General features: G+C 39.5%; 4 protein-coding genes and 1 long non-coding RNA gene across 5 annotated transcripts; 1 reads left to right on the top strand and 4 right to left on the bottom strand.

The window, feature by feature from the left end:
- Positions 1 to 26,432: 26,432 nt before the first annotated feature.
- Positions 26,433 to 61,187, bottom strand: jag2a (jagged canonical Notch ligand 2a). The gene is made up of 26 exons (XM_062995423.1): positions 60,969 to 61,187; positions 58,886 to 59,212; positions 51,111 to 51,171; positions 45,998 to 46,252; positions 44,797 to 44,857; positions 43,661 to 43,791; positions 42,476 to 42,595; positions 41,606 to 41,719; positions 40,463 to 40,576; positions 39,466 to 39,579; positions 38,261 to 38,307; positions 37,093 to 37,266; positions 36,859 to 37,009; positions 36,588 to 36,752; positions 35,443 to 35,556; positions 35,214 to 35,327; positions 34,954 to 35,067; positions 34,486 to 34,602; positions 34,349 to 34,376; positions 34,090 to 34,175; positions 31,443 to 31,556; positions 30,712 to 30,827; positions 29,950 to 30,186; positions 29,142 to 29,273; positions 27,395 to 27,548; positions 26,433 to 27,269 (listed from the first exon to the last, which is right to left on the bottom strand). The coding sequence occupies exons 1-26, from the start codon at positions 61,185 to 61,187 to the stop codon at positions 26,824 to 26,826; spliced, it is 3,825 nt and encodes a 1,274-aa protein (XP_062851493.1). The 3' UTR covers positions 26,433 to 26,823.
- Positions 61,188 to 69,133: 7,946 nt separating this feature from the next.
- On the bottom strand, positions 69,134 to 69,451 carry LOC134314336 (uncharacterized). Its single transcript, XR_010012370.1, has 2 exons — positions 69,332 to 69,451; positions 69,134 to 69,252 (listed from the first exon to the last, which is right to left on the bottom strand). It is a non-coding gene; the product is annotated as an uncharacterized LOC134314336 (long non-coding RNA).
- A 106-nt stretch (positions 69,452 to 69,557) lies between these two features.
- Positions 69,558 to 73,792, bottom strand: LOC134314728 (eukaryotic translation initiation factor 4 gamma 1-like). Its single transcript, XM_062995422.1, has 11 exons — positions 73,722 to 73,792; positions 72,648 to 72,794; positions 72,448 to 72,499; positions 72,075 to 72,269; positions 71,305 to 71,954; positions 70,992 to 71,108; positions 70,595 to 70,834; positions 70,327 to 70,431; positions 69,881 to 70,045; positions 69,652 to 69,782; positions 69,558 to 69,573 (listed from the first exon to the last, which is right to left on the bottom strand). Exons 2-11 carry the CDS (start codon positions 72,777 to 72,779, stop codon positions 69,558 to 69,560), a joined length of 1,803 nt encoding a protein of 600 aa, XP_062851492.1. The 5' UTR covers positions 72,780 to 72,794; positions 73,722 to 73,792.
- Positions 73,793 to 75,872: 2,080 nt separating this feature from the next.
- On the bottom strand, positions 75,873 to 132,954 carry brf1a (BRF1 RNA polymerase III transcription initiation factor subunit a). Its single transcript, XM_062995725.1, has 19 exons — positions 132,890 to 132,954; positions 128,981 to 129,208; positions 126,285 to 126,362; positions 125,659 to 125,832; positions 122,720 to 122,751; positions 121,126 to 121,198; positions 112,954 to 113,103; positions 111,324 to 111,417; positions 110,165 to 110,291; positions 109,608 to 109,647; positions 109,417 to 109,509; positions 105,591 to 105,872; positions 89,262 to 89,323; positions 88,222 to 88,303; positions 87,357 to 87,412; positions 86,965 to 87,230; positions 79,702 to 79,753; positions 79,395 to 79,548; positions 75,873 to 77,381 (listed from the first exon to the last, which is right to left on the bottom strand). Exons 2-19 carry the CDS (start codon positions 129,156 to 129,158, stop codon positions 77,344 to 77,346), a joined length of 2,031 nt encoding a protein of 676 aa, XP_062851795.1. The 5' UTR covers positions 129,159 to 129,208; positions 132,890 to 132,954; the 3' UTR covers positions 75,873 to 77,343.
- On the top strand, positions 114,799 to 120,128 carry btbd6a (BTB (POZ) domain containing 6a). Its single transcript, XM_062995727.1, has 4 exons — positions 114,799 to 115,320; positions 116,226 to 116,316; positions 117,208 to 117,326; positions 118,228 to 120,128. Exons 1-4 carry the CDS (start codon positions 114,896 to 114,898, stop codon positions 119,258 to 119,260), a joined length of 1,668 nt encoding a protein of 555 aa, XP_062851797.1. The 5' UTR covers positions 114,799 to 114,895; the 3' UTR covers positions 119,261 to 120,128.
- Positions 132,955 to 136,143: the final 3,189 nt, after the last annotated feature.

Raw genomic sequence — 136,143 nt, 5'->3', positions numbered from 1 at the left:
CTATTTGGTAAGTGGAGCTGATAAAATGGACAGTGAGTGTAGAAACAGAGAGGTGGTTTTAATGTTATGGCTGATCAGTGTACACAGTTATTCAAAGTCTCGAGTTTGAGTGTCCTGGTCGGATGGTGAACAGATCCTGCATCTGTGTCTGTGGAAAGAAAGGACAGATGTGAAATCACCTAATCGCTGCCAGAACAGCAACTTCTTTAGACCCATGGAACACATTGGAGGAGCCATGTGCTATCCTGCTGCTCTCATTGGCCAGTCTATGAGTCATGCAAGCAGCAAAGGTAGTCAGAGTACACAGGAAAATTAAGTATATCGAAAATAGAATGCAAAAAGTAGGACAAACAAACAATATACAGCCTTCAACACCCCCATATTAATAATCTAATTTGCTGTATGGTTATTTTTGGTTGTTGTTGTTTTTACCATTATGTATGTGTTCCAAAGACTGGTTGTTGTTGTTGTTGTTCCATATGTATGTGTTCCAAGCATCGGTTCTTTTTAATTTAATGGTCTGCCCACCAAAAACAGGACCTCACTGCCATGGCAATGTGGACGTTGTTTAGCCGGAAACGAGGACCTTGCTGTCATAGCAACATGCACCTGGACAGTGCATACAAAACTTAATCTGATCCCTGCAGGTGATTGAAAGGCCGATATTAATGAAGATGGAAAGCACAGGGATGCAGCTTACATAAAACGTGGAGCTGCAATAAAAGAACAAATATTCATATTTTTCAGTGGTTCACTTTTCTAGCCACTTTATCCTCATCAGGGCTGTGGTGGTACTTACACAACCCAAAAACAATGGGCACAAGCAAGGAACGTACTGCATCATGGTTGGGGCATCAATCCATTGAAGGGCAACACTATTCACTTACACACTCACCTTATAGCTAGGAGTAATTTAGAGTGACCAACCCTGCCTCTGTTTAAGGAGGTAGGACAAAAATCGGAGCACCCAATAGAAAGCCAAGTCAGAACAACTCTGACAACTCCTGACAAACAGTCGCTACAGTTGAGGTCTGACGTTTGTGGTCCCCAAGGCTCATGTGTGCCACCGTGACACCCAAATCTGAAACAGGAATATGACAGACATACAGACAGACAATTTTATTTTTATAACTGGGTCAGAGAGGCTTTGGTAAGGCTATGGTGGCACAACTTGAAAACATTAAGAACATAATGGGAATAAATATTCGATCCACCTTCTGCATGTTTTCAGACGGTGAAAGAAAAATCAAAATACACAGAGGTAACCCACACAGACATTGAAAAAGACAATGCAACCCCCTGCAGAACCATCAAGCTGCTCTTGGTCTTGGTACCACTCCAAACATCTCTTATATAACCATCTGATTTAAATGCTTGGCTCGTCTGGGAGAAACTAGTCAGTGCAACGTTTGATCACACAAAGGAAACTGGAATCTATACCAGTCTTGTTTTCTGTCTCCAAACATTTAACTAATTGGCCAACTATTGGCCTCTTTTGTAATTAATTAGCTTATCTCACATTGAAAATTGAACCTAAAATAATAATAAATTAATCTTTCACCATCTAATGATTAAAAAACCCATGTCAAAATTATTATTCTTGCTGTATTTAGTACAGAGTTTTCTTTTTAATGCTTGATAAAAGAATCCAAATCAAGAAATCTAAGAGCACACCTTAATCCAGAATCTATCCTGATCCTTCAGTCCTTAAGTTAGTTTCTTTAGTTTCATGTACAAGGTTTAGAATGGAGAGGAAATGCTCAATACAGTAGCCATTAAATCATTTTACTGGATCATTGTACTGGTAAAGGATCCAACCATGACCCAGTTTTAGCATCCTGGTTGGATAGATTTCCTTGAGGTTCTCTGAGGTGACATGTTGATCCCAAGTAAAACATTTTCCCTGTGCACATGCAGAAAAGAATATATTTTAGTTTTAGTCTTTACTTACTGTTACACAACGTTTACTAGAGTGGTTTTACTGAACAAAGCAAACATTCTTTATTAGAAACACATTATCTGAAATTTATGAACCAGTGTCACTGCTTCCAAATCCAAAAAACATCATTCCTTACAACTTTTTCCATCTGGCTTCTCCAAACCGCAGCAAACAGTTTAATTACCTATAAAACACTGTTCAGACACTAAAATTGGTTTGGATGGCTGTTTTTACAAAATGGATTAAAAGAAATCCAAGTATATTGTTACTGAAACTCTTACTTACAAGAAAAAATAAAACAATTAAACAGACACACAGAACACAAAATCAGGTTAAACTGAATCCCACAACACCAAAATTATTCAACAAAAAATGCCATTATTTTAGAATAATCTAGCAATAATAAAAAATACACCAGAAAAAAACACCAGAAAATGAATCAATAAATAAACAATAAAAAAACTAACAGAATTGTTATTAATAATAAATTATAATTAACATCAGCATAAAATAGTCTTTTAAAAGGTTTTACAACACACAGTTACCAGTAACAACAGAAATACTAAAATTGTTTTATTGTATCATTAGGTAAAATATACAGCTTAATTTTGAATATAAGAAAGAAAAAGTGCACATTAATAAAAGGAATAAGGGGAAAAAATAAAAATTTAATGATTTTCGACTTTATACATATTACCACACCCCTGGATTCAACAGCAGGGTTTTACAATAAGGATTTAATAGAAGAAGCTTATATAAATCTATCAGTCACACCTTAAATGTTATTGTGTATTTCCGAGTATTTCTGTGGTTTTGACTGGCCGCTACTGTGAATATCATAAAGTGGGAGAAGAAAGAGATAAATTGTATTTATAACTCTGAAACATTCTGTGCATGTGTGTGTGTGTGTGTTTGGGTAGGTGCATTTCCACTGCATAAACTATTTTTTTAATAGAATGCCTTTATTTGTCATATATACATATACATATACAGACGTACAGTAGAATGAAATTCTTTCTTCGCATATCCCAGCTTGTTTGAAAGCTGGGGTCAGAGCGCAGGGTCAGTCATCGTACGGCACCCCTGGAGCAGAGAGGGTTAAGGGCCTTGCTCAAGGGCCCAACAGTGGCTGCATGGCAGAGCTGGGATTCAAACTCTCATGCTTTCAGTTGATAGCCCAAAGCCCTACCCACTAGGCTACCACTGTCCCAAGGAGTCTATAGGAGTATGTCTGTCCGTGTGTGAGCGTGTGATACCCTGAGATGGATTGGTTCCCTGTCCAGGGTGTATTTCTGCCTTGCAGACGCACTGCAAACATGATCAGGGTGATCAGTGATTAGTTAAAATAAACTAATGAAAAGTAGGATTTCAAGCATTGCTTCAACCACATGGTGGAACTATGGTGGAAATAAACAATGAAAAACAGAAGCTCCAGTACAACTTGTAAAACTGGTGCCAGACAGTAGGGCACAACCTCACTTCAAAATGGCTACACAGTACACTGCAGTGTGGATATCAGTATTTACTTCCATTTGTAGCAGATAAGAAAGCATTTATTTAAACCAGTCTACTGGACTGTGGCATGAAAAAGATGAGACCTCATGGTTTAGACACCTGTTATTTTATATAATTTTATACATTTATAAAGCTTTGAGATAACTACTATCTGATAATTGTGTGGCCTGCAATTATTAAATGTATGTGTAAATGTGAATTAGGCCTCGGAAAGAAAGTGAGAGCAAGTGAGAGATTAAGAAAGCAGTTTTGACACTAATGGGTTTTTTTCTCTTTTTTTGACCGTAGTTCTTTCCCTCTGAGTTCAGGACCATGTTTCTCTATTTGAAGCGACAATAGGCAAAAAGAAAAAGGTTAATAAAAGTCAGTGATATTTTACAGACTTTCTACTCGCTACTTTATTACTCCCTCTCTCTACCTCTTTTTTTACTTTCTCCCCCCAACACACACACACACAATGTGTGTCCTTGGAAAAGCCTTCTGCAGGCCAGATGTTGTGATCATAAATCATACCAAACACAAAAGGCTAGGAGAGGACCTTGGTATCCGATATCTCCCAAATGAAGCATGAGTGCTGTTTTTAAATTGAAGATTTATTTCTGTTTAATTAAATGTTTGAATCTGCTCGAATGCACACACTGGTTTAAAACCTAGTACATGCAGTTTGTAGAGAAAAGTTTTCATGTAAATAAAGCTCGGCATGCAACCATATGATGACATGTAGGTGTAGGAGTGAAGTGCAGGGTGGAAGAGCTAACCCACAGTGTGTTTTCTAGCTCATGACGGTGCCCGTGTTGAAGGGGGCGCATTACGGTCGGTAGAACTGAGGTGGTGCAAGCAGTAGTGAATAGGGGAAATAGGTAATGACTAGATTGGTTATGAAAAGTGCCAAAAAATCTTTTTTGAGATCTGAGTATTTTTTTACTTATTTATGCATGGTCTCCCATTTTCTCCCAATTTAGTGTAGTCATTTTGTCTTCCGCTGCTCATCCGACCCGTGTGCAGCCCTTAGCGGAACCCTTTTTCACCTATATGCACTCTGCACAGGCGCCTCTCGTATCTGCCAATCAGGGTCTCTACACAGCATTAGAAGACCCCACCCACATAGTCCGGACATCCCGCCCTAGCAGAACCGTGTCTGCTGCTGCCCAGCCGACCGGTGGCAACACAGAGTTTTGAACCGAGAAGTTCAGAATTTCGGCGCTGGAGTGCTGGAGTAATATCCCGCTGCGCCACCTGGGTTCCCGAGATCTGGGTATTTTTAAGAATCATATCAATAAAATTATTTACAGTTACAGTGTTTTAATTAGGTTGTGGTGGGTCGAGAGCCTGTGGCAAAAACACTGGGCGCAAGATGGGAACACAACCTCAAATCTGAAACAATAGTGTTAATATCATATTATTCATATCTGACAATTCTGTCCACAAAATCCTCACATACATTTTTTGACTTTAGTTCAATAGACTTAAAATAAAGTTTAGAAATGAATTATTATGTAAACTCAGGTGATAAAACACGCTAGCAAACCAGAGCTGACATCTCGAACTCGTCAGTTCGAATCTCAGCTCTGCTACCAGCAGGCTGGGCACCTACATGAACAACAATTATCACAGAAAGGGTGCTGGAGGGGAGGCAACAATGATTATGTGATCCGGGTGTGTCTCTCCGTATGCAAAGCTGATCCACATATGATCCACAAAGATGCAGTCGGCTACTGCACACGTGTCGGAGGGGGCGTGTGTTAGTCACGGCTCTTTCCCGTCCGGAGTGAAGGTCAACATCAGTAAAGGAGAAGTGTAATGCAATCGGGTAAGTGCGTACAGCTAAATTGGGAGGAAAATTTGATTCATCCCCATCAAATTTTGCTGTTGTTGTTAAATTGTATTTTAAGATTTCTGTAAGAGACCGATTTCAGTACTATAAGAGGTCTAGGTAATAGAGAAATTTCTTCTCATCTTCTTGTTCAGTCGGTTACAGAACTCACTCATTTATTTTCTATATTTCTTATATGAGTGGAGTTGCCTCAGAATATTTTTATGGGATCTGAGAATCAGTTTCCCAACTAGATGTGAGTGTGTGTATGGTGCCAGGTAGCTCGGCCCTAAATTAAAACTTTATTGCTCAGCATTAGTCAATAAAATCCCTAGACAATGAGCTTAGCATTATTCACCCGCACCCATCAATATTCCAGTTCATTATGAAGGAATTCAAAGAAGTCAGGGTTTTGTGCAGGCCACTGGAGTTTTCTTACACCACACAGACAAAGTTACCTTACTCCACCAGGACGGCACGGTGGCTAAGTGGGTAGCACTGTCGCCTCACAGCAAGAAGGTCCTGGGTTCGATCCCCAGGTGGGGCGGTCCGGGTCCTTTCTGTGTGGAGTTTGCATGTTCTCCCGTGTCCGCATGGGTTTCCTCTGGGAGTTCCGGTTTCCTCCCACAGTCCAAAGACACACAAGTGAGGTAAATTGGAGACACTAAATTGTCCAAGACTGTGTTCAATATAACCTTGTGACACACCTTGTGTAATGAGTAACTACCGTTCCTGTCATGAATGTAACCAAAGTGTGAAACATGACGTTAAATCCTAATAAACAAACAAACCTTACTCCACCACGTAACATCACCAGCAGTCTTATGATTTTATACTTTCAGTAATTATAAGTTTTAGACTGGAAGATTTAAATCTAATGGTTGTGTCTGCTCTTCAGACAGGAATAAAAGATTTTACGTTGCACTTCCTCATAATAAAGAAATAACAGCGGACATCTATAAATATTCATTTAATGTAGTGTTGTAGTTAGTTTCAAGCTGTAATTCCTTTTTTATTCTTCAAGCATTTCTGCTTCTGCACAGTTTTGGGTTGGTTTGTGCAGTGTCCTGCATGCACAGTGAAGTATTGTCCTTGCGTCTACATGCCATCAACAATATGGATGCAAAGTTTGCCTCATAACCAATAACCAAAAGCTTAAAGTAAAAAACACGTCACTGAGTTTCATATCGATAAGTTATGCGTGCTTTATCGATTTAAACAACACTGAAACATAGTGAACGCTGCAGTGATGTAGAACCACAAGAGAAACATAATCAAACAACAATGTCTTTGGCAATTATTGGTTAACCAGTTAATCATTAATGTTCCTGGTCAACACAATCTAAAAAAACGTATAACAGTAAGATATAATATGTACAGTATATGTATAAGTGTATATATAGCTCATCATCTAAAACTTAATCCCAGCAAGACAGCTGTGACTTATTCCTGGAGATCAACCCTAAGACCTAGTCATCACTCTTAATGACTCCCAGATCAGACCTTCTGATAATGTACGAAACCTTGATGTTGTCCTGGATAACCAGCTGACCTCTCCTCATGTAGCCATCGTAACGAGATCGTGCCGTACAACATTAAGAAGATTTGTCAATTTCTCTCCATGGAAGCCACTCAGATTCTTGTCCAGTCACTTGTAATCACACAGTTGGACCACTGCAACTCCATCCTGGCAGGTGCTCCTATGTTCACTATTAAACACCTACAACTCATCTAACCAACCTAAACACTGCCACATCACTCCACTGCTGCATTCTCTTTACTGGCTTCCTGTACCTGCACGCATTCAGTTTAAAACACTGATGCTTGCCTACAAAGCCAAAAATGGACCAGCCCCAAGCTACCTTCGAGGTCTAATAAAACCCTGCTCTGTACCACGCAACCTCCGAGCCACTAGTCTCACTCGACTTGATCCTCCACCCAGAACTTGAGGAAGACTAGTGGTGGAACGAGCTTCCCTTGTCTGTCCGAACAGCTGAATCTCTCTCTGTCTTCAAACAACGATTAAAAACCTTCATCACCTCTTTATTAAGCACTTAAGCTGGCATGTACTTACTAACACTCTTATTTATTTCTTGCAAAAAAAAATTGGTTCTAACAGGGTTTTTAGCTGATTTGTATTCTTGGACTGTTGTCCACTTAAACTAGAGTAAGGTAATGTTTACTTTGGAAGCACTTTTGTAAGTCGCTCTGGATAAAAGCGTCTGCTAAATGCAGAAAATGTAAATGTATATAACACCAAACACATTTCCAGAGACAACACATTTTTTGCTTCTGAGAGTCCTATGATAAACTTTGGATCCACCGCGACCTTGATCAGAAGAAAAACCTTAATAAAATGACAATCAGGAAGAACAACGTATACAACCCTTCTTGCAGCCTTCAGCTTCTCTTTGTGCAACAAAAAGTTTTCGCTTTCTGAGTTCTGAGAATTCGTGCTTTTTATTTCCAGCTGAGTGGAGAATTTCAACCAAGTCACAAAACTCTGGTGCAAACAGTCTGAACGATCACTCTACCACTTACTAATATTATAGAGCTTTTGGAAAACTCAGTGCAGACAGGAAAATGTCTACAGAGCAAAGTCTGCCTCTTATACAAGATAAGTAAAATGTTCATGTGAGCACTGATGCAAAATGAATTTACTTGTAAAATCTACAGCAGGTTCTCGAACTATAGTGCTTCTCGATATAACCGAACCTGAGGTCGCCTGAGATGAAGGCGGTGTAGCAGGAGCTTTTTACAAACCATTAGTATGGATAATCAACACAATTTTATTATTTTATTGAATATCTGTAAGGAGTTTTGTATGTTCTTCCTGTGTCCATTAAGGTATCGTAAAGTACTCTGATTTCCTCCCACCTCATAAAAAACATGCAGAAGATGCTCTAAATTTTCCTTAGTGCAAGAGACTACTGCAAGAGACTGAGTAAAGCAGTATGTGTAAGATGCTCTTTAACAAATGTGTCCAGGATGTAAAATTTGTCATGGCTTTGCGCCCAGTGTTGCAACCACCACGACACTGACCAAAAATCTTCAAAAAGTTTTTGCACTTTTATATTTTTGTTGGAAACAGTGTGGGAGGAGTAGTAATTGGTCTTGTGTCTGAGCAACTGAGAGAGAGTTATAGTCCGGATTTAGCACCATCTGATTTCCACCTTTTTGGACGCTCAAAGAAGCTTTAAGGGGAAAAAGATTTTCATGTGATGATGATGTGAAAGCAGCGGTGCATCAGTGGCTACACGCTTAACCACAAACAATTTTTGCTAATGGCATTAAAAAGTTGGTAGGATGCTGGGGAAAATGCATCAGAAGGTGACTATGTAGAAAAGTGATGTCATTTGTTTTTGAAATTTTTAATAACTAGAGTTAAAAAAAGTGTGGAAACTTTTTGAAGAACCCTCATACATAAATGAATGAAATACATGTTGACTAACAGTACACCTCCTGCATGAATTTGGTTTGCATGATTTCTCACTGCCTCTCTCAGACAAAGCAGATGAAAAGTTTTTCCTTTATGAAGCCTGAACCTGATATGTCAAAATCTGCCATAGTTTTCTATACCAGCTCTGACTGCAGTCCATCCCACCTCAGCTATCAAGCACTGGATGAATAGGTTTAAATGAATAAGCCTAGTAATGGCAACAAACGTAAAAGTGAATTCTTCTCCACTGATGTTTGCATACTGATCTAAGCACTCAAACCAGTTGAGGTTATGGAAGGATTGTAAACATTTTGAGCCTTTAAAAATGGCTCTGGAGTGCTTCTGAGGTGCAGCGGCCTAATCCACTAGACCACCACTGCAGCTCTTGAGTTGGAATCTCAGCTGGGTAATTAGCCAGCAGGGCACTCAGACAGACATAACTGGTCGAATGGGCTGCTGCATTAGACGTGGTTTATTCACAGATGGCAGTGTATGCAATCCTGCTCTCTGCAAAGACACAGTGTCTAGCAGGTGAAAAGAAGAGGCTGCGCTTGAGGGGGCTTGTGATAATCTGCAGCTCTTCTCGGTCAGGGTGGGGGTCTGCATCGGCAGATGAAGTTACATTTGAAAAGAGTGCACAAAAGAATGGTTTAACCAAATCATGAATGTGCAAAAGGTGACAAAAGGAACAGTAACAGCTATTTAGATTTTTTTAATGCTTTTTTTTCCTGATTTTTAGCGCGTCCAATTTTTACCCAATTGCGTTATGCTTCCTCCCTACTGGTACTGGCCCCCGCTTCTGACTGAGGAGAGCGGACTGACACACGTCCCCTCCGATACGTGAGCAGTAGCCGACTGCATTTTTTCACCTGCACAAGCCGAGTTCATATGCGAATCAGCTCTGTGCACGGTCAGCCACACCCTGATCAGCATTATTTCTTTGCAGACACCATCAACCAGCCAGCAGAGGTTGTAATTGCATCAGTTATGAGGTCCCTATCCGGCTCCCTAACCCTGTATGAACAACAGCCAAACGTTGTTCATATAGCCGCCCAGCTGGATGGTGCGCTAGCGTATTTATCGCTGCTCCACCTGAGCGGCTTAGCTATTTTGACATTTTAAAAAGAAAATTACATGTACACAAATTTTATATCTACATTTGGTATACAATTTATGTAAAAAAATCTCATAATTGTAACATCTCTGCCTGAAACTGCATAAACAAATCTTTATAAAAAGTCATAGGCATGAAAAAGTATGTCAAAGCTAAATCTTATGCCTTTTTACATAAAAAAGCCTGTGATGCAAAAGAAAAAAAAATAAATTAATGTTTTTTTTTTATCCTGTGACTTTTCACTGTGTGACAGCTTAAGAGAGACAGAACTGTCTATGTGGACATTTTCTGTCTGTCTGCAAACGTTTTCCAAAAAGCTCTGTAATATAAGAAAGTGGTAAAAGGATCAGACCATTTGCACCGGCATTTAGTGGCTTGGCTGAAATTTTCTCTGTCTCAGAGTTGAAAGCATAAATTGTAGGAGCTCAGGCAGAACGACATTAAAAATCTCTGCTTCTGCAATTGATACTAAAAGTGAAAATCACAACAGCACAAAACAGAAAGTTTAATTTGAGTCTGAAAGTTAAATCATCAGACATCCTCAGCTAGGTGACCAGCTGGGGTCCATTAGGCTCCAGTTGCTGACCAAGCAAGACTTCACAGTATAAGTCTGCACTGTGAATTAACGTCCTCCTTTTTCCTCTTTAACCATTTGGTCCTTCCAGGGAGAACGTTAGTTCCAACAGAATTACCTGTGCTGATGTTCTAGACACTAAGACCAGGGTCTGGTCTTAGCGTTATCAATGCAATAGTGTACAGGAACTAGAGTTGTGTTCCCAGTTCAACAGACAACTGCCAGTCTTGTAGCTTCATCAAATCTTTGAGCATTAATGGGGACTATGTCGGCGCCCAGGTGGCGCAGCTGGATATTCTGCTAGCACACCAACGCCGAGATTCTGAACTCCTCAGTTCGAAACTCGCCGTTGCCACTGGTCGGCTGGGCGCCATCTGGCGGGCATAATTGGCAGTTACTAATTGGCCACCATATATGCAGGGGAGGGGGATGGACTATGTGTGCACATGTCGGAAGAGGCGTGTACAGTGATGTGCTCTCCTCGGATGCAATCAGGTATCCCTCAGCAGCGGAAGACAAATTGAGTGTGTCAAATCGGGGGGAAAATGGGGAGAAAATGCATTAAAAAAAGGGGGACTACGTCATGTTTGATCTGTTCTACTATGACAAGCATTTTTTTAAATAAAATAAAATAACTTTCCTGAACTACATGGCATTTCTTTACAAATTAAAATAAGAAAAAAACAAATTAGGGGTGTAAACAGTGTTATCACACTCAAATATGGCCCATGAATTCATTGTTATTAAGTTGACGAGCTGAGCTATTTATTATTTTTATTTCATTTTACATTTTTTATGTACTTTTATTTATTTACACTTTATTTCAGTCATGGTGGGTCAGGTGCCACCTGAAGAAAAGGAATACATTCTTGACAAAGGCCAATCCAGCACAGGACATGACACACTGAACACCTGTAGTCACTCATGTAAATTTAGGATAATATTCTGAGTAGTTATTCACCTTGAGCATGTTTAGGGAGGTGGGAGTAAACCAGAGAACTGAAAGTTAACACACATACACTGGGAACACGTGCAAAACATAAAATGAGTACTCTAAGCTTTGTATTCTGGCAAGATTTACTATCAGTGCAATACTCAAAACTCACTATTAAATAATCTGACAGAACATCATCTCCACCTGGGGGTGATTTACAACAGTGTGTTTATTATGTACAGTTCTGACCTCTGACTTAGTCTCTGCAAATCATGCTGTAGAGACGGCTGAGGTTGATTTTGCTCTGTCTTAATCTTTCCTCTTTTATTAAGCTTCAGGTGACTTGCATCCCAGCCTGATTTTCTCCTGTAAAATAATATGTCTTGATGCAATTCAATTTATTAATTCATTGTTCCTTCAGTAAATACCCTGTAATGTTCTGCCCACCATGTTTCACAGCTGGATTGAGGTTTTGCTATCGGTGTGCAATGTCCTCTTCCTCTAACCATCCTTTGTGCATGAAAGATTGTGTTTAGGCTAAAGTGGTGATGAAACAATTATGTGCTGAATTTCTTTTAAATAATGTACAATAAACCATCACCACTGATACATTCTGCATTAAAGAGCAATAAACGCTGACTAAAATATCAATAATAGAAAATGAAAGAATAAATAAATAAATAATATATGTAAATATGCAGTAAAATCAGACATTTGCATACAGTTGTAAGAGACCATGGTGATGTGAAGTGTTACCGCAGCTTGAAATCCCAAACTTGCAATTCAATTTGTGTTTGTTTGTTTGTTTGTTTATTAGGATTTTAACGTCATGTTTTACACTTTGGTTACATTCATGACAGGAACGGTAGTTACTCATTACACAAGATTCATCAGTTCACACAAGGTTATATCAAACACAGTCATGGACAATTTTGTATCTTCAATTCACCTCACTTGCATGTCTTTGGACTGTGGAAGGAAACTTGAGCACCCGGAGGAAACCCACGTGGACACGGAGAGAACATGCAAACTCCACACAGAAAGGACCCAGACTGGGGATCAAACCCAGGACCTTCTTGCTGTGAGGCAACAGTGCTACCCACTTAGCCACCGTGCCGCCCCAATTCAATCTGTGACTTGTCAACAAAACTATGTTTTCAACACTAAACCCACTCTGAAATCTAAAGTCCAAAGCTTCAGATTTCATCTTCATCCCACACATTGCCAGTGAAGCCTTCAATACATACAATCATAATATCAGTCTCATTACAGTAATTATTTTTTTCTTTTTCTTTTTTTGGTGCTCAGATTTAATATCTTATACGCAAATACAGTTTAATCTCTCGAGAAATCAGAAAAGAAAAACTCATTATTGTAAAGCTGCTTGTGCCTCTAAAGTACAGAGAAAAATATTAAAAAGAGGGTTTTTTTTTTTTTTTTTTACTTTTTTTTAACTCTAATTTAGAAGAACAATCAATATAAAAATATAAAGCACAGAGCTTCATTTTATTACATACAACTGTCAAAGAAACATGAAGGAGAAGGAGAGAAATCAGTATAAACCAGGAATAACCTGATACATAATAATGGAATAGAAATGGATTTATAAATGTTATTTTTTTCTGATTTTATTTTATTTTCATCGACGGCTTTGTCCTGGTTAGGGTCATGGCGAGGCCAGTTTTGCTGGAAAACACTGTATGTAAGGCATAATACCCTGGACAGGAAGCCAAACTATGGCAGGGCTTTGGCCAACTCTTTCTTTCAGACAGGTTGCAGACCATCTCTCCCTTAAGTCAATCATGCCTGTGTGGACAGTCAGCCAGGTGATAGCACCACTGACATTCTAACTTGAGTCTAAGTGGTGGTGGGCTAGAGCAGCGGTCCCCAACCACCGGGCATCATTTATTACCGGGCCGCACAGAAAGAATAAATGATTAGAGATCGTTACAAGAGCAATTACATTTCCAATACTCTTCGGGTGTTATTGTCCCCAATCACCACTAAGTGGAGGCAGCGTCTCGTTGCAGAGAAAAAAAGCTCAGGATTCACACTGATTTTCCATTCTATAGTTATTCTATTTTAAATCCTCCCGCCCCGCCGGTCTGTGAAATTATATCTTATATGAAACTGGTCCGTGGTGCAGAAAAGTAGTGGTGTGCGATACTGCAAAATTTGGTATCAATCGAATACCAAGTAAATACAGGGCCAGTGTCACCAATACTTTTTAATAATGATAGATGCATCATCAAATTGCTGAATCTAAATGAATTTTCATGACCTTCAAAGTTATTATTGTATTGTATTACATAAATTTTTTGTAAGTAGCTGCTCTTAGTAGGGTTGTAGATAAATTCAGTTGTTTAAAGCAGTCCGATTTCTTGTTTCTGTTGCTTTACTTTCTCACAACGGTACCATCATGGCATATCATGTTTGCTGGGGTGAATAAATATGTAAATTTTTAATAGTGACTGAATATACGTGTCCTTGTTAATTTAAAATAAAAACAGATGCTATTCTGTTTACATGTATAAGCACAAAGTCAAAAGAAAAGAGCACTTATTCACCAAAACACAAACACACGATTAAGAGCCTCACTACGCATGCGCCGATTCATTTGCGTAGGGTGCGCAAAGTGCGTAAAATGCGTCCGTACTTTACGTATGCCCCTATTTCTGTATCTGCAAAGCAAAGTATTTAAAAACTTATAATCTTCCAATGCCTGCCAACGTACTGATGTCTGTTAGAATTTTAACAGCATAACAGCGTGACGGTACCACAACGAAACACAGCAGAGCAGGAGGGGAGGAGTAAAGTGTGCATGTAAGATGTGAGAGGAGCGGAGTCTGTACAGACATGATCTTTACCTTCTGGCGAAATGGGAGAAACGTACTGAATGTTGCAAAGAAAAAGTAAAACTAAAGTATCGCTCCCATCACAGTTGTATCAATCCGATTCCAGTACCAACGCTTGTATCGATAATATCGATGTTTGGATCGATCTGCCCACCACTAACTCGAGTCTCAGTAGTGGTGGGTTAGAGTAACAGACCTCTGCGCCACCAAGGCACCTCAATAACGATTAATTAATGAAAAAGTAATAATATACAGCTACTATAAATGTCACTTAACTATACTTGCACGGATGTTAAACAATAGATGTTATATTAAATAGAAAATTAACACCCATCAACCCCTTTATTAGACACACCTACAAATTTGGGTGAGTCTGATAAAAAGACCATGAAAAATAGCAACTGGTCAGTCAGTATGCAAATTATTATTTATGCATATCATCATAATATTACTACAGTTCAGCTTAAACTTTTACTTCAATTGACTTTTTATGAATCAGTATTTCTTACCTGGAAAAAAACCCTTCCAATGGAGAGGCAAAAATCTGACTCATGAGCACTATTATATCTAGCAATATTAGGAAATAAAGTTCCATCAGATGTACAGCTTGATTATTCTACTGCAAAACGTAGTTATTGCTCCTGTTCACAATTCTAAATCACTTAACCCACTCTTTGCTTCTTTGGAAATAGGAAATCACAATGCCTTCTGGGTAAGTTCTGTTGTACTTACCATGCCTATCCCATAGAGGGCAGTGTTACATAGCAATAGACAAAATGCACCAATCTGACGGCTATTCCTGACTGTAGTCCCACTACGCACCAACCCCAGATTTCTCAACTCCAGTCGCATTGCTTCTTCATAGCTTTCTGTTTATCATGCTTCCAACACATCTAATCCAGTACCTGACAAACCCAGATCTCAGTGGTGGTGTGTTAGCCTAATAGCAGTGGCGGCTCCTGCCAAATCTCTCAGGGAGGGCAATTGTTGATGGCCAAGGTGACTTGTTCAATGGGTAAATTAAAGCTTAAATAATTAACATCTTAAGTTATCTGTCAGTTTGCCCTCACAAATAACATTGAACGTGGAGAGAGACCAGCTTTACCATTAATCACAAAATTAAGTAAAGCCTTCACACTAACAATTTAATTCAGTCTTCATCAGATAGCATTATATGTTAGGTGCAGCAGATCCAGAATAAAGATTGGCATCGGGGCTGATGTGCAATGAATAAAGAAGAACAATTAAACAATTGGGGAGATACAATCAGTGCAATCACAATTCACAATTAAAAAATTACTTACTTGTAATTTACTTGTAACTTATATGATTTCCCCCCTTACTTGTAGATACTTGATGTTTAAATTTGGTCTGGGTGGCCCTAATTCTTAAGTTGCTAATTTATCCTGATTACACGATAGAGTTGCTCCGAACTGAGGTAATGGTAGTCATGGTGACGAGATCTCGACACCAGGTTACGTGTGACGCAAGCATGTAAGTGCGAGCCCTCCCAAAACCCATACAGATTGTATTGCAGCGCCTGCAGTTCGAAAAAAAGAGCCTTAACATGATAGTCTATGAGAGCAATCCGGGGCGATTTCAGTCTAACTGAGGGCGGCCCAAAAGGGGCGGTACTGTATGGAACACTCAACGCTGATTGGACTACGATATTCACAGGCAAGACAGACCGGAACAGTCACAGCTGTTGTAGAAAAATTTCTTCACCCTAAGGAACGAGCCGCCCCTGCCTAATAGACTGCTGCCCCATCTGAGCATCTACACACTCCTATGTATTTCAATCAGCACACCTAGTCCAGCACCTTAACTGCTAAGCAGTGGTAGCTTAGCAGTTAAGGTGCTGGAATAGTAATCAGAAGGTTGCTGGTTCAAGCCCCACCACCACCAAGTTGCCACTGTTAGGCCCCTGAGCAAGGCCCTTAACCCTAAATTTCTTCCATTGTATTCAGTCACAAATGTAAGTCGCTTTCGATAAAAGCGTCTGATAAATGCTGTAAATGTACACCTAGGGTCAACTTTGGAGCAGACAATCCACCTATCTGCATGTTTTAAAGATTTGTAGATAGGCACACTCCACAAGGAGAGCAGTACCAGCACTACTACTCAGGTTTTAAATACGACTGCTACTACTACTACTGTAGCATGGTGGCTCAGTGTGTAGCACTGTTGCCTCACAGCAAGAAGGTCCTGGGTTTGATCCCCAGGTGGGGCGGTCTGGGTCCTCCTTTGCATCTTCTCCCCGTGTCTGCGTGGGTTTTCTCCGGGAGCTCCAATTTCCTCCCACAGTCCAAAGATGTGTAAGTGAGGTGACTTGGAAATACAAAATTGACCATGACTGTGTTTTGACATTAAACTTGTGAACTGATGAATCTTGTGTAACGAGTAACTACTGTTTCTGTCATGAATGTAACCAAAGTGTAAAACATGGTGTTAAAATCCTAATAAATAAATAAACTACTACTACTAAATGTGAGTGTGTGTTGCTTAAGACTGGCAATAGATTGACACCCTGTCCAGTGTATATACCTTATTTGCAGTCACTATTTCTGGTTGGCATCAGACCCATTGCAACCCTGATCAGGATAAAATGGTACAAGAAAATTAACGATGAAAGAACAATTTCTTTTATTTTTTAAATTCTTGCTGTAATTTCCTGTTGTTATAACCATGTTTCTTAGCATAATGTTCACAAACAAAGACTAAAACCCTAAAACCAAGACTACCTGCTTAAGCACATCTGAAAACACTAACAGTGTCTGTTATGGTTACAGACTAACATTAGTGACGATGATTTACTGCTGTATGAAAATATTGACAGCAGAAACAATCACTCATAAATACATGCAGGAAAAAGCAGCCAGAGATTTGTGAGCTTTCGTCATCATCAATCAATCTTTGATGACAAGAAAAAGGCCTCTCTCTCCTAATTTCTCTCTCTTGGCTGGAAGATTAAACAAACTAATAAATGCAGTTATGAGGTGTTGAATAAGCTCCTACTTGTACAAAACACAGCAGCAATAGATTATTCTAGAACAAAGGCTGTGTGTATTGGATTGAGTTTTATCCCTCCTGTACGCTAAACGTGGTTTAGCACTGTAGCATGTTGGCAATGTCAATGAATACTTAAGGAAAGTTCTCCATATCCAGTCTGGCTGTATATGAATGTGTAAGTCTGTTTTCTGGGTGGTCCATTTAGATCATGGGCCATGCAACACACACCTTTAAGTTTAAGGAATAGACGACACACATTTTCTTTTATCAGATTAGTGTGGGTTACATGGTGGAGTGGAGAACAAGTCCAGACATGACCTGTGTGAATCTCGGAGAATCAGTATATATGGTGCGGGTGTGAGCTGGGATGTGTGATCTGATCAGGAAAGAAAAGCCAAGGGACAAATCAGAACCAGGATTACATAATGTTACATAATGATGCCAACTGGTTGATCGGACACCACAACTTTCATGTGTAAGATGCAACAGTAAGAGGAGTCGCCATGCACCTCTTGGTCTTTGTTGCTGATTTAAAAAAGGGACAGTATTGGCCTGCAGCAGACAAAAAATGGCCATTTAAAGTCTGCCAGGTGGGTAAAAGACCGGACTAATGTGGGTGGGGTCTTCGACGCTGTGTAAAGACATTGGTTAGTAGCCCAAGGCACCTGTACAGAAAGTGGAGAATTCACCAAACGTGTGGGCAAATAAGAAGTGGTTGGTGTACTGCGCACACGTAAAAGGGAGCATGAGGCAGGTCAATATACCTTCCTCGGACATGACCTGGGTCTCCAGCAGCGGAAGATGAATTGATTATGCTAAATTGGGAGAAAAGGGGAAAAAATGCATAAACAAAATAGCAAAAATGGGACTATCTAATCATCTAGCAAGATTAAACATGTCCAAAATTTACAAATACTTGCCAATAAATCTAGAAATGTAAAACATATTTGTCAGAGAGAATATGAGAAATATAAAATATCAGAAGTGGCCGCTCAGGCGGCGCAGCAGTAAAATACGCTAGCACACCAGAGCTGGGATTTCAAATACATCGTATCGAATTTCAGCTCTGCCATCCGGCTGGGCTGGGTGGCTATATAAACAACAATTTGCTGTTGTGTATACAGGGTTAGGGAGCCAGATAGGGACCTCATAACTGATGCAATTACGACCTCTGCTGGCTGATTGATGGTGTCTGCACAGAGTAGAGGAATAATGCTGATCAGGGTGTGGCTCTCCGTGCACAGGGCTGATTCGCATATGAACTTGGCTGGTGCAGGTGAAAAGATGCAGTTGTCTACTATACATGTGTCGGAGGGGGCGTGTGTCAGTTCGCTCTCCTCAATCAGGGGTCAGGGTCAGCACCAGTAGAGAGGAAGCATAACGCAATTAGGTAAAAATTGGACATGCTAAAAATCGGGAGAAAGGAGAGAAAATGCATTAAAAAATATCAGAAGTGTTTACACTTTCTAAGGTTGAAATTAAGTCTGTACCCCAATTTGATAAACAGAAATGTCATATTTAATAGTGGAGCGTATGTAAACAAATGAGCTAATCTCACAATTAAAGTAATAGTGTTTAAATGATACTATACAGTGCACACACTTTATTATGGTACAATATACTGTATATTTTAATTACATATGTTGTAGTAAATGGCGATGTCCAACATATAGACACAAAATATATAAAATCCAATGATACAAAGATAACTAAATAATTTTCCTTGTAATTATTTGAATTCTCTATTACATTCCATTATGAAATAGATTTGACTTTATTTCACGTCTGCTTAGAACGCCTTGAAATTTTGATCATGCCATTCCAAGTGAGAAATGGTAAAATTATGCGAAGGCTTTATCCTCGCGATGTTCTCATCATGACTGCAGTAGACACTCTTTTCCAGACAGCCAAAACTGCTGGACTTTGTAAATAATGTCTCAAACATCCTCTGTCGATTCATTTAGAACGCTGAACTCTACATCAACAGGATTCAATGTCACAGAACGTAGCCATGAGATCAGAGGAATGTAAATGTTCACATTCCTGTATCAGTGGTGAAAATTCTACTCTGCACAGTCACACTCGCACGAGACCCGTGAGCTACTTGTTTCTGAAAGCTGAGCAAAGGCTGAGCCAGTGACCATGGTCAATCTCTGGGGTGCTGAAAGAAAACAGCTGGAAAATAAACCACCACAAGCAACTGTTAAGGACAGCTGTAGAAACACATCGAGACTCAGCAGGTGGAAATAACTATTCACTGTTCTATCAGAGAAAAAACCACAGCCGAGCCTGAGAAACTGAGAGCCTTCTGAAAGCTGATTTTACAGTGAATATTAGTTTAATCAAGCTTATAACAAAAAGAGACTTCAGCAAATGTATTCAGCACACAAAATCTCAGGTAGTACTATCACACATCAGGTTTGAATCTTAGCGGTGCCGTTGGCCGGCTACGCCTGGCACCCAGGTGGCACAGCGGGATATTCCGCTAGCACACTAGCGCTGAGATTCTGAACTCTTTGGTTCAAAACTCAGCTTTGCCACCGATTGGCTGGGTGCCATCTAGTGGGCATAATTGGCAGTGCCTGCAGCAGACACATTTCTGCTAGGACTATGTGGGTGGGGTTTTCAAACGCTGTGTAGCAGCTAGAAAGGCGCCTGTGCAGAATGCATAGGTGAAAAAAGTTTCCGCTAAGGGCTGCGCGTAGGTTGGAGGAAGTGTGAGCAGCAAAATACCCACCTCGACTGCAATCAGGGCCCCTTAGGCGCGGAAGACAAATTGACTAGGCTAAATTGAGAGAAAATGGGAGAAAATGCATAAATAAATAGGCCTGTGATGGATTGGTGCCCTGTTCAGGGTTTTCCTGCCCTGCGACCATTGTTTCCTGGTGGAAACCGACCCACCACAGCCCTGACCGGGCTTAATACTGATTAAGCAGTAGATGAAAATGAAATAAAATTATAATTTAGACATGTTGAAGAGTTTTTTAGTCTTGAAGGGACAAGGTTGGAAACATTTTATATGAGCACCATCAGCAATCCATAACACATGACGCTGTAGAAAGTTCTACAATGTAATTTGACTTCATCTGCACTGACAACATGAACGTAAAATACAGCTTTATTGATCTATAATAAGGCAAAAACACTCGCAGCATCTACTTAGCAGTTTACAGTACAAATCTGATAACACCATCTAATGATCATGGCAGTGTGTTCAGATCACTATAGTGTTCATTAAGCACCTAAAGTAAGCACCATGTCTGCTTCAGATTATACATGTCTGACTACATGATGTGGAAAACTGAACAGTACAGTGAAACAGGGTGTCACTTAACACACTGTTTAATGATAGTTTTTCAGAGGGAAGGGCTGATCTGAAGTGAACATAGTCCTGTCTCAATTACTGCCTGGAACCTGGGAATTATACATGATGTATGTGTGTGATGTAGTTTATATAAGGATTGCTCTGGCAATGCACTGTAGTCAGTTGTGCAACACACACACACACACACACACTCACTCACACACACACACACACACACTCCTGCCTGAGAGCATATTTTAAACGTCTTCACTGTCAGAGCTACATGATCAAAGAGCAAATACTTAATAAATCAAACCACTGTGGTTGAGATACACACATTACGCTATACACTTATTATTTTAGCTTCTGTTGGTTTATCTGCTTCCTCTCCGCTGGTCTGGTGGTGTGTAAGATGTGTAACTGATATTTGATTTAGTGAACCTTGTAGTTGCAGAGCTATTTCTGATTTTTTTTTAGCATTTGTCATTTTACATCAAGTGTTCATGGTCCATGGAGTTAAGAAGGCAAGATAAATACAGCAAAGACACAGTAAGGCATACACACACACACACACACACACACACACACACACACACACACCTATATACACACACCTACACACATTAAAAAAACAGTTTGCAGTATGCAGACATGTAAAGCCTCATTGATCGCTGTGCAGCTACAGCTGTCATCAGATTTACACACAGTTGTCTAAGGAATGGCAACTGGCCTTACACACACACACATACACACACACACTCATAGAAAGTCTCTGAGTTTGTTTCATAATGGCCGGATCTATGCATCCAGCCCAACAGGGATTAACATTATTCAGAATGCAACATCAGTAAATGCAACACTAGGAGTCTCTCATCTGTGTGTATGTGTGTGTGTTGCACACAGGCATTTTTCTGTCCTGTACTTCAAAGTGAACACTAGCACCACTGCTTAAATGGCATAGACTCCTAATCCTCTCTGTGTAAGATTGCACTATGGGAAGAAGGCAAGCCGGCGATGGCAGTGAGATGCTTTGGGCAATGTTCTGCTGGGAAACCTTGGGTCCATAGCTTTAAGTAAGAAGCATCAAACCTGGACTCCTGAGCAATTAAATAAAGAAATATGATCTGATGACTTAACTTTAACCATATATAATAATATGTTATACATTTGGACAAAATTCTGTTTGGAGGAGGACAAAGAAAATATTTAATCCATAATGACTTCTTCCAGGGTTAAGTACAGTGGTTGATCCATAATGATTTAGAAGTAATTAAGTGTAGTTACTTTTTGGAAACAGCCAGATAATATGGCAATTAGGAGCAAAAGACCCGGAAAGCACATCAGTCTATTACAGTAGCCCACCACTGCTGAGATCCAGAGAAAATGAAAGTGAAAATGCTTATAATAAAATTAAAAATAGATGTAGTTATTGTTTTTTTTCTGTTACAGACAACATGCAGGAATAAATCAGTTTATCCTCATTGGTCCATGTGGCTTTATTTCTTAAGGGTGATTGAACAGCTGCTGTAACTGTCCGCCAGCATTTACACAGTACTGAACCATCCCAGCACAACACATGTTAACACTGTTTGTAAATCCTACAGATGCTGCGCTCAGCAGCTGCTTCCTTTAACAATTAACACATTGATATGCTTTAGTTACTCATTATGGCTCACTCAGAAACACAGGCTTCAGAGGTTCTGAGCTTTAACACTGGGACAGAGGTGTTCTGTGTGAGGGTAAATGGAAAATTCCTCCAGTACAAACATCTGGATTTAGGTGTGCTTGGATGAAATAGCAGATAAAAAGCTGTACTGCTAAATTCTTCAGTTGGCACTAAAACCGTACCCAAATTCTTCAGTATGTGCAAGTTCAAACCTTTTCAACTTCCAAACCCTGGATCCTTGAGTAAATATAAAACTCTTAATAATAAGGTTCAGCTGAAAATGTTCTTAATTATTTACTTACCAAGTGGAAATGTAGTAGATCTGCGGAGACAATATGTTTTCCATGTTTGCTTCATTAGTCTTGCACAGTACACATTTCTTTTTAAAAAAGGGAATCTGTGTTATTAAGGTATGAGTAAAAATGCACATTATTAATCCCTTCAAGGAGAAAAACAGGATGGAACATATTTTATGGCCATATAAGGCAATTCTCCATGAACTGGTGACCATGTCAGAGGGAGGGAGGTTGGTCGAGGTTTCTTCTCACTGCCACTGTGTTATGATGTCTCCTAGACTCTTAAAAAGGGGGGGGGGGCTGTCACATCGAGCACAGCGTGTCTCTTCTTATACACTATGCTCCATGTGGCAGTGGATCTACAATATGGGCATTAGAAACAACTAGGCAAAAGAAAATTGGACCAAAATATTTACTGGAATTGTCTTTTATTTCTTCCCAGACCCAGTAATACTCCCAAAATAACCCTGCTCACTCAGGTGGGTGCCTTCACTGGAATGCAGGATGGTCTTTTCAGTGTTGAGTTGCCGACCTGTTCTGGCAGCCAGATGTGAGAGGTTGATCTGCACCATCATTCATTATCTGGCTACGAATAAAATATAATATGATCCAACATGTGGCATGATACTACAATAAAGAACTTCATGATGCACAAACCCACAACTCTGAGATTACCTTCATGTTTTAGTACTAGTCTATGGTAAAAGAATGGTATGTAAATTAAAGGTGAACACACCACCTTCATGGAAAAGAGACTGACATTTTCCAGTAGATGCTTATCTATAGCAGTGTGCTGAAGGTCAGTATGCACTGAAGATGCTGAGGTTGTGTTAGAGCAGCTTAATGTTTAAACAGAGATGATACACACGGCTACCCTCACTGGGTTCAGGTTTTAAACACACTTCAGTTTCTCTCACTGCAACCACAACTGTTTGGTTACTTTTCTACACCATTTGGTGTGTAAAATGAATTATTTTTGAAATAAATGAGAAGCTTTGAAATTTACAGCAGCAGTTTGACCTTGCTATGCTGAAAGTGAGGTCCATTAAGACTTGGTTTGACAAGTTTGGTGTGAAAGAAATCAAAGCCCTGATCTAACACTTTTTAACACCTTTAGGATGAATTGGAACACTGAGGTAAGACCTTATAATCCAACACCAGTGCCAGACCTCATGAATGCTCATTTGACTGAATGGGCAACAATTCTTAAGTAGCCAAATCAATTATCCAATCAGATCATAGACCATGAGCTACAGGTGATGTCAAACATCAAATCAAACATCACATGAGATTTAAGTAACTTTAACTACATTGTGTTATTGTGCAAAATGAGCTGTTCTGGTGAGAGAGCCAATAAAAATGTTGTAAAAAAAATCCAGTAAGTGGCAGTTCTGTGGCAGGAAAAGTTTCAAGCACTACAATATGGGTGGGCAGAAAAGCATATCAGAACTCACAACACATTAAACCTTAAGAGTGAGCTAGAACAACAGAAGACCACATTGTGTTCCACTCCAGTTAGCTTAAGTTAGCTTCCAGTTAGGGACAGTGGTAGCCTAGTGGGTAGAGCTTTGGGCTATCAACTGAAAGGTTGGGAATCGCAGCTCTGCCATGCAGCCACTGTTGGGCCCTTGAGCAAGATCCCTAACCCTCTCTGCTCCAGGGGTGTCGTACAATGGCTGAGCCTGCATTTTGTTCTTTGAATGCTGGGATATGCGAAGAAAGAATTTCGTTGTACTGTATACCTGTATATGTATTTTTGACAAATAAAGGTGTTCTCGCTCTCTAATGCAGAAATCTAAGGCTACATTAGACTCAGGCTTACTGAAACAGGACAGCTTAAGACTGGATCTCTGATGAATCAAACCAATCAAAATAAAAAAAATGTTTAGGACCCTTATTGTTGGGTGGCATCTCCTCTGTCAGCTGCTTCATTGTGTCACCCATATCTAATCTACTTTAATTAGAATCTGTCAATTATTTAAACATGGCACGTCTTATAAAACAGAATTATTTTATTCTTAAACATTATTCTATTAACATTGTCAAACAAGCATTAGTTACATTACTGTCATAGAAGGTTCTAAGATGGTTCCACAGTGGTTAAAAGAAGTCACTGAAAAGTACAGAAAAAAAAAACAGTTCCAATGTGGTAAAGGAAGTACATTTACATTTTGCTGCTTTGAAAAAGAAAAACAACAACAATCAAATCAGTAAGGTAACAGTCAGTGGGACTCTCAGTGCAGGTCCAAAGCCCAGATTAAATAAGGAGGGTTACATCAGGAAGAACAACCAATGTAAAAACTGAGCCAAATCAGGTATTCGGACCACAGTGGCGATGTCTAAATATAGGAGAAGGCAAAAGGAAAAGCACTTTTTCTTTACATTTCTGATGAAACTAAAACATTAAAGCACAAACTGAATAAAACATAGAGACCATAATATGAGCTTCAATGTTTTATGTACATACATAAAAAAGGAAAAACACAGAACCTACGTAAATGAAAAAAAATGGCTTTTTTATTGAAAAAGAGAAAAGCAAAATATACCAGAAATCTCAAATGCTTAAAAAACATAAATAAAAAATTCTGTTAAGTTACTGAATCCAAATATACACCACTATAACCCGGACCTATTTACACATTTACACTTATATAATTACACACTGCAAATCTCCCCTCACAGACGATGCTAACCGTGTCTAAAGAGCCCACCAGGCCAGCGGCACTGCTGGGACTTCAACCAGAAAATTCTAAGTGTACACACACAATACAAAAGCATTAAGATGTTGGTGAAATTCTAACAAAACTAAATGCTAGTGTTGCTTCAAATAAACAAAATAATGCTCCATGATTAAACAGTCTTCGGTAAGTACAGTAACGTTCAAGTCAACAATTAAAAAAAAGTATTTACAATTTACCCAAACCTAAACATGAAAGTGCTCAGCTAGCCATAGAATCCAGAACAGTCTATCTGCAGCAATGTTACTGATTAAACAAGTGCACATATATAACACAAATCTGGCAACATACATCATGATGCTCAATGATGCTCAACATCGTTCATATAATTACTGTTTTATGATGTTTACTGGAGCAGCACACTGGTGCAGTGGATAGTGCTGTCGCTTCACAGCAAAAAGGGGCCTGGATTTGATTCCCCGGTCAGGTGGCCAGGGTACTTTCTGTGTGGAGTTTGCATGTTCTCCGTGTCTGCATGTGTTTCATTTCACTGCCCAAAGATGTGCACTCAGGTTAATCAAATCATCAGTGCACAATATCTTTTTTATTGTGGAAACTCAAGTGCTAAAATGCTCAAACGCATCTTTTGACTCAAAATACTACAACTACTTTGCATGAAACTAAACAAATCTGGGATGCTCTGTGTCATCAACTTACATCATAAGCACGTGGTCACTCGTTGCTCACCCTGACATTAAAAGTCCGCACATTAAAAAATGTTAAAAATGCAGCTGTAACTGAACCAAATACTTGACACAATGACCAGGTCTTAACAAAAATAATAAAATGTCAAAATCAAAGTATGAGCTGACTATGCTGGATACATCTTTAACTATGAGGGTGAAACCCTGCCACACCCTCAGATTCTGGTCCTTGTTTTATCAATTTCTCATTTTTATTTACAGGCAGAGAGTTGTGAGGCTTTACTAATCCACCAGAGAAAGAACTACTAAGATTCAGGGGACTCAATAGAGCCATTCAGCAAATCATAAAATGCAGAAAATGTCAATACAACGATGCTGCTCTGTGTCATCAAGTTTTAGATTACAAACCTCCATATTCATGTCATACAAAAAATACTTCTTTATGGCACATTTACTGTGTATTTATTAAACAAGTGCATTTATTTAAAATGAAAAAAAAAAAAAAAAAAAAAAAAAAAAAAAAAAAAAAAAAAAATACAAGAAATTCAAGTGCTGCAAATGCTCAGGACTTAATATACATCTTTAATCGTCATGTGTCGAATTCTCCTTGTTTTTTTTATGATTTTTTTGTTTTATAAAAACCATCCAGTGGCAAATAACTAAGCAAACAAAGCAAGACAAAGCAAATGATCTCTTTTTGACTTTTTGCTTCAATGTGTTATAAATAATTTGTATACAATATAAAAGAAAACTGAAAGTGACGACTCGACAGCATTTACTGATCTGACATGATTTTCAGCAGAATTTTGAGTGCTAGAAAGGGACACATGCCAAATGCTTAACACAAAAACTTGACTCAAATGTGAGCACCTTTGTCACGTCTTTAGCTCCAGATCCTCCAAATGCGACTGTAAACAGAAACAAAAGGAGTAAAAATCTTGACTCTAAATCTTGAAAATATCCAGATACAAGATTTTTTTGATTCATACATAATGATCGTTCACTTGTTCACTTAGGTTCACGTCTTTCTGTCTGTTATCTTTGCTGCTGTATTGTGTCCGTGAGGGAGGTGCTGTGGTGCACACTGTGTACACTACCTCTCGTTTAGTGTACTTCAGAGAAGGATACTTGTTCACCTGCACTTCTTCACTATCATCATCCTCTCTGTCCTCCTCTTCTTTCTCCGCTCCGTCTCCCACCCGGTCCAGTGGGTAGGGAACACACTGTCTGTCCTCTGAAGTGTTTGTTTTGGCTTTGTGAGGAAGCTGGGTGTTTAGTAGCACCCCTCGTTGGTTATTGATGCTCTGTTCAATTGGAGTGGTGTTGCTTTCTTGTTGTTTCCGGCGCTTGTGGTACCAGCAGACACAGACCACCATGCAGGAGATCCACAGCACAGCAAACAACACACACAGCAAAGGAACTAGGTAACCTATAAAAAGAGAAGAATTATGTATGCTCACTCATGTATATTTTTATCAATCGAGCAGTCATGTGGCAGTAATGCAGCAGTCCATAGGTTCATCAGCAGATCGCATTAAAAACCTTCCGACTCACCTGGCGAGGACGGCATGACCTGGGATTCCACTTTCACCTCCCTGATAGCCAGGAGCAGTGTGCTGTTATGGCTCTTGGAGAGGGCGCTGATGATGGAGCTGACCACTTCCTGAATGTCTGCATGCTCTTGAGACACTGCAGTTTCTTCAAATGACTACAGAAGACAGAAGAAGACAGAGTGAGACCCAGACACGGAGATGACTAGTTATAGGTAAGGTGTAATATGCAATTTGCTATGATATTCAAACTTTAAGGTGTTTAGCAATTAAAATGTTTTTATTTGTGTTAAAGTGTCTCATGTTTACCGGTTAATTTGCACTATTAGGCAGTCCTAGCGATCCTACGACAATTTAGTTAGCAATCGATAAGTCAAGATGTTAAAATCTAAAGCAGCTAAAAACACTATTTGGGTAACTGAGTTTGAAAAACTTCCAACTAGTTCTGTGGACGCACAGGGGACGGAGGCGAAGCCTCACACCATCGCTGAATGTTGTAGGCTGTGCTGTGTATTGTAGCTTCCATTATTCTATCATTTAATGTATGAGTGTTATTTAATGACTGCCATGAAATGTGGCACTTTCCTTCAAAAATACATAAAATCTGTGATTTTTGAAAGTTATAGAAATGCAAAAATAACAACTCAACATGCCCTCAACATGCTAACGAAGGATTCTACCCATTAAGGGCTCAGAATGGTAAAGAAATATCAGCTGCAGTCTCTTGTTCCTACAGAAACTCTGGATAGCCTGAGATGACTGTGCATGTAGGGAAGGATGATTCATGGTCCTGTTGTGGGTAAAAGTTTCAGAGGCGGACGGGGATAAACAATAAACAGCTGAAAGGAAAATTAATGTGTGTAAGAGTTTAACGGTGCTTTTACCTTCACAGAGACAAAAACAAAAGTTTTACAAGTGATTTCTGAAAAACGTCAAGATTTCTAAAAGGCTTAAAGTGCACTTTTACAGAGTGAGAGCAAACTCAAAAAGCAAATGGTCGAAGAAACCAAACGCCAAGATGAGAGAGAAATAGAAACTGATATTTGACATGAAGAAACAAAAAGCAGTGATGTTACAGTAAAATCTGTAACGAGAGCAGATGAGGAAGAAAAAGTCCGACTCTGGACCCAAGGGCAGAAACCAAACAGAATCAGACAAAAAGGTTTACACACACAAAACTAAATAATTGATAAGTGTATAGGATTGTGTGTGGGTACTTGACAAACGGAGGTCAAAATGAATTAAATTGTCCTGCGGTGTGACATCACATTACACTAAAATAAAAATAAGATAAAAATATATTATTTATAGCCTTAGCAGTGTTCAAAAAACACAGGAGAATTGAATTAATTGTACCTTCATAAAAGGCATGTCATTTAATTTGAAGTGATGTCACACCACAAGTCAACATATTTATTACAACATTTAATTTACTGTGATTATTACTGTAGGAGTCTTGTGCATTTTAAAACCTTATAGTGGTGAAGTAAATATGTATAAAATAATGCCAAAAGCATTTATAAACAGTTCAAGGTCTTATTGCCATTTTTATTACCACCACACCACAGGAGATTTGGCATGTTTTGCATGATTTAGCATGTTTCAGTATGATTGAACTTTGGCCCAGCTTGCCACTGAACTTTTCACAGTGCCGCCAATCAGACAAATTACTTTTAGGTGAGAGAAACTGATCCTCAACGTTTCACAAAACACTGAACTGTTTAAATCACTTCCAACGAAACCAGTCTCACCATGGCGACCTCCACCGCATTGGTGCTTGAATGTGATTGGTCACAGAGGATGAAGAGGGTGTGTTCTTGGCCAAGGGTTCGAGTTATTGGAAGGAATCTGAGTTCTGAACAGATTTTATCGACAGTTGTTCCCTGTAAAAAACAAAACCACATTTTTTAAATGTATGAGCTTATTACAGACATTTTGTTATACACAAATGTGTGATAAATAAATTGAAGACATCAAAATTAATTCGTGTAAATAAGTGTTAACAACTGTTCTACAGTTAAAAGAAGTAACAGAAAAATCCACAACTGAGCTACTACACAAGTGTTGGAGGGGGTGTGTGTTAGGTACAGCCATCCTGCAGCAGTACATAAGATACAACTTATTTATTCAAATAAATGTTCTCACTAAGTGATGAATTTCATGTGGGATGTTCAATCATGAATGTTTGACTCCTGCAGTGAGGAAGTCTGGTTGCTTTGTTAAGCTGTGGGGGGATTTAGCTGTATGGTTTAGGTCCACTTATCACTTAAAATGTATTCTGAGATGGAGTGGTGCACAGTCCAGTGTTTTCTTGCCTTGTGGCCAGTGTTTCAAATTGGTGACTTTGTGTAGGACAGAAGGGGTTGCAGGAGCTGGGTTCAAACCTCACCAGTCCATCTCTCTACCAGCATCATTAAAATGTCAGTTGAGGGAAAATATTTTGGTAGAATAATGTTCCAACCCTACTTGTAGACTTGTATAATTGATGCCAATGAGCACTGAAGCTTTATAGTGTTTTTGATTTTGATTTCTCAATCGTCTGCACTTAAATATACTCACCAGTGGCACAGTGTCGATTTCAAATATAAGAGTGACACGTGCACAGTTGGCGTCAGAGTAACCGTTGTTGGGTTGACAGTCAGTGCTGATCTGTGGACCATTAAGATCAGAGCACACTCCCCACTTTTGGCACGGTGGATGAAGACAAAACACAGAGTGATGTTGTGTGCACTCCTGACCTTCTGCACACGGTGGTTCATCAGAGCTCAGCAGACAGGGCTGGCCACCACAGTGAACCTACATGAACCAACACAAAACATGAGATTAATGTTTAAAAGACAATATAGCTTTGTTTATTATATGTCCTCTCAAATGTTTCAACCCAGTCCTAGATTGTTTTTTTTTTTTTAAATATTTTTAGTATAAACCTTTTATCCTAATAACTTTGCAATATTTTGCATTGCATTTTGCATGGCAAGCTTAATGAAATGGTTAATCTCCTTTAATTAATCTCCTTTAATGTTTTTTTTATTTCACTTAGTCAAAATTACATTTACTTTAATCAGGTGTCTCCAAACTTTTGACTGGCAAAGCAGAACAGCACCAATTTCAGATGCAAGATGCTTAAAATAATGATTAGGATGTAGAAAATAAAATTACCCATCTAGCCTGTCCTGTCTTAGACACGGCCAGTTGTGTCTGTGAGCATCTGGCCAGGTGGATGGCACAGCTGAGATTCAAGCTCGAGTGTATTGACAGTGGTAGGACTAACGTATTAGATTGATGTGCCATACATTTTTAATATTTATGATGTGTGCTCACCTTGGTGCACTTGATATTTCCGTTCACACACTGGCAGCTGTTACATTCCTCCTCCCAACGAGTGCCATGAGGTACAGGTAAAGCAGAGCGCTGGCACGCCTTACCAACTCCAACAACTACAGAAGATTCAAGAGTTTTACTGTTATGTGCACATCAAAAACAGCAGTTACACTGTACAATGAAATTCTTACTTGCTTGCCCTCTGCACATCAATAGTAAGTCTATACAAGTTTAACAGTAAGTCTAAAACAGGATTAAACTAACTTTAATGTATTCAATAATCTTTCAGTAACCACTTCATCCTGATCAAGGTCCTGGTGAGTCAGAAACCATAAAGAAACACAAGGGCACGAGATATCCACCTGGACAAAGTGGCAGTCCATCACATGCCAATGTACACGTTTACTCTCTGACTTACAATTATGGGCAAAGCAGTGATGGGCTTGGCAGGAATACAGCCAAAACCAGCCAATGTCAGAGTACCATTTTTATTCTCTTTATTTTAGGAAGCTGGGGCAAACCAAAAACCTGAAGGAATCTTACATGGACCTAGGGAGAACATGCTGAACTCGTCACAGACATTGACCAAAGATGAGATTTGAACCCATGTCCTCAGGATATGTATATGGTATATTACATTAATACTAACATGCTTATTTTCCATATCAATAAAAGAAAGTGTTTGGTAGAAAGAGGTGAATTTCTTTATTTTTTTCTCCAGCAGCACTTACAGTCCTGACAGCGAGGTCCAGCTCGGCCCAGAGGACACACACATCGGTATCCAATAATCTCATCTACACACGTCGATCCATAAGAACAGGGAGAGGACTGACAGTCATCCACATCTACAGAGAGAAGTGTGAGCATAATAAATAAATAAATACATTAATTCATCAAAACAGAGCAGTAAAATAACTTGGTATGAATGTGACTGAAACACTGTTTGTTCTTAGGTTTAATTCGTATTTATTGTTAAATTATGTTTTTCAGATTAATCTGCAATTTAAATAATGTGTATGTTATTTTCACTGCCCCAAAACATTCCACTGGGTGAACTGGATGCTCTATGGGTGAAATGCCATAGCAGAGTGTGTGTTGCCCGGTAATATGCCCGGTAATATTATGTGATTCAGCCTTGACCCTAGTTTTTCTAAAGTGGGTTTGGACACTGATTAATGAAAATTAAGTACTAAATTAATACATAATTTTTAAAAATGAGCACTTGGGTGTGCACAGCAGTAAATTACGCTAACCCACTACCGTTGGGATCTTAAGATCTAATCTCAGTTGTGCTATGACCGACTGGGTGCCCACACAGACACATACAGTGTATCACAAAAGTGAGTACACCCCTCACATTTCTGCAGATATTTAAGTATATCTTTTCATGGGACAACACTGACAAAATGACACTTTGACACAATGAAAAGTAGTCTGTGTGCAGCTTATATAACAGTGTAAATTTATTCTTCCCTCAAAATAACTCAATATACAGCCATTAATGTCTAAACCACCGGCAACAAAAGTGAGTACACCCCTAAGAGACTACACCCCTAAATGTCCAAATTGAGCACTGCTTGTCATTTTCCCTCCAAAATGTCATGTGATTTGTTAGTGTTACTAGGTCTCAGGTGTGCATAGGGAGCAGGTGTGTTCAATTTAGTAGTACAGCTCTCACACTCTCTCATACTGGTCACTGAAAGTTCCAACATGGCACCTCATGGCAAAGAACTCTCTGAGGATCTTAAAAGATGAATTGTTGCGCTACATGAAGATGGCCAAGGCTACAAGAAGATTGCCAACACCCTGAAACTGAGCTGCAGCACAGTTGCCAAGATCATCCAGCGTTTTAAAAGAGCAGGGTCCACTCAGAACAGACCTCGCGTTGGTCGTTCAAAGAAGCTGAGTGCACGTGCTCAGCGTCACATCCAACTGCTGTCTTTGAAAGATAGGCGCAGGAGTGCTGTCAGCATTGCTGCAGAGATTGAAAAGGTGGGGGGTCAGCCTGTCAGTGCTCAGACCATACGCCGCACACTACATCAAATTGGTCTGCATGGCTGTCACCCCAGAAGGAAGCCTCTTCTGAAGTCTCTACACAAGAAAGCCCGCAAACAGTTTGCTGAAGACATGTCAACAAAGGACATGGATTACTGGAACCATGTCCTATGGTCTGATGAGACCAAGATTAATTTGTTTGGTTCAGATGGTCTCAAGCATGTGTGGCGGCAATCAGGTGAGGAGTACAAAGATAAGTGTGTCATGCCTACAGTCAAGCATGGTGGTGGGAATGCCATGGTCTGGGGCTGCATGAGTGCTGCAGGTGTTGGGGAGTTACATTTCATTGAGGGGCACATGAACTCCAATATGTACTGTGAAATACTGAAGCAGAGCATGATCCCCTCCCTCCGGAAACTGGGTCGCAGGGCAGTGTTCCAGCATGATAATGACCCCAAACACACCTCTAAGACGACCACTGCTTTATTGAAGAGGCTGAGGGTAAAGGTGATGGACTGGCCAAGCATGTCTCCAGACCTAAACCCAATAGAACATCTTTGGGGCATCCTCAAGCGGAAGGTGGAGGAGCGCAAAGTCTCGAATATCCGCCAGCTCCGTGATGTCGTCATGGAGGAGTGGAAAAGCATTCCAGTGGCAACCTGTGAAGCTCTGGTAAACTCCGTGCCCAGGAGAGTTAAGGCAGTTCTGGGAAATAATGGTGGCCACACAAAATATTGACACTTCAGGAACTTTCACTAAGGGGTGTACTCACTTTTGTTGCCGGTGGTTTAGACATTAATGGCTGTATATTGAGTTATTTTGAGGGAAGAATAAATTTACACTGTTATATAAGCTGCACACAGACTACTTTTCATTGTGTCAAAGTGTCATTTTGTCAGTGTTGTCCCATGAAAAGATATACTTAAATATCTGCAGAAATGTGAGGGGTGTACTCACTTTTGTGATACACTGTATATCTGTGTCTGATGGATGGGGGATGGTGGTTGAACAGATATCTTATTGCTGCTGCAATAGCAGCCACTTAAATAAAAACATTTAAGTAGTGTATTCATTCACTACACATTTTATCCTGGTCAAGATTGCTGTGGTTCTGGCTCCCAAAGCCAGAAGACTGTGGGTGCAAGAAGGAAACACATACTTGACAAATCAACAATCATTTGCAGGGCAAAACACACACACATTCATTCACTTACACTAAGGGGCATTTTAGAAAAGTCTGTCCCGTTTTTGTGTGTGGTTGGGGGATAAATAACTTCTTACAGACAGCTCCTTACAAAGCCATGTTGCTGTGTGACACAAACTCCAACAACTATTTACGTAGTAGCACATAAAATAATATTTAATAGTATTTAATGTACTCACTAATACGACAATCAGGGCCGGCGAATCCAGGAGCGCACTGACATCGAAACCAGTTCACGCCATCAACACACACACCGCCATTATAACTGTACAGAGAAGTTTATACACATATCATCATGATAATGCAGTGCACACTAGCAACACCACCCTGCTGAAGAATCAGTGTTAGCATTATTAGCCTGTAATTAACAGAAGTAGAGATTTTTTCCAGTTGTAAACAAAGTGTGTTCTTATGTCTGTGTAGTGGCTCACAACTTACCATGGATGTGGATTGCAGTCATCAATGTCTACCAAAAGAAAAAAAGAACAAAATCAGCAATTTTAGATTCCTGAGCTATACAGATATGAAAGCAGCCTTACGGGGATCATTGTTATGGTCAGTGGGTGTGGCCTTACTCTCAGTACAAGTAGGCCCCTCCCATCCTTCTTTGCAGATGCAGGTGAGTGCTACACCCCCTCCAACACAAGTTCCTCCATTGGCACATGGCTGAGAGTCACATGTGCTGTTCGTTGCTGGAAGTACAGAGACAGGGGAGGAAAAATAAAGGCCTTAAATATTCAACAATCTCAATGATGTATCATCATCAGGCTCTGATCCAACAATTATTGGCAATTAACAATCAACAGCAGACTAGTAGACCAAACCCCACCACTACACAAACCCCTAGTCAGTTACACTTGGCTCTATGTGTATCCCTCACTGCTCATACTGACCACCAGAAAACAAAGCTTGTTTTCTTGTAGCTGGAAAAAAGATAAAGCCTATCTGACCCTCCCTCCCTCAGGCATGGTAAATTGTGCCTGGTTGGTGCCCAGTCAGGTTGGTAGCACCACTCAAATGCAAACCTGAGAGCTAAAGCTTACCTAGGTTACAGGTACTGCCCCTCCAACCAGCTGGACACTCACAGCGAAACAGGTCTCCATGATCGTAGCATGTTCCACCATTAGCACATGTAGCAGAGTCACACTGATTCTCTCCTGTTACACACACACACGCACATTAAAAACACCCACATTTTGATAAATTGTAAATATCAATTAAAAAATCTGCAAAATATAGGTGTAAGAAGTTACACCTAATGATGGTGCATCCCACACATACACACACACACAGGTAAACTTACGTGACTGACAGGTCTTGCCCTTCCAGTTGTTGATGCAGTGACAATAAAAGTCATTCATCTGGTCCACACAGTGACCACCATTCATACATGGTTCTGATTCACACTCATTCACCTCTGCAGCCAGAAACAAGGGATGAAGGAGCAGAAGAAACAGAGATGATGGTGAGAAATACATGTGCTGAGCAAAGTATTAAAAAGAACCGAGAAGAAACGAGTGAAGCAGACTGACCATGTTGGCAAAGTTGCCCCTTCCATCCATCAGGACAAACACATGTGAATGAATTTACACCATCCAGACATGTACCACCATTCAGACAGGGAGACGAAGTGCAGTCGTTAATATCTGCAGAAAGAAAATATCACATCAAACCAATATCAAAGCTGATACCTAGATTAGTTGCAGGACGGGTCACAGCACAAGGCTCTGACAAAGTAGGTTCAAAACTCTCTTCTGAAAAGAGATTGGCAGGTTTTGGTCATATCTGTTTTCCCAGGTACAGATGCCAATGTCATTCATGGCTGGGAATACAGGAGAGCAAAATTGGAACTGCTCTCTGGCTGTGAGGACTCGGCTAGAAAATGGGACTTGACAACAAATAATTTAAGGGAATTTAAAAAAAGAAATTGGTGCAAGTCATTTGAGCTAACAGCTGTATTGTTCTATTAAATTTGCTAGCAACACACAAGTATACAATCGGTAGAGACTCAATTGCATGTTTAGTTGATATAAAGTAACTTCTGCACATTGTAATGCACAATTACTGTTTATTTACTGTAGTTAACATTGGGCAGAAAATAAAAACCTGAAAGTTGGCCCATGCAAAAGTTTCACAGGGTAACACTGGGAGCAAGGAAGGAATATCCTGGGCAGAGCTCCACTCGATCGCAGGGCTTCTTAAGGAAACACCTGGCTGGCCTACAGAACCACTGAGATTTTCCAGGGGTGTCCAAACTTTTGCATAAGACTGTACCTAACTGGCCAAAGATAATGAAGTCTGGCTAATGCAATAGTTTTTGTTCAACATGATGAGTGTAACATTTACATTTATGGCACTTAGCACTAACACTTATCCTGAAGTCCTGCATTTCCATGCTGTATTTCCAGGGCTCCAGTCTCTGACTCTATAATGATCAGCTGTTACCTGTGCAGTGTTTTGGGACCAGAAGTTTTTACCACAGTGTCGATGTGACCAACTTATAAATAAGCACTACAGCTTCCTATTAGGACGAATTTTAAATGATCATAAAACAGCTTCTGTACTACATATGTACTACAGATGTTAATGGTTGAGCAATTTCCTGGATTATTTCGTTGTTTTTGTTGTTGTTGTTGGAGTCAGTACCGGGTGTGTACTCATATCTGTCATAACTCACTCTCATGGCAGTAGGTCCCAGTGAATCCTGGTAAGCAGGAGCAGGTAAAGTTGCCTCCTGACTGACTTGTACAGCGACCGTGTGGACCACAGATGTTGGATGAGATGTGCCAAACCCCATCCTCAGTAGAGTTGTTCACTACAGCAATGGTGCAGCTGTCAATCACTGTTATAAGAACAAAGCAGAAAACATTTGTATTTTTCAGTTTGGTTGGAAGATTTCAGAAACAAACCCTGTTTACAGAAATGACAAGTGTAGTGTGACGTCTCACCTCGGCATGATCTAGTCCTGCAGTGATCAGTCAGCTCTGCACAGGTCTTTCCCTCATACCCATCAGCACAGACACAATAAAACCCTGACTGTAGAGTGTGACACTGACCTTTATTCACACACGGGTTTGGAAAGCATGGGTCTACTTGGACCTAAACAGAGACAGAAGAAGTTAAAAAGAGGACACGCTGGATACAGACAGATACAAAACATATATTGTATAAACATTATTTACCTCACAGTTAGTCCCGGTGTATCTGTTCACACACTGGCACTCATAACCGCGGGGTACGGTGTGGCACTGACCGCCGTTCTGGCAGGGCGAGCTCGTACATGCACTCTGCTGCACCTCACAGTGCCTACCCGCAAACCCTGGCTTGCACTGACACGTGTATCCATGATGGCCATCCTACACAGAACACGCACATTTACACATACACACATACACACAGCAGTTAGGTTCCCAGCTCACAGCAGTGTTCAGTGTCAGTGTAATATGACAATAGAAAAGTGCCTGATCACTGCATGTCCTGATCTGCCAGTGTTAACCGATCCCAATGTCAACATTGTAAAACCTTGATAATGGCACATCATCAAAAAAACTAGCTTACACAATATTCTGCAACCCACAGCCAAGACATGCTCTCTCTTCCACATTCGCAAGTTTCTACTAGACTGGGAGGCTCGTCCCTGAATCCAACTACCAAAATCTAACAGGAATATTTAATAGTATTGTATTGTAAAAGTATTTCTTAAATATTTGTATCATAGCATGGCGGTATGTGAACCTAGTCATTGGGGCCCTTAGTGCTGGTCCCAAGCCTGGATTCATGGGAGCATAACAACAATGCTAAATCAAATATGCAGACGAACGATCTGCTTTGGCAACTTCTAATGTGGGCAGCCACAAGGAATCATTCATTCATACTGGGATAAGAAAAGATCACCCATATCTTCATTGTGACAGCACGGAAAATAGGAGGTTACAGGCTCCTCTGGTACAAGCAACTGCCAAAAGTATCTTTCTGAAGTCCTGGCCAAACCAGGTTTTTGGATGCGTTTTGGTTTCACATTTTGAATTTACATGCCAACTTTCAGTAGAAAGAAAGCTAGTAAATTACAAACAGATTAAGTGTAGCAATCCCACCTGCTATTATCATCTACTTTATGTAAATATGTCATTGTGCACATCAACCTGATCATAACATTTGCATAATACAGAGTGAAGATGCAACATGCTCTCTCTCTTACACTAGTCTGCTTTTAATCAATCATTACCATCTGTAAATGCTAGTAAAGCTGTTTCTGGGGTTTTAAGAGTGCCGTTTTCCCCATAATTGTATTTTTGCCTTTGTTATTTTCAATTTGCAGTGTTTTAAAAGAAAATCTGGATTTTTACTCACCATGCATGATGCACCATTCTGACACTGACCATGACAGCTATTAATATCTGCAAATAATCATCAACAATAGAGAAGATTATGATCAGGAAAGATAGTTAGACATTTCATGTAAAGCCACACTGTGTGATTTTTTTTTGAACTATTCAGACTAAACTTTATAGTATGCACATACACTAATGAGGGGAAAGCATTCAGACCAACCCCAAACATGTGGATGGCAATGCTTTTTTCATAACAGTTGTGCATCTGAGGGTGAGGAATAAATGTTGGGCTGATGGTAGTTCATGGTAGTTTACATCTTGAATGCAGCAGATCTGTTCAGCAAAAAGACCTGAGTGACTTTGATAAGGACCAAATTGTTAAGGTCAGACAACTGGGTTAATGTATCTCCAAAACAGCAAGGAGTGTTACATACAGCCAAGTTAAATACCCACCGACAGTGGTCTGACAAGGGACAAGCTACACCCTGCCAGCAGGCTGCTGGGTGGAATCATTGATGCCAGAGGACATAAAGGCACACATTTAATATGCTTTAAATTAAACTTAAAAACGATGCAAAATCACAGATTGTGGCTTTAACATGATTAAATGTTTTGATTCATTTAGAGTGAGTATTTTACAGTGTGAACATGCAAAATTTATAAATCAAGCTGCATTAACAGGACATGCAGGAAAGCAAGAAAGCAAGACTTAAGATATTGATTTTTGCTCCAGGTTTTGGCCTCACACCGATTAATGACAGAAATTGTCACTATAGTGACCAGGATTAAGTGCTTACTTAAAATAAATAAATAAGTGAATGAATAATAAAATCATTATTTGTGCATTATTCAACTGTTTCAGCAAACTTATTGACCCCTGGAGCCACCCTTACAAAAAACCTGTGTGGATTTAAGCTGTCTTGAGTAAAAGCAGTGAAAGCCTCTCGCTTATTCATTAACTGATTTAAATAAACTCAATTCCCCAGTGACAGCAGTCTGTGCCAATTAAAGAGATATTAGTGCAGCCTTTAACAATGGTTGCTGGCAGTCTTACGCCTGCTAATCAGTTTTAGTAAACAGAGGCCAAAAAGCCTGATGAAAGGAATAGAGCTCAGTACACTACACAGACTAGAGTCTAGAAGCAGAATGTTCATGTGAATGCAGAGAAGGAGAAGAAATGTGGTGTTGATCTACAGAGGCAGAGACTGATGCTAATATACTGACTGATGTTACAGTTTCTTCCCGCCCACCCTGGATAGCAGGCACAGTGATATCCTCCAATCAGATTTTTACATGAGTAAGAATTTAAACAAGGCCTCCTTATACACTCATTCACATCTGTGAAAGAAAAATAGAAAAAGAGAGAAACAACCACCACCAGCAGTCCAGTACAAATCAGTTCTGTTTAAAATTCCTCTTTGCTTCCTCTTCATGCATCCAAAAACAGTATCCCACAATTCCATGTACTGGCATGAACCAGGCTTATTAGCAACATTAATACAAAGTGATGGCACAGTGATTATATTACCAATGACTTCAAAACCTTCATAAGATTAAATAAACATTACTTTTAGTTTTTATTATATTTATATTTGCTGGAGTTCCTCCTGAACCTTTGTGTCCAGGTCCCAATGAATTGGAACACCTACTGCAAACCAGGTCTTTGTGTCCAATAGCTTGCAAATGCTCAATTGACTAAGTGAGCACAAATTTCTAGACATTTCTACAGTCTTGTAAAAAGCCTTTCCAGAGAAGGAGAGGCTGTTATAGCCACAAAAGGGGGGAGGGGGGTCCGACAAACAAACTCAGTGGCTTCTGTCTTCATAGCTGATGAACCCCTACTGAACTGAATATGAAAACTGGAGTAAAATACCTGATCCCTTCTGTCCGTACTTCTCCCCCTCCACCAAATTTACCCCAGCCAGAGTAAATTTAGCCCCGCCGACTGGCAGTTGCCGGGGCCGAAGATATATTTAACCTTACTCAAGGCTGGTGTCAGGTTACTGATCATGTAACAGACATGTAGTCTGCACTACTTACACGTGCATGGTCACATACACACACACACACACACACAGTGATCACACAAACAGCAATCAGTTACAAACCTTATCCAATTCAACATGCAAATAAATGGAAGCCAGAAATGCACTACTACCAGCACACCACCCCACTTGAATCCAGTTTATCTGAATTATCGCACATAAACACACACTCATACCTATTTGGCAAGTTTTGCCTTTCCATTGTGGTGGACATACACACTCGAATCCATTCTCCAGATCGAGACAAGTTCCAGCGTGTGCACAGGGACTGGACATGCACTCGTCTTTATCTAAAACACAACATACACTTGATAAATAACAACGTCGCTCAGTGTTTCTGAGCATCAGGTCTACATGTCTCTGTAAAACTACTGGAGGTACAGAACCTTAAATGACCTGCTAATATTGATGTGGACCTTAATTATGCATTTACTTGTATTTACAAGTCTGGAAACATACTGACATACAGGGTTTTCTACATTTTCTACCTTCATAAAAATACAATAATAATTAAGACATCAAAACTATTAAATAAATGAGGTGAAATTATGCAGCAGAGATCCAAAACAGTGCTACATAAATGTAACCATCTTATTAATAACTACTGTACAAATGCATAGTTTCTTTTACTAGCTTTATTCTTTTGGTTCTCACATCCTCTGAGCACTTGTTGATTATGTGCCTTCACTGGCATAACATTATGACCACTGACAGGTGAAGTGAATAACACTGATTATCTCTTCATCACTGCACCTGTTAGTGAGTGGGATATATTAGGCAGCAAGTGAACATTTTATCCTCAAAGTCAATGTGTTAGAAGCAGGAAAAATGGGCAAGTGTAAGGATTTGAGCGAGTTTAACAAGGGCCAAATTGTGATGGCTAGACGACTGGGTCAGAGCATCTCCAAAATTGCAGCTCTTCTGCGGTGTTCCCAGTATGCAGTAGTCAGTACCTATCAAAAGTGGTCCAAGGACCGGCGACAGGGTCATGGGCGCCCAAGGCTCATTGTCGTATCAGTCACAATTGTAGACTGCTTTGGATAAAAGTGTCCACTTGATGCCATAAATGTAAATGTACAACATTGAGCAGAGGTGCCACAACATGCAGCGCTCAGAACCTTTATGCCACCACCATCTAACAAGCTAGCACACTTTCTTGCTGTGTCTCCACCAAATAAAACCCTAATTTGTGCGGTCCCCTTTCTAGCGATCTGCTTTATGTGAAAACACTTTCTCGTTTTTGTAAGAAGTCAAACTGAAGATGAATTTAAATGCTTGAAGTAAAGCTTTCTGTGTGTAGCTGGGACTTAATCTCATACCTCTGGCACATGTGGGTCCCGACCAACCAGATGGACAGTGGCATTCGAATCCTGACAATACTTCATGACATGTCCCGCCGTTTGCACATGGGCTGGATATGCAAGCATGCTCCGCTGGATAACATTAACACACACACACACACACAGAAGTTATAACAATGGTGATAATGGGTATATATACAGATACTGTACTTGTCACTCAGTCACTGCATACCAACTGGAAACAAGCTCATTAGCTCTCCAGCTGTGCTTGTATCCATCTCAGTGCAGGAAATCCCAAAATGACAATAATTAATAATTCATAGCCAAACATGGAGAAGCAAACTGTCACTCTGACCTAAATTTCCAAATGTGAGCGTAAACTGCAGCTAGGTAACCAACGTATTTATGTAACTTGATAATAAAACTGTTGGCGCAGCATCCTAGTACAGATCTAATCTCAGTTGTGCAATTAGGACACACACATCTGAGGGAAGGGAGATCAGGTGGGGTTTCTCCTTACTGCTGTTGTGACCCCATCACATAAGCATAGCATGTCTCTCTGTACGCAATACAGCTCTGTGTGGGAATCAACCACTGACAGGTGATAAGAAGTGATCAGTGAGTATATTGTCTGTGGTTAAAATAAGAGACATGTAAGCCATGATAGGTTCTGGATTTTTTGGGTATCCGGTCACCTAGTTGTATCACCTTCTCTGATGCATACCCCTAACCTGACCCCGTGCCTAATACACACCCCCTCCAACCACTTTTTTCACCTGCCGAATTCACGTTCACTCAGGGATCAGTATCATGCTCATCTAAAGAAGCTGCCCTGGCATGGCATACAGCAAGTGTGGGTTGTGAATGAAGATGGTAATGAATCCTCACCTATCTCACAGTTCTTGCCTGAGTAGCCATCAGGACAGACACACTGGTACTCATCGGGCTCGGTATTTTTACAGGTTCCCCCGTTCACACACGGCAAATGAGTCCCGCAGTAATTCAAATCTGTGGAAAAATCATGCAGAATAAAGACACCTGCAGACTCAGTGGTCTTACACTAATACTGCACACTGTTTAAAATTATGCCAATCTAATTATGACAGACTGCAAGGTGTCACATTATTATTATTAGTACTACTTGTATAATTATTTTTATATACTGCATATTTGTACATATATGTGTGCATGAAGATATATTTGTGTATGTACTATTATATATTGTATATATTATACCATACATTATATTGTATTTTAGCTCCTTATTTGTATATAGCCGAGCCCTTGTATATCCCGTCTTTATTGTGTTTTCTATTTATTATCTTTTTTTCTCTAGGGTTGTGCAGTATAGGTTTGTGATTTGTAGATTTCTGTTCCTGCGAGCTGTAACGAAACAATTTCCCTTGAGATTATTGAAGTGATGTTCATTCATTTATTTTGTTTCATTTTATTGTTTAACAATCACTTTATCCTGGTTCAGGGTTGTAGTGGGTCCAGTTTTCCCAGAATCACTGGGCACAATGCAGTAACACACTCCAGACGGGATGACAATCAAATGTTGTGCTTTGGCTACCCCCATCAGACATAAAAAGATGCTCTTCTTCACAGTTGGATTGGCTGTTTTTCATGGAGGTAAATAGAAGGATGTTGTAGGGTGGCATAGTGCATGTAGGCAATTAATTGTCTAATAAATTAGCACTAGCGCTCGGGTAACGCAGCAGTAAATTCCATAAATTATTAGATCTTTTTTAATGTGGTTGTAAAGAGGCTGCTGGTGAGCACACAAGAGCCCTCCCATTAAATTGCTGCACTAAAAAAAGTGAGCTCTCTTTTATACTGAATTTTTTTATTTCATTTTTTTCTCATTCTCATTAACCACTTTATTCTTGTCAGGGTCACAGCAGGCACAGTTCTACTTGAAAACACTTGACGCAAGGCAGGAACACTGTGGAAGAACTGCTTTATTCATTGAGTTCCACACATTCACAGGTACCAATATTTAGTGTGTGTGTGTGTGTGTGTGTGTTTGGGAAGTATTTGGTTTACAGTTAATACATGTTTGTTAGTGAGCACCTTTGTTGCAGAGCAGTCCTCCCCAGTTCTTCTCACAGATGCACTCCCATTTGTTCACACAGCTTCCATGGACACAGCCTGGGTACGGCAGGCACTCGTCACACAGAGGACCCTGCCAACCGTAGTTACACCTGCATCAAGAACATACCAGGCCTTCAGAAATAAATCTAAATTTGTGTGTGTGTGTGTGTGTTAATCCTAAACAGACATATAAAGTGATATATTTAGACATATTTTTGTTGAAAAAGACGACAAGGTGGACAAATCAGCAGCTAATCTTTTGATGTTTCTTTCTAAATCATTCTCAATTTTTAATTTATTCATTCATTTATTGCCTGTTTTACCACAGCATCTATTCACTGGGTGAAAAGTAAGAAACACCCCGGACAGATCGTCAGTTTATCACAGTGCAAACACGCACACACATATTCACACACACATGTACATACGCTCAGGTCAATTTAGTAGCTCCAGTTAGACTTTGGACTGTGGGAGGAAACCAGAGCTCCTGAAGAAAACCCACATGGACACTGGGGGAACATGCAAACTCCACACAGAAAGGACCTGAACAGCTTCAACTGGGAATCAAACCCAGGACCTTCTTGATGTGATGCGACAGTGCTACCCACCAAGCCACCATGCCACCCCTCAGTGTCTGAGTGAAGAATTGTTTGAATCAGCAATCATTCGGAGCATTTACTGTTCAGTGTTGCTCTGGGTCTGACACTACCTGGAAACACTGCATGTGCAAGGCAAAAATACAGCCTGGACAGGACAGCAGTCTACTACAGGCCATCACATACTCATTCACAAATACACTCACGCACACACAAGGTGAGAGGTTAACTAATCAGTTGGTTTAGGGTGATGTGGTGTTATTTCTGTATCAGTGACAACCTCGTTCCTGCTGTCTGCACATTTCGTTCAGAACTATTTACAGCCTCCGCATATCCCAAACTGCTCACTCGCTCATTCACACATGCACACACACTCATTCACTCAGTAATATAGTAAAAAAGGCAATGAATGAATGAATGAATAAAACAATGTTATTCTGCTGTGATTTGTTTTCTCTTGTTTGTTGAAGAAATTTTTTAAAAAATCAAGAATTAAGTGGTTTAGATGAGCAGACTCACATGCACTGGCCTGGAACTGTACAGCTGCCATGTAGCTCACTGCAACCCTGCTTACAGATCGCTATCAACCACACACACACACACACACACACACACATTATGCAATTTAACAATGCATCAAGACATGGAGTAGTGTTAGCATTCTTAAAAAAACACAAGCTTAAAGAAAAAAAGACACAAATGCAAGATAGCAGAGTATGACATTATATTAGGAATTTAACTTTACTGTACGAAAGAGGTGAGAAAGAAACAATGCTGAATTATTTATACATTATTTATCCATCCTAAACTGGAATTAATCTCAGAAATGTAAACACACTTATTCATATCAATCTGTTCGAAACAAAATCAAGTGATTACCCATTGTTTCTCTTCAGGTTTTTGCTAAATTTCCAGCAAAAATGTGTAACATTCATTTTAAAATGATGCTACACTGGGTAAATTCCCAGAAAACTACAGAATGCTGGCATTCTGACTGGACTAAGCGGCCTACTATTATAGTTTGAGAAAAAACAGATGTGCAAACAAAGGAGCTGGCAAGTGTGAGAGGGAGAAACCGTGATAGATAGAAAAACGCCCACTTGAAGCAAACTAACACTTACAAGGCTCAGTTGACTGTCAATCCAGAAAAACTGACACATCAATCGTGTGCACCTCAGTGCCCCCTCTGCTGGCCAAAATGAAAATTCAAAAGGACATAAATCAGCTGCCAAACTACTTAAGCAGCTGCCATGTTACGGGTATTTAAGGTTGTCTGATTGGGTCACCATCACAAACAAAATGTGAAAAATGCACAGAGCAAAGCTTGTTTCTCTATATGTTTTAAAGAATCTTTAATGCTCAATGTGTGTCCTGGGGAAAATGTGTAAGCCTGTGGCCCTACGTGGCCAGGTTTGGTGCAGCTGGTAAATTAAGACGGAGGATAAAACGGAAAAAATGACCTTGAAGAATAATGTCAGTTTAATTAAGGAAGGCATTTATACATAATTATTACATTATGGCATGAAAATGTCACACCGTAACACCCCTGACATCCAACAAAACACCTCAACAACATACAAGCTGAAAAAAGTGAAATCATGAAATAGATTTGAATTTAAATCTCAAACATTTAAACCCAAACCCTTACGCTAAAACACAAACACACAGACCTGTATACACAGAAATACACAGTAACCCACCACCACGACCACCCACCTACCTTTCCTGCAGTCTGATCCGGTCCAGCCCTCCATACACTGCTGGTTGCCATTGTGATCGCACTCGTAGTGGCCGAAATAGTCGTCGCGTGGACGGCATTGCTTATTGCACTTGTTGCCGTAGTAATGCTGATCACAGCGTATGCACACACTGTACTGAAAACTGGCGGAGGAGCCGGTGTGCTGGATCACCAGACTCTCATCACCGGGATTCATCTCCCCACGATACACACTCCGCTCGATCAGCAAGTCCTCATCTGTACCAATACACACACACAACAATCATTACACGTCTGGACATATGGTTTTGAAAATGATCAGTCCTATTAAATACAAAAAAACATCTTGGTCTGCGCAGCCAGACCGTCTGCAGAAAAGTTTAGACGTTTTGTAAAATGCAATAAAACAAAGAATCTGTAAATTGGTCATTCTTTTAAATCTTTATTTGACTGATATATGTAGGAAGAAAAGACTTTCAAAGTTTTATTAATTAACTTTTTTTAGTATTTTTTAATGTGTCTTTTTTTTTTTTTTTCTTTTTTTTTTTTTTTTAGAAAAAAACACATTTAGAATTTGATATCTGCAGCACACTCCAAAAAGTTAAGACAGAGGCATGTTTGCCCATGTGTTTTATCCTCTATTAATGAGACTTCTTAATGGTTTGGAAACTGAAGACACTAATTGTTGTAGTTTGAAGGTGGAATTTTTGTCCATTCTTGCCTGAAATGAAATTTTAGCTGCTCAACATTTTGTGGCTGCTCAACATCTTGCTGAAATAACCACAAACTTTCCAGAAAAACAAGTTGCCTCTAAAATCCCAATGTACATCGACAGTACCTTCACACATCATGCAAATCACCCATGCCACGAACACCCCATACTCTGACAGATGTTGGCTTTTGCATCTTTCACTGATAATAGTCTGGATGGTCTTTTTTATCTTTGGCACAGGAAACTCAGTGTTCGTTTTTCACAAAAATAAACAGAATTCCTAACATAAAAGGTCTTGCCTGTTTTCAAGACTAACCATCTTATCACCATGCAAGCCTACTGCAGACATTCAGTAAGACTTAACACTACACATCTGCTGGCCCTTAGCAAAACTAAACATCAGAACCTGTCCTGCGCTGATGTACCTTCGGACGTGGCTTCCAATATGATATTGCTTTAAGGGCACTGAAATCCTAAATTGATCAGCCATTGTTGTTGTTGTTATGAATATTTTTTATTGAGTGATGGGAAGGAGCCCAGCATAACACCCTTCCACAACAACAGAGCTCTCTAGGAAATGAGGAAATGCTTTAATCGCTCCTGAGCATTTATGGCTTCCGTTTCAGAACATGGAGGAAGACTTGGAGACTTGAGGTTAAAAAAGCACCTCTGTCCTGGACTGAAAAACAAAGTGCTGTAGAACAGAAACAGACAAAATAGTGATCAGGCTGCTGGAGCTCAATAACAGGACAGTCTGAGTGTTTTCCTGCTTTTTAGAGCTAACCATTTCTTTCTCTGGTTCTGTATCTGTCAGGAAGCAGAGTTGCAGACTGTTTGGGAGCCAGGGAGGAAATAATAAGGGGAACTGATGAGGAAGGGCAACTAGGAAAAACCTTATTTTATTTTTAAGGGCAACCAGTGACCTTTTTTTAACATCCACAATTAGGTACATTAGGTGAAACGTCCACAGAGTGTCTGCAGGAATTCTGAGCTACACACACCTCATGATGTGCACATGAAGTTGAAGTCAGGAGCAAACGTATGTCGAGGCAAACTAGGAACAGTTATGATTTCTGCAACTGTTCCTTTCTTAGGAGAAAATATAGACATCACAAAATCCACTATGTCAAAAATATACATACAGAACTGTTTTGTGGCAAGGCCTTTTAAATGTACGTACATTAGTCATTATGATGACTTCTATCTGTCTAAATAAATATGGCTAGAAAGCATTTTCAGGTCAGGAACAATTCCCATACTGTCACTCAGGAATGAGTGGGAATTTGTCTTGACAGTCAGTTGTAATCCAAGAACCAATCAAAAGGCATAGCCTGGGTTTTGAGTAAGTCATGCAAAAAAAATCCTTGCCTACTAGAGGGCGCCCAGCCGACCGGTAGCAGAGGCGAGATTTGAACCCGGGAGCTCAGAATCTCTGCGCTGGTGTGCTAGCGGATTATCCTGCTGCGCCACCTGGGAGCCCAGAACGGCTGATTTTTACACAATTTTACCATCTTATACATTGTGGCTCATTCATCAGAGCTGTTTACCCTAAGACTGCCGAGATTCTGAGTTATACTGACAGCAGTGTTTTTATATATATATATATATATATATTTTACAACTGCTACTACACAGAACCTTACAGACCATTTGCACATTCACAGACGAAATACGTAGGTGTGTGCACACTAAATGTTAGCTAGGTGCTGTAGACCCCCCCCTTCCAGAACACATGCACACTCGTCTTACTTTCTCCATACATGGCCATGAGTTTCAAGAAAAAGTACTAAATGCTTCCACACACTGGCCCAATTTCCACATAAAATGGACAGTGTGCTGGTTCACGTCAAACATGTCATCAGCTCTTTTTTTAATTCTCTATGACTGTCTGTCCGAAGTTCAGGACAAAAGGAAAATATGTAATACTTGCTACATCACCTAATTCTTTTCATTAACTGTTTACACCAATCATTCACACTGTCTAAAGTCAAGCAATTATGGCCTGTTACTAAGGAGAGCTGGATGAGGCACAAATGTATCCCTCAAACACACACACACACACACACACAGAGTAAAAGTTGTAGCGATGGTGATAACGTGTGAGCTCACTTTAGCTTCATTTCCATTGCACGGCACCCTACAGTACAGTATACTATACACATACAAATCCTGTAATGTGGCAGCTGCTAAAGTAATTTGTCAGCAAGCCTTGTTAAAGCGTGTCCTTTTGCATTGCCATTTCGACCAGCAGAGTGGGCACAGAGGCGCAAATGATTGAGCATTATTCACTTTAGGTGGAAGTTTTTCTATAGATCATGGTTTCTCCCTCTCACACATGCTTTGTAGGTACACCTGCTTTTTCTCTAAAACCGTGATGTCTGGTCCTGTATTCTGCTGACGTGCGAGTTGCTGAAGGTGATGCTGTAAAGGCGTTCTTCACCAGACTCTGAGAGCAAAAAAACACCACACTAACTGTATGCCATAGCAGTAGCCACAAAAGGACAACAGTTTGGCCCGCTGTAGTTCATGGAGTGTTTAAGTTTCTTTTTGTGTGTCCTGTTTTGTTTTTCACAACAATGTTTTAATAAAATCAATTGCAGGTGGGTTTTAAATATGGCACCTGTACTGCCTCACTCCAGTGCCGGTTCTGTACGACCAATAAACCATTAACGCTGGATCTCGGCCCACACTTACAGCCTGCTCTGGTATGTTTGGTCACTGGTCAAGAGGGGTAATTAAATTTAGCACTTTGCAATGGAAACAACCACTAATATGTGGGATCATGGAGTTTAAAGCAAAGCCTTAAACATTATGTTCACTCTCAAGAACTACTAAGTAAGTATGGAACATTTAAGAATAGAAGTACACACACACACATACACACACCATGTGGAGAAAGTTGGTATTGTACTGTACCTGTCAAACATGCTAAAATGAGTGGATGTATTATTTTGTTATTTAATGGATGTACACCGATCAGCCATAACATTAAAACCGCCTCCTTGTTTCTACACTCAATGTCCATTTTACCAACTCCACTCACTGTATAGCACTTCTTAGTTCTACAATTACTGACTGTAGTCCACCTGTTTCCCTTTTATGCTGTTCGTCAATGGTCAGGACCCCCACAGGACCACTACAGAGTAGGTATTATTTGGGTGGTGGGTCATTCTCAGCACTGCAGTAACAATACCATGGTGGTGGTGTGTTAGTGTGTGTTGTGCTGCTATGAGTGGATAAGACACAGCAGCGCTGATGGAGTTTTTAAACACCTCACTGTCACTGCTGGACTGAGAATAGTCCACCAACCAAAAATATCCAGCCAACAGCGCCCAGTGGGCAGCGTTCTGTGACCACTGATGAAGGTCTCAAGGATGATCAACTCAAACAGCAGCAATAGATGAGCGGTCGTCTCTGACTTTACATCTACAAGAGGGACCAACTAGGTAGGAGTGTCTAATAGAGTGGACAGTGAGTGGACATGGTGTTTGAAAACTCCAGCAGCGCTGCTGTGTCCGATCCACTCATACCAGCACAACACACACTAACACACCACCACCATGTAATTGCCACTGCAGTGCTGAGAATGATCCACCACCTAAACAATAATACCTTCTCTGTGGTGGTCCTGTGGGGGTCTTGGTTAAAACAGTATGTAGAGAAACAAATGGACAACAGTCAGTAATTGTAGAACTACAAAGTGCTTCTATATGGTAAGTGGAGCTGATAAAATGGACAGTGTGTGTAGAAACAAGGAGGTGGTTTTAATGTTATGCCTGATCAGTGTATTATGTGTTATTTGTGCTGTTTCTGGCTCTGTTTTGTAAACACAGGAGCGTGAGCTGTGTGTGTGTGTGTGTTTGCTCTTACATATTGTACCATCAAAAAAACCATCAGATCCTCCCATCACTAATCAGTACATACCTATCCAGCTCTGTAGCATAGCGTACCTGAACTCTGCCGTATCAGTCTGATCTGTATTTAACAAGCTAACCAGCTCATGTCAGAGCCTTCAGTCATCTATGCCAGTGTACATACACTCAAATAAAATTACACATGGCAGTAGTGTTGCAGCTGTCCATCCAGAAAAAAGCTCAAACACACACACACACACACACACACACATTCACACACAAAACACGCCTTTGATTCATCCGCACCAGGAAGGGGGGCTCATGCTGGAAATGTTCCTCCTATGTCCACATAATAAACTACTAACCTTAAACCTTTTAGAGCCTTTATACATCTCATCATGAAGAACTGTGCATGAGAATTAAGAACCATTGTATTAATTTGCAGAGAAAATGGGATATGTAAGGTGTTTGTGCAGAATGTGACCTAACTGCACCCGACACATCTGGTAGTCAAGGAACTTCTGTAAAATGAGTGTTAAGTTGTACTTACTGTAATTCCTGGTTGTGCTGTTGTCCCAGTCCCACGCCTCTAAAATCAGTGTGTATGCTCGCTAGAGAAGATAAAACACACTGCACATCAGTACACACAGTGCATGAAGCACATATACAAACACACAAACTTGTGCTTCACTGCTCATCACAGCTTAATCACACTTAATTTTATCGCTGTACAAATGCAAAAAGGTAAAACACTCAACGTTCATCATTTTCTCATTTTACTTTAAATCAATCAAAAAACTAAATTTTTTTCTTTTTTCTTTGATTTTTATTCATAAAAAAAACAACACAAATGCTAAATTCTGCACCCCTGACAAAATATACACTGCCTCATAAGTTACCATTCTAAATCTAACATTATAAAACGGATAGTTCCGGTCCTAAAATCTGATTGGCTGAGCCGCGTTCGAAGCCGTTGTAAAATCCCCGATAAACGCACACCTAGGACCACCTCACATCATTCCATATTAATACGCCACTGAATAGAAAAGTTATTTTCGCCCTCATGTTGCCTAGCAACACTGTTAATCGAACTATTTTGCGTAGCGGAAGAATGCTTTATTGTAAGTTTATACACAATAAATACATTTATGAATTAAACATTGTTGTATTTATTATATTTTATGTTGACCGCCGTTTTATAAAAGCAATAAGCCACTCGAGACCGTGCATTACTGTTATGATTTTAGCACGGGGAAAGAAGTTTTAGGCACTCCGCTTTGCGTCGTGCCAAAAACGTCATCCCCGTGCTAAAATCACAGTAATGCACGGCCTCTCGTGGCTTATTGCTTTAAAAAACTAGAGGTGGAAAGAGTACTAAAATATTGTACTCAAGTAAAAGTACTATTACTTTAATGAATTTTTACTTAAGTACGAGTAAAGTTACTAGTCTAAAAATCTACTCAAGTAAAAAGTAACTCATTTAAAATGTACTCAGAGTAAACGTTACTTAGTTACTTTTTTTAAAGGAGAGGGTGACAAGTGGATATAAATCTCACAATAGTTGTTTTTTATTCAAATATAATAGAAAAAACACGTTGATACAACATTTAAAACATTTAGGGATGTGTAATGTGTGATTTTAGTACAGACCATCCCATAAAACTTTTTCAAACTGTATAACCACTAGTGATGGGTTGTTCGTGAACAATCCAATTCTATTGAATGGCTCTTTAAAATGAACGAAAGGAACCGAGTCGTGCCTTTGGGAGTCATTACATATATACAGGTATATGTAGTTTATCACGTATTACCAAGCGGAATGTAATGAAATGAAATGTAACCCCAGTTTAGCTACAAGTTATACAACAGATGATTTATTGCAATTATTTTAAACTATTTTTGTTATTAAAACATACTTGTTGTCAATTTGTATACTTTTGACAACAATCTTTTTTTTCTCATTTAAGTGTTGTTTGAATTAGATGATTGTTCATCATTGATATTAATATTGGGGCTGTATTACAGTTACAGTAGCGCCTCTCGCTGCCTGAACAAAAGAATGAAGAGCCATTTTTTTTAACGGCTCTTTAAAAGGAACCGAGCCAAAAGATCCGACTCCCCATTGCAGAATTCACTGCAGCAGTTTCCCAGACGCGATTTTTTTAGTGTTTTCTTTACTCAGTAACGGATGGTATTTAAAATGTAGCGAATTACAATTCCTAATACAAAACATAAAATTACTGGTTGTAAAATCTACTTTAAAAAGTACAAGTACACAAAAAAACTACTCAATTACAGTAACGCGAGTAAATGTAATTTGTTACTTTCCATCTCTGCAATAAACATATTAAACTTTTAATTGTTATTATTATTATTAGTAGTATTTTTATTAAACCTTTGAATCACTAAAATGATTCAAAGTGATTCAAAGTAAAGCCCTATCTAATTCATGGTCATGATCCTGTCGTGGACAGTGAAATGAGTCGTTTTAACGTTTTTCATTTACGAAGCAATCAAGTGCCTTATGTTAACTGAATAATTTGCACTATAAGGCAGTCCTAGCAATCCCACGGCAATTCAGTTAGTAATCACTTAGTCAAAATGTCCAAGATGTCAGAGTCTAAAGCAGCTAAAAACAATCCCAACCAATTCAGTGGACACAGGGGGGGAATCTGTGAATTCTGTGATTGTTGAAAAATGAGATCAGTGAAATTAAGCACTTTTTCCCTAATTATAATGCTACATTCTACATTCCAACTGACATATTTGGCGGATTCATTTACAGCTTTAAATTTATAGATTAAATTAGTTGAAAACTACAGAAATAAAATGATTTTTATGAATGATATGTGAAGAGAACTTGATTTACGAGCATCGATGCTCCCCCCTCACTGAAAAGTGTGAATGAGGGTTTAAAAGAGCATTTAAGATGGTACTCAAGGTGTGTGTGTGTGTGTGTGTGTGTGTGTGTGTGTGTGTGTGTGTGTGTGTGTGTGAATCATAACAGTGTGAATATGGGAATAAGCTGATTCCCACGCTGTAGTGACTGATTAGCTCAGTAATAAACCAGATGAGCAGTGAGAACAGACTAGTGGGTGTGTGTGTGGGGGGGTGAGGTCAGCATGGTTATTTCAAGATCAGAACAATCTGCAATTCTCAATCATCGAACTTCATCCAAATGCATTTTTACAACAACAGTCACAAAGGATCAACAGTTTTCAGATTTGAATTGTTGTGAAGTAAAAAATGGATTTGTACTGTTTGCAGAACAAGAAATATAAAATAATGCATTTTTATCAACCGATTTATCCTGGTAAGGGTTATGGCATGTCTGGTTCCACTGGGAAACAATTACCCCTTTTCCACCGACGCGGATCCGCACATAATCTACACGCTTCACCATCACATCACTACTCTTTACTATCGTTGTGTAATGCCCACCGTTGATGATGCATGCTTGGTTCCCAAAAACTGGTGGAAACGCGAGTCGGTTCTCTACAAAACACCAAGGTTCGAAGAAACCTGAACAGAACCGGTTCAAGAACCAGAGCTCTTTTGCTGGAAAAGCGCTAACTGGGCACAAGGCAGGAATACCTTGGACAGGGTGCCAATCCATCTTAGGTTTTTTACACTCCACCCCAGCTCAGACACAGCCAATCATTTCTGTGTAAACATCCAGATCATAGCAGTAGTGGGGTAGCGTACTGGGCTGCTGCACCACCTGCAGCCAGGATCAGTTTAGTTTGTATATTTTTATGTTACTGTTGATGAAGTGGATGATAATACAGGATTGAGCAGTTCCTGGTCTTAGGTGTGAACATTCACATTTACGGCATTAAGCGGACACTTTGATCCAAAGCAAACTTACAATTGTGACTACTACAATCCCAAACTTTGAGGACTAAGAGCCTTACTCAGGGGCCCAACTTGGTCATTCTGATTACTAGTCCAGTACCTTAATCACTAGGCTACCACTGCCACTAAACATTTTGGATGTGTGTCTGTTTCTCAGTCATTTACATTTACACTTATGTAAGCAACTGAGGTTTAAGGGCCTTGCTCAGGGGCCAACAGTGGCAGCTTGGCAGTGATGGGGTTTAAATCAGCAACATTTTAATTACTGGTCCAGTACCATTTTTGTATTTTCTGTTTTTTTCTGTATTCGTCCTCCAGTTTTTCTCCCAATCTAATTGTGTTCAGTTACCCAATCTGACCTCCACTCCTGACTGAGGGTCGCAACCGTCACACACCCCCTCTGCTATGTGTGCAGTACCTACCACATCTTTTCACCTGCATGAGGCAGGTTCGTATGGGGATCCGTATGGGGAGTCATGCACTGATCTCCATTATCCCCTGTCTCATTGTGCAGCCGCCATCAATAAGCCAGCAGTAATGAGAAGACCCTGTTTAGCCATTGTCCCACCCCTAACAGACACACAGCCAATCGTGTCTGTGTAGGTGGCCGGCTGATAGCTGAGAGCTCGAGATCTCAGCACTGTTGGGCTAGCATATTTTACCACTGCGCCACCCGAGCGCCACTTGTCCAGTACCTTAGCCGAGTATGCACACACACACACAACTGAAATATGAGTAATGTTTTGCACTACGATCTGAAGATGTTTTAATGCTAGACCGTCGGCTACAAACAACCACGCCTGTCAAAATCACTCAGATCACAATCTCCCCCTTTTCTGATGTTTGATGTGAACATGAACTGAAGCTCCTGACTCATGTCTGTTTCATTCATGCATTGCATGTTTTGTCCTGTCCCATTAAAAAAGTCATTTCTGTGGAAGTGAACATGAATCTACAGTCCAAGTGAAGAAGATGTCAGGAACACAGCTGCACCCGGCCAAGAGTGTGTGAGCACTGAAATCGAGAGCAGATTGTGACTGTAAGACATAAAGCCGAGTCTCAGTCATGGTCAAGAATAAGGACAGGAAAGGTTGAAAATAAACTCAGGAGTTACTGGAATAGGGCGGGGGGTGACTGTTTTTAGCACAGAGGAGTGTTTGTGTCATCATGTGTGAAGCTATTTAATCCAGACTTAATTCCCAACACCAAAACTGTTTAAACTGTAAAAAGTATCCGCCCCCTTTCTGAGTGCCCTCCTGTTATTACACGAAGAAATGAAAGTATTTGTCCCCTTAACTGCCTGTGCAATCTTTCCCATCACTGTGGAGGAATGTGAGGTACACACTTCTTCACAGAACTGCTTGAAATCAGACATTAACTTCTGCTTTCAGGTCACAACAGCATCTCTACTGACAGCTCCAAACTTTTCAGCCATTTAGATGTAAACTTGTTTTTTGGATCTCTGGCCTGCTGCATGACCCAATAACACCTCAGCTTCAGCAGACAGACAGATGATGTTACATTTTCTGTAAGAACCTTCCATAATAGTGTGGTAATCATTGTTTTAATAGCAGCGTGTTGTTTAGGTCATTATGCACCAAAGCACCCCCATACCATCACACAACCACCACCACGTTTCTGGCTATTTAGTATTGTGAGATCATTAACACTGACCCTAGCTGAGGTGGGAGACATCTGCAGTTCTTTAATTTTTTTTCTGGGCGCTTAGGTGGTGCAGCGATAAAACACGCTAGCACACCAGAGCTGATATTTTAAACTTATCGGCTCAAAAATCAAAAATCACCTACACAAACAACAATTGGCTGTTGTTCCAGGGGGGTGCCAGATGGGGGCTCATAACTGAGGCAATTACAACCTTTGATGGCTGATCACCTGCACAGAGACGAGGGATAATGTGTTGATTAGGGTGTGGCTCTCCTGAAACACAAAGCTGATCCACAAATGAATTCGCCTCGTGCAGGTGAAAAGATGCAGTCGGCTACTGCACACGTGTCGGAGGGGGCGTGTGTCAGTCTCGGCTATCCTCAACCAGGGTTGAGATCAACATCAGTAGAGAGGAAGTATAATGCAATCAGGTAATTGGATACAACTAGATTGGGAGGAAAATTTTAAAAAATGCAAAAAAAAAAACAAAAAAAAAAGAGCACTAGTCCAAGATAGATAGATAATGGCTCTCACTGTGGTTCAGCTGAGTTCTAGAGACTTTCCGGGCTGATATATTTTAAAAGCTTTTTTTCTCAGCTCTTAGGAAATTTTCTTAAATTGTTGATCCCAGCTTGTCTTTAATCCTTAAATTTAATAAGTATGAATAACATTCTACAGTACTGCTGGATTCTAGCCAGACTGTATTTAATTAGCTAAACTGGTTTATTCTTTTAATTTGGAGACCACCAAGACAACTGCTATAACAAAATGATATCCTGTTATCCCACTGTGTTGTGGTAATTATTAATATTCGTGTGGGAACTGTGACCCCACAGCTTGGGAAATATCAAAGTTCTCATTGGAATTATGTTTTTCCCCTCCCCATGTTGTGTAAACTATGAGTGGTTTTTGTACTAATGCTGGTTCATTTAGGTTAGCGCCCTAAAACAAAGGGAAGATTTGAAGATTAGAAAATTGCATGTTAGAGTGACGTCAGTATCATCCAAAACAAATGTGTGTAAAATGTTAACATTTCTTGTGTTTTATACAGCTAAAAAAGCCTGGGGACAAACTGGAGCCCAAATAACACTGATGCGTACAAAGTGTGTACAGGACAATGAAAACAGATAATCCTGCAATTAGGAAAATGCATTAAATATGAAGCAAAGGTATAAATGTCAGGATGTCAAAAAATATTAGTTTTTCCCGTTTTTCATCTGTGAAAATCACATCATTCTGAGCATGCCAGGTCTAGTCTCATCGTCCCACCTATCTAAACTATGTCACCTCCTGCACAACACCAAGCCTATGGCATATTAGCATTTTAACACAATTCTCTATACATTCTATTTTTATAAGAATGCTGCATTAAATGTGATTATATTTACACTAGTATTAAAGTCAGATGTTGGGGTTGGGGTGGGAATCTTCAGGCAGCTCCTAATTCCATTAGATTATGAGTCAGGTTGCCTGATGCATCTCAAATCTAAATTAACATTTGTTTGGTAAAAATGAAATAATTATCAGTGTTTTTTTTACAAGATAAAAGATATAAATGTTTGTTTGAATATTGGATTATATGACATCAAAAGGTATTCGTTTCTTCTCTGTTCTTTTCCTATTTTTGCCTCTGTCACACCTCTTTATTTCAGATCTTCTAACTACATTTTATATGAGGAATATAAGGATTAACTAATTTTTACCTAATTATTTATTTATTGTACGTAATAAAGTAGTTTGTGTATTGGATCCATTATTCTGAATGAATATTGCAGCTTCACCATCAATAAGCATCACAGTTCAGAGGAAGCAGTGAGAAGAATCTTAAGCTGGTGTTAAATTATTTCAGCGCTGAACGTAAAAGCAAATGCTTTATGTTGTCTGGAAGATGAGGACAGTTTAAAAGTGAGCTAGAGAGGCTGAACCGTGCCAGAAACCCAGTATGTTTACAGTGCTCTGCTTTATATCAAGATCTGTATCATGTTTTCTTAAATTCTGGTGTTTTGTATTGTAAGTTCAACACACTTAAGTGACTTTCCTGTTCCGACACAACTCATTCAGCCAAATGAGTTCATGATCAGACTTGGTAGGTTTTGTCAGAACAAGAAAATAGATGATCCAGCAGAACTAAACACCTAAAAAAAAGTACAGGATGAAAATGTATCACATGAGCACAAAAGCATGCAGAACTCCATCATGGTCTGTGTGCTAAATAATATAAAGATAAAGCAATGTTATATTATTATCATTATTTTTAATAACAGTACATTTCATACGATCTCTCTGCTTTCATCAGGGTAAAACACTCTGCAAATGTATTGCTTACTTGATACTGAAAGCTTCAACATTTTTCTACACTGTGCACATGTTCACATTATTGTTGAAACTAGACAGTGATAGCTCAGTGGTAATGGTACTGTCTAGTAATGAAAAGGTTTCTAGTTCAATCCCCATAACTGCCAAGTTCCCACTGTTGGGCCCCTCAGCAAGACCCTTAACCTTTAATTGATTCTATGGTATTCAGTCATAACTGTAAGTCACTGTGGATAAAATAATCTGCTAAATGTCGTTAATGCAACTAAACCAATTACTATTGCAAAGCAGTTCTGAGGTTAGTTCAGTAACAGGTTTGTAGACACATCAGTTATTCAAGTCATGTTTAGTCATTAGAGATGGATGAATGGATGGATATATGAATGGATGAATGGACAAATAAATGCATGGATGAATAAATGTATGGATGTGTGGATGGATAGATGTATGGATGGCTGTATGGATGGATGTGTGGATGGATGGTGGACTTACCGGCCATGCAAACTGAAAGGGAATGATTATATTCCCTACATTGTTTCCTTTATTCCGATTACCAGCAAATCGAACTGAATTCCCACCAATCACGGCTGAACTTGCAGTTCCGTAAGTACAAGGGCCTGAGGTCATGACGTCCACTTGGTACTCCTTTAGGCATGCTCTGAAATATGTGTTGCACTGCACACTGCCACATGACTGATCCTGATCCTGCTCCTGCGGAACGCTCCTTGCTCCACCGCAGCATGCACCATTTGCAAGCTTGCCGCTCCTGTTCTCCACGCTGATCACACGCAGCTCTAAGTATCCGGACGCCCGACACACCTAAAAAAGACATGTAGAAAACACATACTCTATTTAGATTTCATTATTAAATGAATATGAAAGGTGAATGTCTAATGGATTTGACCAGGAATTTATTCAGTTTGTTGACCAATTAGGGGGTGAGAAAACTGGGCATGCATGCAGAAGAGGTAAAGCTGTAAAAACGCATGCAGGTGCAGTTGAATACACAGTTTATATATGAAAAGTTGACGACACCACACATTTATTATATAATGGCACCAAGAAATACAGGCAACCCATGATTCAACATATTTTGTGTAATATAGGTTGGAAAGGTTTGGCTACCATTGGAGATGCCAAGGAGACCAATATGGACTACAACTTGAATAACTCCAGTTTAGTATGAGCTATCAGCCACTATAACTGCACACATTCCTACTTACACTCACTGAAAAGGTTCAAAATAAAGTTTTTAAAAGCCCTACATTTTTTTTTTGGTGTTATCATAATAATTTCAACATGGTAAACTCTCATTGTAGTATTTAGCAGTTTATTTTCTGTAACATTATACTGTACATTTGTTCAATCCTATGAGCTTTCTGGATAAAGAAAAAAGTCCTAAAACTGGGTGTGTCATTTAGGCAGAAATTGGATGTATTTGACTATTAGGATTATTTGAAATAACCCTTGAGTGATTTTAATTGGGGGGAAAAGTTTCAGATATAAAACCACCCTTGGTATATTGTGTCTACAAATAAATAAGCAAATCCCCAATTTTCTGCAATGCTATGACATCATTAAAATGTTGAAAATGTTGAAGTCTCATAAAATGTTTAATTATATCACAATTCATCCTTTTTAATGTCAGAATTATTGCCTTCAACCCCAAAGCTCATCTAACCATCGCCTGTTTAAATTTTAAAATTCAGCACAGTTATTAAAATTGGGGTGTGACAGGTCGTGTTGATGGAAGTCTTCCAGAATTAAGAGCTGGTAAAATGATTGATTTGGGTTTAAATTTGCAGTGTGGTACAATGCTCAAAAAGAAGTGTTTCCTCTGGATGAGACCTTTTTTACCTAAAGCACCAGACCTTCGAAATGATTACTGGAAGACACGGCCAGAGACCGAGTACAGACACTTGTAATGGACTTGTATGTTCATTTTCTGTGACTGGATATGCGGAACACCTACTTCTTTGCCAAAAATAAAATTGATACATTTATTATTTCTAAAAACCTGCTGAATCAAAAAACACATACAGCAATTACAATGATTGTGTAAAAAGTTTTTAATTAACATGATTGACACTTCCACAATCAATCAAGCTTTCATGTGCCATGGGCTTTAAGATTTCTATCCATAAGAAGCACCTTTTTGTTGTTGTTTTTTATTTGTCTATGTGATCAGCAACAAACTTCACTCCAGCAAGTATATTTTGAAGCCATGTTCCAGCAATTTCTTTATTTAATGCAGACATTTTTCCTCAAATGAAAAGGGCAGGTTGGCTTTTCCTCTCAACCAATGCTTTGCAATAGGTGAAGTCATACTAGCCTTATTTATATGTACACAATGAGGAATTGGAATTTAGACTATAGTATGTAAACTATTGGTTTAAACTGTATTCCATTTTGTATTAGCACAGAAGATTAATAGTATATTTAATACATTAATAAATATTAAGTATTGAATAATTACTGAATAAACAGAAGCTTCAGCAGCTTTCATGATAAAATATTTCAGCTTTTTAACAGGCGCTGAATTCCGTTAGGATTAACGGTCAAAATTAAAGCTCACCTCAATCCAAAATGTCAAGACCAGGCAAAGCATGTGAAAGTAAGCGCAGGTAAAACTCCACATGACTCCGGTAAGTTTTAGGGTAACGACACGGAGGGCAAAAGCTGGTTCTCCATGATACAGTTCCTCCTGACAGGCGACATCTGCGGCTGCACGAGCACAGTCCGTTACCTCAGACACACTCTCACACACACAGAGGTGAAGATCTGCTGCCTTCATACTCACTCAAGCGCTGCTGCAACAACTGTGACTGACTGATTGATTAGATAGCCAATCACTAACCACCAATCTTAATACTGCCTGAAAACAACCAATCACAGAGCAGGTAGGCGGTACAAAGAATTGATGTTTAAAGCTAATTGAATTTGAAAAGATGGAAAATGATTTAGCAGCAAAAAAAAAGTATTAATTGAACAATGGACATGATGCCAGCACCTGTATGGCACTAAACATGGTAAACCCAACCACATGATGTTATCAAACTTTTGAAAAATGTACTAAATATGTGACCAGTTAGTTTCCCCTCACACCTGAGGAACCCCAGCAGTGTATTTTAAGGTTTTCCAATTTTTACTCAGCCTAGAGTGTAATTACAGTGTAATACACCAAGTGTAAGTCAAAAATACTTCACCCCAATATAAACCTGCAGACTTTAATGTTTCACATCAAAAGCACTGCAAAGATTACATCCTTATATATCAACTGCTTATACCTATTACACATTTCTTATCGGGCGGCATGGTGGCTAAGTGGGTCGCACTGTCGCCTCACAGCAAGAAGGTCCTGGGTTTGATCCCCAGATGGGGCGGTCCGGGTCCTTCCTGTATGGAGTCTGCATGTTCTCCCCGTGTCTGCGTGGGTTTACTGTGGGTGCTCCGGTTTCCTCCCACAGTCCAAAGACATGCAAGTGAGGTGAAATCCTAGTAAACAAACACATTTCTTATCAGAATTATGACTTACAGAAAGGTAAGGTGACAAAACAGTCATTCATGATGCCATTGCTTCAATGCACTGACCTCCAAACAAAACAAAATAAAGAATAAATAACGATGGTTCTTACAAAAAGATATGAGAATTTTTCTTGATAGTCCCAAAATTTTGACAGTAGTGTCCACAGATATTTTGGTGGATCTGTTTGCGCCCTCTGCTGATACTCACCCATTCAATTGAAGACGTTTAAGAGATACCTTTAAAATAGCAAGTGACCCAACATATACAGTATTGTAATGTAATCTAGACTTTATTGACCAGTTTTAATACTTACAATAGCTTTCAATTTATTCTATGTACAAATTACTGTATATGATGAATTGAATCTTATCATCAGTTACAATGTGGATCAGTAATTTGGAAATTTGTCAAGATGAACAATAAAAGCTGCTGGAACATGGGTGACATCGTCCACAGTCAACCAAGCATTACTTCGAAGTTGCCATGCAATAAGGATGCCTCAGATTCTGCTTGTTCTAATGGTTTTACATTGTAGCTAAACACTTGGTGAGGAACTAGCAGTGTCTCTAGCTATCTGTGTAACAACCTAATAGTTTTAAGCACAATGTTCCCTTATCACCCAGAGCACATAATGTGCTAATATTTTTCAGGTTTTATCTAAAATAGAACACAACAAATACCAAACTCTGCCAAATACAGCTATAAACAATTTATAATTAATATTTAACAGTCTGAGGGTTAACAAAATCATTATGTTCTACTGGATAGAACAATTTAAAAAATAGGAAAGTTAGATAAACAAATGATATTATTATGCAAAAAGCTTAAAACTGGTGGGTAAAGAAGTGTAGATGAATGAAGCAGTATCAGGCTTACATTAAAGAAAGAAGATTAAATAAGAAAATGAAGGGGTGTAAGAGAGAAAAGAACAGTAAAAAAAAAAAACAAGCACAACTGTATTTAAGTCCAGGTAGCCTAATTATTGGCTCCAATTTGAAGCTCTTGGCTTAAAGGTATTGAGACCTGAATTATAGGCTATAGGATGAAAAGCAGGGGATGAAGGAGAGCTAAGTCAGTTTAATGCCTCAGATTAGTCTTTAGAACATTGACCATTCTGTTCCTTGTGATCTTATCAGTTGCCAAAATTAAGGCTTAAAAATGTAGACAAAGAGGAACAAGGGGGAACAGAATAGTACGATGGAAAAAGACAACAAGCTATCTCTTTGAAAAGATAACAAACCTTTTTTCTCCTCATAGCTTTAATAGACTGGCATTCAACACTAGCAAAACACTTTCGGAAATCTGACTAGCATTCAATGCTTGCTAGATTTCTTTAGCACGAACATGATTAAATGTTTTTAACCTTACAGGTTAGCATGTTGATTATGGTACCAGTCAGCTACAATTCTATTACCTAGATATTGAATTTGCTACAGTAGTTCTGTTATTTGTAACATATAGACATAGGTCGTTGCACAGAGGTTTGTTTAGCCTTCCCCTAGTCTTTAGCTTTAGAGTGTTGATTGCATTCATTTTGATTCTAGCAAGACAATCAACTACAATAACAATGTGTAAATGCTGATTTATTAACTTATGTTAAATGCTGTTTAACCTGTTAGCTAAGAAGATAAGCGTTATGTTGCTTCTTTTAGATTGTGGCTAGCTTCCAAGTTATCATGCCTTCATGTTTATGTGCCTAGGTATCTGTGACTGTAGTATTTTTGACTTTAGGTCTGTTGATTTTAAGTCTGTTTAGCCGATTAACTAGAAGGTCAATAACTAGCTACTGAATTGGCTAAACTAGCAATTTTATCTCTAGCTTGTAGAGACTATGTTAATTTAATGGTCATGTGTCATCAGAATGTCATGATAGTAAGTCTGTACACTTAAAAGCAATCTTTTAAATAGTAGACCAGAGTTATATCCACAGAAATGATCTGAGACTTGAAACTTCAATAACGTGCCAAAATGGTATTAAGAGATTGTTGTTTTTGGTTTAAGTAGCATAATTATATCTTTCAGGTTGTTTTTGCCACTCTGTATAACAAAAGACTGGTTGTATCCTAAATGGCTTGCTACTGTCTACATGTGTGCACTACATGATGTGAGCATATATTATTATGTTTTACACCCTGAAGTAGTTTAGGATTCACCCTGTCATCTAGCTTGGAGCTATACTGTTATCTGTTATCCAGGCTGGGTCTAAATGGCAAGTCTGGAGTGGCACAAAATGCCTTCTATTATTATTGGTTGGGACTCTATGAACTACAACCACCAGTTTTAGGATTTCACTTCATCTTAATAACATTTTAACCAGTGCTTTGTCTGAAAATAAACCGTATGTGGTTTTAACTGTGTGCTGATTTGTGTAGCATGTTATATTCTTGATATACTTCTATTTCATGTAACTCTTCTGAACAATTACTATCAGTAAACCATCAGTTTGTGCTATAAAGACATTATAATAAGCACTGATGAAATACACTTGACAACTTAGAAATAGGAACACTGGCTAATTGCTAAAAGTGTAAACATGCCCACTAACATGATTAAACAAGATGAATACAAGATAATCTTTGTAATGCTATAATTACTACTCTTATCACTACCGGAATTTGGGTGACATCACAAATCTAATCTTGTTTTTTGAACCAGACCATTGAATTGCATGCCTAAAAAGAAAGAAGGGAAATTTCCCTATATATAGTTATTATTTATCTCATTACCAGTTATATCCAGAAATATATTTGAACAATTACTAGCACAATCTGAAGAAACAGAACAAACATGAACTTGACAGGGTTCAGATTGTAATAACATCAGTGTAAATAACGCAGTAAAATACTTTTAAATAAACTGTATGTACAGTAGAGATTATCTAAACTGTGTAAGCAAACAGTTTGCAAGTACAGACATGAAAAACACCAACAAGAGGTAGTGAGATTTTTATTCACATGAACACTGTCAGTGGCACTGAGTAACAATGCTCACAAAGTAGCACAAGTCTATCAAAGCTCCTAGAATTGTAGCAATTCCCCAAAACAATAATAAAATTGCAGTGATAATTTTATCAGAATTAGTAGAAATATAATCATACTAATAGTAATAATAATATTAATAGTGTAGCAGTGGTTTCTGGAAAAAGTATTAAATTATAACCCTCTTTGTTAAAGAAGACAATATTGATGAATTATCAATATTATTTCACAAGAAATATTAAATGTATACAAAAATATGAAATACAAACATATTTCATTTTTTCATTGATAGGAAAATAGGGTGGTCATTGTTGGAAAATTTGTAATCTTCTTTAAATTTTGTATAAATATCTTTAGAATAAGACTTGTCACAATTGACAGGTGTATGGAAATTCCACTTCTTTTATTAAGGGTGTTAAGTTCTTTATTTTGGGTTGGTCGTGAAACTAATGGGGTATGAGAGAACACACTTAACCTTTAACCTTGTACGTCCTTCACCCTCACCTGCCGTCTGTTCTGTGGATCTGAGGAACTTTAAGTAGCATGTGCATGTCTTGCAGCACTCTTTAATTGACTGAAGGAGGGGATTCGAGCCTTGACCTGTCATCAGAGGATCAAACAGGTTTACTTCTAAAAAACAGCCAGATTAAGGACTTGAAAAGGTGCTTCTCTTTTTTGTCTCCATGGTCGTCTCAATGCAGTGAATCCTGGGAAATCTCTGTGGCTCTCTGTTGCTCTGTGAGATGAGAGAGAAGTTATAGCCACAGATCAAACCTAGATAGCTGACCTAACAATGACTGACAGCTACAGATCACTCACTGTCCACTCTATTAGACACTCCTACCTAGTTGGTCCACCTTGTAGATGTAAAGTCAGAGACGATCGCTCATCTATTGCTGCTGTTTGAGTTGGTCATCTTCTGGATCTTCATCAGTGGTCACAGGACGCTGCCCATGGGGCGCTGTTGGCGGAATATATTTTTGGTTGGTGGACTATTCTCAGTCCAGCAGAGACAGTGAGGTGTTTAAAAATTCCATCAGCGCTGCTGTGCCTTATCCCCTCATACCAGCACAACACACACTAACACACCACCACCATGTCACCAAGTCGATGACATCAGCAGGGCTGAAAAAAAAAATATTTTAACCAAACTTAAATTAATTTAAAAGAAGAAAAACTGTAAAATGAGTCAGAATTCTTTTAAAAGATGTAGGTAGATCAGCTGGTGTTTTTTACGCCTGGCAAGCGTTTCCCAGCAGAGACCGAGGCAGGGGAGGAAATTTTCTTAGGCCCTCCTACAGTTCCTGAGTAATTAGTAATTGTTTCACAAGTTTGGATATTTTTCAGCATGAAAGAATTTCCTGCCATTTGATTGAGAAGAAGGAGAGACTGGAGTGTGGAGAGAAAGAAAAAGCAAAAGAGAGGAGAGTATGGGGAAAGGAAAGGGAAATTCCATGTGCAACATGTGAAATATGTATAATCCCTCCAGAAGTTCAAGGGTCTGTCCTGTTGTCTTTATCTAGAGGAAGCCCATAAACCTCAACTGACTTTTTTAATTAGATGAAGCAGACTTTACTCCAAGGCTGTCCTTAGGGGGCTTGCATATTTGATGGAACTCAGGGCTTGGTCATCAAGATGGTGAACAGGTCTGAGGAAAGAGGTCAGACTCAGAGTGACCCAATAGATACTCATGAGGGGTATTACTAATGTTAGATCTGGAACCAGGACTGAGCACCTGGGGAAAAGGCTACCAATGTAACCTGGTCAAGCTCAACCCCAAATGGCAACATGAAGCCACCTACCTCAGTAAAGAAACAAACACATTGTGGCCCATTAAGACAATAGAAGTTACATTTCATTAAGTTACAAAAATCAAATCAAAGCAGAGTCTGGAATGCTGGGGTGAAAGAGATTTTGCCTCTACATGCTCAAGACTCTCTGCCAATATTAATACTCAAAAGATCTTATCTTATTAAACAAACAGAAGTAATCTAAATAAATAAAGGAAAACCAAAACAAGAAAGATTAAACCTCCCCACTTTACAAGCAGCCACTTCAGGTCATCAGCAAGCTCCAGTAAGTAGACATGAATAGGGTTTGTTGATGGTTGAGCTGATCCCTGTTTCTCTTGGTTCTTTGTTCCTTATTCAAGGTGGGTTGAATTTCAAAAGATGTGTTTTAGAGGAAAAATAATCCTGTCAGTGATTGATTATAGACCGACTATGTTATGCAATGACACACTCCAGGTTCTCATCAAGAATCATAATGTTTTTTATAATGAATTATTCACCTTATATTTTATTTTGTCATATTTCAGACAAATTCTAACTTATTCAGATGATAAAACTTGCTGAATGTTTGGATCAGTATCAGACTGCAACAGGTTGAACCTTGGTGGAAGTGCATTGGTATTGAGATCACAAGTCCTTGTCAAATGTAGCCAGACAGGCTGTTCAATATTTTATTGTATGTAGATGTATTTATGATTATTCTGTTTACAACAGCATGAGGACAACAGAATTAGCATTTTGGCTGAAATAGCCTTTGAAGATGCTAAAGACAAAATCTAATCCCAGATCACGTTAGACAAGTCTGATGAACAAAGAGAACTGGTGGATTTTCCCCACAATTTACTCCCTCATAAATCTCAATGCCAAGGAAAACACACACAAACATCCCACTAAATCCAATCAAGTCCACACTTGTTTTCACACACACAAACACAAAAATCTAAGCATTGCCAATTACTGTATTAAAATCTTCTTGCTGCTTGTACCACCCCCCACACTGGTGAGCTGAGAGCTAGTGTGCAGTCACTGTCCGCATCTTTTCACCTGCCAGTAAGAGTTTCACAGAGAGCTGCACTGCATAAACTCCACAATACCCCATAACAGCCCCATAATTTGAAGAAGTGTCCATATATTGTTGGTCTCCTGAGGGCCTCCTAAATATAAAACTTGAAGTCAATAAGGAGCTTTAATTTTTGTACAAGTCTGCCTTCTGTCAGAAATAAAACTTTAAGATTATACATTATTATACATTATTAAATGTAAAATGTATTCATGTCGTTTTTTGGAAACTGTGAGAAGATGCCGCTTGGCAAGTCATTATTTTTTAGATGTAGCTTCTGGTGCAATGTCTAATCCTCCCAAACTGTCCAACTCACTCATAAACATGATGGTGGCTCCACCTGGTGAGAAAAATCCTTCCATTGCTCAACCAGTCAACAGTACTAAAGCTGTGTAAATTCAACACCCATATCACTCTAGTAATTTAACCCTCTCTGTAATGATTTACTTATTTTTGTAATGATTTAACATCTCTATAACAATTTACCTTTGTGTAATGATTTACCCCCTCTGTAATAATGTACCCTCTCTTTAATGATTTACCCGTTTCTGGAATGAGTTACCCCTCTCTGTAATAGTTTATCTGACTCTGTATAATTTACCCCCTCTGTAATAATGTACCCCCTTTTTTTAATGATGTTTTTGTAATGATTCAGCCCACTTTGTATTAATTTACCTGTCTCTGTCATGATTTACCCTGCTCTGTAATGAGTTACCCTTCTCTGTAATGAGTTACCCCTCTCTGTAATGAGTTACCCCTCTCTGTAATGAGTTACCACTCTCTGTAATGATTTACCCCTCTCTGTAATGATTCAGCCCTCTCTGTAATGAGTTACCCCTCTCTGTAATGATTTACCCCTCTGTAATGAGTTACTCTTCTCTGTAATGATTTACCCCTCTCTGTAATGAGTTACCCCTCTCTGTAATGAGTTACCCCTCTCTGTAATGAGTTACCCCTCTCTGTAATGAGTTACCCTTCTCTGTAATGAGTTACCCCTCTCTGTAATGAGTTACCACTCTCTGTAATGAGTTACCCTTCTCTGTAATGATTTACCACTCTATGTAATGAGTTACCCCTCTCTGTAATGAGTTACCACTCTCTGTAATGATTTACCCCTCTCTGTAACAGAATTTAACATCATTTCTATACATCGGATGCACATTTTTTTCATTTTAGGTTTTACCACAGCATTCAAGTCAGGACTTTGATCACTCTTAAACTTTAATTCTGTTTCTTCTTTAGCTTTTGTATTTGGATCTCTGTCCTGCTGCCAAACTCTTGAGCTTCAGGTTATGGACAGATGATTTTCTCTCTTTCTTTTACTAGCACCATTATCATTTTTCATGTATAGATGTAGAAATAAAACCCAATGTGAACACAATCAAATGCACAAGACTTGAAATTTTATTGATGTTATTGCTCATGGTTGATTTTTGATGAAGGTTTTCTGGAGGCAGATGTTCTTTTGAGTCTGGCTTTGTCTTGAGTCTTCAGCTGGTTTGGGACTGCAAATATGAACAACATTGTTAAAGCTCAGAACAGACATGATGGTTTTGTAAAGAAAGTAGAAACATCATCCCTTACCTGATGTTGCTAAAATTAGTAATGAGGACGCATGTCCTGTCCTCTGTACCTCCTGTCCCAGCACTTAAAATAGACCTGATCTCGGTCACAGTGCTCGAAGTGCTCGTTCTTTCTGTAGTTCTGTCTGTGCAGGAGAAAAGAGAACATGGTGTTGATAAAACTGAAGCTAAAACTTGCATCACTGTTAACTTGGTGCTAACATAATAATGAAAATCCCACTTAAGGGCTAGCAGAACTTAGTTCTGTTGCAGAAATGATTAAATAAAATCAATAAAAGCTGAACATAAAACCTAAGTAAAACAACAAGATGGCTGACTTGCCTAATATAAGCACTTCCATTCTCTTCAGTGCTGGATCTGTCCCGGGAACCTTTGGTACCTCTATTGCCCCAATTTCCCCATGAGCTCTTTCTTGCAGGCACATCAAGCTGGTTGTGATTTGCGGCACCAGGCTGTGATTGTTTTAAAGTAAGAATTATTTTAAAGTTAAAGTTATTTCTGTACTAAACACGATAAAGGAATGGAGGTGTTTGCTCATGCTGGTTTGTACCTTGTTGATCTTGCTGGGGCGGGATGTATCGTCCGTTTGATTCCTGATGGTCACTGTCATAGGACCATCATCCTGTTTTTTAATAGCTCGCTTTCCTCTTTTAATACTTGAGTCCACATTGATGGTTTTGGTGTCCCGAATCTTGCGCTTGGGAACCCAGTTATTCTTTTGTAAACAGAAAATGATAAGAAATAATTACAGCTCAGCAACACTGTAAAACTGAGACTTTTATGCCTGTGGGTGGGATCAACTTTTCTGACGATTACACTGATAAAGTGTTGCATCCCAAACCTCACTGTAAAACCTCACCAAACCTTACTACAACTACATGGCATACTAAACAGTAATGACACACCAATACATCTTCCTAAAGCTCAAGAAAAGACTTGAGATGGGATGAGACTGATAAAGGAGGTATTTCTTCCAAGAAAGGGGAAAGTATTTACCTGTCTTAGTTCCACAATGCTTTGCAGCATGCTGCAGATCCTTGATGAAAGCTTCTTCTGCTGGATGATTTTGTTGATCGCACAGAAGTACAGATCCATCAAGTACTACACAAAAAGACAAACGTCGTTACTACAATAAAATACCAGCACACAATCTACAACTAAGAGAAATGATTAAAAAAAAAACATTCATTTATTACTATTCAACATTTCAGTTTTATTACTAGTCCATCTCAGTTTCAAAATTGTCCAATCGTCCAACCCCTACCGTGTCATTTTCATCATGCAGGTCCTTTCCGGCCATTGATAGCAGCCTGCAGAGACACTCCAAGTTCTCTTCGCTTGGATTCACGACCAGCTTCTGCTCAATCCAGCTGTTGATAAATGACTTGGGGAGCATCTCACGTTTAAAAAGCTCAGCAATGAACTCCATGTTGAGGAGAGAACATTGGAAGGACCTGATCTTCTCTTCCTCAAGGTCTTTCTTCAAGTTCTGCCAAACTTTTTCCTACAGTAAATGTTAGTAATGTGTTATTTGTCATCCTCCTACATTTTCAGATGTGATAATTCAATATATAATGACATTTTTTCCGATGATTTATAAAACATTATCTCCTAACTATTAAGTAAAAAAGGACAAATGCTTTTAACACTTTACTACACACCTTTTTGGCATCATTCAGCTCTTTCTGCTTCTTAGCAAGAGCCATGTCATGTTTCCTCTCCTTTCTAAGCTCCTCCTGGCAGCGGCTGAGCAGCATCTTCTTCATAGTGGACACTTCCTGCTGGTCATTAACGAGCGCAAATTCAGGAAAAAATTCACATGTATGGATCTACTAATTGATTATTAGATTTCAGTTATATAACTCTTAGGATTTTTTACTCAGGTCTGAGCATCACATGTTGGGAAACATTCTCTTTTCAACTCTTCTATTTTGTTTAAATAATTAACTTTAGACATGGAGAAACTTCACTCACATCCTTCAGTTCGTAGCAGAAGTTTGCGTACATCACTGCAGACTTTGGCTCTGTTGTTGCTCTTTCCACAGTGAAGTCAATCATTGTCTTCACTCTCCTTATCTTGAGCTCCTCATCATCAGACAGATTTGTGTCTGAGGGCACCAACGTTGGCTTGTCCTCGTTATCCGCTTTTCCAGTGGCAAAAGATTTAATCTCATTGGGCACTTCAATACAGGTGGAGTTAGAAACTGATATCTCAGCATCCTTGGACTTCTCCTCCTTTAAACCACTGCAGATCAGTTCTGCAGGTATGGTGTTATGTTCCACATCTTTTCCAGATTCCACACTGCCACTCGGTGAAGACAGATCAGGAATATCTGGAGGTGGGGAAGGAGACACAGTCAGTGAGACAACAGATTCAACCACATTGGAAACAGAAGCACTCTCAGGGAGCACTTCAACTACAGAGCCCAAACTATTCAATGGGAGCATCTCAGAATCATTTTGCTCCACATTCACTAAATCAGTGCAGATCTCTTCTTCTGCCACTGGAACGTCCACACTGCCATTCAAAACAGAGGGAGCAGGAAGCGATGAAGACGTTGGTGATGGATCCTCATGTTTCTGTAGAGGGGCAGAAGCAACTGCCACAGATTTGCTCTCACGGTCTATAGAAATAAACCATGAATATAATTAGCATTAGAAAAGTATTCACACATAATTATTAAATATTGTTTATTGTAGCTAGTCATGCATGACACTTCTATATCATTATAATTCCTACATACATAATCCAGATAGGATCTCATGAGTGATGTCACGTCCTCCCTGGTTGGGGTCTCGGATTGTAATCCTCTTGCCGACTCTTTTGGGCAAAGGAGACGTGACTTGCTGTTGAATCATTGGTGTCTGATGCTGGTAGAGAGGGTACCAGATCATACCAGACGCCACAGACTGTTGGTACTGATTATAGTACCCTGTAGCTGAAACCAGAAAAAAGAAAAAATAAACTACATGACCGAAAGTATGTAGACAGCTTTTCTAACTAAAGGACTTTACAAATGGGTGGTTTGCCTGTTTTAGACACGTAAAGAAAAATTGCACTATTTATAGGTGAATTTAGAAAACAAACCAAATGTCTGTAATTTAAGAGCTACTTACCGTAATTACTGTACTGATACTGCTGCACAGGCTGTTTGTACGGCAAGCAGTACTGCAACAGGAAAAAAAGAAAGTCATTTTTACTGATGAGTAGAACAACAGTGAACACAACATCACACGCAACTGTGTGTTTACATGCAACTGCACACATATTTAACTTAGGAGATTAAAGGAAAGTAGAATAAGACAAAATACTGTACCTGTCCATAAGAGATGTAGTGGCCCTGAGGCTGTGGGGCCATCATCATTGAAGAGGAAGAGGGGTGGGTGTAGAGGGAAGGGATAGGGTGCTGTGGGTAGGTAGATGCCACCCACTCAAACTTGTCAGTCATTTTGGTATAATACGCCTGAAACAGTAAAGGAAAAGACAGAGCAAGAGTTTGGGTTGAAATCACTATACACATCAGTGCATACACATTACAGATGAACCATAATAGTCCTCCTGGTGCAGCTTCACACCGACATTTAATATTACACTTTGGTCATTATAGGCCTCCTGATGCAGCTCCCCAATGTGGCTTACTCACATCAGCACATGCATACAACATTTGAACCATTTTAGGCCTTCTCATGCAGCTCCATAAGGAGACCTACACACATCTCTGCAGACATATTACACTTAAATCATAACAAGCCTCCAGATGAGGCTCCACACTGAGGGCTATTCACATCACTCCTGCATATCAGTTTTAAAGTATTTGGGCCCTCTGATGCAGGTCCACACTAAGGCTATAATGTGAGTATAGTACCTAGGACCGAAGTGCTAATGTTGTAGTGCCCAAATAATACATACTATTTAATAGTTGTTTGTGGTTAGTGACAGAGCCAAAATGGTGGATGATTCTTTTATGTTTAAGGACTTAGATCGGCTAAATATTATGGGATGGTGGAAGGACATGGGGGCTGTGTAATTTGGATATTTGGATAGTATGGGAAAGATCTGTTTAAAGCTATCTAGAGATGCTTTATAAATGTTAGGTATCAAAACTAAAAAAAAACCAAAGTGAATTAATGATTATTTACTATTAACTGCTACTGTTATTATTAATAATGTAATTTTTTTTAAATTACCAGTTCAAGCACAGTTTTAAATGATCTGTCAGTGAAGATATATAAATTACATTGCTTTTACTTATTTAAAATGCATTAAACATTATTTTCTACACTGTTTTGTTTTTATAAAAGTTTTGTATATTATATTTTATGTATCTTTATATATTTAGTGCAGTATCAGTGCAGATTAAGAAATAAAGAGGTAATAAAAATAAACTGACCTGTAGCTGTGTAGAATACGTGTTGATTCGTGCTGAGTGTAAATCGTAATGTGTGAGATGAAAGCGGATCATTAATAGAACCCTCAGACGAGCCGCAATTGTGACGTCATCGCCTCGAAAGTTTCTTACTCACACGTCATACACGTGGTACACTGTATTAAAACTCACTTCATTGCTCTGAATGCGATCTTCAAACTGCTCTATTCAAACTGTTTCAGCAATTAATTACACCATTTTTACTGATTAACAAAATAAAGCAGTCACATTTACACTGTTTGCACCAAGGACGGATTAAGGATAGTCTGGGCCCCTGGGCCCCCCCCCCCCCTCCAAAAACATAAATAAATTAATACATTAAACAACCTGTCAATAACTAACCCTAACACAAGAATCTATTTTATATAAGTTTCTTTCTACTCTTCTTTCTTGCAAAGTCATCCACTAATTCATCAAAATTAAGCTGTCTGACTAAATCTGATTCAATGGCCAGAAGTGACAGTGAGTTCAGGTGGTTCTCGTGATCAAGGGCCCTCTAATGGTATGCCCTGCTCTTCTCTAGGGCCCCCTGGTAGGGGCTCTCATAACCAGGGCCCTCTAAAAATATGCCCCCCTCTTTCCTAGGACCCCTAATAGCCAGAAGTCAAAGTCAGAGCAGTGCCACAACGCCTCATCCATTTTCATAAGGGGCCCAAAAGCATGGCTAGGGCCCAAAAGCATGGCTAGGGGCCCCAAAAGCATGGCTAGGGCCCCCAAGAGGCCCTGGGGTCAAAGTCCCTAATAGTCAGAGGATCCTTAAAATGGAGGGCCCTCGGAAATAAAAATATATTGTATCATAAATGTTGATAGGCATCGCAAAATGTTTTGGGCCAGGGCCCCCCCGGTGCCCCCTGACCTCAAGGGCCCCTGGGCGCTGGCCCCACTGGCCCGGTCAGTAATCCAGCCATGGTTTGCACCATCAGCACCACCATCCACTGCAGTTAGATCCAGCCAATAGCTTTATAGTTATAATAACTATAATAATAATAATAATAAATAATATAATAATAATAATAATACACCAATCACTTGGTACTTTAAATATTTCATAAAAATAATACTTTTTTTTTTAATTTTTTTAAACAGCCTAAGAACCAAAGAGCTAAATCTCTGTTTGAAGGCAATATGGCTAAAATAACACTTATTATTATTATTTAGTATTAGTGTTTATTATTTTCATGATTATATTGATTGTTATTATTATTATAGAGTATTATAGGGTCTTAAGTCCTTATTTATAGACAGTAAAAGACTTAGCTAGCATCTTGCATGGCCAGGGGAAATTCATCCCACTTGGGTGCAATACAAAAAGAAATGAAAATTCATCTCTCCTGAGTGCTTAGTGTTAGATACGATTTGGCTGTTTTGACTTGTAGACAAGCATTATTGTGTTTGTGTTGTTCTATTTGTTGAACCATCTGTATTAAGCCATCACTAATGACACGTTATACTTTCTTACATATGTCCAAAATGGGGTCTTACCTTAAAAAGAGGCCTGGGGTCTTTATCTCAAAAGTGAAAACGCTGACCTTCTTCTATGCTGTGTATCTAAACAGTCTTTTGAAGGAAGAACACTTTGTGTGATTTACATTTATGGCACTTAATAGCAAATCATTGATTTTTGGAATACAGTGGAATCACATAGATTAATCTCAATTTTAATGTCAAACTTTTTCTGTGGCTGTTACAGTGTTGTGAAAAAGTCATTATCCCTTCTCTGACCATCTCAGTTACTGTATGTTTATTACTTGAAGTAAAACATATTACACAAAATAACAAGCAAAATAAAAATATCTTGTCTGCACCACTTTTAAGTGTTGATTATATCCAGATTTAAGTTTTCATGTCTATTTTTGAGGGAACATAATGGATTTGTGATCTGGATCTCTGTGTCCGTGACTGATAAATCATGTAGTGTGGTAAAGCTCAGCAGCAACATGTAGTGTGCACTACCCTATACTAAAATAACCAGGCTTAAGACTTGATACAACACATTACCTTTCGATATCACAAGTTAATTTAACCCAGGTCATTCATGTAAGGAAAAGAAGGGTTTATGGGTTGAATAATCCTGAAAAGCACAGTATAAAGTATACATAGTGTTACTACAATCTCTTACTGTTCAACCACAAATTGTCATTTATTTCAATAGTGTGCATATTGATGTAAAACGCCAGTCCCAACACAGGACTGTAAAACAAATAAATAATCACAAGAACATTGAATACAGCAATAATCTAACTATAATAATCAGGACTGTTCTCATAGTGTGTAAACATCATGTTCTCCAGATCAAAAAATAACAACCTAACTATAACCTGAACACAGTAAAAAAGCAAACTGAAAATGAGGACTGGATTAGCAGCAGGGAGCATACACCTGAGGTCAAACGTTTACAGACATCTTTCAGGGATGAGTTATGCCAGTCGTGGGATCATTTCTGAAACTGTTTTCTGTGACTGAATGATTGGAACACAAACAACAAATGAAAGTCCTTTTAAATTTCTTGTGAGTTTTCTGAGAACGTCATTTACAACAACACAATCTACTATTTTCTTTCTAATGACTGACAGATACAGCGCATCTGCATCCATTAAAAAAGGGCATGGAACAGTGGTCTCTCAGGGAATGATTCATGTTCATGATGATATAAAGCTTGCTTGACTTTGGATAGTGTCAGATGTAAATTTTCATAAAGCCGTACAAGAAGTGTGTTCCAATTATTCAGTCATAATCAATTTTTCCACAAATATCAGTACTTTGGGATTTGCACTAATCTTAATGTTTTTATATTCTTCACTTTGCTCTCCTAACACACACACAAAACTGACCATTAAAACATGGATTTGAAGAATTGTGCACATCTAAAAACTGAAATATATGTGAGAAGCAGGTAGTCAGTGGTCTTGAGTCGTAGGTTCAAACAGTGCCTGTCTGTGAAAAATTTTGTCCTTCCCATGGCTTTCTCCAGAAACAAAACATCATGAAGGTGAACTGGCTGCTTTAAATTATCCCTAGGTGTGAGTGAGTGTCCAGTGATGGATTGCTGCCTTGTCAGCGAGGTGAAATCACATTGCACCAAGCGTTTTTTGGAAGTCACAACCCTGATCAGAATGAGGCATTTACCTGAAGATGGATGAATGAAGGAAAGTGTGCAGAGCTCCTTTCACATCTGTGTCTGTTTGATAAAGAGCACAAGGACGTGCCCTCTGCCCCGAATAAACCACAGATGTGTTTAAACCCTCATCGCACACCTTCCTAGACAGGTACTCGGGCTCCACAGCTTGAAACCCTCTATTGCAGTCTGACCTGATTAAGTTAGCATGTATAACAAGTATTCACACTATTAATACAAGGTACTAGTTTGAAGTTAAAGCCTTAAACATGCACATTTGCATAGATAATCCTTAATAAAATAATACAAAATAAAATCATTATACAAGAGTTCAGCTTCTCATCCTGAAAGATTCATGCTTGTGTATCAGCATCAGCACCTTAGCAGTAATATTTTTTAAAGGCAGCAGCAACAGGGGATTTTAGTGAGTTTTAGAAGTCCGTATCTCACTGAAACATACAGCAGATGGCGCTAGAATCCATCATCATCCTCACAATCATAACCGTAATCTGAAAAATAACAAAGAGAAGAATTAAAACAGTTTAAAGAGTCAAAAGTTTATATACACTTTTAAATTACATACAGTGTATCACAAAAGTAAGTACACCCCTCACATTTCTGCAGATATTTAAGTATATCTTTTCATGGGACAACACTGACAAAATGACACTTTGACACAATGAAAAGTAGTCTGTGTGCAGCTTATATAACAGTGTAAATTTATTATTCCCTCAAAATAACTCAATATACAGCCATTAATGTCTAAACCACTGGCAACAAAAGTGAGTACACCCCTAAGAGACTACACCCCTAAATGTCCAAATTGAGCACTGCTTGTCATTTTCCCTCCAAAATGTCATGTGATTTGTTAGTGTTACTAGGTCTCAGGTGTGCATAGGGAGCAGGTGTGTTCAATTTAGTAGTACAGCTCTCACACTCTCTCATACTGGTCACTGAAAGTTCCAACATGGCACCTCATGGCAAAGAACTCTCTGAGGATCTTAAAAGATGAATTGTTGCGCTACATGAAGATGGCCAAGGCTACAAGAAGATTGCCAACACCCTGAAACTGAGCTGCAGCACAGTGGCCAAGATCATCCAGCGTTTTAAAAGAGCAGGGTCCACTCAGAACAGACCTCGCGTTGGTCGTCCAAAGAAGCTGAGTGCACGTGCTCAGCGTCACATCCAACTGCTGTCTTTGAAAGATAGGCGCAGGAGTGCTGTCAGCATTGCTGCAGAGATTGAAAAGGTGGGGGGTCAGCCTGTCAGTGCTCAGACCATACGCCGCACACTACATAAAATTGGTCTGCATGGCTGTCACCCCAGAAGGAAGCCTCTTCTGAAGTCTCTACACAAGAAAGCCCGCAAACAGTTTTCTGAAGACATGTCAACAAAGGACATGGATTACTGGAACCATGTCCTATGGTCTGATGAGACCAAGATTAATTTGTTTGGTTCAGATGGTCTCAAGCATGTGTGGCGGCAATCAGGTGAGGAGTACAAAGATAAGTGTGTCATGCCTACAGTCAAGCATGGTGGTGGGAATGCCATGGTCTGGGGCTGCATGGGTGCAGCAAGTGTTGGGGAGTTACATTTCATTGAGGGACACATGAACTCCAATATGTACTGTGAAATACTGATGCAGAGCATGATCCCCTTCCTCCGGATACTGGGTCGCAGGGCAGTGTTCCAGCATGATAATGACCCCAAACACACCTCTAAGACGACCACTGCTTTATTGAAGAGGCTGAGGGTAAAGGTGATGGACTGGCCAAGCATGTCTCCAGACCTAAACCCAATAGAACATCTTTGGGGCATCCTCAAGCGGAAGGTGGAGGAGCGCAAAGTCTCGAATATCCGCCAGCTCCGTGATGTCGTCATGGAGGAGTGGAAAAGCATTCCAGTGGCAACCTGTGAAGCTCTGGTAAACTCCATGCCAAGGAGAGTTAAGGCAGTTCTGGGAAATAATGGTGGCCACACAAAATATTGACACTTCAGGAACTTTCACTAAGGGGTGTACTCACTTTTGTTGCCGGTGGTTTAGACATTAATGGCTGTATATTGAGTTATTTTGAGGGAAGAATAAATTTACACTGTTATATAAGCTGCACACAGACTACTTTTCATTGTGTCAAAGTGTCATTTTGTCAGTGTTGTCCCATGAAAAGATATACTTAAATATCTGCAGAAATGTGAGGGGTGTACTCACTTTTGTGATACACTGTATCTCTTGTGGCAGACTGTTCTTTTTCTGTGACTAAATAACTGACGTTGAACTGACGTTCAAGACGTTGAATTGAAAAGTCCATAAGTGTACTTCTAAAGATATGATTTTTTGTGACATGCCATCCTAATTCCACAATTTTGATTGAATGCAGCTTGTGACTTCTTAAAGCCCATAAAAGTACAGTAAAGCTACATGGAACAGTCGTCCCTTGCTACAATTAAAAAGAAACCCTGAACTATCATGTTATGTTGAGAAAAAGCATAAAGGAGCGTTGATGAAAAATAGGAAGACTGACCGCCGCCTCCCATGAGTTGCATTGCACTGACACAGGGCTCCTCCTCTTCCTCCTCCTCATCCTCTCCTGGTTCTTCATATGCTACTGGGCCGCTCTCCACCAGCACGGCATTCTGGGTTACAACAGCAGGGGCTGCTGGAGCTTCAGACACCAGCTACACAGAGGAGATTATTTACATGCACTGTGCTGCAATGTACCGACTATTAAACATTATTACAATTATTAATATTCATTTTTAAAGGCATTCGAGGCGTTTTGAAATGAAAAAATTAACTCAGGCAACCAAAACCAATCAATACACACTTACCTGATCCAGCAGTGGTTTCTTAGCAGGCTGTGGTGAGATCAGAGGCCGTAACCTGGAGCCCGAAAACACAAAGATATAAAGAAATCACTTCAATCAGTGGAAAAACAGTGTCTGGAGCGCAGCGTGGAAAACAGCCACTTTCATGAGATTTCAACACGTCCATGTGTTCTACTAGCTCCAAAAATTCATTGCATTATTATTAATTATTTATTTTTTATTTTAATGCATTTTCTCCCCTTTAGTGCATCCAATTGCCCAATTTGCATCACGCTTCCTCTCTGCCTCTGCCGATCCCTGCTCTGACCGAGGAGATCAAAGCTAACCCACATCCCCTCCGACACATGAGCAGCAAGCCGTATGCATCTTGCCATCCACACATTGATGTGTTGCGCCACCTAGCGTTGCTTGCGGAGAGACACACCCTAAGAGCACTCCTTCCTCATCTCCGTGTAGGTGCCTCTAATCAGCCAGCAGAGGTCGTAACTGCACCATTCTCACAGAGAGAGACCCACTTCCGACCTTAGTCCCGCCCATCTGAACAACAGGCCAATCGTTGTTCATATAGCCGCTCAGCCTCGGCTGGTAAGGCAGAGCTGGATTCGATACAACGTACTCAAGATCCAGCTCCGGTTGCAGCGTGTGTTTTTACCGCTGTGCCACCTGAGCGGCAATTTCATTGCATTATTAAATGAGCTGTCACCTTCTTTCAACTAAACCCTTGAGAAAGTGCATGGAACAGTGGTCTGCTGCCAATGTCGGAAAGAAAATCCAAATGTGTCCTATTTGTTTATTTATTATATATTAATTATTTATTCATTAGGATTTTACTCTGTCAAACAGTCATAGACAATTTTGTATCGCCAATTCACCTCAGTTGCATGTTTTTGGACTGTGGGAGGAAACCGGAGCTCCCGGAGAAAACCCACGCAGACACAGAGAGAACATGCAAACTCCATATAGAAAGGACCCGGACCGCTCCACCTGAGGATCAAACCCAGGACCTTCTTGCTGTGAGGACACCAAACGGGTGCTAAAACTGTAGAAGATGCTGTCCACAACCAAGCTTTACAAGCTCAATATGGGCTTATAGATTGTTGAAGAAGTGTTCATGTGATCAGGCACAAATGTTTAGGTGCTGATTTCTTGCATGGCAGCTTTTAAGGTCTTAAAAAAACACACTGACTGTAGACAGTTATATGCAAAGTGACTACATGCAAAATGCAGAGTTATAATCCGAGTATAATGTGAAAATAATAAATGAACTATATATTAAACATGAGGGTTTTTTTAATGCCTCATGACTAATCCCAACCTTAGTGAGGAGGAACAAATTCCTGCACTTTTAACCCCAGAGCGACCGCTGTGCTACATAATGCGCATAGTTTTTCAACAATCTCATTAAAATTAATCTTTTAGTAATGAACTGAGAAAAGAATAAACAAACATCAGTCAATAAGCATGATAATAAACGTATAAGAAGTGTGTTAAAGGAACAGGGTGATAATGAGATCCAAATAGCTAATTATTATTCCAGAGACTTTGTGATATGCAAATAAAATGCATAAGTGGATCAGAGTCAGATTTATTCAGACGGCTACTAATAATTCAAAGCTCAAATCTCATAGGAACTTCACACACACTTCCCGTAACACTGAAGCTGAGCACACACGGATCTGGTCTGTATACCAAACTTGGCACAGTTTTTACACTGGATGTCCCTCCTGATGCAAGCCTCCTATTTTTATACAAGCTTGGGACTGAAACTCAAAGCACACTTACAAGTGAACCCCTCAACTGCTAGACCTCTTCTTGGACATTAACCAATCATGTCCATGTAGATGCTTGACTGGCTGGCCAATATGACGGTATATACGATATTCAAACCTTAAATCCCCAGATCTCAGCAGTAGTTGGCAGTTGTAGTTTACCACTGATGGCTTTGAGAAGCTCAAGGATTATACAAATCTTTCTATGAATAAAAAATAGCCAAACGTAATATTTATTTGTTCATTAGGATTTTAATGTCATGTTTTACACACTTTGGTTACATTCATGACAAGACAGGTCATTACTGGTTACACAAGATTCATCAGTTCAAGTTTAATATCAAACAGCCATGGACAATTATGTAGCTCCAATTTACCTCACTTGCATGTCTTTGGACTATGGGAGGAAGCCGAAGCTCCCGGAGGAAACCCACACAGACACACAGAGAACATGCAAACTCCACACAGAAACGACCCAAATCAAACCCTGGACCTTCTTGCTGTGAGGCGACAATGCCACCCACTGAGCCACTGTGCCGCCCCATCATAATATTATCAGATGAAACAAAGCAATCAGAATCCCAACTAATTTCACCCACAACAGGTTATCAACAAGACGTTTATTAAACAAAATCTAACTCATGAAATGCATAATCCTTGAACTGCGTGGATATTTAAAGCCACATAAAGAGGACAAGTCTACAAAAAAGAGGACATCTAGTCACCTCAGATTAAATTCGGCCAATGGAAGATGACGTCAAGCAAATACACAACAGCAACTATAAATCCAGACTGTGTAACACCTGAACAACAAGAAACAAATATGTCCCTCCAACTGGCCTGTCTGAACTGTTACTTCTTTAGCTCATGTCTGCACCAAATAATACAGTTATGATGATGATGAATTTTAATACAAAGCACCATTCAGTAAAACACACACTCTCTGCAAACTTGTCCTTCCCTCATTCTTTTATAAGGTTATTTATTTATTTATATATTTATAACAATGTTAACGTCATATTTAACACACTTCGGTTACATTCATGACAGGACAGGTCATTACTGGTTACAGAAGATTCATAAGTTTAAGTTTAATGTCAAACACAGTCATGGACAATTTTGTTATCTCCAATTCACCTCACATGCACATCTTTGGACTGTGGAAGGAAACCGGACCTCCTAGAGGAAACTCATGCAGACAGGGGGAGAACATGCAAACTCCACACAGAAAGGAATCGAACGCAGGTGACAGTGCTACACACAGAGCCACTGTGCTGCCCCCCTTCATACAGGTATGAAGTTCTAGAATTTAAGTGAAGGTAAATTAAAGCTTTGATGACTCCTGATGTCCTTACTACACAACTCATCCTTTCATTTGTCACGCATGTATATAACATATGCACACAAGTATGTAGATATCTGACCATGTGCTCACTGGATAGCCCATTCCAAAACCATCAGCCTTCATCTGAAGTTCGAATTTATTCCATTCAGCCTACGGCAGTTCAGCCCTTCATATTCTGCATACCATTCTGGTTACAGTGTTGTAAATTAAAGACCAAGAGAAACTGGAGACGCAGAACAAAGAAAAATACACTTTAGTGTGGTGACTAAAAAACAATATAATGAAAGATGGTGATAGTGAGAGAATGATGACTGATGTAACTGAGTAAATAAAGACGAGAATCACACCTTGTATATTCATATACACGTGTACAGTACAATGAAATTCTTTTTCCACACATCCCAGCTTGTTTGAGCTGGGGTCAGAGGGCAGGGTCAGTCATTGTACTGCCGCCCTGGAGCATAGAGGGTTAAGGGCCTTGCTCAATTACCCAACAAAGGCTGCATAGCAGAGGCTGAATTTGAACTGACGATCCTCCGATTGACAGCCCAAAGCTCAACCCACTAAGCTACCACTGTCCCAAATACTATGCATATTAAGAATTGATGTAAATCTACAGACTAAACAAATATGCATAGTTTTTTTTTTTTATTAGTATTTTTAATATTAAATAAAAGTTTATCAACACAACAACTATTACACTGCTATTGTCCATTATTCTTTTTATTATATCTTCCTTTTGCTTTGATTTTTCTTCTTCTTGTTTCTTTCATTCCTTTTTTAGCCACTGTAATTAAAAAAATTGTAGAAGTAGGTAAGTAGAAAGAAAGAAAGAAAGAAAGAAAGAAAGAAAGAAAGAAAGAAAGAAAGAAAGAAAGAAAGAAAGAAAGAAAGAAAAAGGGCTGAGGTAAAAAGTAAGGGAGTAGAAAAATAGAGAGTAAAAAATGTGGTTAGAAAGAGAGGAAGGAGTAGGGGGAGAAAGAGGAAGCAGCAAGGTGGAAAGAAAGGAAGGACTGGGGTGAAGGAGAGGCAGCTATGGGTATAAAAGGAGGGAGGATGAATGCATGGAGGAGTCAGTGGTGAGGGAGGAACACAGTAATGGCTGTAGTAGGAGGCCAGTCCGGGGTTGTTTCTGATGAAAGAGGGAATAAATAGCAAGGTCGGATGGAGGAGTGGTACAGAGAGAGACAGAGAGAGACAGAGAGAGAGAGAGAGAGAGAGAGAGAGACAGAGAGAGAGAGAGAGAGAGAGTGAGAGAGAGAGAGAGAGAGAGAGAGAGTGAGTGTGTGTGTGTGTGTGTGTGTGTGAGTGAGAGAGAGAGAGAGAGAGAGAGAGAGAGAGAGAGAGAGAGAGAGAGATCCTAAAATACCATTTTTTCATAATTTTTTTTTCTGGCAAAGTGACGTCATTTAATGCACAATTAGAAACTTAAGAACTTGAAGGAGGCAAAACTAGTAACAGCATGGAAAGTTTTACTTTAATTTATTTTTCTCTTTGCTTTTTACCTCCCGTTTATTCCTCAGTATTTTCACCACTGTGGTGAGCTAGTACAGACGTCTGAACTATCCGAGCGTAGTGATAAAAATAAAAACGAGTAAACTTCTGAGACGTCTGAAAATGAAATGAAGGACAAAATAAGGCATGTGAGAGGAAGGACGGAAGGAAAGAAAAAAATGATAGAAAAACTGTAAATAAAATAATGGAACAGATCATAAAGTATTAATGAAAACCAAAACAACAAAAAACAGCAAATGTGCATTAGTGTGTGTGTGTGTGTGTGTCCATTCAGTAAAAGCAGAGCGCATTCAAAATTCATTTAAAAACACTCTCCATTCACATAATTCACTCATTCAGCAAAGTTATTAATGGTAGAAAGAAAACAGCAGCACTGTTCACAAAACAGTCCTAAATTTTAAACCTTCTCATCCATTGATTTCCACCTCTAGTCATCATCTGTGAGGAGTTTTGCATGTTATTCATATTATCCATATTATGCAGATGGTGGATTGGCTGTAATAATTTTTAATTTGGGTGTAAGCCAGGGTTTTGTTTTAAAGCAAGCCACATCTTGTCCATCTTGTCCACAACACATCTTACTCTGAACGTTTACTAAAACCTAAAATAAATATATTTATATACTCAATTGATGAGAAGGTTGCCCATCTGATCCCACTGTGGTTTACAAGATGTAACGTTAGACCTGCACAATGGAGCATCATGTACAAGCTCAATTCGTGTTTAGGTGCCTATAAAAATTCATTTATTTAATGATTATTATTATTTGTCTCTGCGACCCATGCAAGGGTCGTGACTTAGGGTTTAAACAACCCTGGTGTAAGCAACTAAGTAAAAAAGTGAGTGTGTGATACTCTGCATTGAATTGGTACCCTGTCCAGGCACTGGACCCACCACAACCCCACCTAGAATGAAGCACGTTAGTAGAACCGATATGTACTGTACTGGCATGTAAATGATGTAAATGCACTATAGGTATGGTCCTACCTAATTGAGCCGTTTCCCGTTTAATATGCAATTTGCTGTGAAATTCAAACTTTAAGGTTTGTGTTTAGCGATTTAACGTTTTTCATTCGTGTAGCGTTCAAGTGCCTGACATTTACTGGTTATTTTGAATTATGAGGTGGTCCTAGCAATTCTACAGCAATTCAGTTAGTCAAAATGTCCAAGATGTCAAACTCTAAAGCAGCTAAAAACACGACTCAGGTAACTGAGTTTGAAAAAATTGCAACCAATTCTGTGGACACAGGAAGGGAGGGGCGGATGTTTTTGGTTTACATTTAACTATTAAGGTAGGCTGTGCTGTATATTGTAGCTTCCTTTTATTCTATTATTCAATTTATAAGCGTTATTTAATGACTGCTGGGAAATGTGGCTTTTTTCTTTAAAAATCTGTGAAATCTGTGATTTTTGAAAACAAGGTCTGTGAAATTAAGCACATTTCCCTGCGAATTTAGTAGGGCCCTAACTATAGAACTCTGATACACACTGATTTGTAATTGTGTTGAACCTTCCCTTGTCAGTTCTTCCGTCTTGTTTTCATCCGCTGTGACTGTGGGTTGAAGCACGATTTTTACTCCCATCTGTGAGGGGCGCGACTTCAAAATCTCGCCTTCACCTCCTCCACGCTAAATATAGACTAGGCTGTACTACTTTGACCACTCGTCTTCTCTCCACCCACCCAGAACCCACTACACACTGAGCTGAGAAAGAGTTTTCTTTACTGCACTGTGATGAAGTTTCTAATTCTGTCTTCGTCAGACTTCAAGCAAAGATGTGTATCCTAGCTTTCTCAAAAACACTACATGGCCATAAGTATGTCGACAACCATGAGCTAGTTGGACGTCACATTCCAAAACAAATTGCATTATTATGTTGTCACCCCCACCCTGCAACTATACCAGCCTTTACTGTTTAAAAAAATGTTTTCCACAAGGATTTGGAGTGATTCAAGGGCCTAGCTTGAAAACAGTGTTCCAATTCATCCCAAAGGTGTTTTTTCATATAGATATTTTTGTTTATGCATTTTCTCCCCTTTTTCTCCTGAATTTTTAGCGCATCCAATTGCCCGATTGCATCACACTTCTTCTCCACTGATTGAGGCAAACGAAACTAACACACGCCCCCTCCGACACGTGTGCAGTAGCCGACAACATCTTTTCACCCGCACAAGTCGAGCTCATGTGCGGATCAGCTTTGTGTACGAACAGTCACACCATGATCAATGCATTATTCCTCGTCCCTGTGCAGGCACCATCAATCAGCCAGCAGAGGTCATAATTGCATCAGTTATGAGAGAGCCAATCGTTGTGCATGTAGGCGCCCAGCCCGGACGGATGGCAGAGCTGATTTTGAAACCGATGAGTTCGAAATGTCAGCTCTGATGTGCTAGCGTGCTTTACCGCTGCGCCACCTGAGCACCTCAGAAGGTGTTTAATAGGGTTAAAGTCTAATCTCTGTACAGGCCACTAGAGTTCCTCTAAACTACACTTATTCCATGCACTAGAACTCAGTCAAGCTTCATAAGAGAAGGGTCGTCCCCAAACTGTTATTTTAGATGGTTGTGTACCCCCGTTAATTACTAGTGTGTCTCTGCACTATTTTTGCAGGTACAGTCATGACTGTTCAATACATTACCTCTTGCCAAAGTTACTGGCAGGCACCGCCAGGCTGGCCGAGAGCTGGTTCGCTTTGCGTGGGTGAGCTGGCGTCCTCTTCAGCGGAACTCGGCTCGGAGACTCTTTGGGCTCGGAAGACTCGCTTTTCAGACTCGATCTGTTCAGGTCCTTCAGCACGTCGTAGTTGATTTTACTGGAGATGCGTTTCTGCTCCAGCATCTTCTCTATGGCCTCGTCCGCCGTACTGGCATTGATCGCCTGCTTCTTCTGTGGTGGCTTTCTCGGCTAGAAGGAAAAAAAAAACGTACGCACACGAAAGGACAGTCAAAGTGTCAAATCAGAACAAAACATGGATGTAAACATACACATTTGTGCCTTGCATAAAAGTGTGCAATAGAAACTCGGCTTCACCTTTTTCTCTTTGTAAATGCCCAGCTCTTTCTCCTTTGCTATTTTCTCCTCCTTCTCTGTAGATCAAATACATATAAATAAGTAACGCCCTGCAGGATATGGTTATTTAAGTGGATAGAAACAATACAAATGCTCTAATTTTAGGCACACAATTAAAAGGTTAATAAGAAGAGAAATGTCCTTTCTCTAAAAGATACATTGCCAGAAATGTATTCAGGATTGCCAGATTAGTTGAAATCTCTACAATTAAACCATTCTAAACTTAATTGGAATGAAAAATAACCCCTGATCTCATACACATCATTTACAGGCAGGTTTAGTGTAAACTAGGTTTGAAAAAAGTGAATCATGAGCCAATTAGTGTCCCTTGGCTACATCAAATTTTGGAGCACCACCTACACCTGCTGTGCCTGAGTGCATTTTAAGCATACAAATAAAACAAGGATGGCACAGTGGCTCAGTGGGAAGCACTGCCGCCACACAGCAAAAAGGTCCTGGGTTCCGTTTTCAGGTGGAGCGGTCCGGGTCCTTTCTGTTTGGAGTTGGCATGTTCTCCCTGTGTCTGCGTGGGTTTTCCCCTGGAGCTCCGTTTTCCTCCGACAGTCCAAAAACATGCAAGTGAGGTGAAATGGAGATACTGAATTGTCCATGACTGTGTTTGACATTAGACTTGAAAATATAAATGTGTAATGAGTAATTTACCTGTCCTGTCATGAATGTAACCAAAGTATGTAAAACAAGACATTAAAATCCTAATAAATAAATAAGAAATCAAATAGCGAAACATCTTAGTTTTTAGCGCTGTGAGTCCATAATTTCCCTCACGTGTAAAACTAAGATAAAGATGTTGATGCCAGTGTGTTACCTTTCTGTTCTTTGAGGTAATCTGCGTTCTCCAGCATCCACAGCTCAGTTTTAATCTTGACCTCCTTTTCATTTAGGATGTACTGTGAAAAAAAGTGAACCAGGTCAGTTTGTGCATTTACATTTACATTTTTGGCATTTTGCAGATGCTTTTATCCAAAGCAACTTACAGTAAACAATCTAAGCAACTGAGGGTTAAGGGTCCAACAGTGGCAACCTGGCAGTGGTGGGGCTTGAACTGGCAACCTTTTGATTCACATAGATTTCGTCCTGTTCTCAAATGAGCTGATTTAAGGACTCTTAATTCATAAACAGTGGTCAAACTGTTTGTACTTCTGTTCTCTTTCTTTTGTCTAATGACATGTTGGAATCACTAATTTTTAACTATGTTTTGCATAAAAAATTTGTAAAGATCATAAAAGTTTTAAATTACATTTTTATTTCCAGTTTGCTTATTTAAAAATGTTGCTGATCAGTTTTTCAGCTGTTTCACTTTCAGAATTTTTTCTCCCAATCATGGGCAATGATGGCCCAGTTGTACTAGACTAGTACAAGTAAGGTAGCTGGTTCAAGCTGCCACTGCCTGACTGTCAACTGTGTGGCCTCTTAGCAAAACATTTAATTGCTTGGATTGTATATGGTCCCAAAAGTTGGAGAGAATCAAACCAAACCAAACCAAACCAATCAAATCAATCTTCCCTTTATAGAATAACTTCATTTCATGTTTTATCACTGCTTCATCCTGGTCAAGGTGATGGTGGGTCCGGTTTACCAGTGATCACTGGGCGCAAAGCATTAACACACCCCCGGACAAAACGCTAATCCATTGAAGGTCTGTATGTAGATGCCCGACCGGCCGACAGCACCACTGGGCTTCCAACCTGGATCCCAGCAGTAGTGGGCTAGCTTAATTTACCACTGTGCCACCCGAGCGCCTACATAACATTACTCTCAAAGCAAATCCTTTATCTGTAAAAAAAAAAATAACATCAAATGATTACATTTTGCTTAGTACACTAGTATGTGATTTGAGTAACTCACCCGTTCTATTTCATCATCATCGATCCCACTCAGGTCCAGTTCACCAGTATCAAATTCTTCATCTGTAAAATAAAAGAGAAACAACAAAAAGACTTCATTTCTTGGTTCACTCTTCTAGAGATCGTCTGGACACTGACACCAGAAACACAGTGTACTTACAGATCTACAGCCAACAACAATACACTTACTGTAAGGCACTGATGTAAATATTATGCCTTTAATTGCATGTAAATCAGATAATAATACAAGAACTCAACTTTAACTCAAATAACTTGACTGTAAGTTTCTGCCCAAACAGTAGGTGTGGTTATTTTAGTTATTTATGTCTTACAGTGGATCCTGCACACACCTGCTCATAAATTCTACATGGTCCTCGAGTAATCAAAACTATGAAGTCTCTAAAGTTTAAGGGTTCTTAAGTGAACGATTCTATTCCACAGCAGAACATTTGTCTGAATATTTGATAATATTTGGCACAGTTTTTAGGTCGGATGCTCTTCTTGACGCTACCTTCTTGTGTATCCGGGCTTGGGACCAGCACTAAGGTTCACTGATGTGTGTCGCTTCAATGGCTAGGTTCATGTAACACTATGCGCCTCCTGTATTTGTAACTCCAGCCTGGGATTCAAACTCCGGAACTCAGACCCTGCTGTTACCAGATGCACGGCTCCACACCAGTTGGCAGTGCCAAACGAAAGATGAAGCCTAAATTTATGTGACAACCTAAAAAAGCAGCAAGTCCGGACCAGCTTGATACTTATTGTTTATATCCAATCTGTTAATATTAATTATTTTTTAATGATCCGTTGCATCTTTGGCAGTTCATTACAGTGTAATGTTTTTTGCTGGTGATGCTGATTACGGGAAGCTCTAAACTCTCTGTTCAAACAAAGTGACGATTGCTGCCGACGTGGTCATTTCATCACGCAATGAGATGTTCAAGAACTTCAGTTGACATTAGATCAGAATAGGAGATCATGTGATCTGAGTGACTTTAACCGTGGCATGATTTTTAGTGCCAGGCAGAAAATATTACTATACATTATCTGTGCAAACCACAGGACTGCTTTTGGTTACAGTTTCAGCGGTTTCAGCTGAACGTGGCCTTTCTGGCTCATAGTTGTAGAGAACCATGACTCTAGAGTCTACAGAAACATCCAGGGAGCGGCAGTTATACGATGCACTGTGACCATGACGTTCAAACCCAAGCCCAGTGAGGAGACTCAGCTACCATCTGGGAGTTAATTCGCACAAAACAAATGTAATGTCTGGGAACTAACAGCACACCCAGATCAACCAGCAATAAAAACACCTACTAGCAAGCAGCATATACCAGTTAGGCTGGGCAGAGGTGAAAAACTGCTGGCAGCAATGATGCAGAACGCATGTTTATATGGGTGAGATTATCTGCAGGCTCTGATCCAACTCCATCCTGCTCAGGTCACTGTAACAGTGTAATTTGTGTGTGTATATGTGTGTGTGTGTGTGTGCACTTCAGTCTTCCTTCTACATTACCTCCCCTCCACCCCTTCCTTCGTTTCCTACCTCCCCCCATCTCCTGGTCCTCCTCTTCCCTTTCATCTCCCCTTCCCCCTTCCAAAATGCCTACGGGTTTCTGGCAGCACTTCACAGGTTCTACATGATCTACAGAACTTCTTCTCCTATTACTCTCGGTCTCAGAGTGGTGTACAGAGGAGGGAAAACCCAACTGCATACATGCCCAAGAGAAAGAAATCATCTGTGCCAGCTAGTTTCTGTAAAGGAGGCGTGGACTTTCGTACCAAAGCAAAAATGTTCGTCTGGGTAAAGTCCAAGTTTGCACAGTATCATATATACTCACCAACCAGTTTATTAGGATCCCCTGTACACCTGCTTTTTAATGTAATTATCCAGTCAGTCAGTTATAATTATAGCCCTACTAAATTCACAGGAAAATGTGTTAATTAATTTCACGGACCTCGTTTTTCAAATATCACAGATTTCACAGATTTTTACACAAAAGTGTCACATTTCACATCAGTCATTAAATAACACTCATAAATCAAATGACAATAACACAAATTAAAAACGTTTTAAAATTTTGCCCAATTTTACTTCCAATCTAGTCGTATCCAATTGCATTACGCTTCCTCTCTACTGATGCTGATCCCCACTTCTGATTAAGAAGAGCGAGACTGACACATGCTCCCCTCCGACACGTGTGCAGTAGCCGACTGCATCTCTTCATCTGCACAAGACGAGTTCATATGAAGATCAGCTTTGTGTACGAAGAGCCACACCCTGATCCTCATCATTCCTCGACTCTGTGCAGGCGCCATCATCAGTTATGAGGAGTCCCTATCCGGGTTCCCACCCTGTATGAATTACATTCTGACAGGTTGGTTTATCCAGTTATCTTCACAGATATTGACACAAAACACCAAAAACATCCAGTGTGTGACAGTTCTGCAGACAGAAAATGCTTTGTTGACATGAAAGGTCAGAGCAGAATGACCACATAGGTTTGAGCTGACAGGGAGGCAACCAGAAAAGCATCTCAGATAGTACAACATCCATACCTTGAGAACCTGTCAGCTGAAAAGAGAAATTCGAGAATACGGTGGGCACAGGCTTACCAAAACATAAGTTATAAATGAGAAGAAAATGTTGCCTGGATTGGTCCATTTTGATTTCTGCTGAGACATGCACATAGTAAGGTCAGAATTCTGTGTAAACTCGCTAAATCCACATGACCAACAGGTTTCTGTTAACAGTTCAGGTGGATGGTGGTGGTGTAACATGTGGGGATTGTTATCTTGGCACACTTTTTGATCCCCCAGTAATAACATGTGCCGATATAGCATGTTGGATGATGACAACTTTTTAAAACCATGGGGTGCGGGATCTGTTTAAAGCCTCGCACATGGTATCTTGGTCTCAAAGCACCCACCCCCGTAGCGTGCCTCTAAAAGTGTGCTTTCCGTGGTGTGTGTGTGATGTGGTGAGGCGTAATCAGGCGGCGGTGATTAGTTACAGCACTTTAAAGATCAGAGTTAAGAAGAAACAGAGCAGCACATTAGAGGAACAGAGGAACAGAAGCTGCAGTGAGCGAGAGATAAATCCGACAATACAGACCCACCTGCACCAACTTCAGAAGAACAGAACAAAAGAGAAGAGATCCAGTTATTACAAACCCCACTGCCAAAAAAGTTGGGACATTTTGTAAAATACGATGAAAAGAAGATAAAAAAAAGATTTGTTAAATTTTTTAATTCTTTGTTTAACTAATGTGGTGGAAAAACCCTTAATAAAATACATCACAGACTTGATTATGAGTAGAAAAAGGTTTTAATCTTGTCTGCAATAAAGGACCGCACCAACAGAGTCCCACACAGAGACACTGTGAATGCGATAAAGAGGAAAGAAAATAATCACCCCATATACTCCCTTCATTGACCTTGTAGGACAGTGGAAGATTTCACCGTTAAGAGAGATTTCTTAGCTAGAATATAGAAACCGGTCTAAACCAGCTAGAACTGGGTTTTAGAGGTCATACAATGCAATTCACGCACTTCTTGTCACGTACACCACATACACATCCAGTAACCTTCCACTGTAGCAGTATACTTGGAATATTGGAATATGACTACTGGCAATTATGCCCTAAGCATATCTACATGTTCTAAGTACTACAGTGGTACCTTGTAACTCGACGTCCCCTAAACTCAAAATCTTTAAAACGCAAACCCCTTCATTGAGAAATTTGTACCCTTAAACTCAACATTTACCTTAAACTCAACGTTTACCTTACACCATACGTGTGTGCAACTGCCCCTTTGTTCAGTGCTCGCCTCAAGCGGTGTGGTAAAACGTCATTAAAGTGCGAATATGAGACGAATCTGCATTTGTGTGGAATAATAGTCAAATCCACTCTGAAAGCTCAACATATATCTGTGTTTAGCTGGATTTTTCTCCTGTTTCACGTTTAAACTTGTGTTATAGCTCGGGGTTCTGAGAAATTGTAAGAATCAGCTTTTCCGAGAGAGTTTAAAACGCTTATAGTTATGTATTTAAAAAAACAACATAGTAACACTAAATATCTCTTAATTATTACTGCTCATAAGTTACTGCTCTCCACTAATGAAATTCCTCACTTGTTTTAGTACAGTAACTCATGTTCAGCTTTGTGCTCCACCACACTCCATAGAAATAACAGCACAGACAGCAAAAAGTGATTCTGCCGCTTCTCATGTGAACGTGCCTTTACTGAACTCGCTAGGGAATACGGTATTCAGAGATCAAGCACCTCCACGATTAAGAAGGAGACAACGTAAGGAAACAAAAAAGTTAAGGTAAAGTGCATGTTTTTTGGAAATTTTACTGTTTTAAATTGTATTTCAGTGTTTTTATATTATACTTGTGTCATTTTCAGTGTATAAGTGTCCAAAACAACCCCATTATTTTACATTAGCCTAAAATATCTGCATGGGACCATGGAACGCATTAACACGTTTTCCATACATCCTTATGGGAAAAAATACCATGAAACTCAACGTTTTTTAAACTCCCAAGTACACCGTACCACTGTAATTGATTATGTATTACTACTTCTAGTGTAAATTAATATTTTTCTTACATACTAATTAAAGTAGAAAGAAAAGATTTACAACGTTTCCACTAGATCATTTATTGTAAATATGAACGCTTTTAGTTTCTGATGCCTGCAACACACTACAAAAAGATGGGACAGAAGTGTGTTCAGCACTGCGTTTCATCACCTTTCCTACTAATGTGACAACTTCTTTTTAATCTCAATTCCAAAAACTGTTCTTTTTATCTCATACAACCCCTGGCAAAAAATATGGAATCACCACTCTTGGAAGATGTTCTTTCAATTGTTTAATTTTGTAGAAAAAAAATAAATCACAGACATGCCACAAAACTATCATTTCTCAAACTGTCAACCCTCTGGCATTAAGAAACAATAAAAAAAGAAACAAATATAATAGTTGTGGTCAGTCACAATTGCTTTTTTTTAGATCAAGTAGAGGAAAAAAATATGGAATCACTCAAATCTGAGGAAAAAATTATGGAATCATTAGAAAACACTGCACCATTATTACTTTGTTGCACCACCTCTGGCTTTTATAATGGTTTAAACTCTCTGAGGCATGGAGTTAACTAATGACAAACAGTATTCTTCATCAATCTGCCTTCAACTGTCTCTTGCTGTTGCCAGATCAGCTTTGCAGGTTGGAACCTTGTCATTGACCATTTTCTTCAATTTTCACCAGAGATTTTCAAATGGATTGAGATCCGGACTATTTGCAGGCCATGCCATTGACATTATATGTTTTCTTGAAGGAAAGTTTTCACGTCCTTTGCCCTATGGCAAGATGCATTATCATCTTGAAAAATGAAGTCATCATCACCAAACATCCTTTCAAATGATGGGATAAGAAAAGCGTCCAAAATTTCAATGTGGACTTTGGCATTTATTGAAGACCATCTCCCCTGTGCCTTTACCCGACATGCAGGCCCATATCATCAACAACTGTGGAAATTAACATGTTTTCTTTAGGCAGTTATCTTCATAAATTTCATTGGACAGACACCAAACAAAAGTTCCAGCATCATCACCTTGCCCAATGCAGATTCGCGATTCATCACTGAAGATCACTTTTATCCAGTCACCCACAGTCCACGATTGCTTTTCTTTAGCCTACTTTAACCTTGTTCTTTTCTTTTTAGGTGTTAATGATGGCTTTTGTTTGGCTTTTCTGTATGTAAATCCCATTTCTTTTAGGTGATTTCTTACAGTTCAGTCACAGACATTGACTCCACTTTCCGGCCACTTGTTTCTCATTTGTTTTGTTGTGCATTTTCTGTTTTCAAGACATATTGCTTTAAGTTTTCTATCTTGATGCTTTGATGTCTTACTTGGTCTACCAGTATGCTTCCCTTATACAACCTTCCCATTTTGTTTGTACTTGGTCCAGATTTTAAACACAGCTTACTGGGAACAACCAACATCTTTTGCGACATTCCACAATGATTTATCTTCTTGAAGGAGTTTTATAATCCTCTCATTTGTTTCAACTGACATATCTTGTGTTGGAACCATGATTCATGACAATCTGCTTTGTGCAACAGCTCTCCGAGGTGTGAGCACTCTTTTTAAACTGAAGAATAATTAGCAAATCTAATCTGCTGCAGATGTTTTGTTTTTAAACTGCAAATTACAGAGTGATTCCATAATTTTTTCCTCAGATTTGAGTGATTCCATATTTTTTTCCTCTACTTGATCTAAAAAAAAGCAATTGTGACTGACCACAACTATTATATTTGTTTCTTTTTTTTATTGTTTCTTAATGCCAGAAGGTTGACATTTTGAAAAATTATAGTTTTGTGGCATGTCTGTGATTTATTTTTTTTCTACAAAATTAAACAATTGACAGAACATCTTCCAAGAGTGGTGATTCCATAATTTTTGCCAGGGGTTGTACTACATCAATACACACACCAAGACCAAATCCATTATGAAGATACGGCTGCAGGTGTAGGGACCAGAATATCTGGATTATCACAATTTAATGTGGTTTTTCAACATCATTTCTAAATACATTTTTTCACATGAATAAAATACAGAATTCCTTGTTGAATGTTAAAGTATAAACAGCAGGTTGAAAACAAGATTTCTATAAAGATGAAACCTGCCAAGAATATTCATTTATTTCCACTAGTCGCAGTACGTTCATGGCCAAGTGGAAACACACATTCAATCACTTACTCAAAACTGGGGAAACAAATTGGAGCAGACAATCCGTCCTCAGAACGTTTTAGGAATGTGTGATGAAACTGAAGTAAATAAAAGATACACACAGGGACACATGGATAACTTATTTGCAAAACTTCTCCAAGATAGTGACTAATGGAGAGGATTAAACCCAGGTCCTCAGGGCTGACAGGTATATCTCTCAGTGGGACTGACAGTGGTACGATGGATGCACCTCTTTTACTGGGACTGACAGGTACATAGGACGTTCATTTACTGGAACTGAGAGATACAGAGGACTCCGCCGTACTTTGACTGAAAAGTACATTGGACAGTCATTTATTGGGACTGACAGGTACAGAGAACACACCCTTACTGGGACTGACGGGTACAGAGAAGCTGAGAGAAAGTGATTAAAAGGCTCCTTTGGCAATAGGGGAAACAGTTTTATCGATTAACAAGTGACCCTTACTAACCCCTGTGACCTCCCACAGGAAACCCCTCACCCACACACCCCCAAAACCCCCTACCCACCCACACACACACCCACACAGACACCTGCTACTGCATACACAGTGCCTCCAGCAGAGGCAGAGATAGAAACAAGTCTAGAGGGACTAATAGAGGAGTATTTCCACAATGTGCTGCATATCTACTACAGTACTTAGTCTGAAGGATGAAGAACCACCCCCATAACACACACGCACATGCGCACGCGCGCACACACACACACAAAGAGGGAAGAAAAGCTATTTAAGCGAGACAAAGCACAGTAATGTGTTTAGATCAATACTAAAGTGGTTTGAGTCATATTATAGTTGTCCATCTTCATCCATCATTCATAACCGTTCACTGACACAAGACGTTTCAGATTTAAATGTAATATTTTTAGAAGCCTAAAGCATTCCAGACTGTTCTACACATACTGTATAAGTGGACTTTCTTATAGGGCTGAACAACGTACCACTACAGTCAATTATTTACAGACACAGAAGAAAGGAACTCACTGTCCATTTTATCAGCTCCAGTTACCATATAGAAGCACTTTGAAGTTCTACAATTACTGACTGTAGTCCACCTGTTTCTCTACATACTTTTTTAGCCTGCTTTCACCCTGTTTCACCCTGTCCTGTACCTAGTAGGTCCACCTTGTAGATGTGAAGTCAGAGACGATCGCTCATCTATTGCTGCTGTTTGAGTTGGTCATCTTCTAGATCTTCATCAGTGGTCACAGGATGCTGCCCACGGGGCGCTGTTAGCTGGATATATTTGTGGCTGGTGGACTATTCTCAGTCCAGCAGTGACAGTGAGGAGTTTAAAAACTCCAGCAGCGCTGCTGTGTCTGATCCACTCATACCAGCACAACACACACTAACACACCACCACCATGTCAGTGTCACTGCAGTGCTGAGAATCATCCACCACCTAAATAGTACCTGCTCTGTGGTGGTCCTGGGAGAGTCCTGACCATTGAAGAACAGCATGAAAGGGGGCTAACAAAGCATGCAGAGAAACAGATGGACTACAGTCAGTAATTGTAGAACTACAAAGTGTTTCAATATGGTAAGTGGAGCTGATAAAATGGACAGTGAGTGTAGAAACAAGGAGGTGGTTTTAATGTTATGGTTGATCAGTGTATATGTTTCAGGTAATTTAAAGTTTTTTAGGAGCTTTTAATATTATTCTGATCACATTCAACCATCCAGACAAATTTCCTCTCAGCATAATGTGACAGTTTGTAACAGGTGAAAGAAAGCTAGTCCTATTTATATTGGCACTTTCTACAGAACCAAATCAATAATTAATGCTGCTGTATGTCGATTCTTGTCCCTGCAGATACATTACGACCATAAGCATTTGGACACCTGATCATGAGCTTGTTGGACATTCCATTTAAAAACAAATGATATTAAAATAGAGTGACCTTTTCAGCTATAACAACAGCCACTCTTTTGAGAAGACTTCTCACAAGACTTTGAAGTATGTCTGTGGGAATTACTGCCCATTCAGTCAAAAGATCATTTGTATGGCTGGGCCTCCATTGATGTTCCAGTTCATTCCAAAGCTGTTCAGTGGGGCTGAGGTCATGGCTCTGTGCAGGCCACTGAAGCTTTTCCTTATGCTTTTAAGGTCACAGTCATGCTGGAACAGGAAAGGGCCTTCCCTAAACTGCTGTTACAAATCTGAAGCACTTACTTTCCTTTATATAACTGAGTTAGTGTTGTGGCTGAAACACATTAATTCAAAAATTAGAAGTGGTGTCCCAATACTTTTGTCCATGTAGTTAAAAAAGTGTTCAAAGTAATTCACAGAAGAAAACATCAACAGGCAAAATTAATTGAAATCCCAAGACTGTCATGTCATGAAATACTATTTGGGTAAGAGGGGTGGTGGGGTGGGGTTCTATACCCCTGCACACACGCCATAGGAGCTCAGAGTTCAGGGTTCAGTTCACCCCACTTGAACACACGCACATGTTTCATTCTTTCTTAAAGTCAAACAGATGCTCAATCACAATACACAACGCCTGATAAGTTCCTATTGTGTGTGAGCATGTGGGTATGTGTGTCTGCATGAAAAAAACTGAAGTAATGTGATGTAATTCCAACAAAGAAGCAGAGAGACTGTGCTCCAAACAATGAACAAAGCAAGAAACAATGAAAGTGTGTGTGTGTTTGTTTATTACGTACATGTGGTGGGTGTGAAGGTGTGTAAAAACTGTGTGTATTTGTGCTGTGTGTGCATGTGTATTATGTCTATGTGTAGGGTTTAAGAAGAAAAAGAATGCCTTTAAGGTGTGAGTGTGTGAAAACTGTGTGTATTTGTGCAATATGTGTCCATGTCTGTGTATATGCAGTTACATGTGTTTACATGTCTATATATTTATGTGTGTACTTGTGTGTGAGTGTATGTGTGTATATTTACGTGTGTGTGTATACATGAATGTGTGCGTGTGTGTTCATTACGTACATTTGGTGGGTGTAAGGATGTGAATGTGTGTGAAACATGTGCACACGTGTATACAGTGTATCACAAAAGTGAGTACACCCCTCACATTTCTGCAGATATTTAAGTATATCTTTTCATGGGACAACACTGACAAAATGACACTTTGACACAATGAAAAGTAGTCTGTGTGCAGCTTATATAACAGTGTAAATTTATTCTTCCCTCAAAATAACTCAATATACAGCCATTAATGTCTAAACCACAGGCAACAAAAGTGAGTACACCCTTAAGAGACTACACCCCTAAATGTCCAAATTGAGCACTGCTTGTCATTTTCCCTCCAAAATGTCATGTCACCCGTTAGTGTTACTAGGTCTCAGGTGTGCATAGGGAGCAGGTGTGTTCAATTTAGTAGTACAGCTCTCACACTCTCTCAAACTGGTCACTGAAAGTTCCAACATGGCACCTCATGGCAAAGAACTCTCTGAGGATCTTAAAAGACGAATTGTTGCACTACATGAAGATGGCAAAGGCTACAAGAAGATTGCCAACACCCTGAAACTGAGCTGCAGCACAGTGGCCAAGATCATCCAGCGTTTTAAAAGAGCAGGGTCCACTCAGAACAGACCTCGCGTTGGTCGTCCAAAGAAGCTGAGTGCACGTGCTCAGCGTCACATCCAACTGCTGTGTTTGAAAGATAGGCGCAGGAGTGCTGTCAGCATTGCTGCAGAGATTGAAAAGGTGGGGGGTCAGCCTGTCAGTGCTCAGACCATACGCCGCACACTACATCAAATTGGTCTGCATGGCTGTCACCCCAGAAGGAAGCCTCTTCTGAAGTCTCTACACAAGAAAGCCCGCAAACAGTTTGCTGAAGACATGTCAACAAAGGACATGGATTACTGGAACCATGTCCTATGGTCTGATGAGACCAAGATTAATTTGTTTGGTTCAGATGGTCTCAAGCATGTGTGGCGGCAATCAGGTGAGGAGTACAAAGATAAGTGTGTCATGCCTACAGTCAAGCATGGTGGTGGGAATGCCATGGTCTGGGGCTGCATGAGTGCAGCAGGTGTTGGGGAGTTACATTTCATTGAGGGACACATGAACTCCAATATGTACTGTGAAATACTGAAGCAGAGCATGATCCCCTCCCTCCGGAAACTGGGTCGCAGGGCAGTGTTCCAGCATGATAATGACCCCAAACACACCTCTAAGACAACCACTGCTTTATTGAAGAGGCTGAGGGTAAAGGTGATGGACTGGCCAAGCATGTCTCCAGACCTAAACCCAATAGAACATTTTTGGGGCATCCTCAAGCGGAAGGTGGAGGAGCGCAAAGTCTCGAATATCCGCCAGCTCCGTGATGTCGTCATGGAGGAGTGGAAAAGCATTCCAGTGGCAACCTGTGAAGCTCTGGTAAACTCCATGCCCAGGAGAGTTAAGGCAGTTATGGGAAATAATGGTGGCCACACAAAATATTGACACTTCAGGAACTTTCACTAAGGGGTGTACTCACTTTTGTTGCCGGTGGTTTAGACATTAATGGCTGTATATTGAGTTATTTTGAGGGAAGAATAAATTTACACTGTTATATAAGCTGCACACAGACTACTTTTCATTGTGTCAAAGTGTCATTTTGTCAGTGTTGTCCCATGAAAAGATATACTTAAATATCTGCAGAAATGTGAGGGGTGTACTCACTTTTGTGATACACTGTATGTGCTATGTATGTGTGTGTGTATTATGTGTATGAGTAAGGTGTAAAGGTGTGTGTGTGTGTGTGTGAGTGTGTGTATGCATATGTATGTGTGGGTACTATGTATGTTATGTATGTATTATGCTTTTTTTTTCTTCGTCTAGGCAAGCCGTAGCCTAGTGGTTAGGGTACTGGACTAGTAATAAAAAGGTTGCTGGTTCAAGTCCCACCACTGCCAGGTTGCTGCTGTTGGGCCCTTGAGCAAGACCCTCAACACTCAATCGCTCAGACTGTATACTGTAACTGTAATGTAAGTCGCTTTGGATAAAGACGTCTGCTAAATGCCGAAAATGTAAATGTATACATGTGGGTGTAAATGTGTTGATGTGTGTGTATTATGTCTACGTGTAGGGTGTAAAGGTGTGAATGTGCGTGAAAACTGTGTGTGTATTTAGGCAATAAAAGTGTCCATGTCTGTGTGTATGCAGTTACGTGTGTTCACATGTGTTTACATATGCAAGTGCTTGTGTGTGAGTGTATGTGTGTGTATGTTTACATGTGTGAGTGTGTGTATACATATGAATGTGTGTGTGTGTGTGTGTGTGTGTGTGTGTGTGTGTGTATGTAGATAGTCACACCCCTTCCTGTTTGCCTTTTCAGATAATGGCATCTCTCTATCAGTCTATCTCTAAATCTCTGAACCACTAAAGCCTGGCACACCAAAAACTAGCTGTTTCTTATTTTTACCGTTCCTGGTTTTTATTTTAGCCGAATATAATGCCACCGCTATTACTTAGTTAACAAACAAGCTGCAGTTTAGCATCGTAACTGAACCTCTTGTAATTCTTTTTGGGGTTTTTTTGATGCTCATATAAGCTCAGACAGGCAGCTTCTAAATGATATTAGTTTGATGGACAGCTAACAACTTGCTACTGTTCTGATAAAGCATCAGCGTGCCTGAACATGCTGGGATTTCAGGCGTTCAGTGAAGTGTGATCATGTGTATGTAAAATCAGTGACCCCGTCAGACCCCAATGAAACTCTGTCCATCTGCCCAGATCACTGTCTGGAGGAGGGAGGGTGGACGGAAAGTGACAGTGGATGAGATTCATTGTGTTGTATTGAATTGTCAGTCGGATTGTGAGCAGATGTTTGGGATTGGTGTTTAAAAGGCCAGATGGGCCATCACACTCATGCTGAGAGACCAGAGGATTGGGGGGTGGGTCTTTATTAGCTCTACAGATGTGGCTTTAGCATTTGACCTTTTGGTAAGAAGAAGTAACATGTAGTTAATACTGTGTGTGCTTAGATTAATGTCTGGTGTTTCCAAACTACTGACCATTAAAAAAACTGTCCAAAATGTCCAAAGCCACTGGCATTATTAAAAAAGGCTTTCAACTAGACTTGGAACAAGTCCCAAGGGATTCACGTCCATTTGGCCATAAGAGTGTTGATGTGATCAAGCACTAATATTGATAGATAGATTGATAGATAGAGGGATGGATGGATGGAAGGATAAATGGATGGATGGACAGACAGACAGACAGACAGACAGACAGACAGACAGACAGACAGACAGACAGACAGACAGACAGACAGACAGACAGACAGATCGATTTGGCAACCGTGGATTTCGGTTTTTATGCAAATTTCAGGCTGCCAGATTCTGGAACATGATAAATTGGCTAAAATTCAAACAGATTTTAAGTCCAAAAGTGGTGTGCTTTACACCACTAGAACTCTTGCACTGCATATGGTATTCAAAGGCTTGAGTAAAGCTGCTCAGCCATGAAAAACCCATCAGTTCTTGTACTGATGATGATTTTAATGCAGTTTGAAATGGTTTTGCAACCAAGAACTTTTGGATCTTGTTCTGAATTGTTGCTTCAAGGTGATTCCTCTTACTGATAACAAGTGACTCTCAGATGACCAGTGCAGCTCTAGCAAGGCAGAACCTTGACATGTTGGAAAAGTGGCACTTCAGTGAGACCCATTGTACTATCAATGCTTGGCAATGCCTATTGCAGGATCTATTGTACTGGTCTGTGTCAATTGCTCCAGAGTCCAATAGCCATGGACTCTTGGCATTGCCCATGCTGGTTTTAGGCTTGTGTGCAGCTGCTCAGCCATGGAAACCTGATTCTAACAGTTTGTGAGCTTGTGTGGCTTTATTGCTGAGCTGTTGTTGCTTCTAGACAGTTTGGCTTCACGATAACAGTACTAACAAGAGATCGAGCAGCTCTTTCTAAGCAGTTTGACTCATTGGCTTTCAGCAAGCTTTTCAGTATAACACTTTTTATTGCCAATGTTTGTGAATGGAGGTTACTGAAGGCAAACAATTGTATTACTCAAATTACCCCATTCCAGTTATTCCCATCATATTCCCAAAAGAATGACATCTTGCTCTTGTGTGCAACGTAACTACACGTTTATACTCAAATTCCTTCAGTTTATTAACTATGCCTCGTTCCAAAATCAACCTGCACCAAAATACCCCCCAAAGGTCACACCCCTTTGCCACTTTCAATATCTTAGCCAACACACCAGAGCAGTGCTGACTGGCAGTGCTGAACCATAAATATCCCACAGGATTCACTGAAAACTGCCTACACAACCACACTATCCCCAACCCTCCAAGATGGGCGTTTGAGCTTATCTTAGTATAGAAGGACTGCAGAGCAAAGTGAGCCTAAAAATAAAAAGAAAGAATCAATCAATACTAAGGGTTCAGAAAGAGCACGAGTTAAAGACGTGCACAAACACGCCCCGTCTTCTCCACCCGTCCATAAATCTGTCTGAGCAATTTCCATTTCAAAGAATTTAAAGTTCTTTTAGACTCCACAGCAGATGCACAGTCATGCTCAAGTCTGTCAGAATGAATACATTCTGTTATCTCTGATATTAAGACGTCATGAAAGACATCAAGCTCTGGTAGAGACGTGGAACAGTCGTCTCATCACAGGGTCAGAAGAAAAAACACAAACTGTCCCTTTATGCTGAGAGGAAATACGTCCAGGTGGTCAGATGCAAATTAATAACTACTAAAGAACAAGCTGCCAAAAATAGAAATCTGCAGGACAACACGTCAGTCTGTCCACAGAGCTTTAAATGATCATGGACAACAACATGAAACTGTTGTACAAGAATTGGCTCTTTGATTCAAGTTTCACGTGGACTAATTGAAAGGCGGATCAGAGGCCTTCTTTACTATGTGAAGCTTGCTTGGCCGTGGACAGTACAAACAGGGTGAGTAGATATAAATTTGATAGATGATGAAATTAGCTTTTCGGGAGCAGAATCAGATTAAAACATCTGCGTGTTTTCACGATGGGTTTTCAAATTTTCCGCTCAGCTTGGACTGACAGATTGATGGACGATGGTCACGGTTCGAATCGGACTAAAAGCACACTGCGGTTCCTCGTTTAACAAGAGTAATGGGTTTTCTTTTAGCCCACCTCGGCCCACGCCACACACACACGCACACACACACACACACACAGAGGGAGGATGAAAGAGAAGAACTAATGACAACGTGCTGGTGCACTTACTGCTTCAAAGAACAGAGGGGTAATGAAAGACACAGAAAACCAAGTGGCCAATCAAAGACCAGATAATGGTCATGCACAGCCAGTCAGAACTCCGGCTTTACCTACAGCCCGGCTCAACCCAGCAGCTGTGTTTTCACTTAGTATCAGTACATGGCTACTTCAGTTGTGCTTAATGCTGACTTTTTATTCTGCAACTACTGACAAATTGTTCCTTTGATTACTAGGTTGTTACGATACCAATACTGTAGAAGTCAACACCAATAATAGTAAAATGTGATGATTTGAAGTCCTAATTTGTTCACCTAGCACAAGCAAAAACACCATTTAGTGTAGTGCTTCATTTGTGAATCATATTATCACAACTGACTCACTTGACACTGATGATGAAGCGGTTCTGAACTATTGTTCGCTGTTGACATGTCCATACACACCATTAAAAGAAATGGACAGCTAATTTTATACTATATAACAGGGTAAGTGGACAGCCTTAATAACTTCAGGTGTTTTAGACACACCCATATCCATAACAGGCATATACAACCAATTATTTAAAATAAATTCTATACTTCACAACACTCTGGAAGCAGTTTGCAGAAGGCCCTTTGATCTACCAGCATGAGAACTAACCCAGACTTTAACCACATTAAACACATCATTTGGCAACTCAGATGGAAGGCCACTCCAAAGCCAAGTTATGGACAGGTGTCCAAATACTTTTGGCTATGGAGAAACTGCTTTATTCTAGTCATGGTCCTGGTGGGTCTGGGGCACTATGATGCCGATCCATCGCAGGCCAGCAAACCCACACATTTACTCACTCACACTTGTTTTTGGGAAAGAAGGGAAACTTAAAAGGAAATGTGGACATGAGGATGAAGATCAGACAATATTCATATTCATGACAGGACAGGTGGTTACAGGTAACACAAGGTTCATCAGTTAAAGTTTTAATATCAAACAAAGTCATGGACAATTTTGGATCTCCAATTCACCTCACTTGCATGTCTTGGGACTGTGGGAGGAATCCAAAGCTCCTGGAGGAAACCCACACAGACTACATAGAAAGGACCCGGACCGCTCAACCTGGAAGTCGAACTCGGGACCTTCTTGCTGTGAGGCGACAGTGCTACCCACCGAGCCACTGTGCCTGCACAGACACAAGGATGAAATGTATAGACGAGCGATCTCCCTCCAGGATTCTTATTTTAAAAGAGGACATGTCTGATTTGTGGTAATTGGCATCTGTTAAAACCATGGCAACCAAACACCCACAATTGCTGCTAGTCTGCACGTAGGGTTAATCCCAATAGGTTCACAAACTTTTTCTTCCAACTACATCCCAGGTATCTGAGGTGTAGTGTAGACACAGAAGTGAAACTCACCGTTCTCATTCTCCTTCTCCTCTCCTACACACTTGCTGATGGAGTCGGAGAGGCCGAGGCTGGCGGCGGTGGGCAGAGGTCCGAGCAGAACCTCCAGAGAAGGACGCTTCATTCGAGTGTCTTGCTCTTCCTCTCTCAGCTCGTCTTGTTCTTCCTCATCTCCCTCCTCATCCTCATTGATGTCAAGCAGGTCCTTGTTCAGGTGAGATGCTACCGCTTGGAGCTCTTCATCCTCGTCGTCCACGTCGCAGGTACCAGTGGACGCCAAGGGGGCTGAACTGTCTGGTGGGGGAGTGAGGATAAAAAGAAACATGGGTCATACATGTAGATTTCCAGACATGCAACTCATGTGATTCTAAGCTGGTGGCTACAGGTATTCCCACTGGTGTCACCATTGACTATGAGGTACCTCAAGTTCCTCAAGGGACATTACTTTTATGATATATGCTTCAGATTGGTCGTATTACTCAATGTGTTGAAGTCAACATGTGACTTTGAAAGGTCTATCAGTATAGTAGAGACTAATCACAAGACCAAACTAAAATGAAGTAAAAAACATTCATGACATAAATGTAATTTTGGAGACGCATGGCTCTGGAGAGTGCGACACTGAACAAACTATAAAGCTAAGTTCAGTCCGACATAAAGAATATAAAAAGAAGAAAACAGAAATACAGCCGCACTGCCCAGGTCAGGATAAACCTGGTTGAGAATGGCTACGGTGATGCACTGAGCTTTAGAAATTGGTGAAGGTGAAGCTCAAGGATCAACAACACTATCCAAATAATTTGGGTTTTAGTCAAGTCAAATGTACATTTAGTATTAGCTTTGTCAATCAGTGCTGACCTCAGCTGAGGGTCACTTCCAGCACCGAGAATGATTTGGCATAACTGACGTCACAACGTACAGTAAGTGGAACATTAGCACACTTGATGTCTAGTAGAACTACTCCTTCAATGTTTAAAACCAATTTTTAGATTTTCTTATCACCATGACAACAATAATAAGCCTTGTCATTAACCTTCCGCTGATAATTAGTTCATTAGGAATCAGCGGAGCAAAGAAATGTCATCAGCACACTCGCTGGCATTTCAGCCATTCAGCCGTGCAGCTCGACTGTAACCAAGAGTGATTAAATACATCGTTAAGGCTCAGTTAACCAGCTTAACGAGGAGGAGTTTTAATTACAAACAGGGATCCTGCTTTATTTGGTCTTTTATCAAATCTCAGCTAAGAGTCGTTCATTAATCAAAGCTACACACACACACACACACACACACGCTAATGTCCTCAAATTCATACACATACACATTAAATTAGCCCTATCACTGTCAAACACTGAGACAGTTCATCCAGCTCGTTAAGTCTGAGTGTTAATTGGGCTGAGAGAGAGCCAACAGCAACAGAAAAGTGTTAAGTGAACAGTGAAGTGAGAACAGGGGTGTCCAGAAAACCAAAAACACAATTAAAATGCTTTCACTGAGCAGATCAATCTGCTAACACCCTAAAGCAGCATGTAATGTGGGATTAGGTTTCATGCTGTGTGAGTGTGTGTGTGTGTGTGTGTGTGTAATAGCATAGGTTTTGTTATAACAGTGTTAGTGAGCACAAGTGCTGTATGTGTATGTATTTGTTTGTTTAATTCTTAACGCCATGTCAGCTGCTATGGCTATTATCATGGCTAGCTAACAGATTAATAGAAGTTCTTGATCCACAGAGGGAGCGAATAGGGGTCTGGTCTCCTTTTAGCGAGTAGGTGTGTGTCCTATGCGGCATCTTGTGTAGATCATTGTTCCCATAATTTTTTGGGGTATTGAGCTCTATCTGTTTTATAGAAGGGTGGATCTCGTAGAGTTTGTTGGTGGTATAAGATGGTTGGTGGTCTCTTTTTGCTAAGCTGCTGTGGTGTATGCTTTTATAATTGGTCTGAGATCAGATGGTGGTAGGGGCATTGTTGGATCAGGGATGTTACCTGCTGTATGTATACTAAATATACTACATAGTAATTCAGAATGGTGTTCTCATACTTCTGGCAGTTGTAGTTTAGGTGTTTCAGCCACACCCATTGCCAAAAGATGTATAAAATCAACGGTGTCTAATAAACCATACTCCCGGCTAGCGCCTGCTACACATCCAGACATCTGATCTCCTTAACTGTCTTAGTAGTTTCTACAAATTTTGTATATAATCTTTTTTACATTTAGTTTTATTTCACTGTATTTTATAGCCTTAGTTGTGGTATGTAGTGTTTTAGCTGTTTGATTCTTCAGTTGTTTTTATTCACTTAGCAACATTAGCTGGTATTTCTGGTTAGCTAGGCAAGCTACCCACCGAGCCACCGTGTTGCCACTCACAGAATAAAACTAAACAAGCACACAACTAAAACAATAACATCAAACACTATAAAATCCACTGAAATAATACTAAATATAAACAACAGTGTGTAAAAAAATGGTAAAAATGACAAACAGGTGAGGAGATGAGATGGCTTGATGTGTAATAGGTGCCAGCTGAAGGTAAACAGTTGTGCAAGAGTTACAGCAAATAAAATAGAATGGCTTTATTTGTCATATATACATATACAGGTGTACAGTACAACAAAATTCTTTCTTTGCATATCCGAGTGCAGGGTCAGCCATTGTAAGGCACCCCTGGAACAGACAGGGTTAGGGGCCTTGTTCAAGGACCCAACAGTGGCTGCATAGCAGAGCTGGGATTCGAACTCTCAACCTTTCATTTGATAGCCCAAACCTCTACCCACTAAGCTACCACTGTCCCAAAATGTGTGCACATGTGTGCATATAACATATATAATGTGTGCACTAAACAGCTTTGAGATTAAATAGAGTGTCTATGGTAAGCCAGGCCTTCTCATCCAACATCAGTGTCTAATCTGACAAATGATCTTCTTGAGAATGTTCCAATTTTAAGTGATCAATCTGCAGAACATGATTCTAAATTATCCAGGTGGTTTTGGAGTCCAGCATAGATGTTCCTCTTGGTCAGCAATGGTTTTCTTCTGGTTACCCTCTCATAAATCCCATTTTTCTTCATATTGTAAAGTAGCTAACATCAGCATGTGTGACTTTCTGAATGAGTTGTCACTGAGAAACTTTAGCAGGCCACCACTGGGTTCATTTACACCTGTCCTGCATTCGGCGATAATGACTTCCACAGGGATTCCGTGGAGTCCTAGAGTCTGAGATATACTTGTATAACCTTTTTCAGACTGATACATTGTTTTCCTTAGACTGAAACATAGACATAGTTCCCCCCTTCCCCGCCCCAATGTTTATCAGCCACTTTATCGTGGTCAGGGTCGAAGCGGGTCTGGTTGCACCTGGAAACACTGAGCGCAAGGCAGGAATACTCTGAACAGGGTGGAAATCCATTGCGGGGCTTTAACCACTGACTTGTTTGTGTAGATGCTCGGCCGACCCATAGCATTGTGGAGATTCGAATCCAGATCGCAGAGGTAATGGGCCAGCGTAACAGAGCGCTAAACCACCAGAATACTAAATAAAATGACGCTTTACAAAATGTTTTTATTCTCGCTGTGTAATGTCCTGTTTTGTTTAATGGCGAATGAGCAACAGGGAGGTCACTGGTGGCGACACGAAAAACAACCAGTCCACTCTAATGAAGCTATTTTCCTCCAATGAAACCATGGCAACCAGGAAAGAACTCAAACAGTAAAAGTCCTGTAAGCAACAAGGTCAAATGACATGTAGTACTTTGTGGAGTTGATTAAAAATATTCTGTACCTTCCTGAGATTGGTCAGTGCACAAAACAATGCTCTCAATTACCGTGTGTGTGTGTGTGTACCGTTTTTATTGATAATCGCAATAAGCCCTTTGGCTTTGGGTCTGCTGGTCTCCAGTTCCAGTTCAATCTCGTCTTGATAGCCACAGATTTCACCTTTAACACAAACCGAAAAAAATCCAGATGACCTTATTAAGCAAGAAATGGAATTAAAAAAAAAGTTGATAACATGCGGCCACATTCTGTGGTTTAACCTTGAACATCGTCGATCTTCTTGGACAGCTCTTCTTCAATCTGCAGACAAAAACATAACACATTTCATCTCATTACTCAACCCAGCTGACAAAACATTTATTTAATTACTCACTCTATATAGGTGCTCAAAAAGCATGCATGCTACATGAAAATACAGGACATGGGGCAGGACTGCTCCCAGGACTCTACTGATCTATCACAGGACAGTATATCTTCACTAATTCTATTACTCTTTCATGTTTTAAGACTGACCTCCACTCCTGTCTGACAGTGACTGACATGGCCCTTTTAAAACTTGTGCACTAGCTGACCACTTTTTTTCACTTGCACGAGATGGGTTTATATGAAATCTGTATCATGCCCGTAGAGTCCCACATTGATCCCCTTTACCCCCCTGTCTCTGTGCAGACACCATCAATCAGCCAGCAGAGGTCATAATTGCAGCATTTATGAGGAATCCCCTCTACCATTCCACCCTTCAGAAGAGCCGATCATTGACTGCCAATGGCAGACCTGAGATTTGAACTCGCAAGCTCGATGTCAGCACTGGTGTTACCTTTTGCAGCCTCAGCTTCCTTTGTCCATCTTTGAAGGAGGGCGGGTCACACTCCTGCTCCAGATCCACCTTCATAAACTCCTCGATGGTCAGCTCACTAGTGGGCGTGTCCTCAAACTCACTAAGCCTGTCAATCAGAGCGTGGGGGTTGGGTTAGATGCAGCTACTTCACTTGTATTAAAGTGCCATGGCTATGTTCACACTGTGGTTCAAAGTGGCCCCAATCTGATCTGTTTCCTATGCGATGTAGGTTGGTCTTTTTCATGATGGGGAAAAACCCACCTTAAAGATTTTCAGAGACATTACTAGATATTATCTGTATCCAATGCACTGCAAAGCAGTCAGATCTGGATGTTCAAACTTTAATGTGTCATATTAGAGCAATCAAATTACAATCAAAACAGCTTTTGAACTGTAATTACGTAAACAATTTTGTAATTGAATGCATTGCATTAATAAGCCTGTAATCATACACAACTTCTAAAAGAACAAAAACATAAGATTGGTAAGGCCACCAGGTAATAATTAAATGAAATTTGGGATTCAGTCACCAACAGAAACTTATATTATAATTACAAAGTTATTACATTATTAAAAATAAACAATCCATGCAAGCAAAAAGGACATAAATAAAATAATAAATTACAAACATCATAATTCTCCCCAATTCACCCAATTTTAGTCATATCCAAGTCCTCATTGCTTTGTGACTCTCACATTCGACATATGTGAAACCTCAAACCACCTTTTTTTAAGCGACAAACACACTATGTTCCGTGAGGTAGTACTCTGTACAGTTTTAGGATCACTAGATCTGGGAGATAACTCTACAGTCTACTGTGGTAGCCTAGTTGGTAAAGTTAAAAGGTTAAGAGCTTGATTCCCTTAACCCCTTTCGGCTCCAGAGGCTCCGGACAATGGCTGACCCTGCGCTCTGACCCCAGCTTCCAAACAAGCTGGGATAGACTAAAAAATCATTTTATTGTACTGTACATGTATATATGTATATATGACAAAGCCATTCTTCTACTCTAAATGAAGTGTTCTGTATTTATTAACCACTCACTCACCAAATCAAGATGTTCAAATACAAATGAAATCTAAATACAATAAATAATGTCAGTTTTATATATGTGCGATTTATGTTTGATGATCTGACCTCTTCCTCAGTGTGGCTTCACACACTTTTACCACACCGATCACGTCCTTGATGGTGCGATGGAACTCGTGCATACGAGCAGCAACCAACAGGGCTGTAATTCACAAACACACACACACACACACACACACACACACACACACACAGATAACACAGCAAAAGTGAACAATAACTCAATTCTGGGCCACAGTTATAATCACTAACAAGGAATGAGAAGGCTGTGGGACAAACTTAAATGACATGATAGAACTCTCTACACCAACAAATTAAATAATTCTAAATTGATATATATTTGATCAAGCAGGTTTTAGGAAAACACACAATAAGGTTTTTCAGGGTCAAAAAAGTGTTTTGTGTATTTCAATCATTTAGAAAAGAAAAGTAGAAGAGTAGAGAGTCGAGGATAAAATCATTTCCTAATGAGTGTATGTAAACTTTTGACTGTAACAAATATAAGTTTGTTTATTTTACGCACTGCTACAGTGACATTTTTATGAAATTTAAAATGTGGAAACAATTTTAAACAGAAAGCCTATTGTGTGTCTGCTTTCCTTTGTTTATCTTGCTCCCTCACTCTGTCTCAGGTCTTGCAGCATGAAGCAAACTCCTAAACTCGTTCTTCCATTTCTGAGTGATGACTCTTGAAAGATTAATGTTGCATGAATTATTCAGAAAGAAAATGAGGCCACAGAGTGATGACAAAGGAGTGAGATCAAAACCCTGAACTAACAGACGTTATTTCTCATTACAGATCAGAGGGGTCTGAGGGGAGATGAGAAAATCACAGTGCATTACCACATGATGTAAGCACTCAATTGTTTAACAGGATCTTCATTAAATACTTACTGTTAAAACCCATTTCCAGTAAAGGAGGTGTATCCACTGTGCCTGTTAGTCCCAGTAAAGGAGGTGTATCCACTGTACTAGCTAATTCTGGGAGATTTGTTTGTTTGTTTGTTTATGCATTTTCTCCCCATTTTCTTCCCAACTTTCAACATATCCAATTACCCAATTGCATTATGCTTCCTCTTTACTGATGCCAATCCCCGCCATGATTGAGGAGAGCGAGACTAACACATGCCCCCTCCAACACGTGTGCAGTAGCTGACATCTGCATCTTTTCACCTGCATGAGGCGAGTTCATATAAAGATCAGCTTTGTGTATGGAGAGCCACAACCTGATCAGCGCATTATTCCTCGACTCTGTGCAGGTGCCATCACCCAGACAGCAGAAGTCATAATTGCCTTAGTTATGAGGTTCCGTCCAGCTCCCACTCAGTATGAACAACAGCCATTCGTTAATCATGTACCCGCCCAGCCCAGCCGGATGGCAGAGATGAGTTTTGAACTAACAAGTTCAAAATGTCAGCTCTGGTGTGCTAGCGTATTTTACCGCTGCACCACCTGAGCACCCTTGGGAGATTTTTATATACTGAATTACTAAACACACATTGTGTTGTCTTCTGAAGACCTGGCAACTGTTATGGTGCATGCGTCTGTAACTTAATCTACAGTCCCCAGTGAAAATCTTTTGCACGTGTCTATGTGGTTTCCCCTTCAAAAGCAAACAGCTGTAAAAAAAAAAAAAAAAAAAGGTCAGTGTCAATAGGTCACAAATTTCCATGGTCACCTGCTCCGCAGAGTCCCGAGGGTCTTCGTCCTGTATGCATCCAGTCCCTCTTCATCCTCTGAACAAGTCTGAGTGCTGTCATTGAAACCTCATGGCTCTTATCTCCAAACTCCAGCATGTGGGAAAATCGTGGGATGTACAAACAGGGATCTGAAAATAGAGTTCGTTCAAGTATTATTCAGATCATCTATAATTCTCTGGTGAGTAAATGAGTAGAAGTAAAGGAGGTGTGTTTGTTTACTCCCTAAACCTGACATTTTCTCTTTTAATTGTTGAACGATTTTTCAAAGTCAGCAAAACACAGAAAAGGAAATTTCAAGTAAAAAACATCGAGCAGCCCAATAACCATTAAAACGACTGTCATGGCTAATAAGATGAATTGTGAAAACAAGGTTTTACAGCCAATTTATAAATGTATTTTTTGTATTTTTGTACCTTTTCAGATGATACATTTTCTTATATTACATAGTATTTTTAACAGAGATTTGTTACATGTTTATAACAATTTAATACCTAAAACCTCAATTCACAACATTCAAGTTAAATTGATCATGAGCTTTAGGGTTATAAAACATTTATACACATAAAATACAATGTAATATTATTAGAATTTACACATTGATTGAAATACCTGTATTTATCAGGAACAATTTCTTATTGCCAGAAATAAGTGGCTTGTTGCTACTATACAAAACAACATAAAAAAAGATGTGCTCTGGTGGCACAGAGGTCTAATGCGCTATCATACCAGAGCCCCGAACCCCAGTGTTACAGGCATACACAGACATGATTGGCTATGTCTGAGGAGGGGGGTGGCCAAAGCCCTGCGTTGGATTAGTGCCCTATCCAGGTTATTCCTGTCTGCGCCCAGTGTTTCTTGATAAATTATAATTGTAAATTATAATAATAATAGTAATCATAATAGTAACAATAAAAGCAGCAACAACAAAACAATACAAATAATATATTAATAACATTCAGTATTTAAATAATTATCTCTCCTTTTTATGTACATTTTTAATTCCAAACTTATAATGCATGTACGTGCTGTATTTGTATACATACACACCATGTACATTTGTATATTAGTATGCAATTGCAATTATAAATGGTGTTAGTTTGTATTAGTATATTTATAGTGATAAGTATAACACTACTATAATAACTACAATAATCATAGTTATAATAATGATTTATTAATTCATTTATTAACACCAACTGCTTCATACTGTTTAGGTCCACAGCAGATCAGGCAACACCCAAATACCCGCAGGGGACCTACATACACACAGTACAAACAAGTTTAACTCCTCCAGTCAGTGACCAAAGGCGTGCATCAAGCCCAGAGCCTTAAGACCAGTGTTTCAGTGCGTCCACCACTTTACCAGCTCTTTTACTGCCCTGCCTAAATATAATATATAAGACAATATATAAGACAATATCAACAACAATATATTACCTCAGGATTCACAAAATATGCACAACAGATGTAAATGCAAATAATAGTGTAAGTTAAATGGATTTATTTTAGTAATGTTTGGTATTTTTTATTTATATTTGATTTTCATTTGATTTTTAATTTATATTTACAAAAACATTTTTATTTTATATAAATCTGTATTTCAAGGTAATTTAGAGATTCGGCGCATGCGCAATGTGCAGTACACAATGTCCCATGTGCACAGTAAGAAGGGATTCATTGCACCGTCAACAGCTACTTTCAGCTGATTGGCTGAACCAATGATGGCTGGGGAATAGGGCGTGGTTTTTATAAGAATCAAATAAAAGCTTGCGCTCAGCGAGTGAAACCGTTAGAAACGCGAATAAACAAGAGCAGCGCGGGATTACAGAGACGAAACAACAGTTATTTATTATTATTATTATTATTATTATTATTACTATCATCATTTACCGCTTTGTGCTCGGACGGGATGCTGAAACGATGAGGAATAAGAAGTTAGTAAGCGGGACGCTGCGGTGTGAATCAGACTGGAGTAAACAGAGGAGTGTAGTGGAGCAGCAGTGCGGACATCATCATAATCATGGCCGGATCATGAAGGCTCTGACTTTCCTCCTCCTGCTGCCCAACGCGCTCAGAAAGTCTAAAAAAGCAGTAAAATCTTACAACAAACCGCCGACATGCTGCACCACCAACACCCCGTCTGTCAGAAACACGAAAAGTACAGCGGAGCAGAAACAGGATGTGAAAGAGAACAGCGGCAACTGCACTCCGACTCTGCCCGAGCAGGAGAGCCGAGTCCCGGCGGAGCAGAGAGAGAACACCGCGGCAAACAGCGGAGAGAAGGAGCCGGTCAGAGAAACACAAACAGCCCAGAATAATTCTCCCTCTACCTCCTTACGGGACAGGTACTGTTATATTTATATTTAGTATTATATTTATTATTATTGGCTACTACTTTACATTATTTTAATCCCATTATAAATGTTATTAATTTATGAACTGGTATTGTTAATACTACTACCACTGATATTTCAAACATACACTAAACCTTATTTACACCTAATAAACATTAATGTTCATCCATTTAGTTTAATTAACTGCAAGTAGTGTTTGTATTTATAATATAATATATACAATATATTATTTATATTGTACGTTACAAATATTTACTGTAATGGTTTAATATTATTATTATTATTTACATTATTATTGACTACTGATTTTGTTACTAAATGTTATTTTTCTAAGAAACTATATTGCTAATTTTGCTAATATTGAAAACATTCATACTTAAAATATCTAATACACATAATAAACATGAATGCTCCTTTATTATATTACTTTTTTTTTAACTGCAAGTAGTGTTTGTATTTATGATATATTATTTATATTGTACGTTAGAAAAATGGACTGTAATGGTTCATTATTATTATTATTGTTGTTATGTTTTAACATTTAATGATTTATGTTTCATTAAATAAGCCTAACAAAAATATTTCTAATTTTACATCATTACTATATATTATTACATATATATTAATGTCACACACTAACATTACACTGAATAATATCCTGCCCATTCATCAAAATCATGTAATATTTATTTTGTCTTAATTATTCTTTTCTGCTAATACGATAAAGAAATAGAACAACTAATGTAACTGTAGTCTGAATCCAAATCTAGTTTAATGTTTTGTGATGTGCATCACAGTATTTCATTTCTGGCATGGTTTGCCAATAAAGTGCCAGTAAAACAGGAGCTTCAATAAAAAAAAAAAAATAAAGTTTGTGTCCTTCTCCCATTTTTCAGGAACGCAGTGATGTTCAATAATGAACACATGGCAGATGTGCACTTTGTTGTTGGTCCACCAGGAGCAACTCAGAAAGTTCCAGCACATAAGGTCTGTTTAACTATCTCATCCTTTAACGACACTCTTTCTTTATGGGCCAGACTAGAGCATTTCATCCATCACAGAATCTCCGAATAGTCTGAATGAAACAATCCCTAGTATATCTTCACCTTAAGCCCTTCTCCTACAACATACTTAATGAGAAAGGGGGTTTATGGTGCAACGGTCAATATTTAAATGTCATACTGCTGCAAATGAGGTGGGCATGATAACTATGTAATGAAAGCAGGCATGTGAAAACACAGAGCCAGGCTGGCTTGTTTTATTCCCCCAGTCAGTCACATTTATATACATATAAATGTACCCTTGATTCCAGCATAATCTTAACTGCTCACAAATGAAAATATGACAGACTCCCTTTCTAAAGACAGCTTTTTATGATACCACAATTGCAGGAAAAACACAACCTGCTGCTGTAGCTCCCAGTATTACCACTAGAACATTAGGTGCATTTAGGTGTCAAGGTAAATCTAAATGTAATTAATGGGATCAGGCTAGTAGAATCATCAGCAAATAATCAGGAGAAATTTAAGCAATTCAGAAACAGACATTCAGCCAGATGTTTCCAGACAGTGCTCTGTGGTATGTATTCAAATGTTGAGCAGGCCCATTTGTGTTTGAGCACGAACGGCAGGAGCTTCACTCATAGGAGAGTGGTTGACTGGCAAGCGGAACGAATACCAGATACATAGAATTAACCAATAGATGTTGATGTCTCAATTATTTTTGAGAGTACATTTCCAACCTCACCTCTTCCCACATCTCTACTAACAAAATTAGAAGCACTTTTGTTTTTGTTCAGTATTCAGATCAGGAATAAAATGATAATGAGTGACTTAACTTGGATGTATTCATTTATTCTGGCTTTTTTTCCCACTTCAGTACGTTCTGGCAGTTGGGAGCTCCGTATTCAGCGCTATGTTTTATGGTGACCTTGCTGAGGGAGAATCCGAGATCCAGATTCCAGACGTGGACCCGGCTGCTTTTTTAGTACTGCTCAAGTAAGAGTCCTTAAATCACCGCCATGTAAAAATAACAATAACCACACAGGCCAGCCACAACCAAGCTTAGAGGAGTAATGCCTCAGTGGCTCTGACCTCCCATTCCTCAGCTAATAGTTCATGTGTGAATCTCTGTGATATTGCTAGAAAATAACCTACAGCAACAGGAATAAGGCTAACAATGTACTGTACAATCAAACAGAATTACTAGCTGCTGTCATTACAAGTTTCTTTGAGCATCTTGTCATATATCTGTGAATAAATGGAGTACATTCAGATTTTCCAGGGGAGGAGCGGAGCATTGAAATAATTACGCAAACCGAATACATTACTATAGCCCGATCACAGCAAAATCTGCCTTGTGAAGTGACCACATCCAGGCCGGGACTGGGAGATTAGGGCAAACCTGCGAATTAAGAATTTTTCTGGTTTTATAGACCTTATAAATGCTGTTTAGATGTCAGGGGGACAATATCACGTTCTGCTTGATTGGAAAATGTTATAATTAGAGGTTTGTTACCAATATGATCTAGGTAAATCATAAAAAGCACAACCATGAAAGACATGTGTAACTATGGCTTAAAGCTGCACCTGCATTGACCTAACACCAGTAATGAAAAATTCTTGGTACTGCAACAGTCCATCACTGCAGAATATTCTGAGTTGGCCAGTTAACAAAGCACTGGAGGCCTGAGCACTTTTTTGGAAGGGCTATTCAGATAATTAAAACAATCTGCTTAAGTACAGTTCTTAGAGTGAGAGGTTCAGTATGATCTGAGCCATCCATCAAAAAGACCTTCTCTGTCCAAGCAGTACCAGCGTCCAGAAAAACACCTGTACTTGCATGTTATGCTGAATGCATTTTTTCATTTTAAAAACAGTCAAATTTCTGTCCTTTTAGGTACCTGTACAGTGACGAGATTGATCTGGAGCCAGAAACGATTGTAGAGACTCTCTATGCTGCCAAGAAGTACCTTGTGTCAGTACTCGTCAGTGCATGCGTACGTTTCCTGGAGTCGAGACTGGAGGCGGGAAATGCATTCGCGCTGCTCTCTCACAGCTGTGCACTGGACGAGCCAGAGTTGGCACAGAGCTGCTGGAAGGTCATCGATGCCCAGGCTGAGTTGGCGCTGTGCTCCGATGACTTCCTCCAACTCGACCCAGTGACACTAGAGGGCGTCCTCCGGCGCGACTCGCTAAATGCCCGTGAATCTGCCGTGTTGCAGGCCGCGCTGGCGTGGGCTGAAGCCGAATGCCAGCGATGTTGCACGAATCCCACAGGTTTAAACAAACGAGCTGCTCTGGGCAAAGCACTTTTTCTCTTACGCCTGCCTGCAATGACCCTGGACGAGTACGCAAACAGTGTAGCACAATACGACTTCCTGACTCCTCAGGAGACACGCGACATTTTCCTCTGGTTCACAGCTGCTGAGAAACCAAGGCTGGATTTTCCTATTACACCAAGGACTGGACTCGAGCTGCAGCGATGCACACGTTTCCGATCCTCTGCTTTCCGAAGTAATCAATGGCGATACCAAGGACGCTGCGATAGCATCAAGTTTAGCGCAGACCATCGGATTTTCCTTGCCGGACTTGGACTTTATGGAGCCAGTGAACAGGAAGCGGAGTACAGTGTCAGAATCGAGCTGAAGAAATTGGAAGTGGTGCTTGTGCAGAGGTCAAGCAAGTTTGTGTCAGATGGTTCGGACTCTGTGTTCACGGTGTTCTTTGAGCAGCCGGTGCAACTGGAGCCGGACGTTTTTTACACGGTCAGCGCCGTTCTATATGGGAACGAGCTTAGCTACTTTGGTCAGGATGGTATGACCGAGGTACACTGTGGAAATGTCACCTTCCAGTTCCAGAGCTCATCAGATAGCACAAACGGGACAGGGGTGGAGGCAGGGCAGATTCCCGAGCTCGTCTTCTACACGTGAACATTTGGACTGAGGTTTGATTCCAAATAGGACACTAAAAGAGATCTGGCCAGCTCCTTTGTCCAGACTCTCAACATTACAATCAAAATAGGACGGGCAGGTTCCCGAAATGACACCCCTAACTTCTGTTCTACGTGTTATAATGTAGACTAGTCCATTTGTGAGAAGAGAAGAATTTATGAGAGCAAACTAGGTCTAAAGATGTTTAATTCCATAAGTAGGACAACAAATAGGACACCAAGAGGACTAGGTGCTACATTCATGTGCACAGTCTGCATCAGAGCTACACGGGTTTGGGTTAGCACTTACAGAAGAAGTAAGAACCACATATCAGAACCACAACAGAACCATACATTTAAGTAAGGTCTGGATGATTTATTTCACAGAGCTATGGACATCGGGATGAAAAAGGGATAAATCCAGGACCTGGACTGAGCCATTTCAGAGAAAAAACACTAATACACTGGGACGCTAATATTCCTTTTTAAGCTAGAACTGTAACATATTTCTATTGGTTTATCAGCCTTATCTTTACATATGCAGATGTGGGAACCAGCACTAGAACAAGATTAGTGGGAAAAGTGCTTTAAGAGGTCCAAAGTGTTTGAACACTGCAGAATGGGACACTGGTTTGGAAACATGTATCTGTATTGTCTATCTGTAATGCTCTTCGATATTATTTATTATTTAATTACCCTATTTTATGCTTATTTTATGCTATTTAATTACTAACACACTGCAGCTCTTCCTTTCTGACATGTTGTTTTTTTTTATTTATTGATTATTTGTTGACAGCTTGATGCTGGACGTGAGACTTTCAATTTATTAATGTACTTCAAATGAAAAATAATAACACAAGCTGAATGATGTGATGTGCCTGATTTTTTAACATATAAGACAAAAAAACACAAATCTTATTGACTGATCAAACCTCAAATCGACTAGTACTGTATATTGGGGGGGACCGGGTCACTCCAGTTTTTTACTGTTGCTCCTCTGGTGGACTAATCGTTTTAGGTATGTCTTCTTGTGTTCATATTCATAGTAATCAGTTCCCAAACAATAACACGTTGAAAAGTTGACTTTATATTCCATTTCCCTTCTAATGAGGATTGCCCCCTTAGCACCTAATTTGTACAGGCTCAATTTCCTCCTGGTGACCTCCGTCTGATGCAAAGACACATACAGAGTCTTGGCATGTATATAGGACCACAGTCCTTCTTTTGTACATTTAAAAATAACTCAGTTCGTTGCTCTGCATCCGTACGCCATATTTGTAATTTTTTTTTTTGAGAGAAAAGCACTGAATGCTGGGATTGCCTTCACCACTAAGGCAGCATCGGATGCTTCCTCATTATTCAGGCAAAATGCCGTTCAGATTTAAGGTGCCTTACTACACAGCATTTTAAAGCATCTTACGTCATCACACGTAGAATGACGTAAAATGCTGTCTATGTGGAGAGCTCACTAGGTTTTCGAACACACCCTTAATCTGATTGGTACCTTTCCTAAATCCTTTATATAACAGATGCAAACATCCATGTTTGTGAAGAAAACGCAGCTATGTGCTTCACTGAGCATTTATCCATGCACAGATGCACAAAAGTAATCACCAAAAAGATCTGTGCTGTATTAGACACCCCCCTGATGAACTAATCCAATCCAAAGAGGGTTGTAATTAAAAAGAAAAAAAAACACACCCAACAGGTATGGATGCTAGACAGAAACCCGATCAACTGACTCTTAGTCACACGTGAATTACTGTGTATCACATCAGACACACACTGATAAACTGATAAACACACTGAACCCTGGACACACACTAAATCATCTATAAATGCAATGGTTAGAAAAGGCTCACCCACCTATAGCTGGAGCATTGATGCAGAGTTCTCTAGCCAACACCAGAAAAGTCTTGCCCAGCACATACACGTTCACCTACACAGAGCAGAGGGGTAAGAACAATGTTACACTTTGAAAAGTGAAATGTCGTATAAGGACATGTTTTTACCTAAACACCAACATGGAGATGTTGCCCTGCATGGCTTGGCTGCATGTGATTAGAGGTTTGAGTGCCTAGATTAACTCCAGTGTAGTAATAAACAGAATTTAAGAAATCCAAGATCAGAGCCCAGTGGACTTCTGGTTCAACATATCAGCAGAACGAACGCTACTGTGTTCTTAGATATTACTTCCGTTAATAAATCTGGCAGACAAATAAAAGTGTTTGATCAGAAATAGACCATTTTTGCTCCAAACACAAGATCAAATTAGTATTTATCCACCTCTCCAGTACACTGGTAACCCGGGAAAATGCTGTTTTGGTAAAAGCTTTTGGAACGCTAGGGCAGAACGATAGCACAGCAGGTAGCGTTGGTGCCACAAAGCTTTGATTCATTCCTCCAGTTGCGGTTCATTAAATAAAGACCTTTAGTTATGATGTAACCTATAAATTGATGCACCCCCACTTCTAAAGGTCTCATATACAGTATGCATGCATGCTTTCATCTTACACATTCACACATCCACACTCCCTTCCATCTTGCCCATTACAGAGTCTCCCATTCTGGAGGCGAGGGAAGACGTGAACTTCAAATGAGGGTGAGCCACTATTAACCCTCCTGACCTCAGAGGAATACAAGAAACAGGTGTTTTACACACCACAGCAGGGGTTGTGTATGTGTGTATCCTGGAAAGAGGATACGCAACACATCTTGGAGGAGAAAACATTACATCACTCCAGTTCTGAGTATAAGAACAGAAAACACACACACATGGGCACACACTCAAACCCACCTAAGGCCAAGTCACCGTAAAACCAGACTGCTCTGGCGTACATGACACAAGTACAGCCAGAAATGGTCTGGCAATTAACTATGACTTTTATTTAGGTACAGTGCTTGTGAAGTTCTTTCTAGTTTAGCTGAATCAGGTGCAGAAGTACACTGTTTTATATACCGATCAGCCATACATTAAAACCACCTCCTTGTTTCTACACTCACTGTCCATTTTATCAGCTCCACTTACCATATAGAAGCACTTTATAGTTCTACATCTACTGACTGTAGTCCATCTGTTTCTCTGCATGCTTTGTTAGCCCCCTTTCATGCTGTTCTTCAATGGTCAGGACCCCCACAGGAGTAGGTACTACTTGGTGGAGCTGATAAAATGGACAGTGAGTGTAGAAACAAGGTGGTGGTTTTAATGTATGGCTGATCAGTGTATATTGAGACTTGAGCAGACAGTTTGAGTCACAAACACTGCAGACTTCTGTTCTAAGCACATTGTCAGCTGTGCCACCATCTCAGGCTTTAGTTTAGATAAAATTTTTCTTTGGGCAAATGGATACAAATGTCAATACAAATGGATACAAAGGTTTTTAATTGTATGAAGAAAAAAACATTCAGCTAGAAAAGGTGTGTGGAAGACATTGTATAAGCTAATAGGTATTAAACTCACCTGCAGCAAATCACTCAGGTCCAGCAGCATGTCTGAAAGAGCTCAGTTAAAGAATCGTATTATTGACTGAGGCTGCACAGTTGGCACAGTAGTTTAAAGAACCAGTCCATCACAGACAAGACCCTATTTTAAATTTGGTTGGGCACTCAGACAATACAATGAGGACTAGTAATCAGAAGGTTGCTGATTCAAGAACCCCCAGTTGCCTCATTGGCACTGTTGAGCCTGAGCAAGGCTCCTAACCATAAAATGCTTGCATTGTACCTGTCAGAACTGTAAATCTATGTACAGTGAACGTAAACATGAACTGATCAGTGATGAACCTCCTGTCTAGCCAGTGTTACATTAACATTACCAAATTCTAATATCAAGATTCTAACATCTAACCTGTTCAATCTGAAAACCAAACACCAGGAGTAAGCACGGCCATGGAAACCTGTCCAATGGGACGGGAATGGAATAACAACACAGCAGCATTATGGGATTACTCACCATGGTGACAGAGAGCTAATCCTGAACTGAGAGGCTGTTGATGAAATGCCTGATTGAAGAATAAAAGGTTATTATGGGATATAAACAGATTATATTATATCCTTTGAAGACACAGTTCAGGTTTTCATGCTTTATCTTCTGTAACACACCTGACCTACACAAGCTCCTCACAGCCCCTCATTAGGTTCAAACCGTGTATTTAAGCACATGTCGACATGTGCACGAATTAGAGAGGCACATTTTAGTCATTTCGACAGATTGAGAACACGGCAGAGAAAACATGCACTTCGGTACGTGGATTGCAGACGGTGGTTCGGGTGGAGTAGGGTATTGTAGGGCGGGGCGGATAACAGTCCACACTTTAATTTACATGTGTGGAAAACAGTGCGTGTGTATACAGTTGGTGTGTGGTTGGATCACACACAGTCCTATAAAGTAGCACATACACTGATCAGCCATAACATTAAAACCACCTCCTTGTTTCTACACTCACTGTCTATTTTATCAGCTCCACTTACCATATAGAAGCACTTTGTAGTTCTACAATTACTGACTGTAGTCCATCTGTTTCTCTACATACTTTTTTAGCCTGCTTTCAACCTGTTCTTCAATGGTCAGGACCCCCACAGAGAAGGTATAATTTGGGTGGTGGATCATTCTCAGCACTGCAGTGACCATGACATGGTGGTGGTGTGTTTGGGTGTGTTGTGCTGAAATGAGTGTATCAGACACAGCAGCACTGCTGGAGTTTTTAAATACTGTGTCCACTCACTGTCCACTCTATTAGACACTCCTATCTGCCCACGGGGTGCTGTTGGCTGGATATTTTTGGTTGGTGGACTATTCTCAGTTCAGCAGCGCTGCTGTGTCTGATCCACTCATAGCAGCACAACACACACTAACACACCACCACCATGTCAGTGTACCTGCAGTGCTGAGAATGATCCACCACTTAAATAATACCTGCTCTGTAGTGGTCCTGACCATTGAAGAACAGCATGAAAGGGGGCTAACAAAGCATGCAGAGAAACAGATGGACTACAGTCAGTAATTGTAGAACTACAAAGTGCTTCTATATGGTAAGTGGAGCTGATAAAATGTACAGTGAGTGTAGAAACAAGGAGGCGGTTTTAATGTTATGGCTGGTCAGTGTATGTATAAAGATAAAAATAAACCTAGAATAGAAGACACTGGGAGTAAATCTGCATATAATAAACAGTTTCTAGAACACAGTCAGCTTTTTATTGGTGGAAATGAATTAAGTGGGTCAGCGCTTAGCAAGTGAATTTACTCCATGAACTAAATGCATAATTTAGAAAGCCTGTAGTCGTCAGGCTTCTCTTGTAAGTTTCTGCCTTTAATTGGGACCAGAGGAGCTTCTGAACTATTTTTAACACTCCCACTGGGATCCCCGGCTACACAAATACAAAAACACACACACACAGTTGCTGAACTGAAGATGTTATGATGCAATGTACAGTATAGAATAGAACTGCATTAAAAGGTCCTGTTTTAAGAAAAGAACACATAAGGTGAGGGTGAACAACACCATGATGTAAAGTGGATCATGTTTTCTCCACCAAGTCAGCAGTTTTCTTCACCATGTCATGTCAGCAGTACTTCCCTCCCATGAATTACACTTTTGCCTTGTCTTTCATATCTTGAATACTAAGCTTCAGATGTCGGGAGTTCTTTAAGGCCAGACTCGTGGGTAAAGTTACCACTGGTCCAAATTTTCCCGATTTACAAACAATAGCTCTCACTGTGGATCAGTGGAGTCCAAAAGTCATAAAAATGGCTTCAAAAACCTGATATATTTTTAACAAACACTTTTCAGCTTCTCATTTATTTTTAATTAACGGTGGTATCATGTCTTAAAAACTAAACCTTAATGTTAAGGTTGAAGATCTGAATCAAGCATGGCTGTGGTTGGGGGTGCTCAGCTGAATCCCAGGCGGTGCTGTTGACCTGGCTGGGCATCCAAACAAGCACATTTGAGTGTGCCTGAGGAAGGGAGGGTCGACTGCTCTTCAATGCTGATGTACAATTGTGACCTCTGCTGTCTTGGATATCGGTGTTGGGGTTTCAGAGCATAAAGCTTTGTACTACGGTACGGCTCTCTGTGAGACTCTGTTGCTGAGAGTTGAAAAGATGCTGCTGGTTACTGCAAAAGGAGGTCTTAGGGGGACGTGATAGCCGCAGCTCTCTTCAGCCAGCACAGGGGTTATACAAGCGGCAAAAAAAATACAACAGGGGGAATTGCGACAGCGGAATTGGCAGTGATTATGCATGGGGGCTGAAGAGGCTTATTAATCATTCTGTGTGATACCAATGTTATAATAGTCACTAGGAAGGGGAGCAATTACTTTTTCACTTCACTGCAATTCATATTTTGTTTAAGCAGCTGCTGCCACCCCGTTACCCCCTCCACCCTGTATGAAGGATACGTGGTGTCCCCTCGGTCCTGCACACCAGGTAGAGGCAGGCGGCGATGACGTGGGCGGATTTCCTCCCACGGGTCAGACGCTTGCACAGCGCCATCTTGTAGAAATTGAACGCCGTGTCGAGGCAGTGCTGGTTCATCTGTAGCTGGCGACCCAGGTGATTTATATTCCGCTTCGCTAAACACAACCAACAACAGATACAGATGAAGTTTGTGTAGTTTACATTCACTCAGAACAAACTGCTCGTGATTTTAAAGATGTTGTTTTTCTGTGACTGAAAATACCCTGGACAGGGCACCAATCCATTCCCCAATCTCAGACATAGGCAGTCGTGTCTGTGTAGACACCCAGCCAGCCTTTAGCACCGCTGAGATTTAATCCTAGATCCCAAAGGTGGTGGGCTAGCATTATAGCCCGCTGCACCACCTGAGCACAAGTGGCATTTTATTTATTTCATTAGTTCTATTCAACAGATAAACAGTAAACGTTTATTTAATTTCACACAAAAATTCAACACAACATTGACTCTGAGCTGGTTCCTAAACTTTTGCACAGGACTACAAAATTGTATGAATGTCCAGGGTATTCAGACTAGAACAGCATTATATTATTGAAAAAAATCAAATTACCGTTCTGTAGCGTCTGTGCTCGGGACTCTTTTCCCATCCCAGTGTAGTTTCCACCCAAAGAAGGTACATTTCCCTGTGCTGCACCAGACAGAAACACACATAAAACACCGTCAACCTCAGAATCAAAACACACCAGTTCATGTTACACATTTACACATAATATACAAAACATTAAAAACATGTAACAAATATTAATCATACAGAGCATTTTTCTTCAGAAAAGCTTTCGTACTTTTCTAAATGTCCTTCTTGAAGCCCTGCAAAGTCTGTAATGACAGTTAAGGTTTCTTTAGGAAAAACATTTTCCAGTTTTATGCGGGGATGAAGGTGGTGGAGAACAATTCGTAACACCATGTCAGCTGTAATGGCTATTATCATGGCTAACTAATAGATTATGTAAACGTCAAGGTAGTGGGTCCATATTTTTTTTTTTCTTTATGTACGTATAGTGGTTACAAGTGTTTGTGTGACTGTGAGGGTCTAACTTATATGGTGTTTGTAACTGCAAGTTTTTCCAAGAATTTAAGCTTTTTGGGGGGGAACTGATGAGAAGATTTCCTTGTAGCTGTTTGTACTGTAGAATTGTGTTCTGATGGTGTTCATTTGTTCATTTGTTGAGTAGAGGATATGTTCAATAGAAGTTCTTGATTTACAGAAGGCGCAAGTGGGGGCCTGGTCTCCTTTTAGCAGGTGTGTGTATGGGTCAGTTTGGTGTGTCCTATGCGGCATCTTGTGTATCAGCTTTATCAGCGTTTATGGTAGTGTGGATCTCGCATAGTTTGTTGTTGGTATGCGTCGGAGATGTTCACAAGTCACTGGCTAGAGTCAGAGTCAAGTCACAAGTCTTAAGGCTAGAGTCAGAGTCAAGTCACGAGTCAATATACTACACACAAAACATATATTGCAAGTGTAGCATAGAAATAAACAAATAATCTGTAAGTTCAGATAAAAAAAACAACAACAGATTAGCGACTGTATTTGCCATTTTACTTTCCTTTCCTAGGTACCGGTAGTTAAAAGCTTAAACTGACGTTTTGTTTTCATTGCAAATCACGGCACAGCAGCCAAAATCCCAAACACAGCAAAAAAATCCATAACACTGCTTACCTTAGCTTATGTTGTTTCAGATGCTATTAAATTTATAACCGTGTGTCCCATTAGGAATATAATCCATTATTTTGTAAATGTGCTTATAATTAAAAACCTCCAAACTTTTCCCGGTTGTGAAGTAAAACACGAACTCGTTAGAAAGCCAATCAAGCGTTTCATTGACAATCATCTGTGTGATGCTGCAAACTAAATACATGCAAATAACAGCATTTCTTACTAACAATTAAAATCAGAAGGTCTGGTTGGTTCAAAAAGCGGTTCTTATAATCATTAGCGCCAATTCTGTAGGAGTGTTCTATTCACATTATCTGTTACTGTGAAGTGCACTATGTAGGGTATTCCACTATTTTAAGTAGGGAGCGACGCTTCATCACTATGCCGGAAGCTGGCTGGAACATTTACCCATTGAGTGCGCTGCAGGTTAAGACGGCCGGAGTGTTATTATAGAGCAGAAAATGACACGATCAGAATGATGTCAGATCATATATATATATATATATATATATATATATATATATATGCATAATTGTCACACGTAACTAATGTTGCTGACTTTTGTTGTCCACAAGTGATTTTTTGCGAGTCACGAGTCGACTCAAAGTGCCAAACTTCTGCGGTGTTTGCTTTTATGGCTGGTTTGAGATCAGATAGTGGGTAGGAACTCTGTGCAACATAGGGTGCACCTTGTCCTGGAAAACTGCTTTAGACCATGCATAACAATCACTGGATCTGATGATTTTTACCAGACACTCGTACCATTAAAAATCCTCCAATATACAGCAGATTTTAAAGACATGAACCAACTGTTAGTTGCTTTTTGATGTTTTTAATATGCTGCACATTAAAGCGTGAATGGTTTAAGCTCTTGTCTGGTCGATACATCTGTATTGTAGGTAACAGGTTCACCAGTCTGACTCAGCTGTGAGCTGTTTTAACTAAAATTAAACTGCTTCTGTTATTGATGTTTCTTGTTTTTAAACCTGTATTTGTACTAACGCGGTTTTACTGACCTCTGCTGGTCAGAGACTGAAATGCCACTGTTCAACAATGGTTCAACTTAATTACACTTTTAAATAGTCTTGGGAATTAAATGATTTCTTGAATTGTTCTTTTTTGTGCAAGAATGTTTTTCACAAATCTGAGTTTTTATTTGTTTTCTTTAAACTGCAGGGTCAAAAATATACAGACAGCAAATTCGATCATTCGTTTTCTTGGTGCACAAAAATGCACATCTGGTCTGCATGTCCTTATTAATAAGTCTACTTCTACTGCAACTATTACAAAATAAATGGTACAACAGTTAATTCTTGATTAGTTTAAAAACAAACCGGTTCAACCCCCATCAACACCAGACTGTAAAGTGGATCTCCACCTTCATATCACAAATAAAAGATTTCCTTTTTGAAGAAACTCCATCATCCCTCCAGAATGTACGACTAAGAACATCTTAAGAAGCATTAAAGATCTCCTGGGGTAAAAGCTGATTTCACTTCAGTACGAGAGTTGCATTATAGTGCCAGTTCGAGACCTGAAGGTTAGCTGAAGGTAATTTAGAGGTTAGTAAGAGTATCTGATGCATCACTCACCGTCTGATGCCACGAACTGTCCGACTGCTGAGGATGCACCACCGCTGCTCTCCACAAACGTCACTTCTGAAACGATAATGTTATCCTCCAGGACAGAGCCGCAGCCCATACACACGGCATCTCCACGTGCCTGGTCCACATCAATATCCGTCCCTCCACAGTTCTTACACCTCCGCATGGTGGCGGCCTGTCAGTAACTTCACCCGGAGAGAGACACGCCAAAAATGCCTGTACAAACAAAAAAAGAAAAGTGTTGTTAGTAGAGCCAGCTCCACCCCACCCGGCCAAGACCAGACCACAAAATTAGCTAACATGCCTAGATAAATTAAACATGGCTTTTCATTATAAAGCAAAATGCAAATACACCAATCAGCTTGTCCATTTTATCAGCTCCACTTACCATAAAGAAGCACTTTGTAGTTCTACAATTACTGACTGTAGTCCATATATTTCTCTACATACCTTTTTAGCCTGCTTTCACCCTATTCTTCAATGGTCAGGACCACTACAGAGCAGGTATTATTTGGGTGGTGGATCATTCTCAGCACTGCAGTGACACTGACATGGTGGTGGTGTGTTAGTGTGTGTTGTGCTGGTATGAGTGGATCAGACACAGCAGCACTGCTGGAGTACTGTGTCCACTCACTGTCCACTCTATTAGACACTCCTACCTAGTTGGTCCACCTTGTAGGTGTAAAGTCAGAGACGATCGCTCATCCATTGCTGCTGCGTCTTATCAACTCATACCTGCACAACTCACACTAACACACCAACACCATGTCAGTGTCACTGCAGTGCTGAGAATGATCCACCACCTAAATAATACCTGCTCTGTAGTGGTCCTTGGACAGTCCTGACCATTGAAGAACAGCAAGAAAGGGGGTTAACAAAGCATGCAGAGAAACAGAACTACAAAGTGCTTCTAGATGGTAAGTGGAGCTGATAAAATGGACAGTGATTGCAGAAACAAAAAGGTGATTTTAATGTTATGCCTGATCAGTGTATATAAACAGCTTTGTTGTTGGTTTTTTATAAATATTACATCATTTGATTGGTCAAACTGTACATATACTGTGTCCATTTCATGCTTCTGGTACAACTATGGTTGATCACTGTACTTGGTATAACGGGGTCTGAAGTTAATTAGTCTGAATTACAATAACACAGAAGTCTAGTGCACCAGCCAACCACCACTAAAATCTCAAGCTCAACTTTCAGCTGTACTTTTAACTACTCAGGTGCCCACACAAGACAAGACTGGTTGCAGTTGAGAGGATGGTTGTATGGGTTTCGCATTGTTTTTGTAATTGTGGAATCTGCTGGCTCACAGGTAGCAGTGTGTGAATGTACACAAGATTGTGCTCTGTGAAGTGTGTGTGATTTCAGGTCTGATGGGGCGCTTGACAGACTGCAGCTCTCCTCTGTCAGGTTACTGCTGTAGTGGAGGTAGGTTTTAGTTGGGTAACAGGATACAACCAGATTGGGCGGAAAGAGTGAAGGAAATGCAAACTAGATTTTTTAAAGTTTTACTTCAGCCTGACTTAGCAATTGCAAAACTAGTTTAGATATTTGCTTTGAGTCATTGTCCTGCTTCAGGATTTAAGGACCATGAAGTAATTTACAAAGTTGAATCAGTTCATCTGGACACAAGTTTGGTGTAGAGATACTTGGATGAGTGACAAAACGTATCTCTACACCAAAGTTGTGTCCAGATGAACTGCTTCAACTTTGTGGATTTGTGTACCTAGATCATTGAGAAGGCATCTAGAGACCAAAACAGCTCCAGAGCATGTTGTTGGGTTAAAATATCTTACGTTTTCTCTTCCAAACATACAACCCCAAATCAGAAAAAGTAATGAGAGCATGGAAAATGCAAGTAATATAAAAACACAGTGTTTCTTACATTTACTTTGACTTTTATTAGATTGCAGACAGGATGAACCTGAGATATTTCATGTTTTATCTGCTGAAACTTCATTTCATTTATTAATAAACATCCATTCCTGCATTTCAAAACTGCAACACATTAAATAAAGCATTTACCACTAAATCGCACTGAGGACACCAAGCAATTAGTGTTTCAGGTTTTATTTTGTCCCATTCTTCCTGCAAACACGTCTTAAAATGTGCAAATCTTCCACACCCATGCCTTTGTAATGTGTGCAGCATGTGGTTTTGCATTGTCTTTTTGAAAAGTGCATGGACGTCCCTGGAAAAGATGACGTCTCAAGGCAGCATATGTTGCTCTAAGATCTCAATGTACTTTTCCGCATTAATGCTGCCATCACATAAGTGTTAATGACCTTTGCCAAGGGCACTGGCACAGCCCCATACCATGACAGACCCTGGCTGGTCTGGATGGTCCTTTTCATCTTTGGTCCACAGCACATGGCATCCATTTTTTCCCCAAAAAAAACCTGGAATGCTGATTCATCTGACCACAATACATGTTTCCACTGTGTGATGGTCCATCCTAGATGCCTCTGAGCCCAGAGAAGTTGACACCACTTCTGGACATGGTTAACATAAGGCTTCTCTTTTGCACAGTAAAGTTTTAAGTGGCATTTGTGCACGTAACTCTGTATTGTAGTGCTTGACAAAGGTTTGGCAAAGTAATCCCTCACCCATGTGGTTATATCAGCTATTGTTGAGTGGCGGTTCTTGATGCAGTGCCGTCTGAGGGATCAAAGATCACAGGTGTTCAGCTTAAACTTGTGCCTTTGGCCTGTTACGCACTGAAATTCCTCCTGATTCCTTGAATCATTTAATAATATTATGCACTGTACAGGGAGAAATATGCAAATCCCTTCCAATCTTTCTTTAAGGTATGTTCATCTTAAGCTTGTGCCCTTGGCCTTTAAACATTTCAATAATTTTCTCACACATTTGTTGACAAACTGGAGATCCTCTGATCATCTTTGCTCATCAAAGACTCCCTGGATGCTGCTTTTGTATCAAACCATGATTACAATCACCTGTTGACATCACCTGTTTGGAATCACATCATCATTTAGTTTTTCACCTCATTACTAGCCCTAAATTGGCCCCGTCCCAACTTTTTTTGGAATGTGTTGCAGGCCTGAAATGCAGGAATGGATGTTTATTAATAAATGAAATGAAGTTGAGCAGATAAAACATGAAATATCTCAGGTTCATCCTGTCTGCAATTAAATAAAAGTCAAAGTAAATGTAAGGAACACTGCTTTTTTATTTTATTTGCATTTTCCATACTGTCCCAACTTTTTCTGATTTGGGGTTGTACTTCTGGACAACTGTGGTCAAATATCTTACCACCAAACTCCATGCACATCAGCAACAAACATGAGCTGAGCTTCAAGATGCCCCCAACTATGAGTCTTCCAATTTTGCACAGCAACAATTAAGTATTTGAACATATAATGAAGACTGAATAGTTTCCATCCTGATAGTAGAAGAGACAACTGTTCCATGTGCTGCATGACCTGGCAACCATGACCCATTCCTGCCTTGTGAAAATCAAAGATCCACTTTCAGAGATCTGCATAGAGCTTCACAGACTTTCTCAACAATGCTAGACCTATTTATATGGACACAGAGAAGTCAATGACGTTATAGGACTTTCTACACCACCAATTGAATTATTTCAGTTGCTGTATGTAGATTATGAACCAACAGATCAGAAAAGTCATTGGAATCCCAAGACTTCCTTCAGATCCATGTCTTTCCTTTACAAATGGTTCTAAGTTTTTACTTCAGCTGTCAAATTGCAATATGATCACAGAGGGCAACATATAAAGGGTATGACGTGGCAAAAAGGCAATATACAGTAGATTATCCAGCACATGCACATCATGATATCTCAATATTCAGACTTTGCCTCATGAGAAAGAGAGACATTATCATTTTATATCAAATGAAAACATGCATTACCTTTAAAGCTCCGAGTCACTTCACTTTCTGCCCTCCCTGCCTGCCTGCCTGCCCTGCCGGCGAGCGTGGCAGCAGTTCCAGCAGTTCCAGCAGTTCCTCCCGAGCGAAAACCAAGTGTTTGTAGTGTAATAAATAAATCACCACTAATGTGAAATATTCCGTTAGTCTGTGAGAAGTGACACGCTGATTATCATCAGATTTTCATGATCAGAAAACAAACAGCACATGGTGAGCAACAGCGTGCAATCTGGATCATACCACTCTGACTTCAACCGCAGGGGAGTACTGGAGTACTGGCCTTTAAAATAAATAGTAAATAGCTTTGTCTTCTTAATTATATTGTAAAAAATATATGAATATATAAAGTATAGCCCTGATAAAAACGTAATATTATTTAGATAAAAAAAAACCCAGACACATCTATAAAGTGCCCTGTCGATTTAGAACAGATGGTACGGCCCGTTTGAACTCTGCTGTGGTGACGTATTGAGGTATGAAGTCCTTTTATTGATGCACACCTACGATTATAAACTTAATCATTATTATTATTATTATTATTATTATTATCATTATTATTATTATCATTATTATTATTATTATTATTATTATTATTATTATTATTATTATCATTATTATTATTATTATTATTATTATCATTATTATTATTATTATTATTATTATCATTATTATCATTATTATTATTATTATTATTATTATTATTATTATTATCATTATTATTATTATTATTATTATTATTATCATTATTAGAACTGTTATTATTATTATTGTCATTATTATTATTATTATCATTATTAGCATTGTTATTATTATTATTATTATTGTCATTATTATTATTATTATTATTATTATTTGTATTATTATAATTATTGTTATTATTATTATTGATATTATCATTACTATTATTATTATTATCATTACTGTTATTGTTATTCTTATTATTATTACCATTATTATTATTAGTAGTAGTATTATCATCATCATCATCATTATTATTATCATCATCATCATTATTATAATAATAATAATTATTATTATTATCATTATTATTATTATTATTATAATTACTGTTATTGTTATTATTATTATTACTGTTATTGTTATTATTATTATTATTATTATTATCATTACTGTTATTGTTATTATGATCATTAATAATAATAATAATAATAATAATAATAATATTGCTGTGCTCTCAAGTCCATTTTGACTCCTGGCGACATTTACATTCGACACTTGGGTAAATGTTGGTAAATACTGGTTAACAGTCCGTGTGTTGTCGGGTCTGTTAAATAAGTTATATGTTACATGTCATACATGTGTAATTATCTGTACTGTCTAAGTAATTAAGAGTTAAGGGCCAACAGTGTCATCTAGGCAGTGGTGGGGCTTGAACCAGCGACCTTTCTATTACTAGTTCAGTACCTTACTCGCTAGGCTACACCTGCTTAACTTCCACTCTTCCAAGCATGATTGTCTTTTGTGATAAATTGATTCAGTTTTGTTATTTGGGCTTTGAGTGAGAAATTAGGTCAATTTAATCAATTTGTTTGACTTCTTTGCTGTCTCAGATAGTTTTTTTTAATCCATTTTATTTTATTTTAAGAATTGAAGTTCATGATAAGGTGTCCACATACTTTTGTCTATATACAGTATATATACAGTATAATATATGCTGTATTTCAGCTTTACTTTGTTCTTTGTTGCGCAAATCCAATCCGAGTTCATGGTATTGTTCATGACCATGATAATAATGCTAATACAATATGTGCAGACATGTGTTGCCTTTACTTTCACTTACCAGATCAACAGATCACAGAATTTGCTGTAGACTGAAAGGGGTTTAGTTACAGCATGGTGCTGCTGACATGGACTGCTTCATTCTACTGTACTTCTGTTCTATTTTCAGGTAATAAAAACTCATCTTGTTATTTTATTGTACCTGTAGGGATCCTTATTAGATATTATGATTTTAGTCTCTGCATACCTGTGCTGAACCTCTTCATGTCAGTTTTGGACCACACTTCACACAATGGAATTATTTATGATATATTTACGTTGCCTAACACCAGTTCAAAAATGACCAGATTCTAATTTCTGAATTCTTGTTTTAGTTTATTTATTTGTTTATTAGGATTTTAACGTCATGTTTTACACTTTCGGTTACATTCATGCCAGAATTTGTCCGTATGGTTAGATGTGATCCAAGAATAATTTAAAAGGTCTGCTGTTAATTAAAAGCTGTATATGTGGGTGATACTGATAACAGTCAAGTATGCTTTATTGCAGCACGGTGGCTAAGTGAGTAGCACTGTTGGCTCAAAGCAAGAAGGTCCTGGGTTCGATCCCCAGGTGTGGCGGTCTGGGTCCTTTCTGTGTGGAGTTTGCATGTTCTCTTCGTGTCCGTGTGGGTTTCCTCCAGTAAATACTTTTCACCAGATTGTGGAGTGTGTCTGTGGGAACTTCAGGCAGTCAAAGGCGCACGTTATTACACCTTTATATCCATAGGAAGAGCAAATGTACAATCCCAGAGTATCCTAAAAATGCATGTCTAAAACTGCAGGTGGAGCTCTGACCCTGCAGATTAACTGATAATCTGAAAAACAGAAACACTTCAAATTCTCTCTGGAGAGAGGAGAGGAAACCTGGAGTTCTCGACTTTGTCAGAAAAACATCTAAAAAAAAATTTCAGAATGATAATAATGCTAATACAATTTGTGCAGACATGTGTTCCCTTTAGAGAGTACTTTCACTTACCAAATCAACAGATCACAGAATTTGACCAGGAGTTTTTAAACCTTCTCATTATGACAGTACATGACTTATTCATGCTCTTATTTATGAGCATAAAGTGGGTAGATGGTCTAAAACAGTATATAAAAAGAAATAAAAACGTGAGAAATTGTGGGAAAAGAATAAAGAAATATCTACAAAAGAGGGATCTGTGGAAAAGAAAGAAAAAATAACCAAAAAAACTGTATTAGAAATTAAAAATATATTGGAGGCTAATTTATAAAATGGGGGGCATTTGTGAGATAGATATTTATAACAAAGATTAAATATGTATAAACTGTAGGAAAAATACATGAAAATAACTGTGAAAGAAAAAAAATGTCAGAGAAATAAAATAAGGAAAAGAGGGAGATAAAAAAATTGTAGTGTCATGTTTAGGCTTGTCTGTGTAGACTTGCTGTCAAGTGAAGTGATAAGCAGTGGGAGGAAATAAGACAGAACAA

The sequence above is a fragment of the Trichomycterus rosablanca genome, chromosome 5 (assembly GCF_030014385.1).
Source record: "Trichomycterus rosablanca isolate fTriRos1 chromosome 5, fTriRos1.hap1, whole genome shotgun sequence".
Classification (NCBI taxonomy): domain Eukaryota; kingdom Metazoa; phylum Chordata; class Actinopteri; order Siluriformes; family Trichomycteridae; genus Trichomycterus; species Trichomycterus rosablanca.
Note: the sequence above shows the minus strand (reverse complement) of the source record. Positions and strands in the feature narration are given on the sequence as shown.

What these genes read in the sequence shown, in the direction of transcription:
- jag2a (XM_062995423.1), bottom strand. Translation starts at nt 61,187, where the DNA reads ATGAAGGCAGCAGATCTTCACCTCTGTGTGTGTGAGAGTGTGTCTGAG. An exon ending in AAATCGACACTGTGCCACTG is followed by an intron (nt 29,274 to 29,949) that starts GTGAGTATATTT and finishes TGTTTTTTACAG; the next exon opens with GGAACAACTGTCGATAAAAT. An exon ending in ATGCGGTGGAGGTCGCCATG is followed by an intron (nt 27,549 to 29,141) that starts GTGAGACTGGTT and finishes TGTCTTCTGTAG; the next exon opens with TCATTTGAAGAAACTGCAGT.
- LOC134314728 (XM_062995422.1), bottom strand. Translation starts at nt 72,779, where the DNA reads ATGACTGACAAGTTTGAGTGGGTGGCATCTACCTACCCACAGCACCCT. An exon ending in GTATCAGTACAGTAATTACG is followed by an intron (nt 72,270 to 72,447) that starts GTAAGTAGCTCT and finishes TTCTGGTTTCAG; the next exon opens with CTACAGGGTACTATAATCAG. An exon ending in AGCTGAATGATGCCAAAAAG is followed by an intron (nt 70,835 to 70,991) that starts GTGTGTAGTAAA and finishes CATTTACTGTAG; the next exon opens with GAAAAAGTTTGGCAGAACTT.
- btbd6a (XM_062995727.1), top strand. Translation starts at nt 114,896, where the DNA reads ATGAGGAATAAGAAGTTAGTAAGCGGGACGCTGCGGTGTGAATCAGAC. An exon ending in TCTACCTCCTTACGGGACAG is followed by an intron (nt 115,321 to 116,225) that starts GTACTGTTATAT and finishes CCCATTTTTCAG; the next exon opens with GAACGCAGTGATGTTCAATA. An exon ending in AGAAAGTTCCAGCACATAAG is followed by an intron (nt 116,317 to 117,207) that starts GTCTGTTTAACT and finishes TTCCCACTTCAG; the next exon opens with TACGTTCTGGCAGTTGGGAG.
- brf1a (XM_062995725.1), bottom strand. Translation starts at nt 129,158, where the DNA reads ATGCGGAGGTGTAAGAACTGTGGAGGGACGGATATTGATGTGGACCAG. An exon ending in GAAGCCACACTGAGGAAGAG is followed by an intron (nt 110,292 to 111,323) that starts GTCAGATCATCA and finishes TCTGATTGACAG; the next exon opens with GCTTAGTGAGTTTGAGGACA. An exon ending in GCATTTACAAAGAGAAAAAG is followed by an intron (nt 87,231 to 87,356) that starts GTGAAGCCGAGT and finishes TTTTCCTTCTAG; the next exon opens with CCGAGAAAGCCACCACAGAA.